Source organism: Capra hircus, chromosome 20 (assembly GCF_001704415.2).
Source record: "Capra hircus breed San Clemente chromosome 20, ASM170441v1, whole genome shotgun sequence".
Taxonomy (NCBI): Eukaryota; Metazoa; Chordata; class Mammalia; order Artiodactyla; family Bovidae; genus Capra; species Capra hircus.
Genome location: NC_030827.1, coordinates 41138899 through 41262893, shown reverse-complemented (window position 1 = coordinate 41262893; position 123995 = coordinate 41138899). Strand labels below are relative to the sequence as shown.

Below are 123995 nucleotides of genomic sequence, written 5' to 3'. Positions count from 1 at the left end.
CTATACAGTCCATGGAATTCTCCAGGCCAGAATACTGGAATGGGCTCCAGGGGATCTTCTCAACACAGGGACTGAATCCAGGTCTCCCACATTGCAGGCGGATTCTTTACCAGCTGAGCCACAAGGGGAAGCCTTACTATTTTAAGTGCAGACAAAAATTAAACAAATCAAGTGCTAGGCACTTAGGAATAGTTTTGGATGTTTGATCGTGAAAGGCCTTGTAGACCTCTTTTTGCCTAACTTTTTTGCTTTTTTAAATCTATGGTTCTAACAATATAAAAGCCCTTAAGAGATTTCTTTTATTCACCCTCCCAAGTTAGTGTGTTAGTCGCTTAGTCGTGTCTGACTCTTTGTGACACGACTGTCACAAGAGGAGTCTGCCAGGCTTCTCTGTCCATGGGCTTCTCCAGGCAAGAATACTGGAGTGGATTGCCATTTCCTTCTCCAGGGGATCTTCCTTATCCAGAGATTGAACCTGGATCTCCTGCACTAAAGGTGGATTCTTTACCATCTGAGCTATAGGGAAGTCCTAAGTTAGCAATAAAACCCTCACTGTTAGTGTAGATTGCAAAGAAAATTCATTTAAATTAGACATTTGGCTCCAAGGATTGTATTAGACACAGGTGAATAAAACAGGACCCAACTCTCAAAAAATTCCAGTCTACTGGAAAAAGCTACTAATAAACCTTTGTTGGTGTCAGACACTGGTAAGCACTAGTCTCATCAATAATTAATGCTGTTTACCCTCTTTATCTCCATGACTGCCCCACCACCAGCATCCAAGTCACTTCAAGTAAACACAAAATCTAAGCGAAAACAAATATGCTTACTTTTGCAATCATAGTGTTGTAGCCACGGTTCCAGGAAACAAACTCACTCAGAAGGACAATGCAGATAGATAGTGGAGTGCAGTTTATTACACCGGCAGGCCCAAGGCAGAGTCTCCTCTTACCCAAGGACCCTGACCAGTTTTTGTGAAAACCTTATATACCCTAAGGGGACTTGCTCAAACCCACCTCCCCAAATTCCTTGAAACTAGTCTGGACATGGTAAAAGAGAGATACGATCAAAGTTAATCCATGATTCAAGTGTCATAAGCCTAGAGAGTTAACAGTGGACTTTTATCAATAGGCCTGTGGTCATATCCCGATAAACATAATGGAATTTCTGTGTTCTGTTACAGAGATAATTAGCATATTCTTTTAGGTGACTGAGAGTCCAAGTACAAGTCCTAAGGCTCTTTTATCCCGGGGGTCTGATTTTCCATTGGTATGCCATTTCTATAGATACGGAGCACAAAGTTCAGAGTTCATTGGGAGGGTGACCCTGCGTGTAGCCTAATGTTCGCAGCCTGGCCTAGGATGGAGTCCAGCTCTGTCTGTTTCCTCCTTCACTAGGTTAGGAAAGTCCTGTGGCCTCATTTCCACCAGACTGCCATCCTTCAATCTATCCAGTACAGCAGTGCTGGAGCCACCAGCATCGCATTGTCCCAGTTCTCAAGCGGAAGAGCAGACGCAAGGAATTAGCCCCAGTCTCACAACAAGCTATTGGCAGAGCTGGGATTCCAACTCAGGTGTTTCTGATTTCAAAGCCCAAGTTCTAAACATTATAATTACACAAATTAGGAAGGAGCACCATAAAGTGAAAATGTTAGTCGCTCAGTCATGTCCCACTGTTTGCGACCCCCATGGACTGTAGCCTGCCAGGCTCCTCCGTCCATAGGGATACTCCAGGCACGAATACGGAGTGGGTTGCCATTTCCTTCTCCAAAGGATCTTCCTGACCCAGAGAACGAACCTGGTCTCCTGCACTGCAGACAGATTCTTTGCCATCTGAGCCATCATGCGGGGATGCGGCCATTTCATCTGCTGGGCAGCCTCCCAGGAGCACCCTGAGTCTCTCTCTCCTAATTACTTTCTAGGTCTCATTCAGGGGCCATGGAAAACTGTGGGATTGAACCCAGGTCTCCCACACTGCAGGTAGATTCCTTTCTGTCTGAGCCTTCAGGGAAGCCCTGGCACAATAAAAGAGTGGTCAGTTCTATTTGAGAAGGTCAAGTCAGGCTTCATAAAGCAAGACACTCCTTAGGGAGGTGCTGGGAATGAAGTTATCTGTGGGGACTAAGAGCATCACTTTATATTTCACAACAGCTTTTACTTTTCAAGGTGAACCAGCAGGGTAGATTTTTAGTAGTCTACGAAATTTTAATTTCTGACTTCTTCAAAGGACTTTGAATTTTCCAGGGCTTTCCCAGTGACTCAGATGGTAAAGAATCTGCCTGCAATGTGGGAGACCTGGGTTCAATCCCTGGGTTGGGAAGATATCCCCTGGAGAAGGAAACGGCAACCCATTCCAGTATTCTTGCTGGAGAATTCCATGGACAGAGGAGGCTAGTGAGCTACAGTCCATGGGGTCACAAAGATTTTTACAGTCTGAACAAATTTTTACTTTCTGACTTTATCAAAGGACTTAGAACTTTCCTTGATCTTCTGCCATAGTCAGGATATTAGCATGGATGCCCGTGGCCAGGGCTTGCTTCTTGCAACCAGCACAGTCACCCAGGGTAGGCACTTAGAAGGTCTTGGGGCTTAATGCTCTGTGATTGTGGCCTTCAAATTCTGAATCATTTTATCTTTAAATTTGTGTCTGCTGGGACGATGGAGCAAGCCCAGGGGTCTTAGAACCTCAGCTGCTGCACAGGCCTCTCTGGTGTCCACTATGCCCTGGCATCCTGCCCTCCTCCTCAGCCTAAGACCTGCTGGGGACCTCTGTCAGGGCAACAACCCGGGCCTCATTAGAGGGGGCCTGGTGATTAGAGGGGGCCTGGTGAGCAGGAAGTCTTGTGTTCAGCCGTGGTCATCCATCCCTCTCCCCATGGGTGCTTGAACATTGACAAGGAGATGATCAGGCTCAGGTACAGTTCCCCCAACACCTTCCTGTGTCTCTGGGGGGTGGGTGTTAAGCCTCCACCCCTGCCCTAGGCTGGCAGTTCCATGGCAACTGGCCGGCAGCTACTGCACATGGCCAGGCACAGAGGCTCCAGTCCTGTGGAAGGCAGGTCCCCACCCCATGTGGGAAAGGAAATTGACTTCCCTGTCTTAGGCCAGGACCCCACATCTTCATTCTGCACTGGCCCTGACTATGCCCTTTATTATCTGTGTCCTCGGGCAAGTTACTTCATCTCCCTGGGCCTCTGTTTCTACCCAGGATAAGAGTAATAACAATAACTATGTCAAAGTGGTTGAGGACTGTTATGAAGATTAAAAGAGGTAATCCAGGTGATCCCTGGTAGGCAGCAAGAATTGCACAGGTGCTGGCTGACCTTGGTACAATTCTACCAAGCAGGACATAATTGACATCTTTTCCAGGACTGTAGAAAGAGAAGCAAAGTGACTTCCCTCAGTGCTGAGCTGTGGCACCCTTGTTAAACAAAGATTTTTGTTTGTTTCCTTATTTTTGTTTTTAACTTCTGGCCCAATCCTTGGACTAAAAATAATGGCCTTTATTTGTAGTCCACCATATCAAATTTTCCTCCCTTCAAACCATCCTGTCTTATGATAATTACTTTATCCTGTTCTTCCGTATCCATTTGTGATCAAATGGGTTTGCAATGTGGTGATGCTGGAAACTTGATATGATCACTGCATCCATATAGCCAGCAGGTGAGGAATGTTTTTAAACACTGAAGATGGCTGCTGCTTCCAGGGGCAGTTTCCACTCAGTGAAGAAAACCTACATTGTCTTTAACAAGCAGTAAGGGGGTGAAGGGGGCTTCCCAGCTGGCTCGGTGAGTAAAGAATCTGCCTGCAATGCAGGAGACATAGGTTCAATATCTGTGTTGGGAAGAACCCCTAGAGGAGGGCATGGCAACCCACTCCAGTATTATTGCCTGGAAAATTCTATGGACAGAGGGGCCTGGCGAACTACAGTTCATAGGGTCACAAAGAGTTGGACACAGCTGAAGTGACTGAGCGCGCAAGGGGGTGAGGACGGAAAATAAGCCAACATCTGTTTCCATCTTCCTCTTAAGGTTCTCCAGCTATCAGCATATTTTCACTTGATCTTTAGGGTGTGGAGCAAATCTCCTTGGGAGAGGCCCTCCCAAATGACTGAAAAATTCCTGTCCTGCTGAGGTCAAATAATTCTCTGTCTATTAATAAACACAGATGGTGGCCCCTAGACTTTGAAATATTTTAATTTACACACAATAGTTTAAGGTCACTCTTTTCTCCTAATGCTGCCCTAAGTTTTCTTGGAGAAGTATAAATAGGAACAAATCTTAGCTCACACAGAAATGAGTGCCAGACCAAAGACAGTTCCTGCCGTTTCTTCCCACAGATGACGGAAGCCAAGAGTGTACTCCCGCAGAGTCGGGGGTGGGGGGATATTTTTCCTCTGGCAGATAGTTAAGTCTGGATATTTGCATTTCCTCCTTCTTGGAGTTACTTGAAGAAGCCTACAGGCGCATGTTATTCACCTCTATCTGCTAGGTACCAGGCTTATAGTTCAGTTCAGTCGCTCATAGTAGGAATTCAACAAGTATTTGTACCTGAATAAAAGTGTATTCAGTGAAAAGCAGCCTGGGCAACAGTTGATTAGATAGCAGGGGAAGCGAGAATTCAAACTGCAGGTTAGAGTCTGCACTTTTAAGTTGCTTGGATACAAAGACCTAATTTTTAAATGAACAAAATAAAGCAAATACATAAAACTCAAGGACTAAAATGCACATATTATTTAATGGCCACTTGCCAAATTCCAATTTTAGCAAATGGTCCAGGTCTGAAGCCTTGCCCTCTTCTTTCACTGAAAATAGGAAATTCCTTAAGCTCTTGCGGCAACTATGGGTCTTCCAACCCTTTCCTGAAGATGGGGAGGAACAGACCTGGATGAAGAAGTATTTGAATCGTCCTCCACCTCGTGGGGCAATAAAATGTGAGCCTGCTGGGGAGACTCAGTGATTGTGAACAAGGACCTCCTGGTGATTTTTTTTTTTTTTTTTCTTTTTCACAACACACAACCTAAACTGGTCACATGGTAGGAGGCCTGATGAGACCACTCTATGATTTGTATTCTGTCTTTTTTAAAATGAGACAGGCTGGGACCTGGGACCCTTTACTTGCTTTCACCTAGACAAGGGTCTCCTCCAAGATCTGAATACAAAGAAACTTGAAAGGACTGAAAACAACTACATGCATGGATAGTAGGGGCAAATTATGAACAAGATACAGAAAGGCCAAAACCCAGCTGCCACTTCTGAGGTGTCAGGAAATAAAGCAGGGTACCATACATACACCCTGCACACATCACCAGTGAGGGGGGTGGGCAGACCACCTAAGCTACCCCTCTGGCCTTACCCACCAATCCACCCCTCACCTCCCCTCATTTCAGGGACCAGCTCACCACCCACTCAGGGAGTAAGCAAGGGAACCTGTTCCTTGTTCTTGCTTTCTCGTCTGGCCTCTTAACAATTTCTGTTGATTAAAGAGGCCAAGAACCCAGGTTAGTAACAAAAATGAAAGTTAATGGTCTGACTCTTTCCTAAATAAAGGTTTACTGATGGCCCTCTGTGATTTGTCTCCCAGCCTCTCCCAATAAAACTGGAAGTTTGGCGGGCTTCCCTGGTGGCTCGGTGGCAAAGAATCCACCTGCCAATGCAGGAGACATGGGTTCAGTCCCTGGGCTGAGAAGATCCTATATGCTGCGGGACAACTGAGCCTGAGCTCTAGAGCCGGGAGCCACAACTGCTGAGCCTACACGCTACAACTACTGAAGCTGAAGCACCTAGAACCTGTGCTCCACAATAAGAGAAGCCACTGCAATGGGAAGCCCTCGGACTGCAGCTACAGAGTAGCCCCTGCTGGCTGCAACTGGATGAAAGCCTGCAGAGCAACAAAGACCTAGCACAGTCAAATAATTAAATGATAATAATAATAAAAGACTGGAAGTTTTTGAAAGCAGGGATGGTCTCCTCCATAGGAGGAGACCTATAGAAGTCTAGCACCTAACTAGCGCTAAATATTAAGTGAGCCTCAGTGAGGACTGCTGAAACAGAGATTTGCATCCAATACTTCGGGAAGGATGAAAATCAATAGAGCAAGAGGAAGGGCAATTTTGCGATATAAAAAAATATGTCAGGAATTTCATTTTGAAAAATATATCCTGAGGAGACACGTACATGTGACATGCCATCTATCCAAGCTTACTCTCTGCAGCAATTTTTTTTTTTTTTGGTAACAGCAGAAGGTTGGAAAAAAAACCCTAAATGTTCATCAGTAGGCAGGGGTTGAATAAATTATGGTACCACCATACAGTACAGAATGGGATACTACGCATCTATAGGAAAGAATAAGGAAGTTCCTTAGGTAGAAGCTATAAAGCTGAGAGGTTAAAAGCAAATATTCTTGTGTCAGACTGGGTTTATGTCCCACCTCCACCAGTTCCTAGATGTGTGACCTTTAGGTATTGATCTTCTTGGACCTCAATTTTCTTGCCTATATAAAAAAAAAAGAAAAGTGATGAAGATTATAATGGCATCTGTAGATAATGTATCACAGGAATGTTAATACCAAATTATTTAGAGAGTTGGTATACAAGGTATGAGAGCCAAGATGCATTCAGTGATCAAAGCAAGGTGCCCAAACACATGCAGAGTAGGCTACCATTTGTGTAAAAGAAGAATGGAAATAAAGACTACATATACCCGGTTCCCTGTGTTTGCATAGAATATCTTTGGATAAATACAAAGGGAACTATGGCATTAGCTGCTTTTCCAATGGAAAACTGGGCATTTGGAGGAAAGACTGGAAAAGTGTTTACTAATATCCTTTTTGGTTTGTTTTTTTCCAAACTTTAAACTTTTTGTGCTGGAATATACCCAATTAACAATGGTGTGATAGTTTCAGGTGAATGGCAAACAGACTCAACCATACATACACATGTATCCTTTTCCTCTAAAATCCACTCCTATCCAGGCTGGCACGTAACATTGTTGGAACAGAGTTCCATTGTACACTTAAAAAAAAAATATTTATTTGTTAATTTATTTGGCTATGCCAGGTCTTTGTTGCTCTGTATGGGATCTTTTTAGTTGCTGCATGCCTGCATTGGGAGCCTGTAGTCTTAACCACTGGGCCACCAGGGAAGTCCCTATATGTTTTTTTATCTTTGGATTTTGAACTATTACCTAGTGCAACAATAAATGAATTATGTATACACACACACACATATATACATATATACACACACATACACACATAGAACCATCTCATGCATTTAAAAAAAATTTTAAGTGAAACAAAACATAAAATTAGCCATTTTAAAGTGAACAGTTTAAGCACACTGAATTTTGATTTTAAAGCAAGAGATTTTAACAAGACCTTACCATTTTCTGTCTCTGTTGCCTTGGCATTGGTCCCCAAATCCATCAAGGTCTACTTCCAATGCCGCCACCTCTTTGACATCTTCCCTGGAGACTGTTGGCACCTGTCTAGATGTCTTCCGGATTTCTAAGCGTGGGGAACCTGTATGCTGCCTTGACCCAGGAACTTGGCTATGTCAGAATCAGTGCAATTGTCACCTTCCCTAGAGTTGAGCCAGGAGTTTCTCTCGTCCAGAGGCAGCCCCATGCTTCTCCATTTTCCCAGGAGTACTATCCTCGGGGCTTTGAGGAGGTTATCCGATGGACGGAACAGTATTCAGAACCTGACTCAGCCTCCGCAGCCTCTGGGACGATGAAACTGCGCCCTCTACAGGACTGTTTTAAAATCGCTGATGAGGAGGGTGTTCTCAGCGCTGGCCGGGGAGTTCCCTCAGCTGGGGAGCTGGGACACCTGATGAAGGGAAATGACAGAGAAGGCGGCAGAGCCCTGACCTCCCTGTCCTTCTCCACCCGCCTCCTCTGGGCTCACCGGCTCCAGGGCAACATAAAACAGGCAGTAGAAACCGGGCTGGAGTCAGCTGCTGTCCCACCCCTAGAGGCTGTAGAACAACTAACAGAGCCGGGGGAAAATTTTTTTTTTTCTTCATTTTGAACAGCCAGGGGTTGTGGGCAGGTGAGCTGCATGGTCGTCACGAAACCAGGAGAAGCAAAACAGCTTGCCCAAGATCCCACTGCTAGTCGTGCTGCCCTGGGACTTACACAATCTGATTTCTGAACACGAGTGTTAAGCCACAGCCATCTGACACAGGCAACTTGGTCTGGTTATTTCTGAGCTTTATCTTTGTCACCTCAAGTCTTCTAAGCCACTCACAGTCCACCTCCGAGCTCCTTTCCATGTTTCTCCCCTGCCCTCTGTCCTGAGTTGAACCTCCGGGTCCCCAAAGCCCCAGCCAGCCCTGGGCTGGGGTGGGGCAGGCTGCCCATCTCCCCAGCTGGTTCCATTGCTCGGCCTGTTTGTCCCTGGACACGGAAGGTGCCTGGTTCAGAGGATGCCAGCCTCACCTTGCCCCTGAGCAGACGGCTGACAGGGCGATTCCTCAGAGATGCAGCCAAGTCCTCATCCCTGGGATGCTTTGTGCCCTATCCTTGAATGAGGGGCTTGAAAGTGTTACTCGTTCAGTCATGACCGACTATTTGGGACCCCATGGGCTGTAGGTCGCCAAGCTCCTCTGTCCATGGGATTCTCCAGGCAAGAATATGGGAGTGGGTTGCCCTTTCCTTCTCCAGGGGATCTTCCTGACCCAGAGAGCGAACCTGGGTCTCCTGCACTGCAGACAGATTCTTTGTCCTCTGAGCCACCATGCGGGGATGTGGCCATTTCCTCTGCTGGGCAGCCTCCCAGGAGCACCCTGAGTCTCTCTCTCCTAATTACTTTCCAGGTCTCATTCAGGGGCCGTGGAAAACTTTGGGTCATTTCCAAACCCCTTGGGAGATAAGAAGAGTCAAGGGGCTTTTGCAAGCTCTCCAACACCTGGAAAGACTGTGCTACCATTTCAACTACTCTCTGCGCGGGCCCAGGGGGAGGGAGAGCATCAACAATGCATCACACACTGGAAGTCGCATACAGGGGGGCCAGACTTGGGCCCACTCTTCTCTTAGGTCCCCTGAGCCATAGGGTCACAGGGTGGGGAGGGGGTGAAGGTGGGGGGTAAGTGCAGGGACACTTCGTGCTGCTCACTCTGCTCTTTCTCTCTGAGGCTGGTCTCTCCCCAGCTCAGAACTCTGGAGAGAGAGAGAGAGACTGTGTGTGTTTGTGTGTGTGTGTGTGTGTGTGTGTGTGTGTGTGTGTGTGTGTGTGTGTGTCTGGAGTGGGAGGGAGAACCTGTTATTTTGCTTGGCTTTTCATTTCACATCTCTCTTGACCCTTTGACTCCTGGGATAATAGAAGTCAAAGTCTGGCCTCTGATTCAGGGATGATCTCCAGGAGACAGCAATGAGAAAAGCTTGTTGGTGTCTCACATTGTGATGACTGACAACGCTTCACACGTCATCCAAGCGTATGAAGGCTGTGTCTCACAAACTTAAAAGGATGTGTTGTTCCTTCTTGAATTTTAACTGAGGTCAAAGTGTTGAGTTAAGATCTTAAAATTTCTGATACTCCAAAACAAAACAAAACAAAACAAAACAAAATTTCTGATACTCCAGAGCTGGCTGGAGAAAAGTGAGGGACCTGGCCTCCAGGCTATTTCTCCCAAGAGTGGCACCTGAGAGAATCTTCTCTTCCTTCCAAGTTATGCTCGGGGCTGAATCTGGTTTGAAAGTCTGGAAGAACTTCTGGGCCACAGAGGAGGACCACTCGCATTTGGAGCCTACTGATCTCAGAGGGAAAGAGGAAGCTGTTGTTGTCACAGGGCCAAGAGAACCCTCTCTAATAAAAGCAGGCAAGCATGCCTCCCCAGTGGGTTATTTGAGCTCAAAGTGCAGCCAGGTTTGTTCTGAGCTTGGCTTAACCCATCCCCACTCACTGAGAACCTGAAAGGCTTATTGTTCAGGTGTTGCTATAAAAGGACACAGAGGGTGTGAAAGACCCACTGTTTTCTGTTGGAAGTAGTCATCTGCCCCAAGGTTTAAATGTAATCAAAATTGTTTTTTTTTAAATCTTTTTTGTCTAAAGGCAAAAAAGAAAGAATGTAAGGAATGGAAATGGCTGAGCTGCAAACAAATATCGCACTATTTTTGAGAGTAACTTTTTCTGCTTGAGCACTGTTAATGACCGGCCATTCCCCTGTCTCCCCATTTCCCTCCAGAACACTGGAGTCTATTCACCATTCATTCATCTGGTCTCTGGAACAGAACCTGAGGGCAGCCAAGTAAAGCACCAAGCCAGGCAATCTCAGACTTTGCAAATATCTGACGCAGGTCTAAGAAGCCTGAAAAACAGTGTTAGGGCTCAGCTGAATTGGGGACCCAGAAAGACAGGGGAAAAAATGCAATCCATCCTCTCATCTCACATGAGACAACTCAGACTAAAGAAAAAATACAAAGAGAAGGTTAATTTGGAACCATGTGTGTGGTCAGAAAAATAATCAATTCATTTTCATTTTTTTAATGAGATTTTTTGGTCACACTGGGTCTTAGCTGTGTCCCATGGGATCTAGTTCCCTGACCAGGGATCAAACCCAGGCTGCCCGCATTAGGAGCATGGATTTTTAGCCACTGGACCACCAGGGAGGTCCCTCAATCTGTTTTTAGAAAGAAGTCTCTCTGCTCTGCTTTTTTCTTGTGTCCTCATATTGCCAGGATGCCACTTTCCTCAACCTAAAAGAGAGACTCTGCCCTTCTGGGTCATAGAAGGAGCCCCTCATACACTGGTGAGGCTGATCTCAGAGGGAGCGGAACACAAACCGCATGCAGAGTGGGGAGAAAGCACTGCGATGAGCAGGGGACAGGCAGGCAGGTCCTAGTGCAGGGAGTGGTGGGAGGGGAGGCTTGAAGATCAGCCTGAAAGTACAGCTCACAGGGCCCTGAATGTCATGCTAAGGATTTGGGGATTTATCCTTAGGCATATGGAGCTATAGTGGGGTTTTTACACCATAATGATTATTTAAGTATTATTAGGTAATCATTTCCTATTACATAGTAAAAGTTATCAGAGAAACACAGAGATTAGCAAATCTCCTAATCAGAAACACAAGTCATAACCTGCTGCATAGGGGTCACCACCGCGAACACTTAAGGGAAGAATGGGCTATATATACATCCTTCTCTAGTAAAACAAAAAGGGAGCATTCTTCACACATGGCTTTATAATCTGATTTTTTTATTCAACATTCGAAAGTAACTTTCTTTATGTGTTAGGGCTCCTACATAGTTATTTTCAGTTTTTTTCCTGACCTAACATTCTTGAGGAAGCTAACGCCACCTCAGGGGTTGAATGAGTGGGTTTTTTTGTTGGTTTAGGGGGGAGATTGTATTTCTGGCCATACTGTGAGGCCTGTGGGATCCTAGTCCCCAGATGAGGGATCGGACTTGGTCCCTTGGCAGTGAGAGTGTGGAGTCCTAACCACTGGACCACCAGGGAATTCCAAAAGTGATTTTTAAGGAGGGGGTCACTCCCTTTTAGAAGCACTGGTCTATAATAACACGTGGGTGATAGAACTGTATTTCATTAAAGTTCTTATTGGATATATTAATTGATTCTAATCTTACTCACTTGCCAATAATTCCTCTGTAGATATATTTGAATTTATAGTTTGCTATACTTATCTCGTTAAATTCTTTTTTTTAATGAAAGAAATGGAAAATTTTATTTGAGCCAAATTTGAGGATTATAACAAGGGAACAGCATCTCAGAAAGCTTCAAGAAATGTTCACTAGACTTAATTCTTTAAGATAACTTCTTTGAAGTTCAATTTCTGGGTCAAAATCTCTATCTGTATATTTGCATTAAAGAAAAAAGAGATAATTCAGATGTCATCAGAGCTGGTGACCTTGTTTTTGCTTTTGAGATCTTGGAATTACTTAATATTTTCAATCTTTATAGTCTTTGTCAATCTGGTTGACAAAATGTTTATTTTTAAAAATTTGTTTTTCCAGTAGTCATGTGTGGATATGAGGGTTGGGCCATACATAAAGAAGGCTGAATGCCTAAGAATTAATTCTTTTGAACTGTGGTGTTGGGGAAGACTCTTAAGATTCCCGCGGACTGCAAAGAGATCAAACCAGTCAATCCTAAATGAAATTAGTCCTGAATATTCATTGGAAGGACTGATCCTGAAACTGAAGCTCCAATACTTTGGCCACCTGATACGAAAAACTGATTCATTAGAAAAGACCGTGATGCTGGAAAAGATTGAAGGCAGGAGGAGAAGGGGACAACAGAGGATGAGATAGTTGGATGGCATCACCGACTTGACAGACATGAGTTTGAGCAAGCTCCAGGAGTTGGTGATGGACAGGAAGCCTGGTGTGCTGCAGTCCGTGGGGTCGCAAAGAGTTGGACAGGACTGAGCGACTGAACGGAACTGAACTACACAGATGTTTCATTTTTCTAATTCTTGACCACTCAGGTGGTAAATCATTATGCTGTGTCTAATTCTTTCCTTAGTGGAATCAGATTCAAATGATTTGAACATATTTACTAATATTAACTCTTTGATATAATAGTTTCTCTAGTCAGTTGTCTTTAAATGTTATAGTTTTACATTTTTAGTGCTAAAATTCACGTATTGATTTTCATATTGAGCCATTCTTGCATTCCCAAGAGAAACTGCACTTGGTTGTGGTGATTATTCTTCCTGTATATTACTGGATTTGACTTGATAAATCTGTTAAGAAGTCTTCAGTTTAATTTCATCAGGCATATTGATCTGGAGTTTTCTTTGAATTGTTTCTACCTAGTTTCGGTATCAGGATAATGTTGGTTTAATGAAGTAAGTCGAGGTTGAGCCTCAGAAAAAGAAATTACTATAATAATTATAGTATGACTTATAAATAGCTATATGGGGCCACTTGCTCTCTCTCCTTCCCCTCGCCAGTCTGCATAGTGTGTTCCAGTTCACCCAGATGCCCCTTTCCAGCCCTCTGGCCCAGAAATCTGGAATTTTAGTTATTGCATTCTACCGCACACTTTTACGGCTGCACTCAAGCCCAAGGCTAAGCAGTGAGTTTACTGCTGGAAGGGGATATATGGCAAAATTGTTGGTTTGATGATACTTTTGGTCTTTTCCAATCTGCATGCTACTAACTGTGGTTCAGGGGAGACTAACCTGGTGGTCCAGTGGCCAAGACTCCATGCACCACCTGGGTTTGATCCCTGGTCAGGGAATGAGTTCACACAAGGCAACTAAAGATCCTGCATGCCACAACTAAGACCCAGTACAGTCAAATAAATAAATAAAATGTTAAAAAGAAAAAACGACTATGGTTCAGGATCCTCACATTGTGGTTTTATGCATTTTATCCAGATTTTATAGTTGAATTCTGAGGGAAATATGGGGAGGAGAGTACTTATCTCGTCTTATCAGGACCTGGAGCTCATAAATTTGGTTTTGACTAATATGGCTGAGTTTCTTCACTGTCCACCTGAAACTATCATGACATTTTTGATCGGGTGTATCACACTACAAATAAAAAAGTTCAAAAGTAAAAAAAAAATTTGTTGTAGCTGCCCTTCCACTTCACCATAGTAAGCCCTCTCCTTCTACTTCACCATAGTAAGCCCTCTCCTGTTTTAAATCTCTTTTGATATGCACTGTTTCTATAAAAAGAAAAAAGAACTCATGTAATTAAGATCTTGCCATCTAGAACATCTAGAAGCATTTTTCTTTTAGCCCATTTTCCTCTCTTCTTAATCCAATCAAACAGCAGACAGGAAGACAGGCAAGCTGCTCGACTGTTACTGTGAGATTTTTAAAAGAGAGGTTTTGTTCTCTGTTCTGAAATAAGGATTCCCTTGAGGCTATGGCTTGCTTAAATTTCAAGCCTCCTTCCTGACTTTTCTCTTGAAACAACCAATGAAGGAAACGTGTCAAGTGTTTCTTTACGGCTGTCTTTTACATTAGGTGAGGGAGACATCAAAAACCCTAGTTTTTGAAACATGTGATTACAGAATTGAAGAATTTTAGAACTGACAGTAATTTTACAGTTTGTCTGCTCCCTAGTTTAACATATGTGGTTGCACATGAAGATTGGAAGTGTCCATAGGTAAAATGTCAGGGATCTGAAATATAATAAAACCAGATCCCCACAGGGTCGGACTGGTAGACAAAAATAGAGAACAGTAGAGGCTTTGGTAAGCTGTCCAGAACAGGCTTTATCTTAAATTTTTCCTCTACAGGGAGTAAGTAGCCATTACTCTCATCATAGGAACTTTGCCTTATGTCATCAGATCTTCCAGTTTGATAGAAGTCAGATTGGGATTTTCTAGTGAAATCTTTGTTTAATACTGGCTCAAAGTTTCTAACAGTATTTGTGCCAAATGAGACACAGTTACATCCTGGGTATAGTACTTTAGGTATCATTTTTGACTTATGGCTTAAGTAAAAATGCAGAACAAAGGAGATGGAATTTCCTCTTTTTTCCTATCCTTACTTAAACATTGACCTTTGAAAGAGATTTGGCTTTATAGGTTCTTTAGAGTAAACTGGGGGAAAAACAGCTGATGAAGTCTTTGAAGCAGACCAAAATTGGGATACTTGAAATCTATTTGCATATGTCTTTTTAAAATTTTTAATTGGAGGATAATTGCTTTACAATGTTATGTTGGTTTCTGCCATACATCAACATGAATCAGCCATAGGCATACATATGTCCCCTTCCTCTTGAACTTCCTCCCACCTCCCACCCCATTCCACCCTTTAGGTTGTCACAAGTACCAGGTTTGCGCTCCCTGCATCATACAGCAAATTCCTACTGGCTCTCATATGGCAATATATGTTTCAGTGCTATTCTTTCAGTTCGTCCCTCTGTCTCCTGTACATCATGTCTTAAGCATTAAAATTCTGCAGAAAGAGGTTTGACTAAAGCAAAAATTAATACAATATTGTAAATCAACTATATTTCAATAAAAAATATTTTTAAAAGGACAAATCTATAGGAGGTACATAGCATTAAGATTTAAAGTTCAGGCTTTGAGGCCAACAGGACTTTTCAGGGAGGTAGATTTCTGATGCTCTGACACATTCGAGAGGTGATACTCACATGATCGTTACAGCAACAGCATGTCACGTCACCTCAATCCCTGGATGATTCATGTGTGATGAATATCTACCACCTAGTGATGTCCTGAAGATGAAACCACATATACCATATTAGCACAGTGATGTGGAGTTGCTTGAAGGTGTTTTGAGTAGCAGTGATCAAATGGATGCTTTAGGAGGAATATACTGGGGGTTGTAGGTTGAACAGTGTAAAAACTGGAGACAGGAAATAAAAAGGCAAGATTGGAGACTGGATAGAAAGAAAGGATTTGGAAATACATTTAATAAAAGGAGTATCTGAAACTTGGAAGATGGATGAGGTCGCTATCGTATATACATAAGAAGATGCTGATGATAGAGCCATGGAAAGTACTACAGCTGACCCTTGAACAATGTAAGGGTGGGGGCCCAGTTAGAGGAGTCCGTCCTCTGCAGTGGAAAATTTGCGTAACTTATGGAAGGTCTTCCGTATCCGGTTTCTCTGTATCTGAGATCGTGCAGCGCTGCTGTATTTACCACTGAAAAAAAGTCCGCATGTAAGTGCACTGCTGCTGCTGCTGCTGCTAAGTCGCTTCTGCCGACTCCATGCGATCCCATGGACGGCAGCCCACCAGGCTCCCCCATCCCTGGGATTCTCCAGGCAAGAACACTGGAGTGGGTTGCCATTGCCTTCTCTAATGCATGACAGTGAAAAGTGAAAGTGAAGTCGCTCAGTTGTGTCCGACTCCTAGCGACCCCATGGACTGCAGCCCAGCAGGCTCCTCTGTCCATGGGATTTTCCAGGCAAGAGTACTGGAGTGGGTTGCCATTGCCTTCTCCATGTAAGTGCACTAGAGCAGTTCAAACCCATGCTGTCAAGTGTTGATTGTACTCAAAAGTCGCGGAAGCAGAGAAGGAATGTTCAAAGGTAGCAGGAAAAGATCCAGGGAAAGGGAAAAGTTGAGGTGTAGAAAAACCAGGACCCACTTTTTTCTAAAATATTATTCGTTTGTATTTTGACTGACATGAAATAGTTCTTATCACCTTTAAGAACATTGATCATTTTGAGTTCCTTTCAAATGATCTTTACTAGGTACATAGGGCTTCTCTAATAAATCAGTTGATAAAGAATCAGCCTGTAACACAGGAGACCCCAGTACATGGACCAATAGTATAAAACCATTTTAAACTCAGAAAAGATGTTTTTATACCTAATGCCAAGAATCTTTTTCAATTTTGTATTTTATATTGGAGTATAGCCTATTAACCTTGTGATAGTTTCAGGTGGACAGCAAAGGGACTCAGCCATACATGTATGTATCTGTTCTCCTCTAAGCTCCCCTCTAATCCAGGCTGCCACCTAATATTGAGCAAGAGTTCCCTGTGCTACACAGTAGGTCCTTGTTGGTTATCCATTTAAAATATAGCAGTGTGTACACGTTGATCCCAAGCTCCCTAATTATCCCTTCTCCCCATTATTCCTCTGCTGGCAACCATAAGTTTGTTCTCTGAGTCTGTTGTAGATAACTTCATTTGTATCATTTCTTTTTAGAGTCCACATATAAGGGATGTCTTATGTCTCAGCTTTCTTCATTCAACCTGGCGATCTCTAGGTTCATCCATGTTGCTGCAAGTAGCATTTATTCTTTATAATCGCTGAGTAATATTCCACTGTATATATGAACATCTTTATTCATTCCTGTTATGGACTTTTAGGGTGCTCCCATGTCTTGGCTACTGAAACAGTGCTGCAGTGAACATTGAAATGTATGTTTATGTTTGAATCGTGGTTTTATCTGGGTATATGCTCTGGAGTGGGATTACTGGGTCATATGATAGTTATTTTTAGTTTAAGACACCTCCATAGTGGCTCTATCAATTTACATTTGCATCAACAGTGTAGGAGGGTCCCCTTTCCTCCATACTCTTTCCAGCACTTACTGTGAGTGGATTTTTTGATGATGGTCATTTGGACTGGTGCTAGGTGATACCTCATGGTAGTTCTGATTTCCATTTCTCTAATTAGTGACGTTGAGTGTCTTTTCAAGTGCTTTTTGGCCATCTGTGTGTCTTCTTTGGAGAACTGTCTACTTAGATCTTCCACTCATTTTTTTGAACGGATTTTTTTTTTTTTGATACTGAGAAAGGTGGTTAATTTTGAACGTGGTCAACAACTTCTTTGCAAGTGATCCTATCCATTTTATTGTTGCAGTTGTTTTAAAGAAGCCATTTCAACTTTTTCCCCTGTAGGTATTCATATCAGACGGTACTTAGAATCCATTCTCTCCCCAATGTCATCTTTTATTCCTCTTCTGTGGTTCCAAATACATGCCATACTTTTGAACAAATTCACTATCTTGGTCACTCTGAGCACCACATTAAAATTAATGCCCAGAGCACATTATCCAATTACATATATATATATTCCATATCTATTTAATAACATCCAAAAAGTTACCATCAAGCAATTACTGTGTTGTGTCCCCTGAGGTTTCATCTTATATTTAGTCTGGCACCTCCCACCCCAAGTGTGGGCCTCTATCTGGGCAGCCTTAGCATCTCTGGGAATAGTCCTACTGCAGACTCCTCCCACCGAAGAGAATCAGAATCTGCATTTCAACCAGACTTATTCACACATCAAAATTTGAGGAAAGCTGGCCTGCCTCGAGCTCCAAGGAGTGTGGGCACCTTAGTTAGTTGGACTGCACAGGATTTTCTGGAAGTTATGTTTGTGATTCTGTCCTACAACTCTCTAAGTTGCAGTTTAATTTTCTCCATAGTCGTCGTGTGTTTAGAATGTAAGCTTCATGAAGCAGGATCTGTGGCAGACCCATGTACAGAGAATCTTGCCTATAAAGGCTTACAGAACTATCTCACTAAAATTAGTTGTGGTTGGTAATGCAATTAAAAAATTTTTTTTTATTTATTGGTTGTGCCAGGTCTTAGTTGTGGCATGCAAACTCTTACTGGCAGCATGTGGGATCTAGTTCCCTGACCAGGAATCGAAGCCATGCCCCCCTGCATTTGGAGCATGGAGTCTTAGCCACTGGACCACCAGGGATCCCAGTCATGCAGGTTTTCACTTCCCTCCAGCCCTCCACACTGCACATTAGTAAAAGACAAGCCTTGTTTCTAGCTACATTATAATACACTGAGATATAACTTCCCTTTAAACAGCTTATGGCAAAGCTCAAGGTAAATTACAACACCCTGGACTTTTTCTCAAGAACCTGTCATACTGCATTATCCTATATTTATTTAATATAGGGTCCATACTGATCCAAGCCCTAGGTATGTCCTCTGCTGTTTCCCTTTCTACATCTGAGCTAATCTTTGTATATTTTAAGAATGATTACTTGGGATCAGACTTAACTGCCTTTTCATACTTTCATTCAACAGATTACTTGATTTTTAGGAATATTTCACATGAGGTTACCAACTGATCAGTCCTTTCTAAACTGAAGACCCTGACTCTAGTACCATATATTTACTTGGGACTATGTTAGGATAGAGTGAATAGAGTAGCTTTATATTTACCATGGAACCAGCTTAAGTATTGTTCAGAAAAACTACTCAAGCTTTTAAATTAGCTGTTTCCTATTTTCAGTTTTTACATCTAATATTATTACACTAAGCAAGATAAAGGACTAAAATTACCTAGATGATGACTAATCAATAAAATTGTTTATGGAATAGGGATATTATGATTTGCTGAATATTACAGGTAACATTGCTATATCATAAAACCCCTTTGTTATTAAATTTAATTTAAATTGTAGAGCATGCTTATTAAAGCATGACATCACAATCACCTATAACTGAAGAAAAACATTACTTGGAAATGGGCCTACAGTACTTGTTAAAGATGCAGTTTCCCTATGTGGACTTACCCAGAACAATCTCCAAGACTCCAAGATATACTAAATGAGAAAAAGTAAAGTACAGAACAATGCACACAATATGCAACCATCTGTACAGAGACAAGTGGGGCACACACATAAGTGCACAGACCATGTGTGAATGCACAAATGGATTAACACTGCCTCTAGAAAGGGGAGCCATGTAATTGGAAAACAAGGGGAGGCAGAAGATATTTTGTTTTATGCTGTATACTCCTTTACACTTTTTGACCTTTACAACATGTTATGAACAATCTGTTCAAACAAATAACTAAGATAAAGTCATCCTAAAATGCACTTTCTCAGGCTTATTCTGGCCCTCCTCAGTCAGAATCTTTTGAACTAGGGCTTAGAAATGTTAATGTTTAGAATGGTCCCCAGATGACTCTCATGAACAAATTTGAGATCACTGCTTTATTATCTACAACACTATAAAATTTGCCCTTTATTGGGAAAAATTTAAGATAGCTCTGCCAAATTCAGTAACAACAACAAAAAAAAGGTGAATCCATTAAAGTAACTGTTTATAACTTAAATTCACAACTTATACTGACAATGTAATAGCATGACCAAACAAAAGGCTTGCTCTTTTGTCAATAAGCAGGAAAAAAATGACTTAAAATACCATTAACAAAAAAATCAGAGATCCTTTCTTACAGCAAGTTTGCATTTTTGATACCAGCTTATTCAAAGACATCAAAGAAACAACAGTGGTGAAGACAGAAATCTAATTTGGAATGTATATCATGTAACTAGGGAGTGGGTGAGAGAAATCAGTTTATCTGGGTTATCATTACTGGAACGTAAGCATGCACTGTAATAACAGGGAGAGCTAGTCTGAGATGCAGAGAATAAATCAGCTGCCAAAACAACTGGTTCAAGAACGCATTAGCATGGTGAGAACCGATGCTTGACTAGAGTGTTTATACAGTTTTAAAAATTGTCAAAGCAGAAGAAAAGATACTAACAGATACTGAAGTCAGTCTTATTTCATATAAGATAGTTAATGCAGATCTAGCTAGAGCTATGAAAACAATTAAGCCATGCAAAAAATAAATAATACTGAAAAAAATACTGAAAAAAATTTTAGTGGTATCACTTGTGTATCTGGATGAAGACACCTAAAATTAAATGCAAAAATTGGGAATTTGGGTTGAAAACATTTTTAGAAGATAATTAATTGCAAGATCAAAGGAGCAGACTCAGCTTTGCTGAGCATAAACTTTTGATATCTATCAATTTCAACCCTGTTACTAAATCAATGTACTAGCTTTGGTTAGCCACTCTGGGCTTCAGTTTCCTCATCTGGAAAATAAGTAATATAGTACCTTCACTTATTGTTATGATAGTTTTAAACAGGAAAACATATGAAAGATCTAGCATGATAATTATCATTAGTGCATGATAAGTATCAGTTTTTTCCTTCTAAGTAGGAGAACTGTGAGAAACATAATTCCAAAATTTTCACTGGGTGACTAAGTATTCAAGAGTAAAATGAGACCTGGAAAGATTAAAAAAAAAAAGACACTTGCCCAAGATAGAAAGATTGTGTATCACAAATTCGGAAGAAAAGCCCAAGTCTCTTGTTCCTCTAAGAGTCTGGGGGAAGACTGTGCCCAAGAAAGAAACTGAACCAATATGATACTGAATGATACACTTTTCTGGAAATTATGTGCCCAGGAAGTATCATTTGTCAGGAATAACAAGATATAAGTACCCAATAAATTTGAATATGGTTGTACGGAAACAATAAGTCATTTCAAAGCAGAAGCACTTATGTCAATTCTAACATATAATACATTTAAGCCATTATATGAATTTAAGTTTTTATTTGTGTATTTCACTGTAGTGCTGTGACAACAAAATGACATCTGTATACCAGAGCATACATATTAACAGTAAGATGTAACTTTTCATTACACCACTGCTAGAATATTTAGCTTTCTGTAGGACACATAAGCATGTAAGATGGCCACACCAAATAATTTTCCGGTTGTTTTCTTAGATAATCTTAATTTTTTTTTCAGTAATACTTTATCAACCTCACTGTTAATAGAACTGTAAATTATCTGGGTGATGGGGTGTAGGGGCAGGGGGAGGGATCATTCAACTGTTATACTGTAATAGTTGCTAGAGTAATCTCACACACACACCAATAAGGAACTGTCTTCATAATTAAGGGCTAGTTATTGTTGTTAGTTGCACAATGATAAAGTTCTTTGAAAATATTGGTTAGCCCACTTATATATGAAAAATGCCCTTTCCACTTATGCAGAAGAAAAAAATATTCAGAAAGTTATTTTTGGCCTTGCTATGTCAAAAAGTCAACTGTACAAAGATCTACGTGTCAAACCTAAAATTATAATTTTAAAAGTCTATTAAAAACAAAAATGTCATGCATTTTTATTATCAATTATGCAGAGGCTTTAAAACTGTTGCAAGACCATATATTATATATTAGCTTTTATACTGCTAATGCACAACTAACAGCAAACTTGATTAGATTAACAGAAATCTGTCTTAATTACACCTTTATATATCACACTAGAGAGACAAATGCCACAAGATCTGCAGAAACATTTAGTTCTGAGCACTTAAATGGCAGGATAACTTTTTGTGTTGTAATCCATCACATAAAGAATAACAAAAGGAAAAAATTCTGCAGTCTCACGTTACAAAAAAACGTACTGCTGTAAAATATTAAGAAGGCGTAAAGGATATCTGTAACACAAAGTAACAACTAGTATCAAACAGCAAATAAAACTAAATAAAAATATCAAAATACACATAGTAACTGAAGCACAAATACTGCATTAAATACAGTGAAGATTTAATAGGACTAGTTAATAAAAGACACAAATATAAGGGGAGCTAGGGCAACCAGTAAATAAAAACCAAAATAAAGGGAAAAAAATCAGAACCATTGTAATTCCCCAAACTGGAGCACAATTTTGTGGGGGTGGGGTGTCTTTCCATTCATATAATACCTAACACTGTACATTAAGATTTTAGTATCATAGAAAAACTTGGTTCTTCCATGAAATTCTTTAAATTCTCAATAATTTTTTCAAAGTAGACATCATTATGAATGAAAAACAGCCAACGAATGGGCACCTGTTGTTTTTTAACACTGTAGATTTACAGAAACTTTTTAAAAGTTATCATAATCTTTTTTGTCTTTTTTCCCCTCAGCTTCAAATCCATCAACTCCATCACTATCCCTTCTTCGTTTTCTGTTGTTGTGGATGTTGAAACGCTGGTTCATCTGTGGTAGTGGATCCATGCCTAGAACTTTGTGTATCTGGCGGAATGCAAGGAGTCGCAATGCAAACTGCAACAAAATGAAAATTTAGTCAAATTAAAGAACCAATATTAATTCTTATTAGGTTTACAGCCCAACATAACAATATAAAAAAGCATGTTTAATGAAAGAAACACCTTAAACAATATTAAGGTTCACAAATGAAAGACTGTATGTTCTGAAGTTTTTATTTTCAGGCTTTTCTGTGTGCATGCTATTTTTTTTTTAATGTAAGTTAAAAAAAATCAACAAAATTATTATGCTCATTAAAAAATCCTAAGACAGTATACAGCAAAGAAAAAAGCATCTCACTCATCAAATGAACCTCTCTTTGGTTCACATTTATGTATCTTGCATCTTTTCCTATGGATGCCCATGTGCTCATCCTCAGGCACATGTGCCTCCCAACACACACCTCCCCAGGTTTACAAAATGAGGATTATACTTCTTCAACTTGTTACTTAGTGAACAAAAAAAGATTTTTCACTTCTGTGGCTATGTATATATACAGGAATACATTAGGCATCAATGTCACAAGACCTCATGTGTCATAAGATATTTTGAGACATAGTTTCCCAATATTCTGCAGGATATTTAAGGAGATTCTACAGTCATTTGATTAAAAGACAACTTTCACTATGTGGTTAAACCTTCAATAGAACTGTTTAGACTACTTCCTGAGATATAATTCCATATAAGATTTGTTTTTTTTAAGTGTACAATTCAGTTGTTGCTTTTTTTTTTAGTATACTTACAATTTTTCAACATTAACTACTCTCTAATCCCAGAACATTTTCATCACCTTCCCAATGTTCCACCCTCCCCTCACCCCAAAACCCCATGGCCCAACAGCAGTCATTCCTCAATCCCTTTACCATGAGGCCCTTGCAACTACTAATCTACTTGTGTAACTTGACAGATTTGCCTACTATGGACATTTCATATAAACAAAACCATACAATGACTTTTTGCATCTGGCTTCTTCCACTTAGCATAAGGTTTTCAAGATTCATCTACCTTGTACATATCAGCACATCATTCCTTTTAATGGCTGAGTAATTTTCCACTGTACGAATATATCACATCTGTTTATCTACCCATCCATCAACTGATAGACACTTGGGATGGTTCCACTTTCTGGCAATTATGCATAATGTTACTATTTATGAGGTGAAACTAGGGATTATTTATCATAATAGGATATAGCATTTATTTAGAGTTACTTAAAAAAAGGTATTTCCCAAAGATAAACAGAAAAAGGTTTTCTTTTACATTTAAAGAAAGTATCCAAAGTTATCTGCTGCACAATAATGAACAGTAACACACTTTTACTATAGAAATATTGCTACTGATCATCAGCCTATTCTCATACTACTACTGCTACTAAGTCGTGTCAGTTGTGTCTGACTCTGTGAGACCCCACAGACAGCAGCCCACCAGGCTCCCATGTCCCTGGGATTTCCAGGCAAGAACACTGGAGTGGGTTGCCATTTCCTTCTCCAATGCATGAAAGTGAAAGGTGAAAGTGAAGTCGCTCAGTTGTGTCCAACCCTCAGCGACCCCATGGGCTGCAGGCTTCCAGGCTACTCTGTCCATGAGATTTCCAGGCAATAGTACTGGAGTGGGGTACCCTGCCTTCTCCAATTAGGAGTTTCTAAACAGAAGAGTACTTCAGTAAGGAAAACTACAGTAGCATCTGAGAAGCACTGTAAGCATCTGAGCACTCTGTAAGCTCTTGTTCTGCATGTGATTTGCATGTACTTCTAAATTCTAACAAGAGATATTTCTAATATATAATTGGAAATTATTTAAAAGCAAATGAAAGTTGATGATACGGAAATTATTCCCATATGAAATCATCTTGGAATTTTAAAAACAACATCAAAGAAGATGTAACGGTTTACTTAATCCTTTTTTGAGAGGGAAGATAACCTTACAAATGTGCCCTTTTAAAGATATGCTGCTCTATTGGACACTTACAGGAAGGCATCTGAATAAATGACAAAAGCTACATCTTGCAGAAGCAACTCAAAAAAGATCACTAGAGAATACAGATACAAAAACAAAGGTAAATATTATGGAAGGAAAAGAAGAAAAATCCCAGACAAAGGAAAAAAGCAAATTATTAATATTGGCACTATGGCCCACTAAGAAAGAAATAGAAATGGACCTAGGTCCAATCCATAGAGCTTATTCAGATTTCACCAGTTATACACACACTTGGTTTATGTGTGATGTATATAAATCTATGTAACTTTACCAAATGTGTAGGTTTGCATTAACCACCATCACAAGGCACTATACTATCACCACAAGACTCTCACCAGCCACATCTATCCTCACCCCTATCCCTAACTCTGAGGAATCACTAATCTGTTCTGTTAGTTCACAAATGTTATATAGATGGAATGGTGCAGTATACGTAACTTCCTCACTTTTATTTATCAAAGTATAGTTGATGTACAGTTATTAAATAATTAAAAGTGCCCAATACAGTGACTCATAATTTTTAAAGGTTATATACAATTTAGTTATTATTAATATATTGACTATTTCCCTATGCTGTAAATAGATTCTTATAGCTTATTTTATATGCAATGGTTTGTACCTTTTAATTCCCTACCCCAATACTGCTCCTTCCCACCTCCCTCTCCCCAATGGTAACCACTAGTTTGTTTTGTGAGTTTGCTTCATTTTTTTGTTATATTCACTAGTTTGCTGTATTTTCTACATTTCATATAAAAGTGATGGGCTTCCTAGGTGGTACTAGTGGTAAAGAACTTGTCTGCCAATGCAGGAGACATAAAGAGACATTGGTTTGATCCCTGAGTCGGGAAGATTCTCTGGAGGAGGGCATGGCAACCTATTACAGTATTCTTCTCTGGAGAATCCCATGGACAGAGGAGTCTGGTGGGCTACAGTCCACGGGGTTGCAAAGAGTCAGACACAATTTAAGTGACTTAGCATAAGTGATACACAGTATCTGTCTTTCTCTGACTTACTTCACTTAGCACAATCCATATTATTGGAAATAGCAAAAATTCTATTCTTTTTTATGGCTGAGTGGTATTCCACTGTATATATACCACATCTTCTTTATCCATAACTCTGTGCTGGTGGCTCAGACGGCTAAGCATCTGTCTACGATGCGGGAGACCCAGGTTCGATCCCTGGGTCGGGAAGATCCCCTGGAGAAGGAAATGGCAACCCACTCCAGTACTCTTGCCTGGAAAATCCCACAGACAGAGGAGCTTGGTGCAGGCTACTATCCCTGGGGTCGCAAAGAGTCGGGCACAACTGAGCGACTTCCCTTTCACTTTCTTTATCCATTCATCTGCTGATGGATACTAAGGTTGCTTCCTTATCTTGGCATTTTAAATAACACTGCTGTGAATACTGGGGTATGTATATCTTTTTAAATTAAAATTTTTTGTTTTGTTTTCTGGCCATACACCTAGGAGAAATTGTTGGGTCATGTAGCTCTAGTTTTTCTGAGAAACCTCCAAACTGTTCTCCACAGTGGTGGTACCAACTTACATTCCCACCAACAGTGTATGAGGTTCCCTTTTCTCCACTGACTTTTAACACTTTTCACTTCTTCACTTTTAACAAGGACATTTCTAACTACCTCCTAAAATCAGACCACTTTCTTCAAAGTCACATTAAAGGTTTCCTCCCTTCCAACTAAGAATTCTCTTATTAAGTTTTCAAATGCCCTGCTTCTTACCCAAAAAATAATTTCTTAAGTACCAACGAAGAAAAAAAAGCCACTTAGGGTAAATTGTCATCTTTCCTAGAAAATTAAACCCAAAGAAATTAAAACAAAACTTGTTTGATACACACCAACTGGAAATCTTGCGAGTCTGTAAAATATTCATAATGTTCTATTATTACTGACTCTTCTTCAAGTTACTTTTAACCTAACAATTTACTTTAATCCTGACCTCTTTCAAATTATCCTTGCCAGAAGAGACAACAGAACAAAATCTTCAGTCCAACGAGTGCAACTGCCTTAGACTAGATGGTTATTGTTTATAGTTGGTAGCCATTTCTCCTCTTAGTACACTTCTGGAGTCAAAAAAGCTGTATACCCAGAGGACATGAATAGTTGCTCTACTGATCCTGACATAAACAACAACTAGATTTAATGATCCTGAAAATACTGCAGTATTTTTATATTCATACAGGATACACAAAGAGTTAAAATAATAAAACTGAAGACTAATGAAATCTAGTTTAGAATATATCCTCTCTAAGAGCTTACTTACTAACGAAGCAGAATAATGAATACTACATGGTCATTTCTTCTAGAGGACAACTATAAAAAACCAAAACTGTAAGGGAAGTGATAAAACAAAGCCCTGGGATTAGGAACACAATGGTACCTGTGCACTGGATGTGATGTCTTCACGCTGCTGGTCAGTCATTGTTGCCAAGGTATCGAAGGGATCCTTCTCACAAGGATCCAGAAGTCCAGGACTACCTACAACAATCACCATAGGCAGAATAAAACATCATCATCATCCATTTGTAGAAGAATGAGTAATTCTCATTCAACTATCAAACACACAGACAAACATTAAAAATGAAGTAAAACTTACCTTTAAGAATAATCCCTGAAGAAATGCACTCAAAAACTCTTCTCAGAGCATCTCCAGGGCTTTGAGGACTAGAAGCACTACTGATTGCTTTCTCTACTAGTAACTCCATCGCCTAAAAACAAAAACATAAAGATGTGTTTGACAGCTTACAGCCCAAAGGAATTATTCATTTTCAGAATGACAAATACTTATGAAACCGTCATTAAAACCTTTAGAGATTGGGGCTTTCCTGATTGCTTGGTAGTGAGGAATCCACCTGCCAGTGTAGGGAACGTGGGTTTGACCCCTGGTCCGGGAGGATCCCTTATGCTGCAGAGCAACTACGCCCGTTGCCACACTATTGAGACTGTGCTCTAGAGTCTGGGAGCTGGAACTACTGAGCCCATGGGCCACAACTGCTGAAGCCTGAGTGCCCTGGAGCCTGTGCTCTGCAACAGGAGAAGCCATCGCAATGAGAAGCCTGTGCATCACAACTGGAGAGAAGGCCCTGCTTGCCTCAACTAGAGCAAAGCCCACACAGCAAAGAAGATCCAGTAGAGCCAAAAATAACAATAAACAAGAAAATTATTAACAACAAATTTTAAAGATTGAGAAAATCACACTGAACAAGTCACAAAATCAGAAAATAAAAATTACATGTAATATAAAATTAAAAACAATGAAAAAAAGGCAATATAATTTATATCTTAAAAATTATTTTGTAATGTGTACTTAATGAAGAAAAATAGATTAATGGGTTTTTTGTTTTAGATTTTCAGTTACTGCTATCCCTTTTCTATTAAAATATGACAGTCCTTAAAATTCTTTAGATATTTAGGGCTCACATACTTGTTCTTTAATGCCTACATACTAATAATACTGAAGAGTTATAGCAAGACCATATTCTACCAAGTAAAGATGACTTTCATTTTTTCTTTAAGAACAATTATCTAAATTTTCATTTAACATACAACTGTACTTCTATTATCCTTAAAATATAAATTATACTTTCACTGTAAATTACACTTGAGACTCAAAATGAGTTAATATCAATGAATAAAAGAAAGAAGTATGGATTTAGATCCAGAAAGCATTTTGAAGAGTTTATTAGAAAAATCTGCTTCCATTTAGATTCTAAAAATTAAGATATAATGTACAATTCAGTGGGTTTTAGTACATTTACAAAGTTTTCAACCGTAACCATTTTCTAATTCCAGAGCATTTTATCACCATCAAAGAAACTCCATACCTACTAGTAGCCATTCTCCATTCTCTTTCCTCAGCCCCTGGGAACCAATAAACCACTTCCTGTTTATATAGATTTGCATTTTCTAAATATTTCATACAAATGGAACCATGTAACAAGTCACTTTTTGTGTCTGGTTTCTTTTACTTAGCATTATGTTTAAGGTTTATCCACATTGCAGCTTTTACTCAAATTTTAAATAAAATCACGAGTAACAATTCAAAGAATCTAAACAGACTGAAACTAGAATGAAACCCTTAAAATGATACTTAAGTTTAAAATACTGAGGATCCATTTTTAGTTGTGTACTTAAAAAACTCATAGATTTAATTAAGAGTAAAAACTACATCCACCTACTCACCCCAAGGCCATTACTCAGATCTTTTAAGTAAGAATAATTCTTAAAAGATTGGACATGTGGAGGTTTTAGTTCCAAACAAATTAGGAATAAATTGTAAGAGAGATACGAATCTGAAGAGAGAGTACACATAAAAAGCTAAAAAAAAAAAAAAAAAAAAAAGACAACAGCTAGAAGCATGAAGTTTAAAAATCTGAGAAAAACAGGTGTTAATAATGATAGATGTAAATTAGAACAACAAAAAATTAAGATGGTTCAGTCTAATTCAGCTGAAGAACGTAGGAAGTTGTTTAAGACACTTAAAAGTTGTTCAAGACACAAGACCCTTAAAGAGTCTTCATTTAAAAATTTTCGTATTTTAAGGTGTCAGCTTCAGTTATCTAGGCAACTCTATGAATGCATATTAAACATTTTTCCTGTTCAGACAATTATTATTTCAAGATGTCCAAAAGATTGAAATCTTTGAAATTAAGGATTGTCAACTGTCATTTATGGAACCCCTTTGCCTAGCATAAATGGCTGGCATATAGAAAATACTTAATAAGTATCTATGATCAGAATACTTTTGGAAAGAAATGTGGAAATAATCCTGCTAATTAAAGAAATCAAGGGTTGTAATTAACAAGTTACTAAAATACAAAACTGACGTCTTAAAATACGCACCATTCCAAAAATACTTCAAATTTTTAAGTACTTTTAGAGAATGTTAAGGAAAAAACAAATATTCAATAATCAGCTATAACACAAGTGCGTGCATACTAAGTGCTCAGTCATGTCCAACTCTGCAATGCTAAGGACTGCAGCCTGCCAGGCTCCTCTGTCCATGGGATTCTCCAGGCAAGATTATTGGAGTGGGTTGTCATGCCCTCCTCCAGGGGATCTTACTGACCCAGGGACTCAACCTGAGTCTCTTAAGTCTCCTGCGTTGGCAGGTGGGCTTTTTTAACTACTAGCACCACCTGGGAAGCCCCAGAATATAGATATGTCAAGATACAAAAATATTAAAGGTAATCAATGCTTTTTAAAAACCTGCTTATTGACTGACCTCTAGTGGGAATATGTAATTTATACTTATGTATTAAGATAGAAACTAAATAAGAACCAAGAAAGAAATTTATGAATCACATATATTGAATCATAGTAAAACTAAGTCAACTATCTGCCTTCTGAGATCATTTGCTGTGAAGCAAGCAATTTAAAAATGTTAATTTTCTATGGAACGTGGCTGGTCTCCAAGCAGATGTCTACAGTTAGGAAAGCAACAAAAGTAGAACATTAGGAGGTTTATACACTCTTAAATGCATGCATTCAAAAGTAAAAGGACAAAAAAAGTAAAAGGACAACATCAAAGACAAACAGAATCAAATAAGGGAAATGATTACTCAGGCAATAATGTAAAGGATTCTGATGGTAAAAGTTACTTAAAATACAAATGCTCTCTTAGATATTATATGTTAAATGACATGAAATCCAGGATTGCAATATTTGCTTTAGGAAAACATTCACGTGGTATATATTCTTCCTTCCCATCTTTAACAGTAGTAACTTACTCCTGCAAGCGAAAATGAAAGTTATTTGCCCTGTGATGTCAGTGTTCTATCATTTAGAATCTCCTCACTGGTTCTAAAACTGACAGACAGGAGCTCTCTCACTACAAGTCATCATCACTAAAATCTAATACACTCTTCCAAAAAAAAATAGGGTTTTCCAGGTGGTTCAGATGGTAAAGAATCTGGCTGCAATACAGGAGAGTGGATTTGATCCCTGGGTCAGGAAGATCACTTGGAGAAGGGAATGGCTACCCACTCTAGTATTCCTGCCTAGAGAACTCCATGAACAGAGGAGCCTGGGAGTTACAGTCCATGGGGTTGCAAAGACCTGGACACAACGGAGCGACTACACTTGAAAAATAAAATATGTGAAAAGATATGTGGAGCACATAATTTAACTGCTATATGAACAAAAAGAACAATTATGGCCTCTCAGCATCTTCTTTGGGGACTATCTCATCATTTCACAGATGATTCTTTTTTTTTTTTAAATAAAAAAAGATAAAATTCACATAAGTAAAACCCTCGCCCCATCATACAGTTTCTCCTCATTCTCTCATTCTCTAAGCCTCAGGCAACCGCCAACCTGCCTCTATCTATCTGGATCTGCTTTTCTGGATATTTTATACAAATGCCATCATATAATGCATAATTTTTTGTGTCTGGCTTCCTTCACTTGGCATGATGTTTCGGAGGTTCATCCATGACAGATCATTTTCTTTCATAAAATATTCCTTAGCTTAATATAGATTTAAAAAATAAAATATACAATAAACATTAAAACACTAACTTTTTGCAAAAAAAAGGCCTTTTTGCAATTTACAGCAGGTATACCATTCTAAAGAAGTACTAATCTAAAGGAGATTTCTATTCTACAAGGCAATTCTTAAGTCAGATCAACCTTACAAGAGAATTTACCTATAGCTTTCTTTACTCATCACTATAGATTTAGGACAAAAGAAGAACTAATTTGAAGGCAGTATACTATTTGCTGTACTCACTGTAGTGGTAAACACTAAAGGCAGGTGTTAGGACTTAGATTTATTCAAAGTAAGTAATCTGAAGGCTAAACAAAACTGAAGATCAAGTTCACAAGAACTTCAAGTTTCTTTCATGCAAACCAAGAAAAAAGTTACTCTCTGCTTAAGGTGACAGTACGAAGCCAAATCACAAGATCTTTTGCCCCCCAAACCTGGTTATGATTAAAGAATTATGTATGAAGCACACTACCATCACCCAAACAAATATAAAATGGCTTCAATTAAATGGAGGAAAAGGCCAGTGAAAGAGTTTTTCTAAGAAAGTGAGTGGGCTTGGGCAACTCTCCATTTACACTTCCCTAACTGGCTCTTTAGAAGAAAATGGGGAAGGGGTTGGCAGCTGAGTGGGAAAAAAAATCCAAAAATTTCACCAGAACTCTCCCAACTCAGAGAGTAAGAACAGGTCATGTTGTGGGCAGCCTGAGGCAAAGAACTTTTTCTAAACATAACCACCTTTCATCCAAAAAGAGAGAGGAAAAGCAACAGAATTCATCAGTTTGAAGGCTCTTTGCGGAAGACAGGTAGGGAAGAGTAAAATTCCAATTATCCACATCTAATTATCTCTAAGGATAGAGAGAGATTTGACTAACATGCAGATAAAACAAACAAACAACAAAAAAAAAATAAGATCTTTCGAAGGAGGAAGAAATAGGGGAAAATTAATATCAAAGCCTGCTGTGAACTCTCAATGCAAGTTTCCCAAAGTGGCTTCACACACCTCAAACCTTCTGCTGATTCAGGTAAACAGAAAGCTGTTCTTGAAAGGAGATGGTGAAGAGTTTCAGGAAAAAACCAGAACAAATTCTGCACAGGCAAATGCTCTAGGAGGCCATCGTGGGTTTTAAATCTGAAGCCTAAAGGTGTGCCAAGGGAATCTATCTCAAAGACTACCACAGCACATAGGGAACAGAAGAGAGAAAACCCATGTCTGGAAACTCCCTGGCAGTCCTGTAGTTAGGACTCAGAGCTTTCATTGCTGGGGCCTGGGTTCAATACCTGGCCAAGGAATAAGTTCCTTACATGGGGCAGCCAAAAAAAAGAAACAGGACACACGCAAGAGAGAAAGCCAAACACTACTCCTTTCCGTAAGCAATCCTTAAAGCAGAGCTCACGGGGGAAGAAACAGAAGTATTTTAAAAGGTGTGAATAAACTAAGACAGCTCTTGTTTGCATGTTTTAGTATCAAAGGATGACTTAGAAATGGAACTGACAATGCTAAGCCCTAAAGAAATGAAAAAAACTAAAACAAACCAGGCGTGTTATCTTTGCATTTGGGTGGAACACAGAGTGAAATATTTCCTATGGGCTTTGAGAGTCCCTTGGACTGCAAGGAGATCCAACAAGTCCATCCTAAAGGAAATCAGTCCTGAATATTCATTGGAAGGACTGATGTTGTAGCTGAAACTCCAATACTTTGGCCACCTGATGTGAAGAGCTGACTCATTTGAAAAGCATCATCTTTCCTGATGCTGGGAAAGACTGAAGGCAGGAGGAGAAGGGGACGACAGAGGATGAGATGGCTGGATGGCATCACCAACTCAATGGATATGAGTCTGAGTAAACTCTGGGAGTTGGTGATGGACAGGGAGGCCTGGCGGGCTGCAGTCCATGGAGCTGCAAAGAGTTGCACACAACTGAGCGACTAAACTGAACTGATGGACTTTGAATGATACTGTTAAGTCACTGCTTTTAATAAATGTATCCATCTGGTGCAAATATTGAGAAGGAGATTTTGTATGTGTAAGGACAGACAGTATGTGAGAACTCTGTACTTTCTGCTCAGTTTCGCTGTGAATCAAATTTTTATTATTTAAAAAATAATATTTATTTAGAAAATAATTTATTCTGGAAGAATTATAATTTAAGGGAATGAAGATACAACTGTCAACATTTTGAGTTATAGAGAACTTAATAAATAAAAAAACCAATAAAATTAAAACCTCAAGGTTGAAATGAAAAGGAAGACTGCAGAGCTAATTAAGCAAACTGAACATTACTATAAAACTAATAAATGAATTTTAAATAGTAAATATTGGGACATGGGTAAAAACCAAATTACTGCCAAAGAAACAGTAACAGGGGACAAAAGAGTAAAGAGAACAAAGATTAAAACAATCACAAAGATAATAAATATATAGGACAAAGGGAATTCAATATAAGGGTAATTGGTGCTAGATAGCATATTCAAAAGCAGAGACATTACTTTGCCAACAAAGGTCCATCTAGGCTATGGGTTTTCCAGTGGTCATGTATGGATGTGACAGTTGGAATGTGAAGAAAGCTGAGTGCCGAAGAATTGATGCTTTTGAACTGTGGAGTTGGAGAAGACTCTTGAGAGTCTCTTGGACTGCAAGGAGATCCAACCAGTCCATTCTGAAGGAGATCAGTCCTGGGTGTTCTTTGGAAGGACTGATGCTAAAGATGAAACTCCAATACTTTGGCCACCTCATGGGAATAGCTGACTCACTGGAAAAGACTCTGATGCTGGGAGGGATTGGGGGCAGGAGGAAAAGGGGACGACAGAGGATGAGATGGCTGGATGGCATCATCAACTTGATGGACATGAGTTTGGGTGAACTCCAGGAGTTGGTGATGGACAGGGAGGCCTCGTGTGCTGCAATTCATGGGGTCGCAGAGTCGGACACAACTGAGCAACTGAACTGAAAATAGAGGATCATATTAATCATTTGTCAAATGTGCAGACAAAGATTTGAGTGAAATGATGACACTAACAACAGATTCCAGGACATTACTGGTTACTAAAATTCAAGGATAAAGACAGAATTTTTTTAGCAACCTGCAGAAAAAGTAAAGGCAAGAAAATTAGGCTGGACTTATGGCAGCTCAGATGGTAAAGAATCTGCACAAAATGCAGGAGACCAAGGTTCAATCCCTGGATCGGGAAGATCCCCTGGAGAAGGGAATGGTTAACCACTTGAGGATTCTTGCCCTGGGAATTCCATAGGCAGAGGAGCTAGGAGGGCTACAGTCCATGGGGTCACAGAGTTGGTGACCCCATTACTAAGTGATTAACATAAACTAGATTTAGCAATACTCAATGCTGAAAGATAATGGAGCAACACCAAGAAATGGAGGAGAAAAAATTGCGACCTAACAATATATTTTTCAATAAAGTAATGGTAATTTGCAAAGATTCTCAAACATGAAAGAAATTTTAAAAACGTAAAACACTTTTTGATAAAAACTACATGATAATAAAATGCAGTCAACCAAGAAATAGAAAGAGGAAACCCCAGTAAAGCCTTAGTGGTTGGCACCAAAGCATTTAAATAGAGAACATTAAATAATTAAAGGGAATATATTGACACATAAGGTAAATGTAGTTATTTTTAAACCTTTAAGATTTAAAAAAGCATTAAGTGTAAACTTTCCTGTTTTCTAAGTGGAATCAGCATTCCCTGAGTAAAACAGATAAATCAAGAAACAGGTTTGGACACATTAAAATAAATGAATGAAACAAATGAAAAAAAAATTAACAAAAACCCAAGAGGACAGGAGTAGTAGGAGGAACTGATCATTTTCTCAGCTTTTATAGATGAGAGGTTAACAGATATTATCTAAAATTGTTAAACAGATGCATGAAAATACCACATAAAACGGTATGGTCAACAACTAATTGTCTAAATAATCAGAAGAGAAACATATTCACACATAGAAAAGAACAAGAAAAGGATAAGAATTATGGCAAAGGATAGAAAAGTACCAGAAACATACCAGATAAATGCTAATAAAAACTAGAGTTTAGGAGGGTGCAGTATAGCTGAAATATATGAAGGGGATTTAGAGGTTAAGCTTCCAGCTTTTAGATAAGAAAGTCACAGGTATATAAGTGCACATAGGGAATATCGTCAACAATATTGTAGTAATTGGTCTTACTGCAGTAATCTTTTCACAATGTGTTAAAATATGGAATTACTATGTTGTACACCATAAAACTAGTAGAACTGCATTATAATTGTCTTTTTAAAAAGGCTAGAGTTTTGGCAGAAAGTTTTAATGCCCTTTAGAATGACAAAAAGTTCAAACTCACAATAATGATATAATTATTAAATGTTTTTATGTCCTAAATGTTATTGAAACAAAATAATAAAGCACAAACTCTAAAAAACACAACAGAAAGAGCAGATTTTAACTTATCTTTGTCACTCCATGGACAGATAAAGTAGACAAAAAATATGAAGGAAAAGAGATAGAAAAACAAAGTAACTGATGAAGTTGAACTAAGAGGTACATATTATATGCTGAGAACACATTTTATAAAGTGCCCACACTTTATAAAAACTGTACAGATTAGACCACAAAGAAAATCTTAAGATTCCCCATATTGCAAATAGAATATATTTTCTGCTTCCCAGGTGGTTCAGAGTAAAGAATCTACCTGTCATACAGGAGACTCAGGTTTGATCCTTGGGACAGGAAGATACCCTGTAGAAGGAAATGGCAACCTACTCCAGTAATCCTAGCCTGGGAAATCCCACAGACAGAGGAGGCTGGTGGGCTATAGTCCATTGAGTTGCAAAAAGTCAGACATGACTTAGCAACTAAACAGCAACAGAATATATTTACTGCATTATATGCTAGATGGGGAACAGTGGAAACAGTGTCAGACTTTATTTCTGGGGGCTCCAAAATCACTGCAGATGGTGACTGCAGCCATGAAATTAAAAGATGCTTACTTCTTGGAAGAAAAGCTATGACCAACCTAGAGAGCATACTCAAAAGCAGAGACATTACTTTGCCAACAAAGGTCCATCTAATCAAGGCTATGGTTTTTCCAGTGGTCATGTACGGATGTGAGAGTTAGACTGTGAAGAAGGCTGAGTGCCGAAGAATTGATGCTTTTGAGCTATGGTGCTGGAGAAGACTCTTGAGAGTCCCTTGGACTGCAAGGAGATCCAACCAGTCCATTTTAAAGGAGATCATCCCTGGGTGTTCTTTGGAAGGAATGATGCTAAAGCTGAACTCCAGTACTTTGGCCACCTCGTGCAAAGAGTTGACTCATTGGAAAAGACCCTGATGCTGGGAGGGATTGGGAGCAGGAGGAGAAGGGGACGACAGAGGATGAGATGGCTGGATGGCATCAGTGACTCGATGGACCTGAGTTTGAGTGAACTCCGGGAGATGGTGATGGACAGGGAGGCCTGGCGTGCTGAAAGAGTCGGACATGACTGAGCGACTGAACTGAACTGAACTGATGCTAGAAAAATGGAAGTTATTTACAAAAGAAAGAGCAACTCTTCTTCAGTCATGTAGAATTAAAAAACTGCCTCAAAATTACTCTTGGCTTAAAGACAACATTGAAATCAATTTCAAACTGCAGAGAATATAAAGAGAAAATATTACATATATAGCTAAAACCTATGTTCAGCCTTAAATAACACCTTTAAAATTTATCTATATAATTAAAGAATGAGTAAATTAAACAAGTATCCAACTCAAGAAGTTTGGGGAAAAAAAAAAGAAATTAAACCCAAGGAAAATAGAAAATTAGAGATGAAATTAGAAATTAATGAATTATAGGGGGGTGGACAGGAGGGAGGTCCAAGTGGGAAACTATGCATGTATTCATATAGTTGATTTACTTCATTGTACAGGAGAAACTTATACAACATTATAAAGCAATTATATTCCAATTATAAAAAGAAATTAATGGATTACTAAGAAGGAAAACAGCATATCTGGCAGCTAAGTCCAAGGAGCTGGCTCTCTGAGGCGAGAGGGAAAAAAAAAAGGCAAAATGGATAAATTACTGCCTAAGTTGACTCATTGGAAAAGACCCTGATGCTGGGAGGGATTAGGGGCAGGAGGAGAAGGGGACAACAGAGGATGAGATGGCTGGATGGCATCACCTACTCGATGGACCTGAGTTTGAGTGAACTCCGGGAGCTGGTGATGGACAGGGAGGGGCGGCGTGCTGCCAATTCATGGGGTCGCAAAGAGTCGGACACAACTGAGCGACTGAACTAAAAGGATATAATGTTGAGAGCTATTTAAATGTCAAAATACTGACATTTTGGTGTGCTTTAAACTACCAAAATACTGGTATTTTATGTTATATGTACATGATTCCATAGACTGGCCAGCAGCTTTCTTTGCCCTCCCGGATTTGTCCATCATTACTCTGCCAAGGCCCATGTTCCCCCAGTTCCTTTGACCTGTGCATCCTCTCTTTCCACTCAGTTCTTACAGCTCTGCACCCTCAAAGCAGAGAGGGTCCCTTGAAGTTTATGGCTCTCTCTGAGAAAGAGAAAAAGCAAGGTGTAGGGTAAAGGCCCATCTGCAGTGAGACTTTCAGACTTCAAGAATAGCTGAGGAGTGGCCTGAGAGTCCAGTCTCAAAAGTACTGAAGCTTAGACATACTACAACAGAAAAAGTCTCAAGGACACCTGGGTTATACGGACTGAAGCTGAAAGAAGCAGCAAGTAAAATGATAATGTAGAATGCTTGTACTTTTATATATTAAAAAAAGTTTAAGTTATATAATGCACATACATTTTTATATTAAAAATCTACCAATAATTCAATGAATTTTCATCACAAGTAAATACTGAAACACCTATTGGTTATTTTGCTCCAATACTGCACCTGCTGTTACTGACTAATCAATCAGAGAATTGAAACAATAAAGATGCTATAATAGGCATTTTTAAAACTTTAAGAGCACAGAACTCTATTATATAAAAATTTGAGTATCTGGTTGAATGGGTCAATTTTTCTAGGAAAAGTTGCCAAAATTAACCCCAGGAGAAGGAAAAATTAACAAAACAGTTACTCACAATAAAAGAAATCAAGAAAGCGCTACCCTCTTTATAAGGGCCTGGGAACTGATAGTGTCAAATGAATTTTACAAATGATCAAAAAACAGTATTTCTGATGATCCTAAAAACTGTTTCAGAGTTTAGAGAAAGAACAAAAGTTCTAAATTAATTTTTATAGAATTAGTCCAAATCTAACAAAGACAAAAATAAAACAAAAAACTTTCTGTATTGTCACTGCAAAAGTGATGATATTCTACCAATTATCTATTAATTCAATACAGTACTACTTAAAAATAACTAAAAGAACTTTGGAGTTCATCAAACTGAACAAAATGGCAGTCAGATTCTTTTGGAAAAAGAACATGAGAAAAACAAAACAAAACAAAATACACTTAAAAACAGAAACAAAACCCTGAAACAGTGCAAGATGGTGTTTATAATGAGCAGCAGAGAACGGAGAGGGGGAAACTGATGAAAAGGACATCTGAAGTTTAAAACACACTATGAAATTTTAAAAATTAAAAGAGATTAAGGACTTCTTTGGGGGTCTAGAGATTAAGAATCCACTTTGCAATGCAGGGGACATTGGTCCAATTTCTGGTTGGGGAACTAAGATGCCACATGCTGCAGGAGAACTAAGTCCATGAACTCCAACTGTAGAAGCTCAAGCACTCTAGAGCCTGTGCTTGGACTAGGGTCCATGTACTGCGAGGAAAAATCCCACAGGACACAATGCAGATTCCGTGTGCCGTAACTAGACTCGATGCAGCCAGTTAAAGAAATACGTAAAAAATCAATAGAAAAAAGCGTTTAACAGAGAAGACTGAGGAATGAAAGACTATTGTAGAAACAGGCCTGCAACAAAAGAACTTTGGTTTAAGAAAGGGTTCCTCTTCCTCAGTGCCACTGATAACAAGTATCGACAACCAAAAATATCTCCAAACATTACCAAATGTCCCGAGGCAAAACTGAAATGTGGTTGAGAACGACTGGTTTATGATAATGGTGATATTTCAAAATGGAGGTTGGGAGAATGAACATCACTACTAAATAAAATGCTAAATGGTACTGGAATAATTGACGATTGGTCTGGAAAGACATATTGCTGGATCTACCTCTAGTCCATTTATGATTTTCAAATTAATTTATAATTATACAAGTAATGTATGTATATTTTATCCTAGTAAAATCCAAACATTATAGATCTCTAACCTAAGCCCACCTCTCACTACTGAGAGATAACTCCTGTTGTAATACAGAATATATCCTTCCAGGAGTAAATAAGCAAACATCTATAATAAACATAACTTGATTGGGGGGAAAAAGCTCTAGAAGAAAGCATGTGTGAATAATCTATAACCTAAAACATATGAGAGAGTATTTTGTAGACAGAATACAAAGTTGTTCAGTCATAAAACACTAATGGATTAGAATTTGTGAAAATTTTAAACCTTTTATAAAACAGCAAAAATTATTACGTTGAAAAGCAAAGGAAAACTGGAAAAATTATTTTAATATAGGTAAGTGCTAATTTCTTACAGAAAGTAATTATAAATTATGAGAAATATAATAATAGGAATTGGCAGTTAAGAGAAAAATACTTATAAATGCCAATAATTACTTAAAGAAATTTAAGTAAAAAATGAGACTCCATTTTTTACCTAACGTGTTAAGAAGTGTGATCTTATCCCAAAGTTAGTGAGGATGTGAAGAAAATGCTGAGTTCAACAATTTTCGGTAATTTTAAATGATCCACCTTTCCCAGTTACAATCAAAACATGTTCTTTGACCTTGGAATTCTATAGCAATTGACCCTAGCCATCACATGTATATAATACTCATAAAAGCATAACCATAATACAATGAAAATTTAATAGCAAAAGACTGCAAACAATGCAACTGTCCATCAGACAGATACCAGTTAAATAAAATATGGCATGTCCATACAAACGAAACACCAAGTAGTCAATATAGCTCTCAAAGAGCTCCCAGAATTAAGATAACCCTGGCTAGTCAACTCTCCCTAACCCAACTCTAGAATCTGTAGGTTCAGTTATACTTTTGAATGAATCCTTCTATATCTGAATTTTTGCTATTTAGAACTCAAATATTTGAACATCAAAGAGATATTTGTACATAAATAAAAAAATAGGAATATACACGACATGCATATAAGCATTTCTCCTTCCTGGAAAAAAAATCACAACAAATTGTGCCATGATAACTTGCCTTTAAATGATGAGAAGGCTTTCACTTCTTATTTTGTGCCTTTCTGCATTATTTGAATTTCCTAATTTTATGCATTTTTTTGCATAATGCTTATTTTTAAATGTTAAAAATTCCTTATACATTATTAAAATAACAAAATCCTGCATAGGGAGATTAATAGCTCATTTAAAATTTTCTTTGTATCTTTATATATGTACAACTAATAATTGCATCTATAAAAGTAATAAACACTGTGTGAAGAGTAAAAAAAAAAAGAGGAAAATACAAAAAGAAAAGTATAATTCTTAGCAAGTTAAACAGTCTGATAAGACCCTAGGATTTCTCATGAGAAAAAGAAAAAACTCCATTTAGGAAATGGAAATAAAGCTGATAATTAGATGTAAGATAAGGCTATAAAAAACTGCAGAAATATTTCTGAGATGTTTATTTTTCACATACAGTTACATATTACTTACCCAGCTTGGAAAATCAGACCAAGTTGGAACTCGCTGACAGAGGTCCCGGAGAATACGTATGATAATCACACAGGACTGTAGACCATTAGCTCTAGCCTTGAGAGCAACACAAAAATCAACTGAATTAATCTTAGAAATATTAAAAATATCCCTTGATGAAAAAAAAGTTAAAATACCACTGTTCAATGGAAGCTCAGATAAAAATAAAACAAAAATAACCACACTTAAAATTGGATTCTATGAGCTGCCATTTACAGCAATATTTTATGCCAGGGTTAGTATTTAAAAGCTGATATTTTAGGTCAAAGTAAACAGATTATACAAGAATAATTGTTCTTGATCCCCTGTGAACCTTGACCTGTGTTCATTTAAATCAGTAAACTTAAAAAAAAAGTCTGCCTACGTTAGAAATAAAAGAAAAAGTAAAGAGCTAAAAAGTTTGTCTAGGGACTGAAAGATTAAGGAAATCTGTTTGGTTTCCTTTCTGTGCCTTTGCATAACTGCAAAGTCACTAAACCAAACAGCTGCTTCCTCACCTTTCATTCCCTACACTTATTAACTTAAGAGAAAGAGGGGAAAAAATCTTAAAACTATACACAAAGCTTTAAACACATATTCCATTATTTAAAGCAAAGTTAATCTGCAGCCTTATGGAATATAATATATATACACAAACATGTGATGTTCCTGAACAAGTCAGCTTCAAATATAGCCACTAAAAATAAAAATAAAAAAACCCAAACTACAAAACACCCCCAAAATCCTAGTTTATTGTCAAATTAATAGTACCTGCAATATGCAGATCTTCATACCCAGCCTTCTATGTTAACATATTTTCTGATATTTAAAGTAGTATTGCTTGGGCAATCTTTTGAAATGTTTAAACACAGTTAAACATGTTGTACTGAACTACTCTCTCATAAGGCTACAAGAAAAAAGTAAAATGATGTTCCGAACCTGGAACCACTTAGCGTGGCGTAGAGCAGCCAGAGCGTCAAGGCATTTTTGCCTGTCCAAGACGTCCGGTGGGTCTTTCACCATACCCGAGGTTACATCTAAAATGGATTGAATTGGCAAAATGCAGTGAGGAATGGGTGTTTGACCAGGTGAGCAAGACACTTCCTTAAAGTAGCATCAGTGTCACACGAGCCATTTGAGGGTTTTGTCAGCACTTTAAAGTAACCCAGGAAGTTATTTAACAAATTTACATAAATCTAATATGAAGATCAAGAATTGAACTCTTTAATTTAGAAATATAGTAAGTAATTTCTACAAATATAAACCCTACCCCACCAAAAGAATATCAAAAGGAAGGATTACTGGATACAGTGCACCAGCACAAAGACAACAAGAGGGAACACAAAAATCCACCTTAATAAATGAGAATGTACAGTAAACTATCCTGTTTGTTCAGTATTTTAAATGGTCACAGGTTATTTTGGGACTAAAATGTCAAAGAACTAATGATAAATATGGGATGATCAATGTAGTAACAATCACAGAAAAAATAAGGAGCCAAAAACAGGCATTTCTAGGAGTTCAATGATTTCTCTTCCACAAGAGCACTTTAGTTGTAAAGGAATACGAAATGCCCTTTAAAATTCAAAGTTCCCATAAAGTATTCCAAAGAAAGAATAATTGGAGAGAAACAATGAGTAAAGTAGAAAAGGGCAATAGGAACTAGCCTGCTTAAACAGATTAAGTATAGAAATAGAACAGATACAGTAAGCAGAATGGTTTGATGATAAATATGCACAATCTTTTACGTTATAGTTTATAATAACTGATTTTAATCAATTATTATATAAAATATAAATGAGTTATATAAAACTTGAGAAGAAAATCTGAACCTAAATCAGGGCAAAAACTTTATATTAATAAAACTAGTTGAAGGGCCAGCTTACATTAATCTAAACATATAGGTAAAATGTATATAAAAGTTGCTAATCAAACTATTCATAACTAAATCTAATTCACAATTCTTGGTGATATTTAAACATTTTCTAAATATAGGAAAATAACATGCCAGGCAAGTAATTTATTGAATTTAGCAGTCTTCTCGATAGAAAGCACCCAAATTAAAGCACATTTAGTATATGATTTAATAAATCATTGAGGGTACCAAATGAATATGAGACAAACAATGAAATATATGATAAAAGAACACATGAAGGATAATTTTAAGAGTACCACTGCAACTCTGGGCAAGTTATTTGATGGTATATTTTTATATGAACATTCAGAAATCTTAAAAGATACTTGTCCTTATTTGAGTAGAAGATATATTAAAAAGCATATTTTAAAAGTGATAAAAATTGTATCCCTTGTCTGGGCTTTCTTTTCTTAGTTCTTACTCCTTAAACAATCAGATGGCATGGATTTTCAGAGAACATATTAGAAGGGAGATTTACAGACACTCAAAAAACACTGTGTGGCATTCTGAAAATGAACACTGAAAGAGGAACTTGGGCACTAAGAAGAGAGTAGCAAGTCAGAAATACTAGTAATTTTAAAAAACCAATAAATAACCTCAAAATCTGCAAGATCAACTACTGAATCCAAAACTATAGTGAACATAATTAAGAAATGGGCTATTCTGAAAGAAGGAAAAAGGACACCGGAAAGCACAGCTAATTGAAGAACTAAAAAAAAGAAACAACAACAAAAAACCACTCCCCAAAGCAAGGTTATAAAACAGGCTGAAGAACCCTTTCCATGTCTCTTATTTATGTTATTTGCTAAAGCTAAAATGCAAATAGGTGATAATGTGTAATCTCTAAAGTTTCTGAATTTTAATGTTAATTCATGTTTTAATTTCCTCCAATGTAAGAAAAGTTTTCTTTTTGCACACAAACATTTATAACTTCGGAAATTTAAATTAATGATACAATTTCAAAGATGCCAAGACACCTATTGCAATTTAAAAACAAATTAAGAGCTATAAGTAGGAAACTTCTGTCAAATTTAGAGTGTGGATTTTTGCACCCATTCTATATTTCAAGTGGATTAACCCCTTAGATATATTGTACTAAAATCATACTTGCTTCCTAATAACCCAGTTAACAAAACAAAAATTAATTTATTAAAAAAAAGCAAATTCTTACCCTACAAGAGGTATTTTATGAATTTTAAGGGGTTAATCACCAGTTAGAAGACACGCTGTGTCCACACTATTTTATGATTAAAAGTTAATGGGAATATATTAATTTAAATTAACATGGTTATGTAAAATATATAATCCACCCAACAATTTAAAAACTAGTGTGAACACTGCTCAATTCTAGAAGAGACAAAGACAAAACAAACAGAACAGCCACACAAAGGACAATAAATGCCAGACTCTGCATCCAATATCCCTCTTTAAATCAAATGGCAGGTGTGACACTGAGCTTTTGAAAACCTTGGTCAAAAATCCTTCCGATGTCTTGGCAGCAACCCCTGACAGGAATCAATTCCCTCTGCTAGAAGGCTTTGGACCGGGCCTGATAAGCTAAAGGTGGAAAAAAACACACACAATACTTGACTTGCTACAGAAGAGATGCTGTAGCAAGGGTTAGAACATTTGAACATTTTAAGTTTCACGTCAATTAAAGGTTTACTTAATGTTTAACTGTCAAACACAGTACTGTAAAATAGATCTGTCATGTGTTTAACAGTTATTTGGGAAATTTAATCATATCCTTTAAATAATTTTTGGTATTAAACAGGACCATTACGCATTTAAGAGCCTACAACAACTACGTGCAAGTCACCAGTCTCACGGTTTACAAGTACTCTTCCGGCAAAGCCTTCCTTACCCCTGGACTAACTCCCCAAAGCAAGCTAGAGGCTTTAAATGATTTTAAGACACAGAGCATTCAGAGCTGCAGTGAGGGAGAATACATACCGTTATTCTGCAGCAATCTTCATAATGAGGCTAAAGACATGGTTTACTGCAGTTATCTGCAGCAAGGAACACTATCAGTGTTTCTACACTTTTTGCACATCCAACTTTTCAGCTCAGTGTCTTGAAGAAAATCTTTCAATTTTGGACTGATCATTTCTTTTACCATAATACTTATGAGATTCAGAACAATAATTCTAACTCAAGTCTGGGTCAGACAAAAGTATAATTTTGTTTCCTTTAGAAGGGATAGGTTATTACAGATGACTACAAATATGATAATTATTAATACTGCACAAATTTAAGTAAACCTAAATATAACTGGACAAAATGCGCTCTGAAATAAAGTTAAGTGGTTATAATTTCATACTAAATACAGTAACTTTTATGTATAACATAATCAAAGATTTCCTTTTCAAATCCTAAGAGTCATATGCTGCATCTGAATTGATCAGATTGACTCAGAAACTGTTTTTCCAGCAATATCCACAGCCAGACCTTGAGTGGAAATTCATGCTCATATAAAAGAACCTTCACACAAAACCCACTTATTTTTAAGATAAAAGCTTATACAACGTCCAAGTCCTGATATGTGGTATATCTATATTATGTATGCAAAGTTAGGCAAGTCTCTTAATGATCGCATTTTTAGTAAAAATGTTGTTTTCCTGGGTTGTGTAAAGCCCAGTGCCTTAAAAAAAAAAAAAAAAACAAAACCCTGCTTTGCTGTAAGAAAACAAATTTAAAGGGATAGTAATTGAGAGCCTACTCATGCTATTTTAGACAAATTAATTTTAAGTATTCTTTTCTCCTCTATCTGTATCACAAAGAAATATTAGTGTAGACCATATAACTCCATATTCAACCAATTAAGATGTACGAAAACAACATGAAAGGAAACAAAGTAAATTTTATCTGACCCATAAAACAACAGAACCAACATACCGCAGACACTGACCATGCTTTTTGGCTTAAAAGCTTTTGAAGCTTTGAAAATGTTATAGGACAGTCCCTAAAGCAACATTGCTGGCACCAGCAGGATTTCACAGTCTAGAATTGTAAAGTAAGTTAAAAACCCCTAATTGTGCTATAACTCATTAACTACACCTACCATCATTTATTTTTCAAATCTCTGGTAGAGAAGCGGGGGTCAGATGCCCAAATCTAAGTGCATTAGGATGCTCTGCATTTACGAAAGCGCTCCAAACCAAAGAGCAACCTCAGAGAACCAGAAATATTTACCTCAGGACAAGCCAAATCCATGATTACATATATAACAATGTCTCTTAAACTGTTATGAGTATTCAACCAATTTTACTTATGAAACTCCCTTGTCTTTTTTAAAGACAAGAACAATGACTTAAGAGAAGTTAAATTTGTGGCCCTTTACTAGCAATAGTTAATTTTTCATATAGTCAACTATGCTTATGACTAAGAATAATTTAAACTTTTTCCAGAAATCTGAGGTTAGCAAGAAAAGAAAAAAAAATCAAGAAAATGAATACTATGAGTGTTTTATATAAAAGTATATTACTAAAAACACACTAATAAAAGATCTGGGAAATAATCTTAAGCAAAACTAGTTGCTATGTAAGTCAAATCTATCAGATTCATATGTAATGCCAGCATGTTGCCTTCTAGGGCTTAATGCCATCTTAAAGAGTAGGTAAATGGAAAAAAAAGAAGTTAATAAAAAGTAGAATGTTTAATGGCTTTCCAACCTCCTTCCCTCATGTTCTCTTCTCGAATAATTGGAGATGTCAGGGTGATAGTGACTTGCATTTTGGGTTCCACACATGAGTTCAAAATTATTGCCGCTTCAGAAACAGCACATTTTATGTCATACTTCTCAGGACTTATAACCTATATAATGAAGAGTACAAGAAATTAGCTGGCCCTCTTACATTATCAAACAAAGCAGTTTCATTATGGCTCTTTCACTTTCTCACACTACTTTAACCATTTTGTAAGGACTAGATCATATACTATTTCCCTCCAAGCCTTGCAAAACAAGCAAATTATAATCTCTTGCTCCTTTTTCCTTTTAGAATTCTTTGTTGAACTAATATTTACCATTATTTGTATCATATGAGTTATCTGTATGTGTGTATGCACCTTTTAGATGATGAATTTTTGGATGAAAGAAACACTGCTATAGTTATTACCATATCTTCCTAAAATAGCATCCAGGTAGCTAGTATTTGAGACTAAAATAGATACCTGAAACTAACAGGAGCTGTAATTCAACCATACCCAGTGCACCTTGTCTGTGAAATCAACAGATCTACATTTTAAATCAGGGAGCAGAAACTTTTGCTCAACAGAAAAAAAACCAACAACAACAGGATTCACTGCAATTTAGTATACATGTAATAAGCTTCAGTACAGTATACATGAACAAAGGAAGACTCTAGAAATTACATGGAGTGTTCCCAGTATAGTATCTAAGTTCACTGGAAGGACTGATGCTGAAGCTTCAATAGTTTGGCCACTTGATGTGAAGATCCAACTCACTGGAAAAGACCTTGATGCTGGGAAAGACTGAGGGGAGGAGAAGGGGCAACAGAGGATGGGATGGTTGGATGGCATCATATTCAATGGATATCAGTTGGAGCAAACTTCAGGAGACAGTGACAGACAGGGAAGCGTGGTGTGCTGTAGTCCATGGGGGTCGCAGAGTCGGACATGACTTAGCCACTGAACAGCAACAACAATCTAGGTTCAAATCCTAGCTCTGCTACTTTACTAATGATGTGAAGTTGGGCAAATATTTAACTCCCCTATACCCGTTTTTATAAAATGGGAACAGTACAATTTATCTAACCTGTAAGACTGTAGGAAGAATGAACGAATGAACTACACAAAGAACTGAAAACAGTGCCTGGCACACAGTATCATGTAGACATTAACTACGATAGTGATGATGATAATTCTATCTCTTCTGCTTATCCACTGTACAAGTACAGATTGATTTGGAAAATGTATTTTGTTTTGGGGCTTCCCTGATGGCTCAGATGGTAAAGAATGTGCTGTAAAGAATTAGCTTAACTACTGATTGTTCAGTTAGAATATAACATTTTCTCCTTTGTAGTTTTACAAAACACAACAATTTAAGATTTTTCTTTGTAAACTACATACTTTTTTCTAAGTCCTCAAGCTTCTTTTCCTCCCTTTCACTGCCCTAGCAGCCTCAAGGAAGTATAACAAGTAGACACACAATGACAATTCTCCTGGCTCCTATGCTTAAAAAGACTCATCCACAATTTAAAAAAATCTCACATCTGGAACAATGGTAATAGAGAGCAAACAACAATAAGTGCCAGAGTCATCAGAGCTCAAGTTTAACGGCATGCTTCACTATCCATTTTGGTATCAGCTGGTTTGCTGTGGTCAGGTACTATTTATCCTAACATTACTGTACAACACATACTACCAATGAAATGCCAATTCTTGAATTTCAAATACCTAAATAAGTTTTATACACTAAATTATTCAAGGAACCTTTGTTTTAAATTCCAGTCTGTGATTCTGACAAGATACTATAATAAATTTTTTTTAATTCAAACTTAAAAACTTTTGTTTTTGTAGGACCAAAAAGGGATATTCTATTAATTGAATTTGCCACAACTTCCTGGATGGAGACAGCAACAAGTCATTGTTACCATTATAACATGTACAAAATGGAAAGTAATCATAATAAAGCTGGGAAAATTCAAATCAGAAAGTCTTTATTTTAGTTACTATACTTTTTTAAAAACATGTATTCAACTAAATAGGCAAGTTCATGAATTCTAAAACTTTAAGCTTACTATACATACATGGGCTTTGTTTAAAAAAAAAAAAAATCAAAAAATGAAAATTTTCCCTGAACAACTGTCTTCTCTTATGATTCAAACCTTGGAAAAAGAATAGGAAGAGGACATGTGCTGCAGCTTTACATTTTAAAATAAATTAGCAAGATGGCTTCATCTTGAAGCGAAGCACCATAAAACCTAAAAAAACAAAGTAGAAAACTGTGCTACCAATTTGTACAATCAAGCAATTTGGAAAGTCAAGCCAAAACTTTAAAGGCTGGCTTAGGTTTAAGCTGAAGCACAGTTAGTCCTGCCAAAAACTTCTGAACTAGACAAGGGGTAAAAATGAACATTTCCATAATACTTACAGCAAGCTGCTTGGGTAGGTTTTCTGCAATACGGCTTAATAATGTCTTTGAAGGTTTCTCTGAGCACAGCAAAACAAGGTTGACATTTCTATCTCCTCGGAGAAGTAATCCTTTCGCCAATACGCCCACTCGCAAAACTCCTTTTAAAGCTCTGTGGTGAAATCAAGTTATATTATGACATTTCCCTTTTAACCACAACCATGATAATCTCTCAACACACAGTAGTAAATGAAGTAATTTTTACATCATTAAAATTTGCATCAACTATAGTATAAGAACATTTAATATTTTTAGAAATACCCTTTATTTAGATAAGAAATATGAAAAAATTAATAAATCAAGAGCTAAGTTCTCAGGAACAACTGAAGAGCAAAGGACATTAATGCTTTTCTGTCTCATAAATTAGAATAACAAAAGTCATGTTTAGTATACACTGATATAAAGATGTTGCTGAAGTTTGAGCTTATTCATGCTTATGGGTAAATGTGTTAAAGATAAAGTAAGCTGTTAAAAGAACGAACGAATATGAACAGATGCAACAAATGAATAAACACTGAATAGCTGAATGCAACTGGAAAACTACAACGGCTGCTTTGAAAACAGATTTGAAATAGTTTTATATAAGTTTAAATACAGTGAGTAAATTACAAGGTTGGAGATTGTATGAAATTATTTCTCATTTCAGCAGAAAGCAGCTGAATACATTTAAAATCTAACACAAGCATAACACATGTAGACTACCAGAGAATTTTTAGTCTTTGTTAACTTTTATTTCAAGTATAAGGTAAGTCTACATAAGGAAAATCAAAACTATACAAAAGTAAAAAAACTCGGCAAACACACCTGTCTTTACCTCCCTCTTTCTTATCATCTCCCTCTTTGCTCTTGCTCTTCTCGTGTTCAGACAAGCTGTCTGAAACAAGTTTTAAAGCACGTTCAGTGATAGAAACAATTTTCTGAACTGCCTGTAATTCCTCTTCAGTTGGATAAATGGTAGCATGCTTTGTCATTACGTAACGGTCATCAGATGAGTCAGGACGACGTAAGGGCTGGAGATTGGGAAAAAAAGAGATAACTCCATTAAAACAATGTTTCCCAAGCAAAAGTAAACTACTATTTTTCAACTACACATACGCTTGTTGCATTTTTCAGTAAGAAAGGCAGTTATACAGAATGTCCATTTAAAGCTATCTTCTCCTTTTTTTCCCATTTTGGTAAAAACAAAAATGTAAACTGTACAAAGGTACAGTACTGAAAGTGAGTATGTAAGTATGTATGTTATGCACTCAAAACAAGTTATAATACACACCATCTTAAAGTTATGAAAATACATTTTATACAACTTTAAAACCAGTTCTCAAACATTTTGCTTTTAACAAAACAGATTTTACAAATGCTTATTCTATGGAAAGACAAATGAGAAAGAATAGGTTAAAGAGCAGGAATTTAGACTGTTTTCTTCTAAGTGCTCTCTGGAAAACCAGTACAAAGGAAAAAAAAATCTTGTTTTCTATAGTCTGAACTTATATGAAATGCTCCTCATAAGCCAGGTATCTTTTATCTAGCTTCTACAGAACGCTGACTCTCAAGATGCACCTCTTTCCTACAGTTCTAATACATCCACCGTGTGTTATCTCCAACCATTTACCTACCCCTTATGTATTAGTTGCTCAGTTGTGTCCAATTCTGTGACCCCATGGACTCTATCTACCTACCCCTTATCATGCACTTAAATTTAGAAGTAGTGGTAGGTTTTGAATGCTAAACATTTGAAAAAAGGACTCTAAACCATACATAATGGGAAGACAAAGCAACAGCCTTCAAAATTAGTTGTTCTTGACAATCTAAAGAACAAAGGTAAAAAAAAAAAAACCTCTTAAGATCTGCTCCCTTAGTTTATACTGAAAATAAGAAAGATTCATGGAAATTCTACAAAGTCCTTATACATAAGTACACGAGTTGAGAAAGTATAATAAAAGGAGAGAAAATTCTAAATCAGATGAAAAGCATACTGAGATTTGGATATTATTAAGCCTAAAAATTAGCTCTTCAAACTGTTATTTTCTAATGCTGAAACAGTCTTACACTTTCACTATCTATGTAAACAGAGTGGACACTCACTGCAGGCCCCTGTGGCTGAGGAGGCATGCCTGGTCGGACTCCCAGAAGGCCTAGTGGGCCCGGGGGACCATGAGGATAGCCTCCATCAGGCATTCGGCGGCGATCATCCCAATGATGCTGTTCTTCCTCCATTCTTCTCCAGTACATGTCCTCTTCGTAACGTCTGAAACATAAAGAATGATACTCCAAGCCACTTCGAAAAATATACCCCCAGAATTTACATCAATAATAATATAGAAAGCAATAAAAAAACCCGATCAGTCTAGCTAATACCTTTCTTTCCCCCTCTGTATCAGATTACATTTGCTTTCATTAATTAGTGAATGAAAGTGAATCCCAGTGAACAGATGAGAAAACAAAGATAAAAGCAAAACAAAATTTCACAGTCTGAAGACAGAGTTGAAAAAACAAGCACCAGAAACCTCACAGTTCATTCCAACCTCTTCCTCGTAACAGTAGACATTGTAAACTTAAACGCCTACCTCATGTGGCCAGACTAATAAAGTGTGTGAGTGAAAGACCCAAAGCATACATTCAGGTATTTTCCTCATGTCTTCAAAGAAATGTGCTCTCTATTTTTTTTTTGTAACAGAGAACTTCTTAAGACAACCTTTAATTTCCTCATCTGATACAGAGAGAGACAAAGACATTTTTCTACAATGAGGAAAAACAACAGGGATAAATGGCAACTCACATCCTATTTCACTTTTGGGGACATGCTAAGGATGATGGGAAGTATGGTAAAGAAGGAAAACACATGCTCTGGCTAGAGACAACAGGGCCGCACAGCTATTAATTACTGTCACAAGGGAATACCAGATGGTTATCCCAAGGTCAATCAGGACTTTTGTGAAATCTCATGGTCTTTAAATGTTGATTCATGTTGGTGTCCAAAAAAATACTATGGGCACCAAATAAAACACCCATGGGCTGAACTTGGTGGGCAGTTAGCATGTAGCCTCTGTTTTAATAGTCAACATTTTTGGAATCTAATTTTTCACCATATGACTCTCTCCCTCTCAGTTCTATCTTTGCCTTCAGCTTCAAACTAGGATACCAATAATTCCCTAGGCAGTCGTGTCTTTATAGTGAATTTTTGTTAACAATAAATTTTTACTAGACAAATTCATTTAATACAAAACGTAAGAAAGAAGTATGCTTCTCAAGTAGTACTGTAGAAACCATTATTTCTTCAGGTCAGGAATAAGTAGTGCTTTCTGGGTCATCCAATTTAGGACAGATAGAATCATACTTCTAATTTTATTCACGTCATGAGAGAAAATGAATAATAAGAGCTTGAAGGCCCTGGAAAACCATGTTCATTCTAGTTTTGAATATTCTATTATTACTAATGATGTTTAGGTTACATAAGGGCATATTTAAATATTGATTGTTTACCAATTCATACTTGGTAAACATAGTATACTATAGTGCCTAACACACTATATGCTACTTCCTGGCATACAGTATAGCAGTAAAACAGGAAGTAACTGCATAATCTAGGTATAGAGAAAAATTGCCAGTGCATTACAAAGGCAGAAATTTCATAAGAACAAAGTTAAATTTAAATACATAAAAAAGAAAAGTTGATAAATACATAACATTAAAGATTATTTAAAGATAACATGTTAATGGGTTAATAGCTATAAGAAGTGTCTGTACAAATCTGTTAACAGGTAAGTTAACAAATGAATAGGCAATTCACCACAAAAGAAATGTAAGTGATTAAGCATCAAATAAAAATTTAATTTGCCAGTAATACAAAGTTGAAATAAAACTGGCTTTCATGTTGCTATTTCTCACAGGCAGATATTTTAATAAATTATAGGAGCAGCCCTCAAAGTGTGGTCTGGGTAGTCTAGGTAGTCCTTGAGACACCTTCAGGGGGATTCATGACATCAAAGTTACTCTCAAAATAATATCTGCTTTCTCTATTCTCTTTATGAGTCTACAGTGGAGTTATCCAGAGGCAAAATGTGTTATCACAACCTGTTGAGCACAGAAGCAGAAAGAGAATGAGGCTGCCTTAAGCTAGACATTAAAGAGATCTGCAAAAATGTAAAACAATGTCATTATTTCTGGAGGAGAAACAGTTATTATAGTTAGCATATTATATTCACCATTATTATATTAATAAATACACCTGATTTAATATTATAATTATTAATATTTAACTATATTTAAACAAAGTTATATAAAAATAAGTTCATAAATACTGAAACTTCTCAGTTTTCCTTTCTAATACAATGTTGACAGCCTATAACCCACATACACAAAAACTCTTCAGAGTCTTCAATAATTATTGAGTTATTATAATATTGTAAAATAATTAACCTCCAATTAAAATAAATTTATATTAAAAAATAATTGAGTTATAAAAGGTCCTGAGACCAAAAGTTTGAGGATCACTAAGTTAAACTATCTAGCACAGGCAAAGTACAGGTATCTGTCAACATTTTTGCTTCTGGGATTTGATTAGTGTCAACTGATAGTGATTTATGCAATAATACTGCCTCAAGGTTGGTCAATGTAATAACAATAGGGAAATACCATAAAAAACTCTAAATATCTAAAAATATAGGAAATGGGTTATAAAGAAAATTTTACATCTGCACAAAAAAGTATTACATACCCATGGAAAATAATTTTAGCTTACTTACAAGTTGGTATGTAAATGAAAAAAAGTGGGTTATAAAAACTTGTACACAAACACTTATGGCAGCAGTATTCATAACCCAAAAGTGGAAATAACACAAATGTCCATCAACTGATAAACAGATAAATAAAATGTGACACATTTATGTAATGAAATATTATGCATGCATAAAAAATAAAGTACTGATATATACAATAACATGCGTGAAACTTGAAAACATCATGCTAAGTGAAAAGTAGCCAGACACAAAAGTCAATATGTTTTATGATTTTATTTATGTGAAATCTCCACTACAGGCTATCTACTAAGATGAAGTTTATTAGTGGTTGCCCAGGAGTAGAGGGAGGAGTTGGTGGGGAAATAGGTACTGATTGCTAAATGGGTTTATGGTTTCTTTTGTGGGTCATAAAAATGTTCTAAAATTGACTGTGCTGGTAACTGCACAACTCTGTGAATAAAATCAATGAATTGTGCCACTTAAAGATATGTCAGTTATATCAATAAAACTAAACATTTCTGTATCTACTGAACATATTTTCTCATTTATCCTTTCTTGTAGCTTCTACAGTTTTTAAAACAAACCCTACACATTATTAATGTCTAGAATCTAATCAATCTTATATTTAGGATATTTTTTTGTCACGTAATCAAATGCTCTATTTTGCTTTAAATTGAGGCATTTATTTATATTTAACTATTCATGTATTTAAATATATAAAAGTTACTATTTACAAAATAAGTCCTAATACCAAGGACATGGTCAAATATTAGAATAGCCAGTTACTTAACTGTAATGCATTTCTTTCCTAGACCTAGTGTCTCCCTCACAAGTGAAAACTAATAAATCTGGATTGCTCTGAATGGGAGTCACATACTCAGAACAGCTAAGTTTCTTAGAAAGTCTAAACCACCTATCATGGTACTAAAAGTTAAAAATACTACCTCATTTCCATTCTCCAGCGTTCCTCCTCTTCTCTCCTTCGCCAGTACTCCTCTTTCTGCATTTGCTTTCTCATTTTCTCTTCTTGAATCTTTCTAGCTCTAATACTGGGCTTTACTTCTACTTGCAAATCTGGATTTACTTTTTTCTGTTAACATAGACAAGATGTTTGAAAAACCAGCAATCCTTCCAACAATCTACACATATCTTAAATCATACAATCCCACATATTCTTTCATCATAGAGGCTTTTATTTGCAAATCTATTATAAGAGTAAATGTAGTAAAATAAGTTGAATCAGAGAAAAATTCAAAATATATTCATAAACATTCTTTCTTCCTTCCCATCCCCAAAATCCTTGGTTCTTTAAGTTTAGTATGCAAAAAGTACTTAATTTACTGTTAACCAATAAAAGAAATCCTTAGGAGACTGATGGGTATTTAGTATTCCTTTGTTTGTTTGTAAATAAATGATTCTTATCTGAGTATGGGGTTAAAAACTTTTTTTCATAGAGAAGTATTACTGCCCATTAACGAATTATTTTTAATCTCCACCATTTCTGTGTTTAGAAAACATGAATCTAGTACATAAGTCCAACCTAATTAAAAACTTTAAATTTAGTAGTGAGATTTAACTTATTACTTGGAAGTGTTTTCAATGAAGAATTCCTCATCTCAAAATCCACTTTAATGGAAATTCTGCCAAGATAAAGGAAATTGGAGACCTGACATTTCTTTCAAACACTTCCTTTGAAGCAACTATTTTTACATGATTACTTGATCCAAGTAATGTCAGTTTTATTTTGACACTAGAAATAATGAAATATGACTACATTGCTTTTTCTTAAGTATAACAAAAGTGATAGGTACTCAGTTGTGTCCAATTATGTGACCCCAAGGACTGCAGCCCATGAGGCTCCTCTGTCCATGGAATTCTTTGGCAAGAACAATGGAGTAGGCTGCCATGCCCTTCTCCAGGCAATTTTTCAGACCCAGGGATCGAACTTGGGTCTCCTGCATTGTAGGCAGATTCTTTACCATCTGAGGCACCCGGGAAAGCCCTAAGTATAACAAACTAATCAATAAAAATTAAACATCTGACTCTCTAAGTGAGACATGGCATGCCAATCTGAGAGTGGGAGTTCATGGACTTAGTGAGTTATATTTAGATGCTTTATTTTTGCATCTAGAATGTTCCAAGCCGCATAAAAAAGAGAAAGAGAAAAACAGCTGAAATTTTCCTCACTTTATATTGAAGTCTGTGTCTTCGTCCTTTTAAATGCATCTCCTTAGCATTGGGATCATTAAAGCTGCACTCGCATAATTTGCAATGGAATCTAATCACTTTTCCTTCATCATTTCGTACCTTGACGTTGGGGGAAAAAAAAAGTCAAGAAATCACAACAGGAATGTCACAGGTAAAGATTTCAATATAAACCCATCTCATGAGTTGTTAATAACTTTCAGAATTTATAGTCAGAAAAGGCGGGGGGGGGGGCAACGTCTATACTTTTTAAAGAGGATAATCTACAGAAATGAACAGGGTTAGAATTTTTAACTGTACAATGCAAGATGTGTTACTATGTATTTGGCTCTTATAGTTAAACGTCCCCTATATGTAAACATTTAGATTTTAATGCAATACACACCTTCAATTATTGAAAAACTATTTATTGAATACCTGCTCCTGCCAGGTACTGTTCTTGGAAATGGAGCTGAAGATGATCAAAGGCATTATTCTCATTTATTTCTACAAAGCCCAAGACTTTATACATGTACAACTTTATTGAAAACCAATGTCGATTTTTTTCTAACTGCACAACCAGTCAGGAAGACAAGTAGACTAGAATGTTATTAAAAGTTATTAAAACTTCAGCAAGTTTTAAAGATTGGTTCTAAACACAATCCTCTGAAGTTAAGATTACTTAACCAGTATTATTGGTGATTAAGTATTCTGGCCAGATGTTCTGGCTGTACTTTTTTTTTAAGACAACCAAGTCTTACTATCAGCTAAAAGTTTATTATTTATTTAAAAGTTTATTAACCTTTAAATTTTTTTTTTTGCCTTACCATGTTGGCATTGTGGAATCTTAGTTCCCTGACCAGGGATGAAACCCATGCGCAATGAAGTAGAAGCAAGAAGCCCTAACCACTGGACTGCCAGGAAATTCCCAAGACCTAAAACTTTAAATTAAAACTGCATGTGAATAACTTATAAACTACACAGCCCAGTTTTCCATCTTGTAAACAAAGAATTCAGTAAGTAATTTTTCTTGATGGAAAAGGGTGAAGGAACAAATAAATATTTGTCAAAAATCTACCATATGCTAGGCACTGTGCTTAGGTACTTTATTTGATCTAAGCTTCACATCTTCACTGAGAGATACCCAAATTTTACAGATGTAGACACTGAAATTTAGAGAGCTTGTTCTGTTCAACTGTTCTACAATACAGCAAAAGCAGAATCGGGCTACACCACTGTATGTTCATCTTTCCACTAACAGCAAATATATATTAAGTCCCTTCTGATACTTCCTTATCCTCCATTTACTAAGTTATTTTGTAAAACAGGAATAGTTTTCTAATCAGCTTGAGATATCAAATAAAAAGTCATCTGTTATATCAGCAATCTAAATTTTACACACAAAACTGTTCAGAAAGAAATATTTGCTGTCTTTGTCATTTCTGCTGTTCACATTTTTGTTTTTACTTTTTATTTTCAGCACTATACAAGGGTTATGTTAAAAGAAGGCCTGACAAATAAAGAGAAAGTTACTTCACATACTACAGTGATGACGTCAGCAGGGAAAGAAGTTAACAAAAAAAATTGTGATGTCACTTAGGCAAGCTCAAAGGGCAGGCTTAAAAAAAAACAACACAAAACCTTCAACAAAGATCCCTTCAATATCCCTTTATAAGTAATCTAAACCTAAAATATAACTGAATTTCACATGTAAAGCACACTTGTGACAAAGTGACACACGTCTTTCCTATCTAATCTCACAACAGGAGTATTCTCAAATCAATACCTCCTCCACATAATCATGGCCCACTGGCTGCACATCGCTCTGCAGAGCAGCAAGAGACGCAGGTGTGACTGGTTCTGACACTGTGTCTGGCTTTACTTCTGGAATTGGTACAGAAGTGACAGGAGTGTTTTTAACACATTCAGTTCCTTTTAAGTCTTCTGTTTTATTTCCTGTTGACTGCAGCTTATTACCACCTAGAACATAAAAGAATTAGAGTAATTTTAATTTTCTTCTTGTATAATGTATGAACTGATACAAGATCTCTAGATAAAGTTCTGATCTTTCCTACCAACAAACTCCTGACTGACATACAATAGATCAGAATTTTGAAGAACCACAGAAACCATTTGGCTTTTTTATGCTATTACTGAAATACATGTCTCAATCTCCCCATTCTCTCTCTCATAATAATCAATGGTCCTCTCTGTCCTCACCATGGCTCTTATAACATCAAGTACCTAAAAAGTAAAGAGCAAGTACCTGAAATGGTAGTGTCTAAGCCTAAATCACTGCAGATGGTGATTGCAGCCATGAAATTAAAAGACGCTTACTCCTTGGAAGGAAAGTTATGACCAACCTAGATAGCATATTAAAAAGCAGAGACATTACTTTGCCAACAAAGGTCCATCTAGTCAAGGCTATGGTTTTTCCAGTGGTCATGTATAGATGTGAGAGTTGGACTGTGAAGAAAGCTGAGCGCTAAAGAATTGATGCTTTTGAACCGTAGTGTTGGAGAAGACTCGAGAGTCCCTTGGACTGCAAAGAGGTCCAACCAGTCCATCCTAAAGGAGATCAGTCCTGGATGATGCTGAAGCTGAAACTCCAATACTTTGGCCACCTCATGCGAAGAGCTGACTCACTGGAAAAGACCCTGATGCTGGGAGGGATTAGGGGCAAGAGGAGAAGGGGACGACAGAGGATGAGATGGTTGGATGGCAGCACCGACTCGATGGACATAAGTTTGAGTGAACTCCGGGAGTTGGTGATGGACAGGGAGGCCTGGCGTGCTGCTATTCATGCGGTTGCCAACAGTCAGACAGTGTGCTGTCTTTGAGGTGTCAATAATTTAAGGTCAGGTATGGATGTGAGAGTTGGACTATAAAGAAAACTGAGCACCAAAGAATTGATGCTTTTGAACTGTGGTGTTGGAGAAGACTCTTCAGAGTCCCTCGGACTGCAAGGAGATCCAACCAGTCCATCCTAAAGGAGGTCAGTCCTGGGTGTTCACTGGAAGCACTGATGTTGAAGCTGAAACTCCAATACTTTGGCCACCTGATACAAAGAGCTGACTCATTTGAAAAGACCTTGATGCTGGTAAAGATTGAGGGCAGGAGGAGAAGGGGACGATGGAGGATAAGATGGTTGGATGGCATCATTGACTCAATGGACATGGGTTTGGGTGGACTCCGGGAGTTGGTGATGGACAGGGAGGCCTGGCATGCTGCAGTTCATGAGGTTGCAAAGAGTCGGACACGACTGAGCAACTGAACTGACTGACACGTTATTATAGCACAATGTGTTAATAGAGTATTTTGGGAACATAAAGGAAAGGAGCCATCATCCTTTAACCTGATTCAGTTAGGAATAGCCTCAGCAAGTATGACACCAGGGCTGGGCTTAAGTGTGCTAAGTATGAACTGGTCAGGCAGAAAAAAAGAGAATTATATCTAAACAGAAAGAACAGTATGCACACGCAAGACACAAAAACATGGAGTTAAAAAGACTATGGTAACAGAATTGAAAGAGACACGTGCACCTCAACGTTCATTGCAGCACTGTTCGTAATAGCTAGGACATGGAAGCAACTTAGATGTCCATCGGCAGATGAATGGATAAGAAAGCTGTGGTATATATACACAATGGAGTATTACTCAGCTATTAAAAAGAACGCATTTGAATCTGTTCTAATGAGGTAGATGAAAGTGGAGCCTATTATGCAGAGTGAAGTACATCAGAAAGAAAAACACCAATACGGCATATTAACGCATATATATGGAATTTAGAAAGATGCTAATGACGACCCTATATGCGAGACAGCGAAAGAGACACAGATATAAAGAACAGACTTTTGGACTCTGTGGGAGAAAGCGAGGGTGGGATGATTTGTGAGAACAGCACTGAAACAAGTATATTACTATATGTGAAATAGATCACCAGTCCAAGTTTGATGCATGAAACAGGGCACTCAAACCTGGTACATTGGGACAACCCTGAGGGAAGGGATGGGATGGGGAGGAAGGTGGGAGGGGGAGTTCAGGATGGGGGACACATGTACATCCATGGCTGATTCATGTCAATGTATGGGAAAAACCACCACCAATATTGTAAAGTAATTAGCCTCCAATTAAAATAAACAAATAATAATAATTAAAAAGACTATGGTAAATTAAAAAAAGACTTGGTAATTCAATAGGACTTATCACTGAGGTACAGGGCTTCCCTGGTGGCTCAGATGGTAAAGAATCTGCCTGTAATGCAGGAGGCCTGGGTTCAATCCCTGGGTTGGGAAGACCCACTGGAGGAGGAAATGGCAACCTACTCCAGTATTCTTGCCTGGAGAATCCCATGGACAGAGGAGCCTGGCAGGCCACAGTCCATGAAGTTACCAAGAGTCTGACACGACTAAGTGACTTAAGCACAGCACTGAGGTAGAGGCAATGATATCTGAGGTAGGGGTTAATTTGTGAAAGGACTTGGATGACATCATTAAGGAATACAGACATTTTTCTTATATGCAAGGGGGAGGCCACAGAAAATTTTTAAATGGGAAACTAACACAATTTGATAAATATTTTTTTACAAAATAACTTTGACAAAAGTGTTGCAGAAACTGGATGCAATAAGAGACAAAGCTCTGAGGAAGCAGCTTTGAAGGCCTAAAAACAAAGCAGAGGCTATGAAGAGAAAAAGACACTTTTCTGGAGAATATTGTAGCGACAGAAACAAAAGGATTAGAAACAACTGGAAGAGGCAACAAGTAAGAAAAAATGTCAGTGGACTTTTTCATGTGAAAAAGCAGCAGTTTTATGAGATTAGTTCACAGTACTCTTGTGATGAGATAAAATGTTAGAAACAGACACTAACAGGCATCAACAGAACCATACAGATAATGACCAGGAAATACTTAAAATATGGTTCTAGAACTCAGGTGGGCGTCCTGAATTTGCCCAAATGATTTTAAAGGTACTGCATACACAATATGTATACTCATGAATACTAAGTGAGTGAGATGAGAGAATCAGAATCTTAGCAATACTACCAGCTAATGAACATGAGAGCTAGAGAACCAATAAAGACATCTGAGGATGGAGCCAGTGGACCCAAAATGGAGAGAGAGACATAACTAAAGCTTTAAGGTATAGCAGTCAACTGTTTCAAATGTTAGAGAGGTCAACAGGATGAAACAGAAAACTGGCCATTCAATGTGGCAAGTAGGTTTTTGGTGATTTCAGAAAAGGGTAGAGTTGAAATACTGTAAGAGACTAAGGACCGGATAGGAAGTAGAGAAAGTAAGAATTAGGTTAGCAGCCTGAGGAATAGTAAAATAAACACATATATATTTTTAAGTCTATGGCTGAAGAAAACAGAACTGAAAAAATTTCAAGGAAAAAAAATACAGATATGTAATTAAATAAGGTCCCAGAAAAGAAGACAACTGTGTAAGTAGAAGAGCTACTCCTGGGGTGGAGGAGAAATACCACTTTAACAGAGTTAGAAGGAACACAAAATCTTCAGTACTTGCCAACAAAGTTTATTTTGGGTGTAGATGTTTTCTTGGCAGCCATATTTGCAGGCACTGCTGATACTTTAGTGTTGGCTGTGCTATTAAGAGACGAGTTTCCTGTAGCTGTAAGACCTTTCACTGAAGAAGTTGCAATTGATGAAGTATTCACAGTACAATTGCTTGCTGCAATGCTTGAAGGAGAGGCAGTTGGCTTTGAAGCAGATACAGCTGTTGAAGAAGTAGCTTGGCTAACAACGTTTGGTTCTGTTGAAGGAATGGGTTTACCAAGTTTTGTGTGTAATTTAACCACCTACAAAATAAAAGCATATTTATCTGTCAGAAAACTCAGAGAATGTAGATTTTTAAAAAAAAAGTTTGCCTAAAAGACGCTATAAAATGAAAATCTTAACCATATTTTTCTTTGTTGTATTTTTTTCTCTTATACACTTTTAAATAAAAACTCATTACTTTCAAAACAATCTGTGTGAAACAGATTCGGATACATATTACATCTACCACTTGGTGAGGAAATGACTTGGCTACATGTATACCAACCTATACTTAAGCCTAACAGAAGGCAGAAAACAACTACATGATTCAATTTCAGTTGGTGGGAAAAGACCAAGTTCAATTTTAAGAAGGGTCACCAGTCTTTTCTTCCCTAAGCAATGACTATTTGATGTCACCTTTATATATACATTAGGCATGTAATACCCTCAAAAATTTTCAAATTTTGAAGCCTCCTTTACTTTACCCCCAACCCCACCAAAAATGGAAAAGAAAAGACAGTTAAGACATAAGGTTGTGTGGGAAAAAAACACCTACTTTCTGATGCTTAGCACCACGAATGTGGGCAGCATATGCATCTGCTCCCGTACAAGACACATCGCAGAGCTCACAACGTAGCTGATTTTGAGTCCCACGAGTAGAGTTGCTGCTGCTGCTGGTATTCTGTGAGGCTTTCAATGCAGCTTCTTTTTTTTTATGTTTCTGCCCTTCTAAATGTTCTTTATAAGTCTGTCTCAAACAAAAAGAATAATTTTGCTTCACTACTTTTCTATCTACATTATTTGCAATGATTCATTCCAATCTCTTAACACTCATTAAAATCTCAGCACTACACCATTTTATTTTTTTATTTTTTATTTTTAGCACTACACCATTTTAAAAGCAACTGAACAGGAGCATGTGGCTTCCCTACCTACATGATGTATTTGTGGTTCTCTGTACCTTGTTTACCAAGAACATACTTACCTAACACGTTAATTAACAAAGGACTTTCATCCATAGCCAAAATATCAATATAAGGTAACTGCTCTCAGTTTGAAAGAATTTATATCTTTTAGTGCTTATGTATAATGTTGGGTAGAGACTATTAAGAGTGATCATTCCAAAAGAAATTATTTAATTATAGGATTATGAGGAGGGAGGAAAAATATATCTGCCACATGAGAAGAAAAAACAATGTTACTACATGTTAACAAGACTCTTTATAAACAGGTATGATTACTTATAAAACTGGCTTAGAAGTCAGTTGCATCTGAGAAAACTTAAGAATGCATTTTCACAATCTGTGTTAGAATCCATTCCACCCTGAACAAAAGTCTATTTAAAGCATTTAACTGCCAGAATTGTATCCCTTTTGAAGGAAAAATAACATTATTGTAATAGTAGCCACCAAAATAGTGCAAGTACATATTAAAAATTGTCTTCAATGTCAATGACCGAGGAAGGCAGTTTTATAAAAATGAGAGGTCAATAAGGACCTTGAGTGGGGCCAGTTTATTATTTCTTGTATTATTTAAAAAAATTTTATACACACATATGATGAGCATAAAATTGCATAGATAGCATAGAATCTCAGAGCTGAATGGGACTTTAGAGGTTACCTAAAATGATTTTCTAAGTTTGAAACAAGAAAATCCTTTCTCAAAATGAAATCTTATGCACAAGTAAGGAAAGTTACTGTATTTCAAAAAACAAGAGGAAGACCTAAGACCTAGCCATCTGATTCTCTTCTCCCCATCTGCAGCAGTCTAAAGTGGCTTCGTGAAGCAGTGTGAACCTCAATTATTTAGGGACAACTGCCTATTACAGAAGTGAGGAAACAAAGGCCCAGACAATAGACTTAGTCTCCAACTTGCCCAAGGCCACAAGTTAAGTCGCAGACACAGGACAGCCCCTCATACTGGAACCAACTTAGTCTCCTTTCTTATATCTACACTAGTCTCTAACTCACCATCTCATTCACACAGTATTTTTCTCCATAGGTTCATTAACCCCTTACAGCACTGCCTCTGACTTAACAGAGGTACTCTTGGCCTGTTCTTGTGTAACCATCCAGCTCCCCCAAATCAATGGTCAGCCTTGCATATATAGGCTGATTCTAAATGCTATTAACTTATCACCCTAGAGCTATGTGCTATGCTTTTGTATGTTACCACATAGTCAAGTCTCTTGACATTTGTAATTGCCACCACATCATCATTCACCCTAAACAGTCATTACTGAGTAGGATACACTCCTCAATACTAAAGCCAACATTCTTGTTCTCCTTCATGTTTAGTCCTGGGTTGCTGCAAACATTCCCCATGTCTCCTCTCCCCCGAGCATGTTATCACAATGAAACTGTTTTCTATCAAACTTAAAATAGGAAAAAAAAAAGGTCTTATCTTAACAGCCACATATATTAAACTAATTTGGTGTAACTCAGAGAATGCTGATAATTGAAAATAACTCCCAAATTCTATACTGAAAAGCAGACAGAACTGATCTAGTAAATTTAAAAGAATGTACACAGGTTGGGAAAGGGTGATAGATGATGTAACTGGAAGAAAACTACTAAAAACTCAAAATCTGATCTTTTCAAATACTATGCCTTTTGCCTGCCAAACTGCTTACCAAATTTTTATATAAACACTAGACATTTTTAAAGATATTAACAAGTAAAGTTGGGAAGGGAGCTGAACTCACTAGATTTTATAAACAGATCCTTCCCTAAATCACTTATTTCATGTTTAGCAACAGCAAGAAAACAATAACAAAAAACAACAACAAAAAAAAGCAAAATAAAGGAATAAAGGTTCTGCATGCTTCTTTGGTTGATATTTTTGAAAAAGACACTTTCCTACAGCTTTCTTATTCCCAAAGTCCCTACAGCCTCATGGAGGAAATAAGTATATAGAAACAAGTAACATCCTATAAAGCATATACAAAAGTCAGTCTCATGAAAAATGTTATCCTAAAATTATAGATTATTAAAATAGCTTAAGGATTTTTAATACTAGAGAAAAGCAACTTCTGCTATTTATATCGGACAAAGTCTTCTCATCATCCTTTTTTGACTACAAAATTCTACTCATACACTCAAGATAGACCTTGAAGAACTAAGAAAATCAAAGTTCAAGAATTTTGCATAAAAGGCTTAAAAAGTGAATCATAAATGCCAAGAAAGAAATAAAAGTTCAATCTTACTCCAAAATCCCAACTAATCTGAATATAAAACTTTTAAGCTAAATTAAAAGTTTTATTTAAAGAGCCAAGTATCCTTCCTAAAGAAAAGCTCAATTTGTCCACCTTTTAATAACATTCATAATTATTTTTACTGTATTTTTCTTAGAATTCTTGTATGTCAATACAAAAACCTTTAAAAAAATGGTCATTTGATGAAATATGTACGTGTTAACTAAAAGCTAGCAGGAGAGAAAAATGTAAACTTTCTTTGTAGGCATAAGAATTATAATAATCAATCATACTTAACTATCAAAGACAACCACTCAAGATTTATGGTGAAGCATACAACACGTACCTGTGGTCCAGCACAGCTGATCTTACAGACATCACAATAGTGAATCTGGGGTGGTTTGGGAGGCTGTTTTGGTTTCAGTTGTTTATTTTGGAATGGTGCTTTTTTAGTAAAGGTGGTCCCTGTCCAGGCAGCTGTTGCAGCAGCTGCTGCCGCCGCCGCTGCCGCCTGCTTCTGTTGCTGCTGCTGCTGTTGGTAGTAGGAGGATGCAGCTGAATACACTGCTGCTTCATAACCTGAATAAGATGTACCTTACAAATAAAATCAAACAAAGATTATGTTACATACCTGTAAAAGGCCAAGAAAAATGATGAGAATTAGGGAATTTAATCCCAATAAATTCTGCTTAAAAAGACAGGTTACATGTGCACATTTACGAATAAATTATATCTCACAAAACCTAAGAAAAATGTTACTTATCCTTCTTTTAATGTAAGTCAAGCAACCAAGTATTTACACAATACATGTCAAGTGTTAGGATAAGATTTGGTCACTGCTTTCAAGAAGGCTTATAGTACTGCTGGAAGGCTGTGATAGCATGTCTGATAAACTTTTGTGGTTATGGAACTGTTATACAGTATTTTCCCCAAGCAGAATTCTCCTGAATACAATTAAGAAAGTGCTGGTTTGAGGAAAAGTCTGAACCAGAATACAGAAAGGAAAAAAAGTCATGAAAGTAAGACTATACGTGCTTGGTGGTTTAGAGGATAAAAGATATGAAAGAGGAAATTACACAAAGATGACACCAAGATTTTGAATCCCAGTGACTGACTGAAGGGGCTGCACAGTCAATAAAAGTAAGGAGCTGACAGAAACTGGTTTGGAGAGGTAAGGTGACTAAAGCTTGGCAAAAGTCTGTAATATGGAGTTGGAGTTCTGATGAGTATCAGGACAACAAAAGACAAGATTTGAAATAAAGAACCAAAGACATTGGTTCTCAACTTCCAAAAGGTGAAAAAGCACTGAATTTTCTGGTTAAATGTATCAATTTTATCCTTCCATTGTTCAAAGTCTTTGATGAATAGCATATTAAGCTAGCTACATATATAATATATATATAAGCTGTTTATGTGCAGTGATTTATAGATTAAAAAATCTATAAAAGCTTTACATGTGAAAAAGTTGCTGATTTTATTTATTACACTATGTTAAAACTGGAAAACTTACTGTTTCTTAAACTAAGATCCCTGGAAATCTGTTGGACTCCCTAATTGTCATCCTTTCCCCTGAAGAGGAAATGAGTAGGTCAAAAGTTAAGGCTCAAGAGAGAGATTCCTAGTTGCTATGACATCTTAGAAGAACTACTTAAGGAAAACTGAACTTTTTGATTTCTCAAATGCAAACTGCTATACTGAGGAGTAAAGATTTATGACCCACTCACTTTAATATATTTTACACAGGGAAGAAAACACGAATTGGAAAGGTGAAGGTTAAGATGCATGGGAAATCATAATCATAAGATTCTGAAGTATTAATAAAAAATTTCCAAATGACTAGTTGTGTGCAAGAACTGTAAACATGCTACTTAAAATGCAGCTTCATGAATTATGTATCGAGAAAATAAAAAGGAGGATAAGATCAGCAGCATCCTACAATGCTGGATGATCAGAAGTTCTAGGCTCTAGGTTTTTTTCTGGCCATGCTGCATGGCTTGCAGGATCTTAGTTCTGACTGGGGACTGAACCTAGGCCTATAGCAATGAAGCGGTCAGGTACTAATCACTGGACCATCAGGGAATTCCCTAGGTTTTTTGAAAATTGAGAATCCATATTACAAGAGGCAGCGTTCCAGGAACAGTGATATCTCAGAACACAACTATAGGTAGGTATATAAAGTACGTATTACTATATATAGTTTACAGATGAGAAAACTGAGGCTGTGGCTCAGATCATGAACTCCTTATTGCCAAAATTCAGACTTAAATTGAAGAAAGTGGGGAAAACTAGACCATTCACTAATGTCACTAGACCATTCAGGTATGACCTAAATCAAACCCCTTATGACTACACAGTAGAAGTGAGAAATAGATTTAAGGGACTGGATCTGATAGAGTGCCTGATGAACTATGGATAGAGGTTCATGACATTGTATAGGAGACAGGAATCAAGACTATCCCCAAGAAAAAGAAATGCAAAAAAGCAAAATGGCTGTCTGAGGCCTTACAATAGCTGTGAAAAGAAGCGAAGCGAAAAGCAAAGGAGAAAAGAAAAGATATACTTATCTGAATGTAGAGTTCCAAAGATTAGCAAGGAGAGATAAGAAAGCCTTCCTCAGTGATCTGTGCAAAGAAACAGAGGAAAACAATAGAATGGGAGAGACTAGAGATCTCTTCAAGAAAATCAGAGATACCAAGGGAACATTTCATGCAAAGACGGCTCAATAAAGGACAGAAATGGCATGGACCTAACAGAAGCAGAAGATATTAAGAAGAGGTGGCAAATATACACAGAAGAACTGTACAAAAAAGATCTTCACGACTCAGATAATCACGGTGGTGTGATCACTCACACTCACCTAGAGCCAGATATCCTGGAATGTGAAGTCAAGTGGGCCTTAGAAAGCATCACTACGAACAAAGCTAGTGGAGGTGATGGAATTCCAGCTGAGCTATTTCAAATCCTAAAAGATGATGCTGTGACAGTGCTGCACTCAATGTCAGCAAATTTGGAAAACTCAGCAGTGGCCACGGGGCTAGAAAAGGTCAGTTTTCATTTCAATCCCAAAGGCAATGCCAAAGAATGTCCAAACTACTGCACAATTGCACTCATCTCACATGCTAGTAAATTAATGCACAAAATTCTCCAAACCAGGCTTCAGCAATACGTGAACCGTGAACTTCCAGATGTTAAAGCTGGTTTTAGAAAAGGCAGAGGAACCAGAGATCAAATTGCTAACATCCGCTGGATCATTGAAAAAGCAAGAGAGTTCCAGAAAAACATCTATTTCTGCTTTATTGACTATGCCAAAGCCTTTGACTGTGTGGATCACAATAAACTGTGGAAAATTCTGAAAGAGATGGGAATACCAGACCACCTGACCTGCCTCTTGAGAAACCTGTATGCAGTTCAGGAAGCAATAGTTAGAACTGGACAACAGACTGGTTCCAAATAGGAAAAGGAGTACGTCAAGGCTGTATATTGTCACCCTGCTTATTTAACTTATATGCAGAGTACATCATGAGAAACACTGGGCTGGAAGAAGCACAAGCGGGAATCAAGATTGCCAGGAGAAATATCAATAACCTCAGATATGCAGATGACACCAACCTTTGAGCAGAAAGTGAAGAAGAATTAAAGAGCCTCTTGATGAAAGTGAAAGAGGAGAGTGAAAAAGTTGGCTTAAAGCTCAACATTCAGAAAACAAAGATCATGGCATCTGGTCCCATCACTTCATGGCAAATAGATGGGGAAACAGTGGCTGACTTTATTTTTTGGGGCTCCAAAATCACTGCAGATGGTGACTGCAGCCATGAAATTAAAAGATGCTTACTCCTTGGAAGGAAAGTTATAACCAACCTAGACAGCATATTAGAAAGCAGAGACATTACTTTGTCAACAAAGGTCTGTCTAGTCAAGGCTATGATTTTTCCAGTGGTCATGTATGGATGTGAGAGTTGGCCTGTGAAGAAGGCTGAGTGCCGAAGAATTGATGCTTTTGAACTGTGGTGTTCCAGAAGACTCTTGAGAGTCCCTTGGACTGCAAGGAGATCCAACCAGTCCATCCTAAAGGAGATCAGTCCTACTTGTTCATTGGAAGGACTGATGTTGAATCTGAAAACTCCAATACTTTGGCCACCTGATGCAGAGAGCTGACTCATTTGAAAAGACCCTGATGCTGGGAAAGATTGAGGGCAGGAGGAGAAGGGGATGACAGAGGATGAGATGGCTGGATGGCATCACCCACTCAATGGACATGGGTTTGGGTAGACTCTGGCAGTTGGTGATGGACTGGTGAGGTCTGGCAGGCTGAGGTTCATGGGGTTGCAAAGAGTCAGATACAACTGAGCGACTGAACTGACCAGCTTCTAAGGTCCTTTGTGTTATTTAAACAACAAAAATCACTAAGCACAATATTTACAAAATAACCTCCTTCATTTGCACACATGTAGTCTAAAACTAATAAAAGGTAAGCTTAATTATAGTTTACTATTCAGCATTTTTAAAAAAATCAAAGCATAAACTGAAAGGTATGCTGAAGGTTCTGGAACTCTGCTAAGGGATCTCCTTTAAATTTCCTATAACTACTAGCAAACACACCTACATTTCTCATAAAGCATTAAGGGGAAACAAATATAATGCTGTGTCTCTAAATTAAGTAAAAGCTCAATCCTGAAAAGCTAAAACAATTTCACCTAAAAAGCACCTTATTATAAATACTTATCAAATAAGAAGTTGCATAATTAGAACAGTTAGAATATAATTTTTAAAGGTACAGTATCAGAAACAAAGACTACCACTTCAGCAGTAAATACATTATATCACAAGCCATCATTTAGTAGGTACCAACACTAGAATTCATTTTCAGTAAGAGATAAAAAGAATAGCTGACCTAAGCTGTAGCAGATATAAAATTGCATACACAGAACTCAGAAGCCCAAATAATGATCTCTTTGGATGGCAATTTCACATTGTGTATCATATATTCTTTAAAATGTGTATACTCTTTGATATAAGTTACAAATCTAGGAATTTATCTGAGAAAAACAATTGGCCAACAGACAAATCTGTACATGAAATGATTATTTTACCCAGTGCTGTTTCAAGCTTTTCCTTAATATGAAACTAAATATTCCCAACAGAAACTTTAAAACGTAGCACAGGCATACAATAAAACAGTATTAGTCATTAAAAACTATGTTTTTCTAAGCATAGATCTTGGTTTCTAAATACCACTGCCATACAAGAAACCAAGGTTCCTTTGCGAAATGGCTAATTGTGAGTCTATGGCAGGAAAGGCTCAAAGTTTATTGTTGTTTTGCATTTTATTTATTCCTTAATACTCTGTCTTGTTCTGCATAGGTTATAAGGTGATAAGGGCCATTTCAGTTTTTACCTCTTGATGTTTTGTTATAGAGCTTGAGTGTGGGAAGCCTAGATACTGAATTTTTAAAGTATTTTTTTAAATTTCTCAGAGATTTTATCTCCTACCCTATGTCAGGTGCTATGCTGGATATTAGGGATGCAATGGTGAATCAGGCAGAGCAACATCTTACTGTGCCAGAAAAGAAAGAAATGCTCAAAGACTAATGATGCCAAATTCAAAAGACTCAGAATTGGTTTGAAAAGGATCCTTTACTATCCAAATTTGGGACACTGTGTGCCTCAAAAAGAAAAATGAAAGCAATGGATTACACTAAACTGAATAAAAAAGAAGCCTATAGTAACACTAAAAAAGAAGGGGTGATGGGACTCTTCTTCAGGGAAGAATTCCTAAGAATCCAACTCATTTCACACTGATTTTTCATTTACCAATGGAAAATTAAAAGGATTTTTAGTAAAAGGATTTTTCATTCACCAATGGAGAATTTGATTCAGTTACTGATTTTCAAAGGATGTAACACCTTAGAAAGATAGCTGGGCCAACAGGCCCATAGATAACTTGGTTCATTACAAAATGGAAAAAGGTATCTTTAAAAAGGAAAGATCTGGTAGTCACTACTTCAATTAGTGATTATATTTGACACCATTAATAAGGAATAAACTGACATTATTTGTTACATGGCTGGCTTCTCTGATAGCTCAGTTGGTGAAGGATCCACCAGCAATGCAGGAGACCCTGGTTTGATTCCTGGGTTGGTAAGTTCCACTGGAGAAGGGATAGGGTACCCACCCCAGTACTCCTGGGCTTCCCTTGTGGCTCAGCTATTAAAGAATCTGCCTGCAATGTGGGAGACCTGGGTTCATCCTTGGGTTGGGAAGATCCCCTGGAGAAAGGAAAGGATACCTACTCCAGTATTCTGGCCTGGAGAATTCCATGGACTGTATAGTCCATGGGATTGCAAAGGGTCGGTCACGAATGAGCGACTTTCACTTTATTACATGCACCTGATGTGCTGAAATGAAATGCTGACATAGGTAGTTTTACTGACTAAAAAACTGCCAGAATCTAAATATAAAGAAAATCAGATAAATCCAGATTGTGGGATAGTCTACAAGGCAACTTGTCTGAATTCTTCAAAAACATCAAGGCTGGGATCTTCCTGGTGGTCCAATGGTTAAGAAAACACCTTCCAATGCAGAGAACACGGTTCAATCCCTGTTCCTGGAACTAAGATCTCACATGCCATAGGGCCTGCACACCGCAACTACTGAGCCTGTACTCTCCGGAGCCCATGCTTGTACTGAGCCTGAGCCTGAGCCTGAGCCTGTACTCTCTGGAGTCTGTGGCAAGCATATTGCTTGCCACAATGAAGGCCCGGTATGCCACAACTAAGACCTGATGCAACCAAACAGTAAATAAATAATATAAATATTTTTTAAAAAATCAAGGTCATGAGAGATAATATAAAGATAGAAGTTATTCTGTGGTGGTGGTGGTTTAGTCGCTAAGTCATGTCCAATTCTTATGATCCTGTGGACTGCAGCAACCCCCGGCTCCTTTGCCCATGGGATTTCCTAGACATGTATACTGGAGTGGGTTGCCATTTACTTCTCCAGGCAATCTTTCCAACTCAAGGACTGAACCCGAGTCTCTTGCATTGCAGGTGGATTCTTTACTGTTAAGCCACCAGGGAAGCCCCAGGGATTATTCTACAACAAAGGAAAATGAAACTAATAACCAAATACAACCTATAATCCTTGACTGGATCCTGAATTTAAGACAAAGTACAAATACATCAATTATGGAGAAAGTCCAGCCATAAAAGACATTTGCGGACAACTGAAGAAAATTTATTAGATAATATCCATGTCCAATTTCTTATCTGCATTTTGTTATATAAAAGAATGCTCCTATTTTTAGGAAATACAAGTGGAAGAATTCTAGGCAAGGCACCAAGTCATCGGCAACTTAGAAAACAAGGAAACATTGCTAAATCATTTGAAAATGTGTTTAAACAGAGGAAAGTTAAGCAAACGTAACAAAATAATATTTGGTGAATCTACGTAAATGTTGTATGGGCATGTGTTGTCTTTTTTTTTTTTTTTTTTCACTTTTCTGCAAAAGGAAAATTTTCTAAAATTGGGGAAAAAACATGAACCAGGGAATGGTGTATCTCTATACTTAGGGCATTCACAACAAGGAAAGCAGTTTACATTGTAGTACATATAAGACAAAATTCACTTTTTATAAAGAAACCATTATGTTTATATATGCATAATCCCATGGAAGAAAGTATAGAAAGACATGCACTAAAAAGTTAATGGTAATTAGTGTCTAGGGATAGATGCCTAGTAATTTAATTTTTCCTCCTTTTTAAATCAATAGCTTTGAGTTTTAAAATGATACATCAACATATGAAAGCAGTAAACATAAATAATTATCTTCATGCTGTGTAAGGTATATTTAAGCAACTGAGAAAGACAAAGGCTGAGAGAGGCAGAAAGAAAAAGGGAAGAATAGATGCAAGGGAAAAACAAGGAATAGGAAAGGATAATATCACATTCCTTATTTATTAAAGCTGATGTGCGTTTTTTTCCTTAAGTGTCCAAATAGATTTCACTGAAATAACTCCATTTACAGTTATAACCAGTTAACCAGAGAAAGGCAGAAAAGTTGTATCTGTTCAATCATGAGTAACAAATCAAAGAATAATATCTCCTTATGTCAGTTCATTTCCACACGGCTGTCTTCAGCGGCTACTTCTAACACCTCAACTACCAAAAAACATCAAGAGATGAAAAATGGAATTACCTATGCCACCTTAAATCCTCCATGAACAAGACAGCATACTAAGGAATAAGTAAAATGCAAAACCAACAACAAACTATACATTAGTACATCACTAAGTGTCTTCAAAAAAGCCATGTGGGACTTTAAGCACTCCAATACTACAACGTACCTCAGTGGAAAATTAGGAAGTACAGTGGGCACAGCAAGGTTTTGGTAATTACTCTTGGCCTGGAAAAATATGTGATTACTAAGGAAAATAAATCTACTCTGTTCTTCAAAAGATGTGTTATATAACCATCATCTATGGATGTTTATAAAGGCTCCCAATATTTTCAAATTACTTATTTCTGATAGTAAATATGAAGATATAACTCCTTGTGAGCTGGAAAAACAATGTAAATATGTCAGTGGTACCTCCTGAAGTTAGCCTTGAACTTTCAAATTCATTTGGAAAAGTCAGACAGGAAATGACCCTGTAGAATACTAGATGTTATTTTCTCTGACTGCAATGCTAGGCCCAAGGTTTTAAAAGCCCAGAGGGCATTTTTACATTCTGCTAAAATTTCCTGGCATTAAAAAAAAAACAAACCATACATCATAAGAGTATGGTTCATCTGCCACATTGTGTACAAATATTTGTATTAACGCCTATCAATTAATTCAATCCCAGTAAAATCATCCCACAGAAAACTGAGATAGTTTCTTAGTGAGTTTAATTCGTTTACTCATTTAAACACACTTTATCAGTCTTACCAGAATAAGTAACTGCCGTGGTACTATAAGTAGCACTCTGGGTATAGGATGGCACCACAGTAGCTGCAGCTGCTACTGGCTGTACGGTGGAGGATACAGGATAAATGGAGAAAGTAGTGGTAGCTGGACTTGGTGTGGCTGGTTTTATGGCTGTCACTTGTCGAGTTTGCTGGGCTTGTGTATACTGAGTTGCACCTTGGCTATAACCTGCTTTTGGGGCTAAATTGGGAAAGAGACATAAGAAAATTAGAAAGGTGAACCAGTATAGTTACTGTACCAATATCCTAGAAAAAACAAACATAAACATCATTAACTGGAAATTTTATGCTAGCAATTTCTCCTTGATAAAAGGAGTAAAATTCTTATTACCAACTTCATAAAGTACAACATCTATATAAATTACTATTCTTCCCCAGATGCTTTCTATATATTTCCAAAATGACATTTTGTCAAGATTTGCCACTAATTGAAATACCAGTACTACTTAAACCATGTCATTAACAAATAGTTTTAAGGAAAGAATGTGTGTGCGTGTATTTGGGCTACTCAGTATACTTGAGAGTTATGCTTAATACTGGGAACAAAACAGAGTGTGCCTCAAAGTATAATTTAAGTCACAGTAAAATTTTCAATGCCTGATTATATGGAACTTGTTCAAATACCATTTAAAAGAAGTTTACTGATTTGTCCATAGTAAACTTCAAGCTAATTACAACCCACAAGGAGCTACTTAATTCTTCAAATGTCAATAGCTCGAGTGCAGCTGTTCTTACACGGCTATCATTAATGTCTCGCCTGAACTTTCTGCTGTCTTTGAACACATTACAACCAGTGTATACCTGGGGTACAGTGTTAAAGAATCTGCCTGCTAATGCAGGAGACTCAAGTTTGATCCCTAGGTAGGGAAGATCCCCTGCAGTAGGCAATGGCAACCCACTCCAGTATTCTTGCCTGGAAAATTCCATGGACAGAAGAACCTGGCGGGTGGGCTACAGTCCATGGGGTCACAAAGAGTCGGATATGACTGAGAGCACACACACTTATTTGAATACCTTAAGAATCTTATGAGATTTACCATCACTAAATTAATAATTAATCCCTCATTAAGGATCACTAAAGCATACAAATGTAGTTTTCTGAGAAAGGCCCAAATATATCAGGGGCCAAACTCATTTATGCTTAGTTAAGTAAATGTACTTTAAATAAACAGCACTTAACAGTTTATAAAACTTTGTCTACACATAGTATGAACTCTGATCCACATAACATACAGATGTGTACAACATTTTACAAGAAAACTCTGATGTCCAAGAGCTAAATCATTTTAAAAAGTCACATGGTCATGTCAGATTTTAGACTATACCATGGTAATCTGACTCAAGATTAATTCAGTACTCTTCAGCATAATCCATCAAACCTTGGTAATTAATCAAGAAGTTTATTAAAGCTCATTGTACCCACAAATCATTAGAAAGGAGACTATAAGAAAAGTCAGGATCATTATAATTCAAAGTACTTTTAACCCACTTTCTAAGGGACTCATAAAATCAATCCTAGATCTAAAACTAACCTAGAAAGAGCTGAGTCAACTACCCCATTCACAAATAAGAGAAGAGATGAAATGAGGTAAAAAATCACTTGCCCATGATACTGGTAACACCAGGGCTAGAAACCAATTCTACTCTTTCCTAATTCAAGGCTCTACTCACACTCTCATGGTCCTTCAAAAAGAAACGAGTCGCCTACTTTTCAGGCTGTATACTGTCATTCTGTTTATTTAACTTATATGCAGAGCATGTCATGTGAAATGATGGGCTGCATGAAGCTGGAATCAAGACTGCCGGGAGAAAAATAAATAAACTCAGATATGAGGATGACACCACCCTTATGGCAGAAAGTGAAGAACTAAAAGAGTCTCTTGATGAAAGTGAAAAAGGAGAGTGAAAAACCTGGCTTAAAACTCAACATTAAAAAAACTAAGATCATGGGATCCAGTCCCATCATTTTAGGGCAAATAGATAGGGAAACAAATGGAAACAGTAACAGACTTTATCTTCTTGGGCTCCAAAATCACTGCAGATGGTCACTGCACCCATGAAATTAGAAGATGCTCGCTCCTTGGATGAAAAGCTATGACCAACATAGCATATTAAAAAGCAGAGTCATTACTTTGCTGGCAAAGGTCCATCTAGTCAAAGCTATGGTTTTTCCAGTCATCTTGTATGGATGTGAGAGTTGGACTATAAAGAAAGCTGAGTGCTGAAGAATTGATGCTTTTGAACTGTGGTGTTGGAGAAGTCTCTTGAGAGTCCCTTGGACTGCAAGGAGATCAAACCAGTCAACACTAAAGGAAATCAGTCCTGAATACTCATTGGAAGGACTGATGCTGAAGCTTCAATACTTTGGCCACCTGATGTGAAGAAATGACTCCTTGGAAAAGACCCTGATGCTGGGAAAGATTGAAGGCAGGAGGAGAAGGGGATGACAGAGGATGAGATGGTTGGATGGCATCACTGACTAGATGGACATGAGTTTGAGCAGGCTCTGGGAGTTGGTGATGGACAGGGAGGCCTGGCATGCTGCAGTCCATGGGGTCATAAAGAGTTGCACACCACTGAGCAACTGAACTAACTTTTCAGAACTCAAGAGAGCTTTGGTCTTAAAGGTGCTCAGTTAAATTTCTATGAAAAAAAAAAATCCATCTTTTAAAGACTACAGATATGTAGGCTTTGCAAACAAAACAGTTTCTGCATTCAAACCGTTAATATATATTGTACTATCAGTGGCTGATAACAAAACCAACTGTCATTACAGATCAGAGAAAGATGAATTAAAAATATGGATCCACAAAATGGAAACCACCATCAGGGCCTCCACTTATTACAAAGGAAGGTATGTCTGGGCATTTCTGGGCCAAAAGCAGGCAGCCAGAAGTTACTGCCACAACTTCTTTTGTACCGCTTATTTCAGCAGAAAAAGAACTGTAAGCTGAAGACCACACATGAAATACACTTCCAAGAGAGAAGGATATGATTATGAACTGCCTTCAGAGCCTTCTCTCTTTGGGACTCAAAGGCATTTTTATACAGAAAACAGGACATGGCTAGAACCTGCCTCTCAAGGTAATATAACACAACAAGTTTAGATGGATTCAAAAGCCTATCTTCATTAAATAACACCTTGAATAATATGTTTCAACAGTGTACAATGGAAGGGTGGTATGTTAATAAACTCACCTGTCTGATAGTAGGTCTCAGCAACAGAAGGCTGAGGCTGGGCGGCGGCAGCTACAGCAGCAGCAGTTGCTGTTGGTTGTTGGTAGTACTGCTTACTATCATAAGCTACAGCAGGAGCTGTGGATCTTACATATGAGTACGAATCCTAAAGAAAGAGAATGAAAGAAAATCTTGCTATCAGTGAAGTGGCAGAGGAAAAAACCTCATCTTTGCCACATTAAAAATCCAATAAAGGAAAAAAAAAATCCAATAAAGGAAAACAGAAACCTAAATATGTATGAATATAAACAGAAGATTCAAATTCAATACAAAGGGGATTCATTTGGGACTTCATTAAATAAGATCAAATCATTTTAAGTAGCATGCTTAACTTTTACAGTAGAAAAAATCATCAAAACATTTAAAAATAAACATTACCTAAAAATTAATTTTATTTAAAAACTGAATGGTGGATCTGCCTTAAAGATGGATTCCAGAGTAAAGAACACCTGGATGTTCTAAGCTTTGTGACTGTTTCAGCTTTCTTTTTGTTCATCCTTATTCACCACTATTTATTAACATAATGATGAGTAAGAGCTTCCAGGTGGAGGGAAGGTAAACAGAGGTTCTAAGGGAAAGGAATATTAATTACAAATCTCAAAAGCAATGAAGATCAAGATGAGCTGGTTGAATTCTAGCACTGTATATAGTGAGGAGGGCTTGGGAGGCACACAGGTAGAAAGACTGAAGAAGTAGGCAGGACCCAGAAAATGATGGGCTTCATACACCCTATTAAAAATAATAAAATTTATTATATTCTGTCTATGGACGTAAGGAAAACAATCACACGTCAAAGTAAATCTGAGTTTAGAAACCTGCTAAATATTAATAGCAAATGCTAATAATGCTGATCCATATGTCAATTTCTTGGATAACAAAATAAATCCCTTTATTTTAGAAAGAATATTAAAAAATCAGAAGCCCCAAAGTTTAAAAACTAGATCTTAAAAGTAAACAAACAAAAAATGGGTTAAAAGAATTAGCACCAAATTTATTAATTAAGCAAGTAGTAATTTAGTGCCATATGAGACATAAAGAGACCATATTTTTATAAAGAGAATTAAGAGCTTTATGTTCCCATAAACCTAACAAGAAGCAATTAGATGACTTAAGGGCAGGATCAATTTCTGTTATAAAGAAACAGTATCTCAAGGGGAAGAAGTACACATAGGCAATAGAATTTCCACAGTGTTTCAGGAGGACATCATGTAATTTGCTTTGTTTACTGGCATTCCAGCATGTGGGTTCCACACCAGAGGCTAAACCCAAGCTCCCTGCAGTGGAAGTGCCAGGTAACCACTAGACTGACAGGGAAGTCCTAACACTATGTAATCTGTTTGTCCCACACAGCTGAAGCTCATGGTTCTCAAAACAGACATAGGGGTGCCCCAAGTGGATAAATAATGCCACAGTACCAACAAGGGGCAGAAGACCTTATATGTCTTAATTTTCCTCAAAACCCTTGTTAAATTAAAATATTTAGCCAGTAATTTTTTTTTAATTAAAGCAAACATATATATAGAGTGAAGTGAAATGGACTGGGGGATTAATAATATAAAACTCACTGCAAGGAAGCTTAATCTCTGGAGTATGCCCCTGGATTACCTAGGAACACACACTCACTTTTCTCTATCATTACAGGTATATATTTTGCAAGACTCAAGTTTGAAAAGCATTGGCTTGGACATTACATTAAACACTGATGCCACTGAACCTGTATGTTAAGGCTAATGAAAGCAGAAGCTTTCTTACCTGGTAGTTCTGTGTAGTAGCTGGGGGTGGTGGTGGAGGTGCTTCTTGTTGCCTCTGTGTATAACCATAGTCAGTCGCTGTGTGTGCAGTGGGGTAACCTCCATAAGCAGCAGCTGTTGCAGCAGCTGCAACAGCTACTGGAGCAGGCCTGGCAACTGCAACTGTGGCGGCTGCTGGTGCATAGGCAGCAGTAACTGTGTGAGCAGCTACTGGAGCCTGATGGACAGTGTAGCTAGCAACGGTGGTTGGATGAGAGTAGGCTACACCCGAAGCTGGCTGCTGGCTATATTGTGGAGTAGAAGAATAAACAAAATACAATTTAATTTTTAAAATCTAGAAATTCAATCAACTTAAAAGCACATTTCCCAGTAATTTAATCATTGACTACAAAAGAACAAGTATGAACTTAGTAAACCACCTAACCAAATACCCTATTTGTTACTGTTGCATAATTTTCATCCCTTAATCTGAATAAATTAAGACAGTCACACATTGTTTCAGATCAAAAGATCATTATCACAAAGCAGGGAGGACAAACTGAGATAAGAAGCAGTATTAGGAAGAAAAACTGATCAAATTAGGAGCTTAAAAAAGTATCTGCTGTATGTAAAGTTCTTTATTATGTTCTATAGTTTTAAAATAATGTATTCTAGCTCCAATTAAGGAAAACATTTAAGGTAGAAATTGTTACCGACATGACTTAAGAAATACTTCTGCTGCTCTAAGGCAGTGGTTCTCAACTAGGGGAGACTATGCCCTCCTATAGATACCTGGTCATGTCTGGAGATATTTTTGATGATCAAACTGCAGAGGAGAAGGTGGTAATGTGTGCTACTCATATTTAGTGGGTAGAGGTCAGTGATGCTGTTATATATCCTATAAAGGACAGCTATACACAACAAAGAATTATCCAAAGAATGCCAACAGTGCTGAGGTTGAGAAATCCTCTAGAGTACAGATTTTACAATGCAGCATCTATTATATTAGATACATTTTCCAGGTTACAGGCAGCAATCATTATACACATTTCTTTCTCTCTTAAAAATGTAGCGCATGCTGCAAAAGGAGACCTAAGTCAGATGTTTTGCAATCATAACCATTTAGACCTCAAAGAGACAAAACCATTTTCCAAAACTCTGAATCAAATCAATCTTCAGGTAAAGTTCTTAAAGTAACATTTACTTTAATTTTTAATTTGAGAGCCTATGTCACATAAAACAAGGCCCACAGATGCTAGCATATAAAAACGTTTTTCTTGTTTTAGGTTCTCTGTTAAGTAATACATTCACAATCACACCTGCTAAAGCTCTATTACCAAGGCAGAAATGCCTTCTTAAAAAAAAGGATAGCCCCAACAGTTATTTACCTGACAGGTTTTAGTTGACCATACGTTTTAATACGACTCAAAAGTTAAGTACTGCTAAGGAAAAAAAATACCTGACATAGCTGAAGCTGCACTAATAAACTAGTGTGCCTGATTCATGGGTTACAGTACAGGATATTCTTCACTGGTATGCACAATACCAAAAAAATATGGCATAGAATTAAAATCTGGGGCCATCATATTTTAACTGTATTATGGAAGACACTGACAATTAGAATGTATTCAAAAGGAATCAGTATGAAGTTTATAAGTATGGGTATTATTTTACATAAAAAGTAGAGGACCTGGGGACATTCAGTCTAGAAAAGGTGACCTTGGAAGATATGATAGCTGCCTTCTAATAGAAGAGACTTACTCCATGCTGCTCCAGAGAACAGAACTAGAACCAATGGATGGAAGGGTGGCAGATTTCAGCCCAATATGAAAAAGAAAAAAAAACAAAAACTTAGAACAGAGTCCAAAGAAACTCTTATAATTTCTATTTGGATGAGGTTTTCCACATTTTGACACTAAAAATTAGCTAACATTTTCTACATATATGCCAATTATAAGACAGGAAAAAGGAAGTTTAAACTGCAATAGTGGGAAATTAGATGGGCATTGATATTTTCTATGGATAATTCCACATTGTTAAGAAAAATTCCAGTTACGTATAGTTCTTCAAAATTCCTAGAACCGAGAAAGAGAATCATGTTTAAAATATAAATGCACCAGTTCTGTGGAACTTGTAATTAACATTTACTGGTAAGATTTCGCACATACAGGCTATACGGATACATAAAAATCCAGAGAGTCTTGAAATCCTATACTGTTTCCATTCATCCCACTGCTCTTCATCGAGCATCTGTTCACATTTTATGCTCCCCAAAATGTGTCCTATAGGACAAAAAGCAAAAGTTGGAGTAGAATAGAAATATCAAGTATGCTAGGCAGGCAATTTGATGCATACTGCCTCTGATCTTTAGAAGTCCACACAACTTGGGGATGGATGACCTTGTGCTCTGGTTTATGCCTATTGCCCCACATATTTATTAATAGTATTCTCACTCAACTATGTCTCAATGTGAACAATAAAGTTTATAGTCACCCTTCCCAGCAGCCATATAAAAAAGATGCCAGTGCATTTAGCAATTACCATATATTTACATCCTTAACTAATCTAACTTGCTCTCTACAACCAGGTCCCTAACCATCATCTGGACTGGAACCACAGCCTCCAACAAAGCATCATGAAGGATGATGATCCACTCTCAGTTCCCAGGGAGTCAAGGGCTAGGGCAGCTGACAGCAGTTAAGAATAAGGATTCTCTGATGTGTTATCTTAGATCCATCTGGGAAATTCTCTTTCAATTTCAAATACCTTTAGAAAAACAGTCTTTTACATGACACAGATGACCACACTGGACTATACTAATGCAATTAAATATCAAGCAGCTAACTCTAAACAATTAATTTTTAAGAATTCAGGTCAAGTTCAAATTAGTTTATGTAAAATTAGTCTTAAGTTGAAACAGTTCAAATCAAGGTTTTTGCCTAGTCTCGAGTGTTAGAATAAAAGGTAAGTTATACCTCTATATAAAATTTAAGACTTAACCATCTTTATGGAGAAGAAAATGGCAAACCACTCCAATATTCTTGCCTGGCAAATCCCAAGGACAGAGGAGCCTGGTGGGCTACAGTCCATGAGGTCGCAAAAAGTCAGACGCAACTGAGCACACACGCACAACTGTCCTTAAGTTGTTTCTTAAATAGGGAACTCCCTGGCAGTCCAGTGGTTAGGACTTTGAACTCTCACTGCCAATGGCCCCAGTTCAATCCCTGCTTGGGAACTAAAATCCCACAAGTCATGTGCTCCCCCCCACCAATCTTAAATAAACCAGGACATAAAATAAAAACCCACATCCTGTGCCACAGAAATAATTTGTGAAATGAGATTTTCATTTACTAAACAACCAGGAGAGCAGAAGCTTTTATTTAGATGATAATATCCTTTGTGAATAAATCTAATCAGTTTCAGTCAGTTTTAAAGTGCAACAAACTAAAAAAAGCAAATTATGAAACATAGGAAATCAACATGGGTAAGAAAGCTTAAGAAATAATCAGACATAAAATAGGAATGGTATTTCTCTTGGGGGGGGAGCATTTAGGATATTATTGATATTAAAGAGTAAAAAAATGTTTCATATTCCTGAACTGTTTACCTTCAGCTTAAGAACTGAAGCTAAAGATGTTCAAACTACCTACCACACAACTGCACTCATTTCACATGCAAGGTAATGCTCAAAATTCTTCAAGCTAGACTTCAATAGCATGTGAACCAAGAACTTGCAGATGTATAAGCTGGATTGAGAAAGGGCAGAGAAACCAGAGATCAAATTGCCAACATTCGCTGAATCATAGGGAAAGCAAGAGAATTTCAGAAAAGTATCTACTTCTGCTTCATTGACTATGCTAAAGCCTTTGACTGTGTGGATCACAATGAACTGTGGTAAATTCTTAAAGAGCTGGGAATACTAGACCACATTACCTGTCTCCCAAGAAACCTGTCTGCAGACTAGGAAGCAACAGTTAGAACCAGACATGGAACATGGACTGGTTCAAAATTGGGAAAGGAGTACATCAAGTTTGTATACTGTTACCCTGCTTATTTAACTTCTATGCAGAGTACATCATGCAAAATGCTGGGCTCAATGAAGTAGAAGCTGGAATCAAGAAGACTGCTGGGAGAAACAGCAACTACATCAGAAACCCAGCCCATACTGCCCTAATGGCAGAAAGCAAAGAGTAACTAAATAGCCTCTTGATTGATGAAGGTGAAAAAGGAGAGTGAAAAGCTGGCTTAAAACTCATCATTCAGAAAACTAAGATCATGGTATCTGGTCCTAACACTTCATAGCAAATAGATGGAGAAAAAGTGGAAACAATGGCAGATTTTATTTTCTTGGGCTCCAAAATCATTCTGGATTGTGACTGTAGCAATGAAATTAAGATGCTTGCCCTTGGAAGGAAAGCTATGACAAACCTAGACAGCATATTAAAAAGCAAAGGTTTTTTGTATTTCCATACAAATCTTGAAATTATTTGTTCTAGTTCTGTGAAAAATGTGGCTGGTAGCTTGATAGGGATTGCATTGAATTTGCAAATTGCTTTGGGTAGTATACTCATTTTCACTATATTGATTCTTCCGATCCATGAACATGGTATATTTCTCCATCTATTAGTGTCCTCTTTGATTTCTTTCATCAGTGTTTTATAGTTTTCTATATATAGGTCTTTAGTTTCTTTAGGTAGATATATTCCTAAGTATTTTATTCTTTTCGTTGCAATGGTGAATGGAATTGTTTCCTTAATTTCTTTTTCTACTTTCTCATTATTCGTGTATAGGAATGCAAGGGATTTCTGTGTGTTGATTTTATATCCTGCAACTTTACTATATTCATTGATTAGCTCTAGTAATTTTCTGGTGGAGTCTTTAGGGTTTTCCATGTAGAGGATCATGTCATCTGCAAACAGTGAGAGTTTTACTTCTTCTTTTCCAATTTGGATTCCTTTGATTTCTTTTTCTGCTCTGATTGCTGTGGCCAAAACTTCAAAAAACCTCGAATAGCCAAAGCAATCTTGAGAAAGAAGAATGGAACTGGAGGAATCAACTTGCCTGACTTCAGGCTCTACTACAAAGCCACAGTCATCAAGACAGTATGGTACTGGCACAAAGACAGACATATAGATCAATGGAACAAAATAGAAAGCCCAGAGATAAATCCACACACATATGGACACCTTATCTTTGACAAAGGAGGCAAGAATATACAATGGAGTAAAGACAATCTCTTTAACAAGTGGTGCTGGGAAAACTGGTCAACCACTTGTAAAAGAATGAAACTAGATCACTTTCTATCACCGTACACAAAAATAAACTCAAAATGGATTAAAGATCTAAATGTAAGATCAGAAACTATAAAACTCCTAGAGGAGAACATAGGCAAAACACTCTCAGACATAAATCACAGCAGGATCCTCTATGATCCACCTCCCAGAATTCTGGAAATAAAAGCAAAAATAAACAAATGGGATCTAATTAAAATTAAAAGCTTCTGCACAACAAAGGAAAATATAAGCAAGGTGAAAAGACAGCCTTCTGAATGGGAGAAAATAATAGCAACTGAAACAACTGACAAACAACTAATCTCAAAAATATACAAGCAACTTCTGCAGCTCAATTCCAGAATAATAAACGACCCAATCAAAAAATGGGCCAAAGAACTAAATAGACATTTCTCCAAAGAAGACATACGGATGGCTAACAAACACATGAAAAGATGTTCAACATCACTCATTATTAGAGAAATGCAAATCAAAACCACAATGAGGTACCACTTCACACCAGTCAGAATGGCTGCGATCCAAAAATCTGCAAGCAATAAATGCTGGAGAGGGTGTGGAGAAAAGGGAACCCTCCTACACTGTTGGTGGGAATGCAAACTAGTACAGCCACTATGGAGAACAGTGTGGAGATTCCTTAAAAAATTGCAAATAGAACTACCTTATGATCCAGCAATCCCACTTCTGGGCATACACACCAAGGAAACCAGAATTGAAAGAGACACATGTACCCCAATGTTCATCGCAGCACTGTTTACAATAGCCAGGACATGGAAACAACCTAGATGTCCATCAGCAGATGAATGGATAAGAAAGCTGTGGTACATATACACAATGGAGTATTACTCAGCCGTTAAAAAGAATTCATTTGAATCAGTTCTGATGAGATGGGTGAAACTGGAGCCAATTATACAGAGTGAAGTAAGCCAGAAAGAAAAACACCAATACAGTATACTAACACATATATATGGAATTTAGGAAGATGGCAATGACGACCCTGTATGCAAGACAGGAAAAAAGACACAGATGTGTATACCAGACTTTTGGACTCAGAGGGAGAGGGAGAGGGTGGGATGATTTGGGAGAATGGGAATTATAACATGTATACTGTCATGTAAGAATTGAATCGCCAGTCCATGTCTGACATAGGGTGCAGCTTGCTTGGGGCTGGTGCATGGGGATGACCCAGAGAGATGTTGTGGGGAGGGAGGTGGGAGGGGGGTTCATGTTTGAGAACGCATGTAAGAATTAAAGATTTTAAAATTTAAAAAAAAATAAAAAATTAAAATAAAAAAAAAAAAAAAGAAGAGGGCTTTGGCCATTTGGGGAACTTACTCAGTTCTTCTGGTACTCTCCCATTTTTACATATTATTAAACTCTGATTTTCTCCTTTAAAAAAAAAAATAAATAAAAAATAAAAAGCAAAGGCATCACTTTACTGACAAAGGTCCATATAGTCAAAGCTATGATCTTTCCAGTAGTCATGTACAAATGTGAGAGTTGGACCATAAAGAAGGCTAAGTGACAAAAAATTATGCTTTCAAATTGTGGTGCTGGAGAAGACAACGAGTTACTTGAACAGCAAAAGTTACTTGAACCAGTCAATCCTAAAGGAAATCACCTCTGAATATTCATTGGAAGGACTGATGCTGCTGAAGCTCTAATACTTTGGCCACCTGATGCGAAGAGCCAACTCACTGGAAAAGACCCTGATGCTGGGTAAGGTTGACGGCAGAAGGAAAAGGGGATGACAGAGGAGGAGATGGTTGGATGGCATCATCAACTCAATGGACATGAGTCTGAGTAAACTCCTGGAGATAGTGAAGGCCTGGTGTGCTGCAGTCCATGGGGTCACAAAGAATCAGAAACGTCTTAGCAACTGAAAACCAACAAAGATGAAAGTGAAGACAGTCAGAAGCCTTATCAAAATAAACAGCCAGCCAAAATGACCAGATATTACTACAAACTGAAAAAGAAACAAGAATGATTCCATGGGAAATGGATAACTCAAAGCAACAGGTAAGAATTTCCAAAATCTCCAATTTGTATCTATAAAATAAGAACTTTACACTTGTTAGAAGATAAAAGTGAAGGACATTAACAAGATAAAGAAAATGATTAAAGAGAAAGGATAAATATAGCAGGTCTTAAATTCTAACAAGAAAGAATTCTAGAGAAAAGAAAAAAAGCAGATGGAAGAAATTAAGAAATAAAATTTTCCCACTCTTGAAGGGAGGAATGTGTTTTCAAATTCAGAGGTCTACAGAGTGCAGAACAGAAAGAAAGGACAACGCTGACATTTAGCTTTTCATAACACCTCAAGACAAAGAGAAAAAAAATCCTTTAACTCTCCAGACACAAACAAAACAGGTTACCTACACACAACTAAATGAAAATCAGACTTATTTTTAACACTAGTGGCTGGAAGACAATATGGTAATGTCTTGAAAATTCAAGGGAAAATGGTTATCAATGTGGAATTCTGCACCCAGCTAAACTATTAACACAGAATATAGATTCTGACATTTAAGGTCTGAAGTTTACCTCCTATATGCCTTTTCTTAGGAAGCTACATGAAAATGTACTTCACCAAAAAATAAAACAAGAAAAATACCATGGAATTCCACAAACAGTGGATTCAAACTAGCAGAGTGATAAAAGCCCAGGTCAGCAGTAATACAAAGGCCCAGATGAGACCGCAATCAAAGGAAGGACAGAAACCTCCAGGAGAAAGACGTTCAGGAAAACAGATGACTGGACAATAGACAGCAGATCAGGAGCCTGGGGAAATCTCATGATATAATCAAGGCACCAAGAAGACTTGGGTGAAAGACAGGTTAATGAAAGACTTCAGGAAATATGAAACTGGTCAAGAAAAATCATGATCACAGCTGAGCAACTAGTAGAGTGTAAAAACAGGAAAACCCATTTGAACTTGAGCCTAGAAAGATTATTAAGTGACACAGGGTTATAAAATGGAATACACTAGGAATTCTAATCATAGATCAGTACTTGGCACCATAGTATATACTATTTATAGTCATAAAAATGAAATGGTTTTGCTTTCAAGTTTTAGAATAAACCTAAATCACTGAAGATAAACTATTACAGAACACAATGTAAATGCTATCACAAGGAAAACTACTGCTGAGTAGCGGGATGGAGTGGAGAAAGAGGGAGAGTGAAGCAGAAGAATTAAAAGATTCTTAATAGTACCAAGATACTATCAACTTGTGATGGAACCACAACAGAACTGACAGTACTGTTGAAGAGAGACAGCCATATTACTGGATTTGGGAGGAGAAACATGAGAAGCATGAGAAGTATATATGAACTCCTCACCACGATTGTAAGAAGTCAAATTAATGTATAGTTGATAAATTAAGATATAAAAATGCAGCATACTATTTAGTGATATGGAAGTTAGAAATAAAACCAAGATGTATTAAAGGTGAGGGTCCCTAGGAAGTGGAATTAGGAGGCAGGGAGGAGGAAAATAAGGGACTTGTTATCATTAAGTCCTTCTATCTATTTTTAACTGGTTAATGCATTATTCTGGGAAAAGGGAAGCGTAAGATATTAGAACAGAATTCTAAGACAGGCAACTTTAATGACTAACAAATCAGCCCTAAATTTAAATACTCCCTTATAGTTATTCCAATACAACTCTACACCTACATTTCTGGCCTCAACCTGAATCTATACCCAACTCTGGGCCCATCTTTCAAATTCCATTAATATGACCTGGCTTTATATTACACTACTGAAATCACAATAAGTTATGTGTACAAATGGCTTGTCCACAAAAATGGCATCTAGTAACAGGGAAAACTTTCCTACATCTCACTTCTCAAAACGTGATCCAAGGACAGCTAAGGGTCTCTAAGATTATTACACAGGGTCCACAAGGTTGGTTCTCTTTTATCAATTACAAATTGCCTTCATATATTTTAATCCAAACAACTTATTGGAACAGACTAAATGCAAAAGCAGACATGGGAATCCAACCATCTTATCTTTATATCCAAGGAGATATTAAAAAGATTTGCAAAAATGAAAAACAATGCTTCTCATCTCACTACTTTTTTCGTGGTTGGAATAGCTACTTTTCATAAAGATATTCTTGGTTAGCATGTAGTGGCTTTCAGTTCAGTTCAGTTCAGTCTCTCAGTCGTGTCCGACTCTTTGCGACCCCATGAATCGCAGCACGCCAGGCCTCCCTGTCCATCACCAACTCCCGGAGTTCACTCAAGACTCACGTCCATCGAATCAGTGATGCCATCCAGCCATCTCATCCTCTGTCATCCCCTTCTCCTCCTGCCCCCAATCCCTCCCAGCATCAAAGTCTTTTCCAGTGAGTCAACTCTTCGCATGAGGTGGCCAAAGTACTGGAGTTTCAGCTTTAGCATCATTCTTTCCAAAGAAATCCCAGGGCTGATCTCCTTCAGAATGGACTGGTTGGATCTCCTTGCAGTCCAAGGGACTCTCAAGAGTCTTCTCCAACACCACACTTCAAACGCATCAATTCTTCGGCACTCAGCCTTCTTCACAGTCCAACTCTCACATCCATACATGACCACTGGAAAAACCATAGCCTTGACTAGATGGACCTTAGTCAGCAAAGTAATGTCTCTGCTTTTGAATATGCTATCTAGGTTGGTCATAACTTTTCTTCCAAGGAGTAAGCGTCTTTTAATTTCATGGCTGCAGTCACCATCTGCAGTGATTTTGGAGCCCCCAAAAATAAAGTCTGACACTGTTTCCACTGTTTCCCCATCTATTTCCCATGAAGTGATGGGACCGGATGCCATGATCTTCGTTTTCTGAATGTTGAACTTTAAGCCAACTTTTTCACTCTCCTCTTTCACTTTCATCAAGAGGCTTTTTAGTTCCTCTTCACTTTCTGCCATAAGGGTGGTGTCATCTGCATATCTGAGGTTATTGATATTCTCCCGGCAATCTTGATTCCAGCTTGTGTTTCTTCCAGTCCAGCGTTTCTCATGATGTACTCTGCATAGAAGTTAAATAAGCAGGGTGACAATATACAGCCTTGACGTACTCCTTTTCCTATTTGGAACCAGTCTGTTGTTCCATGTCCAGTTCTAACTGTTGCTTCCTGACCTGCATACAGATTTCTCAAGAGGCAGGTCAGGTGGTCTGGTATTCCCATCTCTTTCAGAATTTTCCACAGTTTATTGTGATTCACACAGTCAAAGGCTTTGGCATAGTCAATAATAAAAACAATTTTATAAATACCTTAGAAGGGTCCCAGAACCTGAAAGTTTGAGAATCACCATTTTATTATAAAACAGAACATTAACTTAAGGTCTGTGATGGTATTCATCATTCATTTTTGTGCTCTTTACTTATAACCTCTTTAAGCAAAATGCTTCCATCTTATGACAGAGAAACAGTATTTGTTGTCCGTTAAAATGAAGAGTGCACGAGTGGCCAGAGGTCTGTTGCCTAAACCTAGGGCTCCAAATCTCCTCCTGGTTAACTGCTATACATACCAATTTCTGTGTTAACAGAGACATCAAAGGCATTGGGAAGTAACGGCTCAGAACTGTGGAACCTCCACAAGAAACTAACAGAAAGTGAATTAGGAAAAAGCCCACTTCCCCCTTTAAGGCACAACTATATGGAAACTTTATTGTCTGAGCCTTGGCTCTAGGTAAAGGAGAGAAGGCTCTTCTTTGATAATTCTTAACAAGTGAGCACTCTCCTAGCTTGGGCTCTGGAATTCACATTATCTGACCAGGAAAAACACCAAACCAAGTATCTCTGTGCTGACAATGCTTCCAGGTGCCACAGAATCCAGATTTCTCTCTAATGCTACAATCCTGCAAGAAAGAGATCTCAATCAAAAATGAAACCTATAAGGAAATAAGATACTATGAGCAAGAGCTTGTAAAATTATTTAAAAACTGAGAAAACGACAATTATTAGAATTATTGGATACAAAACAGAAAATAAGCACACTAAAGAGATAGTCAAAACCAAGACCAAGAGGTCAATCAAAAACAATTAGATGAATGGAAACAATTTCCAGAAATGAAATACAGTACATAAAAATTAGAATCTTAGAAAGGCATCACATAACTGATTAGACATAGCTGGCAAAAAAAAAAAAAAAAATCTACAAAACTTACCCAGAATGCACACAAAGAGATGAAAGATATTAAAGAGGTTAAAAGACCAGAAGGAAAGAATAAAAAATGTTAACTTGCAATTCACTGGAGCTACAAATGAAGAAAAAGAATGGGAGAGAGGACATCTAAATAGAATGTCTGATATAACAATCCTCATATCCAGGAGTCCCAACTACTCCAAAGTAAGATTAAATAAGGAATTCTCACCAAAATCCATCTGAGTGAAACTGTAAACACCAAAGAGTGAAAAGCACAACTAGTCTGAGGAAGAAAATTCCCTAGAGACTAAGTGATGACTTCTCAAGAATAAGAAGGGAGAAATGAAAATACTTTGAGATTAAAAAAAAAAAAAACAACAAAATCTGTTCTTAGTAAACCCATATTAAAGGACATTCTCAAAGATATACTTTAGGAAGAAAGAAAATGATCTCAGGATGAATGAACGTCAAGTTGAAAAAAAAAAGGTAAATTTGAAGGCAAATTTAAATAATTGCTGGCTATATAAGACAATTTTGTCCAACAACTGTCACAGGGTTTAGAAAATCTAAAAACAACAAAAGCACAAAATCAGCACAACTCATCAAAGTTAAAGCATTTTAAGTCCTTGTTCTGTTTAGGAAGGTAATGTAAAGGTACCTTCCTAAACAGATAAAGGTAATGATCACCTTTGAAGTGAAGTAAAATCACTTAGTTGTGCCCGACTCTGCGAGCCCGTGGACTGTAGCCTACTAGGCTCCTCCGTCCATGGGATTCTCCAGGCAAGAGTACTGGAATGGGGTGCCATTGCCTTCTCCAGTAATATTTCTTTGAGCCCCCTTTTTTTTTGTGGTGGGTGGGGGGCAAGAATACTGGAGTGGGTTGCCATTCTCTTCTCTAGGAGATCTTCCTGACCCAGGAATTGAACCTGGGTCTCCTGCAGTGTAGGCAGACGCTTCACCGTCTGAGCCACCGGGGAAGTAATTAACTTTAAATTAAAAATGTGAAATTTCTAGAGGAACCACCATAGGACAGATGCAGAATGTTTAATTTTCTGACCTTGAAAGGCCATGAGGGGAAAAATAATCTCAAGAAAATGTAGGTAACTTCTGTCACTTGTATTATTAAATGTGTGTTTTTTACTCTGTTGAGTGTATCTGTTTCAACTTTGGATAACACAGTAAAGCAACTGATAAAACATTTTTTTCCTTCTTTTGGCACACAAAACACAACCTTTCCATTAGCCCAAATTTAATGTTCAACATTGTTGGACTCTTCTAGGTCAAATTATAGGATTTTCTATGTCTACAAAACTTCTGTCAAATTTATCTTCTTTATATTTAATATTTTATAATGTTAAGAATGATGAAAAAAGACATACAACCTTTAGATATTCCTTAAACTTGCTACGTCATGCTCTATTACCTTTACAATGATATTAAAAGAATAACTGCATCACTGCAGAATTTTGGAAGAAACTTAAATTCAGGCTCTATTTTCTTCTTAAAAACCAGAACCAATAAAATAACGAATCCTACAATTTCTACCAACTCATTAGATTTGTACACTACAAGGGAGAAAGATGGTTAAATATCTGGATTAAATATCCCAGGTGTGGATGTGACTGGTGATGTAAGTCAAGTCTGATGCTGTAAAGAGCAATACTGCATAGGAAGCTGGAATGTTAGGTCCATGAATCAAGGCAAATTGGAAGTGGTCAAACAGGAGATGGCAAGAGTGAACATCAACATCTTAGGAATCAGCGAACTAAAATGGACTGGAATGGGTGAATTTAACTCAGATGACCATTATATCTACCACTGTGGGCAAGAATCCCTTAGAAGAAATGGAGTAGCCATCATAGTCAACGAAAGAGTCTGAAATGCAGTACTTGGCTGTAATCTCAAAAATGACAGAATGATATCTGTTTGTTCCCAAGGCAAACCATTCAATATCACAGTAATCCAAGTCTATGCCCCGACCAGTAATGCTGAAGAAACTGAAGTTGAATGGTTCTAAGAAGACCTACAAGACCTTCTAGAACACACACCCCAAAAAGATGTCCTTTTCATTATAGGGGACTGAAATGCAAAAGTAGGAAGTCAAGAGATACCTGGAATAACAGACAAATTTGGCCTTGGAGTACAAAACAAAGCAGGTCAAAGTCTAATGGAGTTGCCAACAGAACGCACCAGTCACAGCAAACACCCTCCAACAACACAAGAGAAGACTCTAAACATGGACATCACCAGATGGTCAATACAGAAATCAGACTGATTATATTCTTTTCAGCCAAAGATGGAGAAGCTCTTAAGAGTCACCAAAAAAAGAGCAGGAGCTGACTGTGGCTCAGATCATGAACTCCTTGTTGCCAACAAGACTTAAATTGAAGGAAGTAGTTCCCTACTAGACCATTCAGGTTTGACCTAAATTAAATCCCTTACACTTATACAGTGGAAGGGACAAATAGATTCAAGGGATTAGATCTGATAAGCAGAGTGCCCGAAGAACTATGGACAGAAGCTCGGGATATTGTACAGGAAGCAGGGATCAAGACCATCCGCAAGAAAAAGAAATGCAAAAAAGCAAAACTGTTGTCTAAGGAAGTCTTACAAATAGCTGAGGAAAGAAGAGAAGCTAAAGGCAAAGGAGAAAAGGAAAGATCTATCCCTTTGAATGCAGAGTTCCAAAAAATAGCAAGGAGACAGAAGAAAGCCTTCCTTGGTGATCAATGCAAAGACATAGAGGGAAACAATAGAATGGGAAAGACTAGAGATCTCTTCAAGAAAACTGGAGACACCAAGAGAAATTTCATGCAAAATGGGCACAATAAAGGACAGAAATGTTACAGACCTATCAGAAGTAGAAGATATGAAGAAGAATATAGAATATATTCTGTGGCAAGAAGAACTATACAAAAAAAAATTCTTCATGACCCAAATAACCACGATGGCGGGATCACTCACCTAGAGCCAGACATGCTGGAGTTTGAAGTCAAGTGGGCCTTAGGAAGCATCACTAAGAACAAAGCTAGTGGAGGTGATGGAATTCCAGCTGAGCTATTTCAAATCCTAAAAGATGATGCTGTGAAAGTGCTGCACTCAATATGCCAGCAAATCTGGAAAACTCAACAGTGGCCATAGGACTGGAAAAGGTCAGTTTTCATTCCAATCCCAAAGAAAGGCAATGCCAAAGAACGTTCAAACTACCGCACAACTGTACTCATCTCACGTGCTAGAAAGGTAACGCTCAAAATTCCCCAAGCCAGGCTTCAACACTACGTGAACTGTGAACTTCCAGATGTTCAAGCTGGATTTAGAGAAGGCAGAGGAACCAGAGATCAAATTGCCAACATCTGCTGGATCACTGAAAAAGCAAGAGTTCCAGAAAAACATCTACTTCTGGTTTGTCGACTACGCTAAAGCCTGTGACTGTGTGGATTACAACAAACTGTGGAAAATTCTTAAAGACATGGGAATACCAGACCACCTGATCTGTGAGAAATCTGTATGCAGGTCAAGAAACAGTTAGAACTGGACATGGAACAACAAACTGGTTCCAAATCGGGAAAGGAGTACGTCACGGTTGTATATTGTCACCCTGCTTATCTAACTTATATGCAGAGTACATCATGAGAGATGCCGGGCTGGATGAAGCACAAGATGGAATCAAGATTGCTGGGAGAGATGACACCACCTTTATGGCAGAAAGCAAAGAACTAAAGAGCCTCTTGATGAAAGTGAAAGAAGAGAGTGAAAATATTGGCTTAAAACTCAACATTCAGGAAACTAAGATCATGGCATCTGGTCCCATCCCTTCATGGCAAATAGATGGGGAAACAATGGGAACAGTGACAGACTTTACTTTCTTGGGCTCCAAAATCACTGCAGATGGTGACTGCAGCCATGATATTAAAAGACCCCTGCTCCTTGGAAGAAAAGTTATGACCAATGTAGACAGCATATTAAAAAGCAGAGACATTACTTTGCCAACAAAGGTCCGTCTAGTCAAAGCTATGGTTTTTCCAGGAGTCATGTATGGATGTTAAGAGTTGGACTATAAAGAAAGCTGAGCACCAAAGAATTGATGCATTTGAACTGTGGTGTTGGAGAAGTCTCTTGAGAGTCCCTTGGACTGCAAGAAGATCCAGCCCGTCCATCCTAAAGGAAACCAGTCCTACGTGTTCAATGGAAGGACTAATGTTGAAGCTGAAACTCCAATACTTTGGCCACCTGATGTGAAGAACTGACTCCTTGGAAAAGACCCTGATGCTGGGAAAAATCAAAGGCCGGAGGAGAAGGGGACGACAGAGGATGAGATGGTTGAATGGCATCACCAAGTCTATGGACATGAGTTTGAGTAAGCTCTGGGAGTTGGTGACAGACAGAGAAGCCCGGTGTGCTGCAGTCCATGGGGTCACAAAGAGTCAGACATGACTGAGCGATTGAACTGAATACTGAATAAATTCAGGCTCTATTTTCTTCTTAAAAACTAGAACAAATAAAATAACCACTCCTGCCATTTCTACCAACTCATTAGATTTGTAGACTACAAGGGAGAGGGATGGTTACATACCATATGAACTGTTCACAGTTTTCTTGAGATCTTTCTCTTAGTGTTGTACTGTTCTGTGTTTAGTCGCTCAGTCATGTCTGACTCTCAGGAACCCCATCAACTGTAGACTGCGGGTTCCTCTGCCCTTCGGGATTCTTCAGACAATATAGGAATGGGTTGCCATGCCCTCCTCCAGGGGATCTTTCCAACCCAGGGATCAAATCCGGTCTCCCATATTGCAGGTGGATTCTTTACCATCTGAGCCACCAGGGAAGCCCAAGAATGCTGAAGTGGGTATTTCTATCCTTTCTCCAATGATCTTCCTGACCCAGTAATCAACCAGGGTCTCTCCTGCATTGCAAGTGGATTCTTTACCAGCTGAGCTACCACCAGGAGAAATGTCATTTGGATCCACTGAACCTCATTCTCTCCTTTTCAGTATTTTTGAGGTTATTTGACCATTTACATAAGAATAAGGGATAATGAAAAACTAATAGAAAAATTTCAATATGAATTATAAATTAAAATTCTTATTCCACATATAGACAAAATGGACCATGTTTTCTAAACATAACTGCTCATCAACCTTAATGCATAAACATGAAACATGTCCATCTGTAAATGCTAGTTTCACATTTTAAGTATTTCTATAGTGAGTTCCAACTCTTCATTACTTCGGTGGTTCTTCCTACATCTGAATTGTCAACATACAATGCTTTAAAAAGTTTTGAAATGTTTTACGGCTCATATTTTTCTGAAGAGAGAGAGATGATGATGATGACCATATTTGATTCATAATTGTAGAACGTCAATTTTTTGTTCTGGAATAATCTAACGAATTTTTAAATTTCTACACCATCTATTTTCTTCCAACTACTTGTGTATACATATCTCCCTTGAAGATTTGTCCACTAATGCATCATATCAAGTACAAAACAAGAAAGATTTCTGCCACATTTACTTCTAGCAAAATGGGATGTTCCTAATATTGTCACAGAATATTACATAATGAAGTCCTTCTTATTAACTAGATGAGAGTACTTTCTTTTTTTATCCTTAGAAATATATTGTTCATTTACTGATTCTTCAGTGTGAAGAAACTCATCTCAGACAGTGGTCCCCAACCTTTTTGGCACTAGGGACCAGTTTCATATAAGACAATTTTTCCACAGATGGGGGGAGAGGATGGTTTTGGGATGATTCAAGTGCATTACATTTATTGTGTACTTTATTTCTATTATTATTACATTGTAATATATAATGAAATAATTATACAATTGCCACCTGGCCTTCCCAGGTGGCACTAGTGGTAAAGAACTTGCCTGCCAATGCAGGAGATGGAAGAGATGCAGGTTTGATCCCTGGGTTGGGAAGATCCCCTGGAGGAGAAAACACAACCCACTCTAGTATTCTTGCCTGGGGAATCCCATGGACAGAGGAGCCTGGCAGGCTACAGTCCACAAGGTCACAAAGAGTTGGATACAACTGAAGTGACTTAGCATGCACACATACAATTGTCACTCACTGATAGGGTTCTGACAGGAGTCTACATGCAACTGATTGTGGTCTCTGTGCAGTCCAGCTACTGATTGTGGTCTCTGTGTAGTCAAATCTCTCTGCTAATAATAATCTGTATTTGCAGTGGCTGCCCAGCACTAGCATCACCTCAGCCCCTCCTCAGACCATCAGGCATTAGATTCTCACAGGAGGAGCTACAAAGAGAATCTAATACTGAGAATCTAATACTTCTGCAGGTCTGACAGCAGGTGGAGCTCAGGTTTAAAGGGAGTGATCGGAGCCTCTGTTAAACACAGACGGAAGCTTCCCTCACTGGCCTGCCACTCACCTCCTGTGTGGCTGATTCCTAATGGTCTGTGGCCTGGGGGTTGGGGATCCCTGATCTAGGATATGGTATCTAAAGACCCTTAAGCTGAGATTTTGCTCATGCAATCAATTTCACCATTATCATTTGTCTTGAGTAGTGTCACTTTGTTCTTGCATTCATGTTATTTATGTAATAACTGTCAAATATTTTCTTGTGTTAACTTTCTTATCCTTTGACAGTATGAACAGAGAATGACTAATTCTGACTGCCCAACTGTGTTGAAGGGAAACTAAAAGCCAACAATTAAAGGTAGTGTCTCTCTCTTCTTTCATACCATCTTGAAAGATGCAAAATGTTGGGCAATGCAATATCTTCCATTTATTTCACTACCATACCATCCTTTGAGGTGCTTCCAAAACCATTTTGCTATTGTATTACTTTTTTTTTTCATAGCATAGCTGGAAATAAATGATGAGTAAACAGAAGATAATCTTTAGGATCACAAAATAGCAAAATGTTTTAAGAAACAGAAAAACAAGATCACTAAGATAAATCTTAGACTTATAAAAAAAAGATCCAGTGGATCCATATGGTAATTGAGATAAAATAAATTTTATTCCATTTTGAAAATAAGCAAACCGTTTTCTTTGGAAGACACCTAAAAGAAAAAGTCATGCAATGTTAATCCTTGTAAGTATTTGCAAACAGAATTACTCAAAAAATAAACAAGCTATTGGGTATAATTAAAGCTGATGGATACCATAAATTAAACCAAAGTGCTCTATAACTTCCTATACTCAAGAAAAATACATCTTTCATTATATCTCAAATATATTAACATTTCTTCAGAGAAAGGTATGGATACTTAGAGAGGTGAAACTAAAAAAAATTACATCCCACCTACCAAAGACAGACAGAGCCAAAGAATGTTCAAACTACTGCACAACTGCATTTGTTTCACATGCTAGCAAGGTAATGCTAAAAACTCTCCAAGGTAAGCTTCAACAGTATGTGAATCGAGAACTTCCAGATGTGCAAGCTGGATTTAGAAAAGGCAGAGGAACAAGAGATCAAACTGCCAACATCTGTTGGATCACAGAAAAAGCAAGAGAATTCCAGAAAAACATCTACTTCTGCTTCACTGACTATGTTAAAGCCTTTGACTGTGTGGATCACAACAAACTGTGGAAAATTCTTAAAAGAGATGGAAATATCAGGCCACCCCACCTGCCTCTTGAGAAACCTGTCTGCAGGTCAAGAAGCAATAGAACCAGACAAGGAACAACAGATTGGTTCAAAATTGGGAAAGGAGTACGTCAAGGTTGTTTATTGTTATCCTGCTTATTTAACTTACATACGGAGTACAGCATGAGAAATACTGGGCTGGATGAAGCACAAGCTGGAATCAAGACTGCCGGGAGAAATACCAATAACCTCAGATATGCAGATGACACCACCCTTATGGCAGAGTGTGAAGAGGAACTAAAAAGCCTCTTGAAGGTGAAAGAGGAGAGTGGAAAAGCTGGCTTAAAACTCAATATTCAAAAACCTAAGTTCATGGCATCTGGTCCCATCCTTTCATGGCAAATAGATGGGGAAACAATGGAAACAGTCACAGACTTTATTTTCTTGGGCTCCAAAATAACTGAAGATGGTGACTGCAGCCATGAAATTAAAAGACACTTGCTCCTTGGAAGAAAAGCTATGACCAACATCGACAGAAAATTAAAAAGCAGAGACATTACTTTGCTAACAAAAGTCCATCTAGTCAAAGCTATGGTGTTTCCAGTTGTCACGTATGGATGTAAAGAGTTGGACGATAAAGAAGGCTTGAGTGACGAAGAATTGATGCTTTTGAACTGTGGTTTTGTAGAAGACTCTTCAGAGTCCCTTGGACTGCAAGGAGATCAAACAAGTCAATTCTAAAGGAAATCAATCTTGAATATTCATTAGAAGGACTGATACTGAAGCTCCAATACTTTCACCACCTGATGCGAAGAACTGCTCATTAGAAAAGACCCTGATGCTGGCAAAGACTGAAGGCAGGAGGAGAAGGGGACGACAGAGGACAAAATGGCTGGATGGTGTCACCTACTCGATGGACATGAGTGTGAGCAAGCTCTGGGAGATGGTGAAGGTCAGGGAGGCCTGGTGTGCTGCACTCCATGGGGTGGCAAAGAGTCAGACGCAACTGAACAATGAGCAACAACCTACTCTTCATGTCAGTTTTTCTTTTTACTAGTATTTTTTCAGAATTTTTTGGATATCATCTGAATAATCAACTGTAAGTTTATATAATAAGACCCCCAAATCCTCTAAATGTGAAGCTAGGATAACCAGATATTCTGAAAGTAAAGGTTAGCAAATGAAGGATTTTAAGCATAAGAGTATTTTGATTAAATTTATAATGACTATGTCTGCTTATAGTAAAAAACTGGTTTGGGATGGGTAGAACTGGGGTAGTGAAAGAAGCAATAAAGTCATCTTCATAAACCATATCACTCTTTGCCCTCATTTATATGTATTTTTAAAAGGCTCATTGTTTTTTCTATCAAAAAGTATCATTCTTCAAATTTCAAGTTCTCTGCCCATTTAATGCAGACTACTATACCAGTATAATGCAATTATACACTATATTATCTTTTTCAAGAAATAAAAAATTAATTCAAAATTTTATTTTCACTTTTTTTTTTATCTTTAAACACGGTGCCTCCCAATACTTTAAGCCCATTTAATCTCTAGGACCCTCAATAATTTATTTGTGGATAAACAACAAAGTCCTACTGTAGAGCACAGGGACCTATATTCAATATCCTGGGATAAACTATAATGGAAAAGAGCATAAAAAAGAATGTGTATATAACTAAGCCACTTTGCAGTACAGCAGAAATACAGCCTTGTAAATCAACCATACTTCAACAAATTAAAAAAAAAATTATTTGAATACTAAGTTAGACTGCAAAACCTATTTTATGCAAAATTTTATGCTTGTCTTTGATTCTAGTGTTTCTATAATGGCTGCCCATGAAAATTAAAGCAATGATTTTGATAACTGTCAATTCTTTACTTGGCCTCTCTAAAGCCTTAATATTGCTAACTACTTTTTCTTCTTTTAGTTTTTATGAACACTACATTCTCCTAGCTCTGTTCACCACCATCCTGGCCCAGTTATTTGTTTCTTTCTCTGGCTCTACTTTCAACACGGAAGTCCCCCAAATTTGTAACCCTGACTCTATTTTTTCCCCCCACTCATTTAAAAAAAGTTTACTAAATGTTTAAATGTTTGATGCATGACAAGTAATTCCTCTGGTTCATCCATACTCACAGCTACAATGGTGGATTCACCACCATATGGCTAATATTCACATTTACACTACGACCCTTATCCCAATTCTGAGCTCATTTCCAAATGCCTACTGAATATTCTGAGCACCTTACAAACGTTATCTCACTGAATTCTCAAACCACAATGGAGAATGTAGAGGCCTCCTGGGATGCTGATAATGTTGTTTCTTGGTCTGGGTGCTGGTTATACAGTGGTGCCCAGCTTCTGACATTTCATCAAGCTATACTCTTATTATATGTGTTCTTTTCATATATATCACACTTCAAGGGAGAATTTTGCAAAAAATTTCAATCCTGTGAGATAATTATTGGTATTATCTCTAATTTATAGATGAAGAAACTCAAGTACCAAAGGATTGTTTGCCCAATGTCACATGGAAACTGGTAGAGGGAGCCAGGACTTCAGAACCCACCAACTACCAACCATATTAAGAATTTAATTCATGGAATTTCCTGGCAGTCCAGTGGTTAGGACTCTGTGCTTTCACTGTTGAGGGCACATGTTCAATCCCTGGGGAACTAAGATCCCTACATGCCACATGGTGTGTCCAAAAAAACCTACACAAACCAAAAAAGAATTTAATTTCTTCTTGCCTTGGCCAACACATTTTGTCTACAATGACCCTGCCTTGATTTTCAGAATTAAATACCATGGAGACTACCTCAAACCCCATAGCTGAAATGCTCCAATTCCCCATTTAAGTTTTTTATTAAAAGTCAGTACGATTGTTACCATGGCAGAGTTACCTGTAGGTATACCTGCCCCTACTCTCATTTTCCAGCAGAGTAAACTCCTTGAGAGCAGGAACTATGCGTACTGCAAGTTACTGCCTACAAATGCATTTTAATGTACTTATTACATGAGGAGACTAATAATAAAAAAACCCAAAAAGTCAAATGTTCTTTATTTCAATAATTGGCCCTGTGTAAGGGTGAATTAAGAGCTGCACTGTACACAGCTTTCACAAAACACTTAAGCAATGCTGTTCTTAGAACAACGACCCCAGTTATGATAGAGTGATGCCAAGGACAATGTATGGATAAGTACCATAGGCACACTCCCCACCTTTAATCTCTTTCTAGTAATTCTAACATACTTTGTCAGTTACTACATTTACAAGCCGAAGGACTGTTTTCTGATTATTCTGATTATTTATTTCTGAATAAAAATTTGGCTGATTTGTTTTTTTTGACAAGTATCTCTACTTAAACAGCCATATATTCTAATCCACTCCCCATAAGCACACATCTATTTCTGGGATCTCTACTGTAAGCCAACGATCTGTCTGTCCCTCTATCAAAACCACATTTTCCTGTTTAATGTCTTTTGGTCCCTGCTAATATGCATGATATCATGACAGGACTGTCTTGACTGCTTTTGGACAAATACTCTCTTCACTGTCAACATAAGAATTTCTTTATCAAGTTACCCCAAAAAGTCTGCTGTGGTTTTTATTGGAATTACATTAAATATACGGACTACTCAGGAGAAAACTGATTAACTTGATAGTATTGATTTTTTTTCACTCCATGAACACAGCCCATCTTCATGTATGTCTTCTTTTATGTTCTTTATAGCCTATTTTTTCCTTAAAATGTTTTGCATTATCTCATTAGTTTTAGATCTATTTAATAGATTTTACGGCTATGTACAAAGAACTTATTTGAAATATAATTATCTAATCTGACATTGATGAAACATGAGTGTTACCAATATTTCCCTGATCTTAGATGCAGGAAATCTGAATTCTTATTATTTCTCATATTTGTCTGTTAATTATAATCATGTTACTTGCAAGTAATTAAAAATTTGGAGGTCTCTATTAAACTGACACTGAAACTGAGGCTGTCAACTGATACTCAAGTACCTACTTTTAACATTGAGATAGATGCTGCTGCTGCTGCTCAGTTGCTTCAGTTGTGTCTGACTCTGTGCGACCCCATAGATGGCAGCCTACCAGGCTCCTCCGTCCCTGGGATTCTCCAGGCAAGAACACTGGAGTGGGTTGCCATTTCCTTCTCCGCTGAGATGATGAAACTTCATATATTAAATGTAGGATAGATATCAACTAAGGATAGCTTTTAGAACCCTTTTAATATTATTATGCAAATCTCTGCTGAAAACTAACATGGGTAAAGTACCTATTGAAAATCAGGCACTAGGCCAGGAAGTTTTATATTTAATCTTCACCTCAAAGCAAGTCAGCTGAAGAAACCAAGTCGTAGAAAAATTAAGGGACTTGGACAAGTGCCTAAAGAGACAGAGATTCAAATCCAAAGTGTGACTAGCTCATTCTCTTTTCATTATAGTATACTGTGAAGCAGGCTACAAAAGCAAAAGCACAGTCAAGAATACACTTTAAGCATTCTATAGAGTGCTATTTTGGCTCACACTGCCCTTAAGGCTATTAATAACACATACAGGACACATCCCTGTAATAGCACTAATCCTTTTGGAAAGAAAATGTTCATTATTTCAAATTCATTCATGCAATATGAACCCTAAGATCTCTAATTCAACAATGGAAGAGTTAATATAATTAGCAGCTGCAGTAAATTTTTTTCGGTAGAGCCAGTAAATTTCCATCACTAACATTGGTTTCAAAAACCTGTTCATCTGGTTTTTTCAGAGTCTCTGTTAGTGACCTTACTAGTGTTACTTTTATTCTTTCCTCCAAGATACAATATTCTTAACTCTACACTCCAATAAAAAGGAAAAAAGAGAAGAAAAAAAAAGAAAATTCACTGCTTAATCAGCCTATCCAAGTTACCTTAGTGATGTGAAGAGATACTCATCCTTTAAGAACAGATGTCCAAAAGACATCTCAAGAATCACTAGATGAGATGACTAGCAGATGTTTAAGCTAATATCCAGACAACAGTCAAAATCCACTTAAGCATTTATTATTTAAGAATATTATTATTCTAAGATACGGGGGCAATTATCTCGGATCGCTATATAATCATTACTCAAGTTTTTACACTCAATAAATTCTAGATATTAAAAGGGTAAAAAATGTTGCCAAATGATTATTTTAAACAGCTAACTTTATTGAAGGTAGAGTAACATTCAGATAAGAATTATAGACAGAACAAAGAAAGTTTAAGCACAAACTAAAGATTCAGGTTATGCAGATAACAGACAAGTATCTTGAGTAGATAGAAAGGTGACAAGAACTGAAACATCCATGGCTTTTCTAGGGAATAAGAGAAACTGGCTGTTTAAAACTCTCAAAGAAAAGATTATGTCCTATTACTAGTAAACTATAATGGGATTACGTTAGTTTGTATTACATATAGTGTATTTGTTTATGCCACAAAATTCCTTAAAAAACGGAAGAACTTCTATGAGAACTTCTGTATAACTCCCGATAAGAGAGGAAAAAAACTGATTTGATCCTATGAAACATTAATTTTTAGCAAGTTTTTTCCACTAAGAATTATGTTTCTCACATTCTTTGCTACGGTAAGTCCTTACAACTGTTAAAATGGTTTTCTTCAAAATTTATTATAAAATTATGTCTAAAAGTTTTAAAGTATATATTCTCAAACAAAAAAGAGTACTGTACTGAATGAAGTAGGTACCTATCCAACCAAGTTCTCTTTCTGCCATGAAGCCATTCCGATTTTTTTCACCATGCCTGAAATCTGCTTTGTCCTGCACACCCCAAATAAACATTCTATCAGAAACATACACATATAAACACAATAATAATTTTTTTGATTTTATAATTTCCAAGAGGGGAAAAAGCACATGAATGGTAAGAAAATGAAAAGATTACATTTGCAATAGTGGCCAAATGGCACGTAGGTTTATTTAGTAGCGTTAGAAGAAATACAAAAAGAAAAAAAAAAGAAATACAGAAAGCAGGAAGAAAAATTATTCAGTAGCTGATGGAACATGTAGCACAAAGATTGAGTAAAAGCTTATCACAAAATATCTAATATGCATTATACAAAAGAAAAACTTGGTTTATCTAAAAATTATTAGTAGCAGGACTTAGATTCTTATAACATCTCTTAAAGAACTTTGCTATTTAGCATACCATTATAAATCTCAAATACTAACAAGCAAAAAGAAAGCTTAAACTTAAAATAAATTTAATCAAACACTTTACATAGCTGTAACTAAGAAAACTAAGAACCACAATTAAACCTAGACTTAAGAAACAGTTACTTTCAGTTATCTGTACTCTACAAGTGAAGCCAATTATTCATGTAATCCAACAGGTAAATGTTTAAGATTTCCTTGAGTTTATATCCTTTAAATTAAAAGAAAAAAAATTTTTTGATAAGTAATCCGTGGTCTTCCATGTCTGAAAGTTGTATTTTAATGATTTCTAGACAGGAAGAAAGATGAACATCATCACTGCATTTTTTGCATATGCTTTTACTATTATTTGTTGATCATCCTTGAACAAGTATTAGCATTACTGAATCTGATTTCTTTCCATTAAAAACAAACAATTCCATGTAACATGTTATGTACAAGGATAAAGTATCTTAAAAATTAGTTTTGCCAATATATACATAAATAAGTAACATCAAAAGACTAGTCTTTCCTCATTAAAGTGTTAGTCGCTCATGCGTGTCAGACTCTGCAACCCCATGGACTGTAGCCTGCCAGGCTTCTCCCTCTGTGGTATTCTCCAGACAATAACGGAGTGGGTTGCCATTTCCTTCTCCAGATCTTTCTGACCCAGGGGTGGAACCCAGGTCTTCCGTATTAGACACACATAAATATGTAACAATCAGTTTAATATTTTGGATTGACCTAACAGTTTACTAAAACTATTAAGATTCAAAGTAAAAAAAAAACACCCCAAAAAACTAGATACAGAAATTCTGTAATAGCTCCTATACTGGGATAAAATACATATATGCAAATATTTTCATCAAAAAGTGATTAAGTATCTTTAAATTGGCATTTCCTGCCCTCATTTCTATCTATAGGTTTGCATTAGGAAAAAAAACTTCAAAACTGCCACAAAGAACTCACTACGTTTTCAGTAAACAGTTAATAAATAATCCAACAAATCTATCATCACTCTGTGAACAGTATAACAGAAAAATAGTGTTAAACAATTAAAACGTAGTGGTTAAATAGTCTTGTCTAGAACACATAGTACTTGGTACCAGTAGATATATGACACAGATGCTCATTAGTTATCTCCTATTTTCCAGAGAAGGAAAAATGGCTTGATTTTTCTCCCTTCACGAACATTATCAGCTGTTTAAAGTAGCTGAAACTTCGCCAGTGTTTAACGATCACAACTTGTAATCAAAGACTTTTTTTTAAACGTTTTTGCTCCAATAATCTGTCATCTCAGTCCTTTTTCTGCAAGTAAGCATCAAGGTAAAAGGACTTGTAAAATACGCCACATGCATTCAAGGCATTCAACAATTAGTAAATTTCAATTTCATCAATAAAATATTTATATATCTCTTAAAAATCAATGGTGTCTTAAGCATTGAGCGATTTCAATCGGTAGTGGGGTTTTTTTAAGTGATACATAAAATAAAGAAACCCTTTTCTTTACAATATATGGTCGTGTTTAGTTGCTACTCCTGTCTGCCTCATTCACAACCCCATGGACTGTAGCCCGCCAGGCTCCTCTCTCCATGGGATTTTCCAACAAGAATACTGGAGCGGGATGCCATTTCCTTCTCCAGAGGATCTTCCCTACCCAGGGGTCGAACCGAAATCTCCAGTATTGGCAGGCGGATTCTTTACCGCCTAGCCACCAGAGAAGTGCTTCCAAGACATAGCATCTTATTATTCCACGAAATATGGCAACTGTGTTTCAGAATTACAAGTTTTAACCACAAAAGGCAGCCTTATTTTACAGATGAGGAAAATGACAGCTCAATTAAGAGATACTCCCACTGTCATAAAACCAGGAGCAAAACAGACTGGAACTCAGGTCTTCTGGTTCCCAGTGATGTCCTTTCCATTAGAACACCCGCCTCCTTAAATGAATGACGTGAGAAAACTATCTAGGTTTTAAACTGCCTACTACACAGATATCTAATATAATCTTTCTATATATAAAAAGTTCATCACTTAGGAGCCCTGTATGCCCGAATCTAGAGCCTCTCAGAATGACTCAAAAGTAACAAAATCTAGTTTTCTTTCTTTTGAGAAGATATATAACGAACTACAGACATTTCAGAAATTAGAGCTTCCCTTAAGGTAGAGATTTCATATGGGGCATTTCACTAACTCTGTAACTCACTAGCCCTTTTCATTTCTCGGGAGGAGAAAGACCCACCCAGGGGAATTACTGGCCCACCTGGAGCCTAATCACAATAGCTGCAACAAGGCAGTGGACTCATTTGTCAGCACTAGAAACTTCGCGCATCTTTTCCAGTCTACCAGCTACACAATTCACAGGTGGTTGGTGTGTTTACCTCTCCCCTCACAGGGAAAACTAAATCAACCAAATGAATGCGATGACACCCGCAGTTGGTTTTGCGGGGCTCGGGTGGAGAGCCAGGTGAGATCACGGGACGCAGGAGAAGGCGCCGAGAAAACGACACGTTATCTGGGCTCGGGGGCCCGAACACCCAGCGAGGAGAGGCAGCGCGCGGGCCGGGGCGACCCCCACTCCCTCAGAGAAGCCCTCGCCCACTCTCTCCATCCCCAAGTGGGAGGGGGATCGGAGGTGGGGACCGGCCCGCAGGGGCGGGGGGACCGCGGGGACCTCGGCCTCCGCTCCCTCCCTCAGCCCGCCGGGCGGGGGCGGCGGCGCGGCTCCGAAGCCGCGGGAGGCCATTTTAGCTGCGGGGCCGCCGAAGGCCCGGGCGGCCCTCCGCGGCCCCCAGCCTCGCCGTCTCCTCGCTCCAGCCCCGGGCCGGGAGAGGCCGTGGGCCTGGCCTGCCACCGGCCGGGACTCCGGGGGCGGAGGGAGTGGGGGCGGGCGCGGGGGTGTCGCGTCGGCGGGATCCCGGCGGAGGGGGGGCAGGGGGAGAGGAGGGAAAGAGCGGGGAGCCGTTACCTATACTGGGCCGCAGCCGCCGCCGCCGCCGCCCCGCTGTGGGTGAATCCAAAGTAGTTGCCGGTCGCCATTTTGGCATCTTCCCCCAGCCGGCTGGGCACTGCGGCGGGCAAGGAGAGTCGGGTCCCATGGCGGGAGAAGAGGCGCCGAGGGGCAGAGACGCCGAGGGAGGGAAGGGGTAGAGAGAGAGAGAGAGGCGCCGTGAGAAGCCGCCCTCGCCGGGCCGCGGCCGCGCCGCCCCCCCCTCCCGCCTCGCACTCCCTCACTCACTCGCACGCCCGGGTGGCGGCGGCCGCCGCCTCCTCCCCGGAGCCTGCCCCAACCCCCGCGCCTCCCCGCCGCCCCGGGCCGGGGAAGGGGCCCGGCGGGGACCCCGGAGGGGCACATTATACTCACCATAGGTGAAAGAAACTACAGGGCATATGGGAATCATGGGCTCGGGCTGCTGCTGCTGAACTCTGAACTCTCACCCGCTGCCTCCCTCCTCAGCCCCGCTCCTCCTCAGCGGAGAACAGACCGCCGCCTCCCGCTGCACTGCGCAGGCGCGCCCGCGCGCGGCACCCTGGGAGCTGTAGTCCCGCCGCCTTCGCGGCTCGGGCGGGCGCGTGCCGGGCCTCAGCCGAGGCGGGCCGTGGGCATTCTCCGAGAGAGGCGGGTCTGGCTTCCTCCGCGCTGGTGACCGAGGAGAATCGCCTCTGGCCAGCCGAGAGGAGGAGTCAGAGAGAGTGAGTGGAGAGAGTGACGTCTACCAGTCTTTTCTTCTTACTTTTCACTTCTTTTCACTGTTGCGTGTGCATTTGTTTTTCTCCCTTTCAGCCCTTCTCCAACCCTTGCACTTTTCATCAGGATTTGAACAGGACTAATCTGGATTCTTTTTCTTCGTATTTCTCTCATTCCTGCTTCTTGTCCTTAGCCTTTGAAGTGGAGAGGGAAAGACGGGGAGGGGAGAAAGAGGAAAAGAATGGCAGGTGTGCTATTCCGTTAGCTGCTGCTGCTGCTGCTAAGTCGCTTCAGTCGTGTCCGACTCTGTGCGACCCCATAGACGGCTATCCCTTCCGAATTAATCTCTTCCGGTTGCCTTTCTCTCACCCGCGCCCACTCCCTTGATTCCGAGGACGTGTATGGAGCCTCCACAAAGCGTCAGGCCCCGTTCTGGGTACTGGAGATAGAGCAGTGAGCAAAACAAAGTCCCCGTTCATACGGAATTTACCTTCTGGGAAACGGGGAGGGGCTGGTGTGAAATTCAGACAATAGCCAAATAGTCTGTCGGCTGGTTGATTGCAGCTTTAAGAATAAAGCAGGGTAGGAGTTAGAGAGCGAGGGAGGTGCTACTTTACTAGGGTGTGGTTAGGGACGCCGTCGAGTAGAGAGAGCCCCAGGAAGTGAGGAGATAAACCTGGTGTAGATGGTTGCGGGAAGAACAGCAAATGGAGGGCCCTAAGGCAGGAGTGCTCAAGGGCGGCAAGGAAGTTAGTCTGGCTGGAGTCGAGTGACAGGGAGTCGGGATCATAACAGTCTGCTAAGACAGCCTAATCTGTCAGGGTCAGGACAGGAGGGTACTCTTCCCCCGGTGCAGGCGTGTCTTTGTTCCCTCTGCTTTCTCACCGTTTTCTCTCTACTTTCCCTGTGCATTTTCAACCATTCTCTTTCCTCTTGCAGTCCCTCTTCGGTTTGTTTCTATTTCTCCCACCTTATCTCTTTTCCTGCCTTCCATCAGTGCCTAAGTGCTGCACTTCACCTCTTCTTCACGGTGTTTACGCCCATCCCCCAGACCCTCTGCTTGGTGTCTGTGTGTTCAGTCCCCTCCCGACTCTGGACTGTGGCCCCTCTGTCCACAGGATTTCCCAAGCAGGTTTACTGGAGTGGGATGCCGCTGGGGAATCTTCCCGACCTAGGGATCCTACCTGCGTCTCTTGGGTCTCCTGCATTGGCAATCGGATTCTTTACCACTAGGCCACCTGGGAAGCCCTCTCCTGCCAGAGCAGAGATAATATCTCAGTTCTTATTTATGCCAATCCTGCTCCCCCCATACCTCCTACAAAGAACAGGTTCTGAAATCCTGTCTGTATTATCCTCTTACTCTTTTCAAAAAAGAGAAGTGTAGTATATTTGAGATAAGTCAATGTCATTGTTTTTGAGAATGCAGATGTTTCCCCAGGCAAAACTTATTTGTGCTCCAAGTGTGTTGCTGCTCAGGATATTAGAACTGCATTTTAAAAGTAATTTGCCTTGAACTTAAGGGAGCAATCAAGCCTTCAAGGTGCTGACTGTAACTGCTTTGATAAATTTGCACTATTAGTTGCTAGGCTACTTGAATAAAACTGGCGGAGAGAAGACAGGTGTTAATCACCTGACCAACAAGGTTCTTTTTTGGCCAGTTTTGTGTTTGGTTGCTTGGCAGGCATTTGAGGATAGAGGAGGACTGTGGGCGCACCCCAATAAGCAGGCAGGTGACTGGAAAGAGGGGGGCATGCCTTTTCTCTTTGGTAACTATTCCTAGAGATCAGGGTAGGTGTGGCACCAGGAAAGGCCTCGACTTGCTCTCCACTTGGGTTTATTTAAGGAAGGAGTTTTGGAAGCAGCTGGGAATTAAGAAGACGCAGGTCCTTTTCCAGGTCATTTAGTAGTGGAATGACCTGAGCACATTGTTTAGCCTTTTTAAACCTGTGTGACTGGAATAACAATAATCCTCACAGGATTGTGGTGGGGTTTCAGTGAAGTAGCATTTCTATAAAACAACAGTCCTTCACACTTCAGACAGACTGATGGGTTCAAAACGCAAATCTGATCAAACCCCTCTGTGCTTCACCTCCCTCTTAGGATAAATCAAAAGTTCCACTTGAGTTACAAGCCCTGTGTGGTCTGACCTTGCCACCTCGTCAGTATCTTCTTTCTGTTAACGGAAATAGTGTGTGGGTCTGGCTGCTTGTTACTCAAAAGCCAATAAACAGGTCAGCTTGGTAGAAAGAAAAGTTTGCTTTATTTCAGATGCTGGCAACTGGGGGGTGGTGTGGGGAGCAAGGGCATATGTCCAAAGGCTGACTCCCCCAACTCTGATGAGCAGGAGGTGAGAACTTTATAGACACATTGGGGGGTTGGGGCTGCTACATGCAGAAACAGCACAGTCTTCTCTGACAGTCCCCTTCAAATTGGTCATCAGTGGTCTGAGCAGCATCACCTTGGTTGTTTTAGGTATGCAGTTAATCTTCAGTTCCAGGGTCCATTTGTTCCCATTTCTTTGTGGCTAGTTCTTGGTATTGTGGCAGCTCTTGTCCTGGGGACAGTCTGGTCATCATGTAGTTAACTTCTCCATCTGGTGTTTTGGTATCTATAAGACAGCTCACAGGATATAGCTGAGAATATTATCTATAGCCCTTGAGAAAAAGTTAAAGTTTCTTGGCTATACTTAATGATGACATTACTATTGTTTAATCTCCTTTGACTGTTTTACTTTGTTTTAGTATGTCTCACTTCTCTGATTAAACTTATTTTTTGACTAAAGTCTTCCACAGACAAAGGGCAGGCAGAGGACATGGGTGGGGGATGGATTGGAAGGACTGTAGGGTCCTGCCCCGTTTTACTCCTGAGTCTCTCCATTCCAGCTTCCTTAGCCTGATATTTACCATGCTCTGTCCCACCCCAGGACTATCATGTTCTTGCCTAGAATGTTCTCCCCACCTCGCTTCACCCAGTTAATCCTCATGCTTCAAGGTCTCCACTCAGCCAACCCCTCCTCAGTCTTCCATGATCTCCTGGCTGGATCAGACCCTTATTATGCTTTCAGTACTTAGTTGCCCTTGTCACAGAATTGTTTGATTAATATGTATTTCCCCCCATCAGACTGCACTGGGTGCCTGGCGGTAGACCTTATTTAGTGAATGAACCAGCTGTGCTCAGCTTAATCTACTTGGAAGATTCAGAAGGCAGTTCAGGAACCTGTAGCACCTCAGGGTCATCATGAGAAACCTTAAATAGCATCTGAGGTCAAAGAAGGAAATGTCAATTGGCAGACAAGGTGGACCTAGGAGGACTACTCTCCTGAAATATATCTAATTGCCTTTCCTCACACCTTTCAGTCAAGAACTGGTATCCTAAAAGGGTTTCTTACAGTACGAACATGTCAGCCAGAAAAGATAATATAAAATAACTCTATACCAAGACAGGGCTGACCAGGTGGCGCAGTGGTAAAGAATTTGCCTGCCAATGTAGGTGATGCAAGAGACATGGGTTCAATCCCTGGGTCTGGAAGATCCCCTGGAGGAGGAAATGGCAACCCAGTATTCTTGCCTGGAAAGTTCCATGGACAGAGGAGCCTGGCAGGCTATAGTCCATGGGGTCTCAGAGAGTTGGACACAGCTGACCACACTGACAGGGATACCAAGAGGAGTACGGCATAATGAGTAAGACTCTGATGCTGGGCCCAGCTGGCTTCAGATCGCAGCTCTGTCACTCACTGCTGTAACTCACCTCAGCCACAACCTCTTTGTGCCTCATTTTTCTCTTCTGTAAATAGAGATGATGAAAGTACTACCTACAGCAGGAGGTTGTTGGTAGAGTTTCACGGTGTCCTAAATGCCTGGCCATTGCAAGCACTTTGTGAGTGTTGGCTATTATTCCAACCACCACCCTCTCTTGTTACAATAAAAAATAAACCAAAGGATGGGAACGTATTTTTGTGGCAAGGGGGGAGGGAGACCAAGCCCCGCATGGCATAAAATGGGAGGTACCTAGACAGTATGACGGTGAAAGACCAGGAAGCCTCTAAAGTCTTCCTTCCCCACGCCTTCTTCTCTCCTCTGCCCTCCCTTTCCTTCTGCTCTCCTCACCTTCTTTGGAGGAATAACTGTCGTCTCGAAGATACGTTGAGTGAAAAGATAGTCTGTAGAAGCCAGTTAAAGTTTTTCCTTGAGTTTTGGCCAATGGATGGTGGATGGTGGATAAACGGATGGATATGTCATTACTTTTGAAATAGTTAAGGAACAAACTGAGAAATGTAATCCAGGATCAGATAGTAGGGTAATCCACAGAGATTAAATGTATCCTTGATAAATACAGTGACAGCTGCTGGAGTGAATGGAAATTTAGTGCAGAAGATGATGTTATTTATCTCAGTAAGAGAGTTTATGATATAGAAGTTTGTTCTAGGGCCAGGTTTGGTGGGTTCCTATCCTACTCACACCACTTACTAGTTGTGTAGATCTAGGGCAAGTTGTATAACCTCTCGGATCTCAGTTTCTCCAGGAACTAATGATGTTCTAGTTTATATGATTGTTGTGGGTATTACATGAATTAAGACCTGTAAAATCCCTGGAACATTGCTTGGCACATGGGAAGTGCTAATGCGATCCTTTTGGTTGCCACCGAGACAGAATAGATATTAAAGAATCTCTAGGCATAGACACTCTCTGATTTCTGTCACCCTGTTATACTATTTTTTAAAATTTTTTGACATATGCTATTTAATTCATGTACTGTAAGATCCATGGTTTTAAAATATTCAGTTCAGTAGTTTTTAGCACATTTACAAAATTGTGCAACTCTCAACTATCTAGTTTCAGAACATTTTCATCACACCAGTAATAAATCCTGTATCCATTAGTAGTCACTTTCCATACTCCTCCTCTCAGTCCCTAGAAACCACAAATCTACTTTCTGTCTTTGTGGATTTGTCTGTACTGGACATTTACTATAAATGGAGTTATACAATATGTGTCTTCTTTATCTGGCTTCTTTCATTTAGTCTTATGTTTTTAAGTTTCGTGTATGTTGTAGCAGGCATCAGTACTTCTTTCCTTTTTATGACTGAATAATATTCCTGGACAGTGTGTTGAAAAGCAGAGACATTACTCTGCTGACAGAGGCCTGTATAGTCAAGGCTATGGTCTTCCCAGTGGTCACGTATGATTGTGAGAGCTGGACCGTAAAGAAGGTGGAGTACTGAAGAGTTGATGCCTTCAAATTGTGGTCCTGGAGCAGACTCCCGAGAGCAAGGAGATCAAACCAGTTAATCTTAAGGGAAATCAACCCTGAATGCTCATTGGAAGGACTGATGCTGAAGCTGAAGCTCCAGTATTTTGGTCATCTGATGCTAACAGCTGACTCATTGGAAAAGTCCCTGATGCAGGGAAGGATTGAGGGCAGAAGGAGAAGAAGGTGTCAGAGATGGCCAGATGGCATCACCAATGCAATGGACATGAACTTGGGCAAACTTTGGGAGATGGTGAGGGACAGAGAGGCCTGGTGTGTTGCAGTCCATAGGGTCGCAAAGAGTCAGGCACAGCTGGGTGACTGAACACAATATTCCATTGTTTGGATATTCCACTGTTTGGATATTCCACATCTTGTTTATCATTCGTAAGTTGATGGATATTTGAGTTGTTTGCACTATCTGGCTATTAAGAATAATGGTACTATGAACATTTGTTCACGTGTGTCAACTTGACTGAGCTAAGAGATGCTAAGATAACTGGTTAAACATTTTTTTTTTTTCTGGGTGTGTCTGAGTGGTATCTCTGGAAGAGATTAGCATTTGAATCAGAAGATGCCCTCACCAATGTGAGTGGCCACCATCCAATCCGCTGAAACCCTGAATAGAACAAAAAGGCAGAGGCTGGGCGAATTCACTTTCTGCCTGAGCTGAGACATCCATCTTCTCCTAACCTTGGACTTGGGAGTTCCTGGTTCTTGAGCCTTTTGCCTCCACCAGGGACATAACACTTTTGGTTCTGATTCTTAGGCCTTTGGTCTTGGGCTGAATTTCATCACCTGTTTTCCTGGTTCTCCAACTTGCATGTCAAGGGGCTTCTCAGCCTCCATGAAAGAATGAGCCGCTTCCTATACGAAATCTGTTATACATATCACTGTATATCTTATTGGTTCTTTTCTCTGGAGAACCCTGATTGGTAAAAGTTTTTGTGTGGACATATATTATCATTTCTCCTAAGTAGGATTGCTGGTAAGTACCAGCTACCCCCTCAACTGCCTTAAAAAAAAAAAGTTCTAAATGTCTCAAATTCTCTTCCTCTTCACAGCCTCTTGCCCAAGGCCACTTCAGCAGCTCACTAATTGATCTCTCTTCCTAAGGATCTGACTCTCTCAAACCCATCTTCCCAATAATTATCAAAGGATATAAAATTTTAAAAATAGTAGTAATTGTGGGACTTCTCTGGTGGTCCAGTGGCTGAGAATTTGCCTTCTAATGCAGGGGACTTGGGTTTGATCCTTGGTTGGCGGCTTCCCTGGTGGCTCAGATGGTAAAGAATCCACTTGCAATGCAGGAGTTTGGAGTTTGATTCTTGGGTCAGGAAGATCTTCTGGAGAAGGAAATGGCAGCTCCAGTATTTTTGCCTGGGAAATCCCATGGACAGAGGAGCCTGGCAGGTCACAAAGAGTTCAGTACAACTGAGCGACTAACACTAACACTGGGGAGCTAAGATCCTACATGCCTCGGGTCAACTAAGCCCATGTGCCACAACTAAAGAAACCTGCACAGCAATGAGACAAAGCCCTGTGCTGCAATGAAGACCTCGAGCAGCAAAAAAATAAATAAATAAAAGATAGTAGTAATTGTAAGGAAAACATCAAGGTACATTGCAAACATTTATTCTTTATAAAAACCTATGAGAAAAAAAACTAAGAGGTAGGAGCTATTATGCTCGTGCCATTTGAAGATGATAAAACTGAGTTCATGAAGTTCATCAGTGGTAGAGGCAGAATTTGTATCTTGACCAACATGACTCCAGGATGCCTAACCTGTATAACATACCACCTCCCTAGAACACCTCCATGCAACGTGTCTCTACCCTGCTGAAAATCTTACACAGATTCCCACTGGTCTAAAGTAAGAACATGTCCTATTAGTATACATGGCTATTTCTTATTGATAAACTACTAGAGCACTTATATTATCAGCTCTTTAGTTATTTCCTCCCAAAGTATGCCACACTTTGCATTTCCTGATACACAACTACTACTACTACTAAGTCGCTTCAGTCGTGTCCAACTCTGTGTGACCCCATAGACGGCAGCCCACCAGGCTCCCCCATCCCTGGGATTCTCCAGGCAAGAACACTGGAGTGGGTTGCCATTTCCTTCTCCAGCTGATACACAACAGACTTACTATTTCTCACTCAATGTCTTTCTTTCCTCAAGCAAAGAACAGAAGTTCCACAGGGTTGGAACCTATGTCTGTTTTATTTGCCTCTAAATTCCTAATGCCTAGGATCCTGGAAGGAACATAGTAGGCACTAAGTAAGTGTTTGTGTATTACTGTTTAATCCTGTATCCTTTATTTCCTGAGAACAATGGTGTTATGATATATATCTTTGGTATCTTCCTCCACCCTCCTCCAACTGCCAGCTGATACAGTACCAGACATATAAGCAAATGCAAACCTATTTTAGTCATCTGTGCAACTTTGACACTCTAGCATGTGTAATCTGCTGCAAAGTCTCAACACCCAACACCAGTACTGTAAGGGTTTCGTTGTGTCAATAACATTCTTTGGAATCCGAGCAACCTGCAGAACTCAGGCAGACACAGGGAACAGCTATTTAGGGAACTGGAGAAGAGTCTGATCCATATTGCAACCTGATTTAGAACTTGATATAATCCTTAATGAGAGATGCTGAAGGTTGTATTGGTTTAGAGCCCACACTCTAGAGCAACACTGCCCAACAGAATTTTCTTCAAAGATAGAAATGTTCTATATCTGTACTCTCCAAATGGCAGCCACTAGCCACATGTGTCTGTTGAGCACTTGAAATGTGGCTAGTGTGACAAAAACTAAACTTTTTACTTAATTTAAATCCAAATACCTGTATATGGCTGGTGACTATCATATTGGATACTAGAGTCAGATGCGTACATGCTAAGTCGTTTCAGTTGTGTCTGACTCTTTGCAACCCTATGAACTGTAGCCTGCCAGGCTCCTCTGTCATTGGATTCTCCAGGCAAGAATACAGGAGTGAGTTGACGTGCCCTCCTCCAGGGGATCTTCCTGACCCAGGGGTCGAACTCACTTCTCTTACATCTCCTGCATTGGCAGGCAGTTTCTTTACTACTAGCACCACCTGGGAAGCCCATGATCTAGGTTCAAATCCTGGCTCCGCTATATACTGACTATATGACTTTGGCCAATTTACTTAAACTCCTCATGTCTTGGTCTGCTCATTTAAAAACTAGGAAGAATAATAGTAGTGCTAATCTGACAAATCAGATGTGAGCATAAAATGACTAAACATACACTTTGTACATGGGCCCATCAAGCTAGCACTAGGGTGGCTGGGGAAAGTGGTTAACCCACATCCATAAATGGGTCATCTTGCCCTCTGCTTAACAGAGTGCCCTGTCCTCTGAGAACACCCTGTGGTGAACATTCACATCATACAGCAAATTACCACAGACTTCCTGGCTTAACACATTGATACATTATTATTCTGTAGTCCAGAAATCTCACTGGGCTGAAATCAAACTGTTAACAGGGCCACATTCCTTCTGCAGGCTCTAGAGGAGAATCCATCCTTGCCTTTTCCAGCTTCTAGAGTTTGCCTGCTTTCCTTGGGTCATGGCCCTTTCCTTTCTTCAAAGCTACTAGCAAAGCATTTTCAAATCTCCTTCTGTCAGACATTTCTGTCTTCCTTTTATAAGAACTCTTGTGGTTATATTAGATCTACCCAGAAAATCCAGGATAATCTCCCTATCTCAAGATCCTGAACTTAATCATATCTGCAAAGTTCTTTTTGCCATGTTTAGTTCAGTTCAGTCGCTCAGTCATGTCCGACCCTTTTGGACCCCATGGACTACAGCACACCAGGCCTCCCTGTCCATCACCAACTCCTGGAGTTTACTCAAACTCATGTCCATTGAGTCAGTGTTGCCATCCTATCATCTCATCCTCTGTCATCCCCTTCTCCTTCTGCCCACAATCTTTCCCAGCATCAGGGTCTTTTCAAATGAGTCAGGTCTCTGTATCAGGTGGCCAAAATATTGGAGTTCCAGCTTCAACATCAGTCCCTCCAATGAACACCCAGGACTGATCTCCTTTAGAATGGACTGGTTGGATCTCCTTGCAGTCCAAAGGACTCCCAAGAGTCTTCTCCAACACCACAGTTCAAAAGCATCAATTCTTCGGTGCTCAGCTTTCTTTATAGTCCAACTCTCACATCCATACATGACTACTGGAAAAACCATAGTTTTGACTAGATGGACCTTTGTTGGCAAATTAATGTCTCTGCTTTTTAATATGCTGTCTAGGTTGGTCATAACTTCCCTTCCAAGGAGTAAGCAACTTTTAATATCATGGCTGCAGTCATCATCTGCTGTGATTTTGGAGCCCCCAAAAATAAAGTCATGTAAGAGAACATATATTAGGTTTGAGGGTCATTCTTCTGCCTACTCCTCATGAGATATGAACATTTTCACATTCAGTGACCATTCTGGAAGATCTATCCATATACCTCTCCCCCAGACCTTCATGTCACATTTCCTATCCTTGTTTGTTCTTTCCCAGTCCCTGATCAGCTGTGAAGGCTTATTAATAAGCATAGATCTGGGAACTTCCCTGGTGGTCCAGTGGTTAAGACTGTGTACTTCCAATCCAAAGCTGCTGGGGGTTGGGGGTGGGATTGGGCTGTGTTCAATCCCTGGCCAGGGAATTGATTCCTCATGCCACAACTAAGATCCAGCACAGTCAAATAAATAAATAAATAAACATAGAAAGTATAGATCTGTACTCAGTTTATCTTTACTTACATATGAAGTAAAGAATAAAGTGCACACCCCGAATCCTGCCCTCTCAGAGGACTTTTCTTTTCCACTGTACCTCAGGGTCACCTGAGTGGAAGGGCAGCAGTTGTCCCATTTCAGCTGGAATGGCAGACCATGCAGATGGATCAATGATTCAGGAGCTTGATTCCCCTTATTTGCCTCCTGCAGTAACTGGTCATGGGGAATTCCCATGAGGCTGTGAGAATTACTAGAGGAAGAGAATGCAAGGCAGTAGGAGCAGGTACCATGGGATTCTGGGCCACCAGCTTGTGATAGTTTACCTGTACCTTCAGACTGCTCCAGCCTCATTTTATGTATGTAAATATGTTAGTCACTCAGTCGTGTCCTACTCTTTGTGACCCCATGGATTGTAGCCAGCCAGGGTCTTCTGTCCATGAGATTCTCCAGGCAAGAATACTGAAGTGGGTTGCCATTTCTTTCTCCAGGGGATCTTTCCAACTCAGGGATCGAACCCGGGTCTCCCTCATTGCAGGCAGATTGTTTACTGTCTGAGCTACCAGGGAAGCCCATATATATATAAAATATAAGCCCATATATATGTCAGAGAAGGTGATGGCACCCCACTCGAGTACTCTTGCCTGGAAAATCCCATGGATGGAGGAGCCTGGTAGGCTGCAGTCCACGGAGTCGTGAAGAGTCGGACACAACTAAGTGACTTCACTTTCACTTTTCACTTTCATGCATCAGAGAAGGAAATGGCAACCTACTCCAGTGTTCTTGCCTGGAGAATCCCAGGGACGGGGGAGCCTGGTGGGCTGCCATCTATGGGGTCGCACAGAGTTGGACATGACTGAAGCGTCTTAGCAGCAGCAGCAGCAGCAGCATATACGTATTGCGTCTACTTTGAAAGGCTACTGTTTAGGTTTAGTTTTATAATTTGGAGGATAAGATAATACCTAGTTTATGATAGACAGTTCTCATAGTCAACTGGTGTCCCGTCATGTCCAGGGCCCAGAAGCCTCCCAGGCTAGAGGTAAATTTCTCAGTATGGTACTTAACTGATTCTAATCTGCTATAGATTGTAAAAGCGAAGAAAAAAAACTATAATATTTGTAAGACACCATTGATTATGAGATGCATTCCAAGTTCAGAGATGGATCAATGTGAAACAAACAAATAAAATCATCAAAATCAGGTACTGCCTGTTCCACCCTTCCATTGTATACATAAGGAAACAGGTCTAGAGAAGTGACTTTTCCAAGGTCACACAGCCCCTTAGTGGCAGTGCCATAGCCAGACACATCTAACTTTCAACCCAAAGCCAGTCTCATTTTTTATTTATATTAAATAATAAATATAAATTTATTATTCACGATTTGTATGAAAACTAAAACCCTCAATTTTGCAAAATAAATGTTTTCACTTCCCTTACTATGCTTTATGTCAGGTATACCAGGAAAAATAGAGCCTGAATCTTTAGGGTCTGTAAGCCTCTCTGGTGTCTCAGCAGTAAAGAATCTACTTGCCAATGCAGGGGACTTGCAGCAGACCTGGGTTTGATCCCTGGGTTGGGAAGAGTCGGACACGACTTAGGGTCTAAACAACAAACTTTATGGTCTGTACCCCTCATACCCACCACCTGTTTGCCTGGGGTAAAACCAAATAAAATTATAATAAAATTATTTTAATCTCAGTATTCCCTTCAACTTTCTGATCGTAAGAACCACCTAGTTAGTTTAGTCATTCAGTCATGTCTGACTGTTTGCAACCTCATGGACTGTAGCCTGCCAGGTTCCTCTGTCCATGGAATTCTCTAGGCAAAAATACTGGAATGGGTAGCTATTCCCTTCTCCAGGGAATCTTCCCAACGTAGGGATTGAACCGAGGTCTTCCACATTGCAGGCAAATTCTTTACTGTTTGAGCCACCAGGGAAGCCCAAGAATCACCTAAGGAGTCTGTCAGTAATAAAAATTCTTAATTGCAATTGCAGTCCCACTAAGTTGGAATCTTAGACCCTGTGGCCTGGGAAACCATGCCTTGAACAAGTTTCCTCAGGTATTTCTTATCAGCAAGGAAGTTGGACTATGCCCAGTCCCCTCATTCTAAGGATAAAGTGATGAAACCCAGAGAAGCTTAATAACTCACTGAAGATGTATGCTTAGTTGCTCAGTTGTGCCTAACCCTTTTCAACCCCATGGACTGTAGCCAGCCAGCCTCCTCTGTCCTCTGGGGATTCTCCAGGCAGTAATACGGGAGTGGGTTGCCAGGCCCTCCTCCAGGGGATCTTCAGAACCCAGGGATCAAACCTAGGTCTCCCACATTGAACCCAGGTCTCCTGCAATGCAGTAGATTCTCTACCATCTGAGCCATAGTTCTATGTCTGTTCTTGGGTAGGCACAGGCTGCTTCTGGAAGGATCATGAACCAAACACTGAACATAGCTTTTGTCTTATAGTTTTGTTCAGTTAGCAAAGCAAAAATTGAAGTTTTCAACCAGCCATGATAAAGATAGTAAGAAGGGCTATATGGAGTTGGAGAAGACTCTTGAGAGTCCCTTAGACTGCAAGGAGATCCAACCAGTCCATTCTAAAGGAGATCAGTCCTGGCTGTCCTTTGGAAGGAATAATGCTAAAGCTGAAACTCCAGTACTTTGGCCACCTCATGCAAAGAGTTGACTCATTGGAAAAGACTCTGATGCTAGAAGGGATTGGGGGCAGGAGGAGAAGGGGACAACAGAGGATGAGATGGCTGGATGGCATCACCAACTCGATGGACATGAGTTTGGGTGAACTCCGGGAGTTGGTGATGGACAGGGAGGCCTGGCGTGCTGTGATTTGTGGGGTTGCAAAGAGTTGGACACGACTGAGCGACTGAACTGAACTGAACTGAAGGGCTATATACTCATGAACTAATTAAACAAAAAATTAGCTTTCACAGGTCTAAAGCATGGTTTCAGGTCAATTAAAATCGATTGAGGTATTGTTGGAAACAAAAGTAAATCTCTAGAGAAAGAAAACATCAAGAATTTTAAATTATTTGTATAACTTTTCATGCATCACATCAGAATTCAATAAAATAATGAATATATAAGTAAGAAAGATATACAGTTTATCAAATATGGACTGGAAATTAACTTTAATTACCTGATCAAAAGTTAAATGACAAAATAGACAATTTTGACAGAGAACTGAAGCCTTTCTTGGGGAAGGATCCTGAAAGATTGGAAACCTAAGAGGCAAAGAGGTTTTATTTTTTCATGGTATGAAGAAACATTTGTGGTGGTTGGGGAAAAGTTTTCCCTGTATAATGAATTAAATTTTTGATTAAAAACCTAGTTCTAGTGCTTCCCTGGTGGCCCAGGTAAAGAATCTGCCTGCCAATGCAGGAGACACGGGTTCGATCCTTGGTCCAGAAAGATCCCACATTCCAGGGAGCAAATAAGCCCGTGTGCCACAGCTGTTCAGCCTGTGCTCTAGAGCCCGGGAACCACAACTTCTGAAGCCTGTGTGCCCTACAACTTGTGATCCACAACAAGAGAAGCCTCCACAATGAGAAGCCCCTGCACTGCAACAAGGGGTAGACCCCGCTCCCCACAACTAGAAGAAAACCCGTGCATCAAGGAAGACCCAGTACAACCAAAATAAGTAAATAAAATTATTTTTTTAAAAAAAGAAATAAAGGAATAATAACCTTAATTTAAAAAAAAACAGTTCTAAATATATCAGATTTGCAAACATGTTGGAACTAGATAACCATTTATACCCCGACTTTGGCTATATAAATGGCTATATTTCTCTGGCTTTCTTGCCTGGAGAATTCCATGGACAGAGGAACCTGACAGGCTATAGTTCATGGGATCACAAAGAGTAGGACATGGCTGAGCAACTAACACACACACACACACACACACACACACACAGACACACACACAGACACCCTGAGTTTCCCACTGCCACCTACCTGGAGTCTGCTCTCTGGCTGATAGCCCGTTCTGCTTACTTCAGTCTCCACCTGTGCAGGAGGCTGGAGCCTAGGCTGGAGGCCAGGCACATTCGAACAATTTCTTCTCTGCCTGAAGGGCCTTGGTGTTGAGTCATCCTCCCCCTGAGATGCAGTGGGAGCTCCAGAGCCCCAGAGATGGCTGCGCGTGGCTGTCACTCAGCCAAGCCCTTGCTCACAGCACTCACCAGCTATGCTCCCCAGCAACATTCAGCCTTGAGCACATTCAGAGAGCATTCTGTACCGAGGGGATCACCCTCCATCCTTGCTAGTTTCTTAAAGCCCGGACGGAAAGATTTGTTATCAGGTGGGGTTGGAAGAATACATTTGAATGTCTAAACTTGAGAGTGTAGAGCAATGGAACTCTCATAGCTGCACAGGAAGGGCAAATCATTTCAACCACTTTGGAAAACTGGCAGAATCCATTAAAGCTCAACAAATGCACCCTTATGATTCAACAGTACTACTCTCTAGGTACACTTAGGGAAGGGAAGTTGCTCAGTCGTGTCCGACTCTTTGCGACCCCATGGACTGTAGCCCACCAGATTCCTCTATCCATGGAATTTTTTAGGCAAGAGTACTGGAGTGGGTTGCCATTTCCTTCTCCAGGGGATCTTCCCAACCTGGGGATCAAACCCGGGATCTCCTGCATTGTGGGCAGACACTTTACTGTCTGAGCCACCAGGGAATCCCCCTAGGTACACTTATGGAAATATATATATATGTTTAACAAAAATATTTACAAGAATACTTCGAGAAGCAACTATTCTTATAGTCCAATATTAGAAACTACCCAGATATTCATCAACAGTCAAATGGGTAAAATATATTCCATTACATTTGTACAAAAGAACAGTATCAGCAATGAGAATGAATTACCAATATGTGCAGCAGTATAGATGGTTCTCACAAATATGATGTTGATCAAAAAAGTCACACATACATAAGTACAGAATTTTGTGACGTCATTTATATGAAGTTTTTTTCAGTTTTATTGAGATATAATTGAAATATGCTGTGTAAGTTTAATGTGTACAATGATATGACTTGATATACTTATTGAATATTATATATATTGTGAAGTGATGGACAGAACAAAGTTAGTTAACACAGCCATTGCCTCACATAGTTATAATCCTTTACATGAAGTTTTAATGAAAACTTGACAACATTGGGAGTTCCCTGGTGTCATAGTGGTTAGGATTCACGGCTTTCAATGCTGTGGTGCAGGTTCAACCCCTGATCGAGAAACAGATCCCACAGACCGAGCAGTGTGGCAAAAAAACCCTCCAAGACAAAAAATAGGCAGTGTTAATCTCTGGTGTTAAGATAGTGAGTGAGAAGTGACCAGGAGGAGGACGAAGCGGAGTTCTATGGAACTGGTAATATTAGGATCCATCCGAGGAGATGAGTAGGTTTTAAAAATTTAATTTATAAATTAAATTACATTTTTCTGCATGTATGTTTACTTCAGTGTAAAGGTTACTTAAAAAAAAAAAGTCCCCATAGAGTAGTGGTTCTCCATTTTATCAAACGCAAATACCCCTCCTTTATAACAAATGTTTTGTGATATCCTCTGTCCTCTCCTGAAATGAAGGTTGTAGATAATTGTACATACCACTTGTATAATTAATTTTTTTTCTTTTTAAAATAAAATTTTCATTTTATAATTAAAAATAAATTAACATAGTACCTTAGTAGGGATATAAAGATAAAAGAAGAGGGGAAAACTTTTAAATAAGATAATGTGTATTTCAGTGTGTTGATATTTGGTCAGGACTGCTCTGGAAGACAATGGCACCCCACTCCAGTACTCTTGCCTGGAAAATCCCATGGACAGAGGAGCCTGGTAGGCTATAGTCCATGGGGTTGCTCAGAGCTGGACAGGACTGAACGACTTCACTTTCACTTTTCACCTTCATGCATTGGAGAAGGAAATGGCAACCCACTCCAATGTTCTTGCCTGGAGAATCCCAGGGATGGCAGAGCCTGGTGGGCTGCTGTCTATGGGGTCGCACAGAGTCGGACAACTGAAGCGACTTAGCAACAACTCTGGAAGACACTGAGTACAACAGGTGCTTGCACCTAGAGTGAAAACCTCCATGAGTGCAATATTTGCAAGTGCAGATGGCATCAGGTAATATACTAGCTAATTACTAGGATGCTGGTGATGGAGTTTTCTGAAATGGTAAACAATCTGCATTAACATTTTAAACAGAACACAGCCCAACCATCCTTCCATCTCCACAATAATGACGTTCCTTTCTAATCTAGAGCATGTTAAAACTGTGCAAAAATACTTTGGTTTTAATATCAAAGCCAACTTAGATTCTAGGCTTCTTATAAACACACTTTGCATGTACAGGAATATCCAATTGGATACTGAGATAATCCACTGCCATATAGAACTGTGTATAGCAAGATGTTTAATATCCATGCCCCCTGACCATTAAATGCCAGGGGTGTCATTGCAACAACCACAAACTTCTAATATTCCCCCAGGACAGGGTCACTTTGATGGAGAACCATCTGTGTAGAGGGCAACTTCTAGGCCGTAAGCCATTAATGTTCTTATTCATGGAGCCTTTGAAGATCTACCAGCATCAAAGTTATCTGATGGGCATAATAATTTAAATAAACTCTCATAGGTCTTTAAATCTTCTCCACTCATTGCACTGATGATCCATCCCAAATTAGACTCCCTAGGGTCTTTGTTTACTGACAATTTG

At 38.6% G+C, this 123995-nt stretch overlaps 1 protein-coding gene across 3 annotated transcripts; it reads right to left on the bottom strand.

Annotated features, from left to right (window-relative positions):
• On the bottom strand, window positions 20678-107062 carry ZFR (zinc finger RNA binding protein). Of its 3 annotated transcripts, XM_018065619.1 has the most exons (21): window positions 106936-107062; window positions 106540-106639; window positions 80163-80186; window positions 78424-78706; window positions 76633-76777; window positions 73397-73615; window positions 64817-65064; window positions 61834-62025; window positions 61027-61318; window positions 57285-57478; window positions 55502-55621; window positions 54259-54404; window positions 50661-50823; window positions 49383-49588; window positions 48540-48690; window positions 46099-46240; window positions 41452-41549; window positions 40495-40590; window positions 26859-26970; window positions 26643-26740; window positions 20678-22287 (listed from the first exon to the last, which is right to left on the bottom strand). In XM_018065619.1, exons 1-21 carry the CDS (start codon window positions 106970-106972, stop codon window positions 22108-22110), a joined length of 3246 nt encoding a protein of 1081 aa, XP_017921108.1. In that variant the 5' UTR covers window positions 106973-107062; the 3' UTR covers window positions 20678-22107. The 3 variants fall into 3 exon arrangements, with proteins under 3 accessions (XP_017921108.1, XP_017921109.1, XP_017921110.1); XM_018065620.1 differs by lacking the exon at window positions 80163-80186; XM_018065621.1 differs by lacking the exons at window positions 20678-22287; window positions 26643-26740; window positions 26859-26970; window positions 41452-41549 and having other exon boundaries at window positions 40554-40590.

Bases quoted from the DNA above. Each gene is read 5' to 3' on its own strand.
- ZFR (XM_018065619.1), bottom strand. From the start codon at position 106,972: ATGATTCCCATATGCCCTGTAGTTTCTTTCACCTATG. The intron at 73,616-76,632 runs GTGAGTTTATTA...TTCCCAATTTAG, and splicing joins TGAGACCTACTATCAGACAG to CCCCAAAAGCAGGTTATAGC. The intron at 54,405-55,501 runs GTGAGGAAAATT...CTATGTTAACAG, and splicing joins GACACAGACTTCAATATAAA to AAAAAAGTAAATCCAGATTT.